General features: G+C 33.7%; 1 protein-coding gene and 1 long non-coding RNA gene across 2 annotated transcripts; one reads left to right on the top strand and one right to left on the bottom strand.

Annotated features, from left to right (window-relative positions):
- Positions 1-38,261: 38,261 nt before the first annotated feature.
- On the top strand, positions 38,262-133,181 carry LOC147075308 (neprilysin-2-like). The gene is made up of 17 exons (XM_085942743.1): positions 38,262-38,536; positions 109,100-109,166; positions 110,800-110,936; positions 113,162-113,281; positions 121,011-121,256; positions 121,925-122,136; positions 122,675-122,851; positions 122,978-123,063; positions 123,144-123,249; positions 124,157-124,341; positions 126,588-126,677; positions 127,299-127,449; positions 128,221-128,389; positions 129,377-129,495; positions 130,866-130,997; positions 131,238-131,375; positions 132,100-133,181. The coding sequence occupies exons 2-17, from the start codon at positions 109,135-109,137 to the stop codon at positions 132,298-132,300; spliced, it is 2,301 nt and encodes a 766-aa protein (XP_085798869.1). The 5' UTR covers positions 38,262-38,536; positions 109,100-109,134; the 3' UTR covers positions 132,301-133,181.
- A 2,594-nt stretch (positions 133,182-135,775) lies between these two features.
- On the bottom strand, positions 135,776-139,612 carry LOC147075307 (uncharacterized). Its single transcript, XR_015070034.1, has 4 exons — positions 139,483-139,612; positions 137,506-137,574; positions 136,562-136,651; positions 135,776-135,867 (listed from the first exon to the last, which is right to left on the bottom strand). It is a non-coding gene; the product is annotated as an uncharacterized LOC147075307 (long non-coding RNA).
- Positions 139,613-144,179: the final 4,567 nt, after the last annotated feature.

The raw sequence follows: 144,179 nt of genomic DNA, 5'->3' as shown, positions 1-144,179 counted from the left end.
CGCAATGGTTTTTTAATTAGTACAACCATCTTCTTCTTCTTCTTCTTCTTCTATTCTATATTCTTCTATTCGTATGCGTTCCTATTCCATTCATCCGATTGCAATAAAATTTTCGTTAGTAATTGTGCCTACACCCGCAAAGGTTTCTGAATTAGTACAACCATCTTCTTCTTCTTCTTCTTCATTCTATCTTCTTTTATTCGTATGGTCCCTATACCATTTATCCGATTGCGATGAAACCTTCGTCAGTTGTTGTGGTAACACCCGCAATGGTTTTTGAATTAGTACATCTTCTTCTTCTTCTTCTTCTATTCTATATTCTTCTATTCGTATGCGTTTCTATTCCATTCATCCGATTGCAATGAAATTTTGGTAAGTAGTTGTATGCACACCCATAAAGGTTTCTGAATTAGAAAAATCATCATTTTCTTCTTCTTCTTCATTCTATCTTCTTTTATTCGTATGGTCCCTATACCATTCATCCGATTGCGATGAAACCTTCATCAGTTGTTGTGGTAACACCCGCAATGGTTTTTGAATTAGTACAACCATCTTCTTCTTCTTCTTCTTCTTCTTCTTCTTCTTCTTCTTCTTCTTCTTCTTCTTCTTCTTCTTCTTCTTCTTCTTCTTCTCCTTCTTCTTCTTCTTCTTCTATTCTATATTCTTCTATTCGTATGCGTTCCTATTCCATTCATCCGATTGCAATAAAATTTTCGTTAGTAATTGTGCCTACACCCGCAAAGGTTTCTGAATTAGTACAACCATCTTCTTCTTCTTCTTCTTCATTCTATCTTCTTTTATTCGTATGGTCCCTATACCATTTATCCGATTGCGATGAAACCTTCGTCAGTTGTTGTGGTAACACCCGCAATGGTTTTTGAATTAGTACAACTATCTTCTTCTTCTTCTTCTTCTATTCTATATTCTTCTATTCGTATGCGTTTCTATTCCATTCATCCGATTGCAATGAAATTTTGGTAAGTAGTTGTATGCACACCCATAAAGGTTTCTGAATTAGAAAAATCATCATTTTCTTCTTCTTCTTCATTCTATCTTCTTTTATTCGTATGGTCCCTATACCATTTATCCGATTGCGATGAAACCTTCGTCAGTTGTTGTGGTAACACCCGCAATGGTTTTTGAGTTAGTACAACTATCTTCTTCTTCTTCTTCTTCTATTCTATATTCTTCTATTCGTATGCGTTTCTATTCCATTCATCCGATTGCAACAAATTTTTCGTCAGTAACACCCGCGAAGGTTTCTGAATTGGTACAACCATCTTCTTCTTCTATTCTATCTTCTATTCGTATGCGTTCCTATACCATTCATCCGATTGCAATGAAATTTTAATCAACTGTTGTGCTCACGCCGCAAAGGTCTCTGAATTGTTACAACTATTTTCTTTTTTCTTCTATTCTATCTTCTTCTATTTATATGCGTTCTTATACCATTCATCCGAATGCGATGAAATTTTGACCAGTTGTTGTGAGCACGCCCGCGAAGAGTTCTGAATTAGTACAACCATCTTCTTCTTCTTCTATTCGTATGCGTTCCTATACCATTCATCCGATTGCAATGAATCTTTGGTGAGTTGTTGTGCCCTTGCCCGCAATGGTTTCTGAATTACAACAATCATCTTTTTCTTCTTCTATTTGTATGCGTTCTTATGCCATTCATCCGATTGTGATGAAATTTTGACCAGTTGTTGTGCGCAAGCCCGCGAAGGTTTTTGAATTAGTACAACCATCTTCTTCTTCTTCTATTCGTATGCGTTCCTATACCATTAATCCGATTGCAATGAAACTTTGGTGAGTTGTCATGCGCATGCCCACGAAGGTTTCTGAATTAGAAAATCATCTTCTTCTACTATTCGTATGCGTTCCTATACCATTCATCCGATTGCGATGAAACTTTTGTCAGTTGTGTGCGGTTTCTAAATTATTATTATATAACATACAAAGTTTGTTGTTTGTTTGTTCCATCCAATTTTGATTTTTTTTTTTACTACATATTTATAACATTAATAACGTTTTCATATTTTGGATTCGATTTTAATTTAGTGTTCTTATGTTTGACCTTTATACCTATTATAATTATTTTCATATTGCCATATTGTATTACACAGATATTTTAATATTAAAGAAATAATTACCTCTTATTATTTTTCAAATATCTAAGATAAATATAACCACGAAGCGACCCCGTGCGAAGCCGGGTACTTCAGCTAGTAAATTAATAAAAATAAGAAAGATTGGAAAAAACAATGCTTCGCACTTTTAACAAAGTAATTCCACCATGATCTCATACGTTTTACGGCAGTTTCATGTTAAGCTGACTTATTAGATTTATGAAGCGGAAAGGCCATACACCATGATTTGCTATATTATTTAAAATCTCGCTAACTCATTCATTAAGTTTTTACTATCAGAAACAATCTCATATAATATATGTAAACACTAAACACAATATCGATTTTACGAAATGTTATAAATGAAAATCGTTTAGATTTGTAAATAGTTTAACATAAATTAAAAATTCTACAAAATATGTACAATGCAGGTAACATCCGTAAAGTGAATTTGAGAAATATAATAAATAAATCAAGAAACATTTAGTTATACGTTTCGGCCATTTACACCTAAGCTGTCTTCTTTTTATAGAAAGAAAACCATTGCGCACTACCAGAAAATGCTATTCTGGAGATTACTCGGACACATTATTATTAAGAATAATGTTTTAATTATTACTTAAATCTTTTTTTTTCTTCAACAAAATATGTTATTTTTATTTTAATTGAAATTGTATTTTATTTGTTATTTTTTCATAAATAAATAAAACTGCTTTACTCTCACATTATTATTTATATTACAATATTATTTACTCCATTAAACCTACGTATTTCCAAGATACACAATATTAACAATAAAAGTCTGAAATAGTATAAAAAATAATAGTAGATTTATTTTCGACCGATTTTATCAATGTTATTTGTACCTATATATTATAAAAAAATAATATTAACTATGGAAAAAATGCCAATCCCGGGACCAGTCCCGGGATTGTCAAATTGTAATCCCGAAATCCCGGGATCGAAATTTTGGCTCGGGATTGGATTCCATTCTCAGAACTAGACGTCATTTAGCCCCTTTACTGAATGAGATAATTTCCACCAGTAGAATTTTGATTTCTTTCTGTAATTTTGTAAATTTCAATTTACCACTTCTACCAGAGGCAACTGGCGGAAAAATACGAAGCTTGCAATTTGAGACATTTATTTGATAATTTACAATTTCAACTATAGTAATCAATAAATACCTGTGTAGGTATCTGAAAACATTGAAAATAAACATATTTTTTATTTTAAGTCAAAGATAAACTTACAATTATTGTAAAAAATATGAATTTGTTGAATTGGACCCCATCTTATTATTACATATAAGTATATTATTTATTTTTATGGTCATATTTATTATTCAAATTTAGTTTATTAAGTTTTCCAAGCATCGCCGAAGAGATTTTTTACTTTCATAGTTTTAATATTTTTTATATTTATTTTAAAAAACAATTCACATTTTATTACAACCGAGAAGGGATACTGCACCGCGATTTCCTAACTATCGACTCGTGTGGCACCAGACGACATGACGTAATTGTGACGTCAGCCAATACACGCTCGAAGCATGCCGCCCGCCCGCAGTGCCCACCGTAGATATTATTACGATGAAACACCTATATGTGTATGGTGACAATGAATAGCGCCGCTGTCGGAGTAGCGTTATATTCTCGAGCGCTATTATCACTCAGGTAGTACGTCACAATGATGTCATATGACGTCATGTCGACCGGGCAGCTGGCACTCGCAAGTTTTAACATCGGGCCCCTGAGCCCAGAGCAGGGATGAGTCAACATTGAAATGCGTATTTTCTGCATGCGATTTCCGCAAGAAGTGATGTGGCATTAGCCTGAATACAGATTATTCTAATTCTAGGTTCTACTAATCATTGATCAGAAGTCAGTATTTTACTGGAGTTTTTTTTAGGAAATAATATTATTCGGTCGGTACATAAATTCCTCCAACTGTAAGAAGAATTTACAAAATGAAATACGGAGTAGGTAGGTGTAGTGGCGAAGGGTGAAGGTAGGCTGTTAATAAGATCCGCCATAAATAGTGCACTTTGTCAGTCATAGATAGGTAAGTATTTGTTTTCTTTGAAATAAGACTATGTTGACGACAGACGATGTTGGCTAGTTTTTAAAATTCAATTAAGCCCTGCGAAACCAAGCTATAGAATATCTAAAATTAAGCAATTAAGCCATATATAATTTTGCATATTTTATAGATAGAATAATATTTTTTACCTATTAAAGTTTAGTTTAGATAGGGCTTAATGAATTAAAAAAAAATGAACCAACAACATTTGTAATAATATGTTACCTTTAATCTAGCGAAAATAAATAAAATAATTACAAGATAAAAAGAACTTTTTATCTTAGAGCGTTTTTAAATTTTTTGTTGAATCATATAAACTTGACTTGATAGAAATATCTAATACTGAAATGTCATTTTGATTTCCATAGTAACGCACGTATATATTAATAATTTAGTTGCTATGACCCCAGAACCCTAGCAACCAATAGTAGTGGATTGGATTACCGATTTTTTCCGAAATAACTTTTCATACAAAACAGAATTAACTGAAAATGAATTAAATTCTACTTATAGATGGCTAAAAGTATTAAAAGAATGCATTGGCATCGTGTTCTGATATACCTATTCTAAAAGTTTCAAATGTCTAGCTAGTCGGAAAGTTAGTTAAAAATCGATTGCAAGATTTGTACCGCACAAACAACCACCGGACAAATAAGAATACGTGCCAATAAAAACGTTGTAATAAGCATGAATGAAAGTGTCAAAATTTCGTTGTATCGCCCAAAGTATACCAAAACTATTATGGTTTGGTTAGGCAGGGTTTTATTTATTTTTTAAAAACCAACTAACACCATCTGTAAATTGTAGTCTTATTCAGGGCACTAAATGGACCGGAACGCCGTTCCGGTTCGTGAAATTGGTAAAATTATCGCTACGTCTCGTGGAAAAAATATTTTGAACGCCTTAGTTAGATAGGCCAAAATATAATAGAAAATCTAACACACTTATTTTTATAAAATATACATCAAATTTGGTAACTATATAAACATCTTCAGAAAATTGTAGAGCGCTCCGGTTCGTAAACTTTTCCATTTCGAGCGCTCACTCACTCTTAGTTCAATAAAAACTAATACGTATGACTAACAAAGTGTAATGTGCTTTGCTTATGGCGGATCTTAACAGCCTATCTCCACCCTTCGCTACTGGTAGCGGTAGGTAGGTACCTACTTAAAATAAAAGGGTCCGGTTTATGTCACTAGAACATGACATTAGATACCCTCCTTTATTATACTAAGTATATGAAGCCATGTCTAAATCGCAAATGCATAGGTATGATCATGGCCCCCACAAGGGGGGGGCTGACAGGGCTCTAGCCTGGGGGCCCGGCGTGGCTAGTTAAGTGAGATATACATACACTACAAATTTGCTGTATTAGTAAAAAAAGTCGCCGGCGGCGCTATTATATATAAAGAATATTTACATGATGTGCGATGCAATTTGATTTGATATGAAGATTGATATAGTTAAATGATAATTCATGTGTAGAATTTTATTTTATAATTATTTTTAATGTGTTTCCTCACCATAAAAATGGCCATTTATCCAATAGGTATGTCAACAGGCGCATGTTACTTGACCACCATAAAGAGGGTGGCGATTAGTGCTTCATAAAATGATGCTGAGTGGCGACAACTCAATAAATCAAATTTAAAAATACACAACCCTTAATTTAACCTCAAAGAACCTTGGGATTCCGCGGAATATCATTTGGGGAACACTAATGTAAAAAATCATACTGCCCTTCACCTTAGCGATAGGTAGGGGGGGGGGCATCCAAAAATCCTGCCTGGGGGCCCGCTTCCAAATGTGGGGGCCATGCCTAGGTACCTACTATGCCGATGGGTGGGTACTTCCTTACAATAGGTAATATTATTTTAATAGCCACTGAGGCCAGTACTCACCTGAATATAATAATAGTATTATCCAGAGAATGTGACAAAACACCACGAATACTTACAACAAATAATATTACGACACACTTGACTGGCCAACTCGGAGAAACTATAACATAACTTTCATGAGTCATGTCATGTCTGTGCAGTGTTGCCATATTTTAAAAGTGGAATTATAGTACAGAGCCTCCAAAATTATAGTATTTGGAGATAAAATATAGTACGCGTTGTCATCTGTTGAAAATGAAAATTTTCCCAATTTTTCATAGTCGGCTCGTTTTTATTAGGAAAAAAATTTCGTCGCGGGCCGCAGGTTCCCGATTTTTCGTGGTCGGCTTGTTTTTTTTGGGAAAAATTTCGCCGCGGGCCGCAGATTTCCAAATTTTCGAAGATCACTCGATTGCGAAATGGCAAATGCAGAATTATAGTACTTTTATATAAAATTATAGTACGATTTTCAAAATTATAGTATTTTGGGCGTACTATACCTATTTTATATCGTACATAGTACGCGGACCAAAATTATAGTACAAATACTATAATTATAGTATGGTTGGCAACACTGTGTCTGTGTGACCATCAGACGTAGGGATGTCAAAAAGCTTAGGATACCGATACCTACCCTATATTTCGATACAATACTTTTACGATATTTTTACTGTCGGAACTTTAAAAAAATCTTTCGATACCAAAACTTTTCTTGCGTCTTTTGTGTTTTTGCGTTTCACATTACACCGGGCCTCGTCACAGTAGGTACCTATAGATTTTGCTAAAGCGTCAATGACATTGAGCTACTTTACGAGGTGCTTGTTGGCGAATTTACAATCTGCCTGTAAAGTCGTTCAGTCGTCGCTGTAGGATTGGTTTGTCGAATAGACCAAATGTCAAATATTCAGGAGACAAAAAACAAATTTCATTATCCTATATTTAAATACATGGAGGTATTTAAATTGTTGTTTTTACAGTATACGCATGCTGTATTCCTTACAATGTAATTTAAAGAAAAGGATGGTTCTGGTCGATTTAGATACAAAAAATCATTCTGCAGTAAAAGGTCGATTTCGACAAACCAATCCTATAGCGATGCAGTGTCATCATCGAACAAGCTAACAAGCAGACTCTAAACAATCTACCGAGAAAAGTTGAAAGCCGGTCAACTAACTTTACACGCTACACGCCGGCGTGTGGGCCTACTGCGTCTGCGCAGAGGAGCGATGGTAGCGACCTACCGGTAAAAAAACGAACTACTCATTTTGACCTTTACCGCTTTGACGTTTTAAAATGGAAACATTACTCGGCAAGCATTTTACGTTCATTTACGTTCCACGTCATAGCGCTAGAGCCCGATAAAAGTAAACAACAACACAATATTATGATTTCAATTCGCTAGCTTGTGTATAATAGTATCTATACTTTTTTACGTATATTATCTATTGTATATGATCTGCAACTACGTTCAGTCAAAATAGTCGCTGGCTTATGGCTTCTCAGCGAATGGAAAGTTTTGTGTGTCATCATCATAATCGCAGTAGCTGAATTGCACACTTTTAAATTCGCCAACAAACAGCTTGTAAAGTAGCTCAATGTCATTGACGCTTCACTAATAGGTAGGGGAGACCGATGTGGGTTGACACAAATGTGAGTTGACACAACGACGATATCTTAAAATGTATAACTGTTAAGAGTACGGCAATATTGCAGTTTGAACTCTTTTAACAAATGCACCGACCCGTTGGTACGTCTACGTCATGCCAAGGCTGTGACAAGCGGTTGTGATGATATAACATAATATGTGCTGCAAAATCAACCAAAAGTAAATTTTCGGCCACTTTTTTAATGAACTTTATTTTACATTTTTTATTTACAACGTTTTTATTAGGTCGTATTCTTGTTTGTCCGATGGTTGTTTATCCAAGACAAATCTTGCAATCGATTTTTAACTAACTTCCCGACTAGCTAGACATTTGAAACTTTTAGAATATATCAGAACACGACGACAATGCAATCTTTTAATACTTTTGGCCATCTTTAAGCCGAATTGAATTCATTTTAAGTTAATTCTGTTTTGTATGAAAAGTTATTTTGGAAGAAATCCGTAAAAAAGTAAAACACTATTATTGGTTGCTTGGGGGTCTGGGGTCCTAGCAAATAAATTATTAATATATACGTGCGTTACTATGGAAATCAATATGAAATGTCAAAATGATATTTTAGTATTATATATTAATTATTCTGTATTTCAAAAAAAGTACATTTTTTTTTTTTAATTTTAAGCTATTCAAGTGAAGTTTATATGATTCAACAGAAAATTTAAAAACGTTGTATCTAAAAAGTTCTTTTTATCGTGTAATTATTTCTGTAAAGTATTTAGTAATATGAGTTTCGCATAATTATTATCGCATAGAATTGTTTTGACTGTTATGTTAATTGATTATGTACTACGTTAATGGATGTCAAAGAAGTGCAGAAAAATGATTAAAACAGTCTTTTCGGTTAAAAAACCTTGTACCTATTATGATGTAAATCTATATAAGTACTATTACAATGTAATGTTTCAACCCACCTTACTTAATGTTTCAACTTACCTCAGTACTAGGAGGGTTGAAACAATTCACTTCCCTTAAAATGGATTTTTCACAAATAAATAATTAATTTCTACTGTACTGCTTTTAAATGCAAGTAAAGGATGAAATATGCTGTCCAAAAAGTATATTTTCATAGAATTAGTGGTGAAATTGAGCAAGTTATGAAAAAATGTGTCAACCCACCTCGGTCTCCCCTACTAGTCGTTTTCAGCATAAATTGTGCTCGTTCCATCATAGTCCACAATTATGGTCTAATAATATTTTAAATACGTAGCCTAATGTAGCCTGACCTACGAATGTCGCGCATCATCCTCGACGTGAAGCGTGGCCGTTTCGAGAACTACAATACTGACAATCGTTTCGTAATAAATATCGCAGCGCCACGACGGTGGCCATGACACTTCAACTTAGAATTTTCGCACTCTACAAGATCAAACTTTGTGAAAGTGTGTGAATTTGCAGCGAAGAAAATAGTATTTGCTAAATAAAATATGCAGTCGACTGCGTTTTTTGCGATGCCGTACGAAGTCAGAAATGACGGCAAAGACGGAAGAGTTTATGGAAATAGTTATTAATGTATTAAGTACATGGCCCCCACAAGGGGGGGGGGGGGCTGACAGGGCTCTAACCTAGGGGCCCGAGCTCAGGAAGGGCCCGGCGTCCCACGAGTCGACCGATAAGTGAGATAAACACAGACCACAAATTTGCTCTAACAAACGATATTTCAGTCCAATAATTATTAATAATTTAAATATTTGGTTGGACGATGCAATTTTTAACTGTATGCTGATACTCGACCACTCCATAATTCAAATGGATGTACATATTAAAAATACAAAAAATCGCTAAAAATACACCTTAATTTTACCGCATACACCATGGAAAACGCTACTGTAACGCGTCACACTGCTTTTATCCTTAGCGATAGGTAGGGGGGGCCGCCAAACATCCTAGCCTGGGGGCCCGCTAACAGGAGTGTGTGCAGTTTTGGACCAAATACCATTCGTAGTGGACTTTTCTCATTTTGATTGTTCGCGACAATACGATTTTCGTAGCCGTCATAAATCGTATTAGTTAAGAAAAGATTTAATATACCTATCCAAATTTAACAATTATTATTATTGATATAATTATTAATGGTTCACAATCATTTTTTTTTTAGTATTTAATGTAAGAATTGTCGTTTTATACATTATAAATTCGTCAACGAAACCGACGCGCCGGTGCGGTGTGACGTTACGCGTGTCCGGAAACTTGTACGTATGCAGTTCACCGTATCACACTTCACCGTGAAATGTTGTATCGGAAATATATGACCGTATAATAAAGACCGTCCAACCTCTTTGGGTCGTATAGCACTGACATAAAATTTATGTCTAAATAAAACACGGTTTTTGTCAGTTTACACTTTACAGGGAGCCAGCAGCAAACAAATTTTGAAAATAGCCGATATAAGTACTGGATTATTTATTACATTAGGTTAGGTTTCCATTAGAGGTGAGTTGGAAATACTGTCACCAGTTTGTGTACTCAAGTTTCGGATTAAACTACACATACTAAGTATTTGTGGCCCAATAAACTTATTCCAAAAAACTTGTGATGATATCATCGCGAGTCACTGTTCTGTGCACTCGCCAGTTGGTAGACTTTCAACACTATTGACATTAAATGCGCACGAACGAAATAGCGCTTGAATATAGGTATATTTAAATTTATTAGTCTATTGCGTTCGAATGTATGAATAATAGTTCATAAAATTTGTGTCGCAGCACAGTGGTGAGATGACGCACATGCTTAGGCTTGTTATATACCTCTCAAAACATGTTTAAAATTTTAAAAAATCACTGTTATTAATTTTTGTTAACAATAATATTGTAACCTAACAGAAAAACAACTCATAAATTTAAAATTTTATAATTTTCTTTCGACTTTCGACAAGCGGAGCTCAGCGTATTTTTAGCGATTATATTGAAGCCAATACAGTCTGAGTTCCCTGAGCCGATACGTGTTTTAAAATACTAATAATATGGAGTTGATTTTAGTTTCAGTTGAGTATGAAACTTTTGTCGCATACGCACGCCACACTATATATTATAGTATTCAAAATACTAGTAAGTAATTTTTTTGGAACAAGTTTATAAACTAAGATTTTTTATACTGGTAGTAAGTTTAGTATACTTAGTCTTCAAAATCGACCCGTTTTCCCATCTCTAGTTTCCATTCTTGAATTCATGAATTTTGCCAAAATTTAATTAATGTTCATATTGAATCTAATAAAATTGGAGACCGTATAGGTACCTAGGTCCTAGTATACGATCATCTTTTTCCGATAAGAAACCTCACGGCGAACTGTGCCACGGTGAAATGTTTTACGTACAATTTACATGTAACCGATGTTACATGAGAAATCCGCTGTGTGAAGTTTTCGTCAACGGTAACTTTGCAAATGTTTCTGAGTGGTCTGTTGGGTTGAAGGAGTCTCGCAATCAAGATTCATTAATTATGAATGTCGATACCTTTCTTCCGGTACCGTCTACCGATTTTATCAATACACATCCCTAGCAAGACGTATTTTTTTGTACTGGAAGGGATCCCCGATTCAATTATTGTTTGTTTATATTATATTTTGCAATGTTCGACGACGGTCAATGTTGCCATCTTTTTTATAGAAGCAATAAGCTATGACGTGCGTGTCTACACTCTTGTGCGTTTTACGTGCACTAGTGATTAGGGCAGGGGTCGGAAACCTTGTTGCCACGAAGGGCGCAATACAAATTTTGAACATAGCCGGGGGGCGCATAATATATACATATATACTTTTCTTTAAAGCTGATAACTATTAAAAATCCCAATAGAACTTAAAATCTTGATATAGCTCCAAAAATCACAGAATGTGCATTATTAATAATAATATGGAGTTCTATAAATTAAACACCATATTATTAATCAATTAATTATAATTTATTTAAGAGAAATACATACATATCGACAAAAATCAACATAAAGCATAGCTAGACATTTGAAACTTTTAGAATATATCAGAACACGATGCCAATGCATTCTTTAATACTTTTAGCCAACTTTAAGTAGAATTGAATTCATTTTCAGTTAACTCTGTTTTGTATGAAAAGTTATTTCGGAAGAAATCCGTAATTCAATCCACTATTATCGGTTGCTAAGTGGGTGGCCTAGCAACTAAATTATTAAAATATATGTGCGTTACTATGGAAATCAAAATGACATTTCAGTATTCTATATTTGTTTGTTTTTTATTTAGGTACTACATATCAAGTACAAGTGTGAGCATATTGAACATAATAATTGAACAGAAAATTTAAAAACGTTGTCTATAAAAAGTTCTTTTTATCTTGTAATTATTTAGAGCTTTTTTTATATTTTGCTCCTACTTCCTAATATTATCGCCTTCCTTCCAAAAAAACAGATTTCCATGCAACCTATTGAAATGTGAGTAGGCAAGTACCTACCTAAATGTGTAGTATAAATATTAATATAATTATACCTATACCTAACCATGGCGTGTCCCACTATCTGCGGCAATCATCTTTGACGCAACCAGTTCGTCAGAAAATTCCTCCAAACCAGTCATAGTTATAAACTTACCTATACCTGGAAATATCATATCCCTACATCAGCTTTGATAGTAAATTCCGTGGACTGAAATTTTGTTCTGGAAGAGAAGTCTGTTTGTGGAAATAAAATTAATTAAATGTGACTAAATAGAGTTTGTATAAATTCTACAAAATACAAATACATAATAATGAATCGTTTTGGCACATGGATTTGATTGGAAAATTAAATTTTGACAAATTTTGTTTATCTATCGTAGGGGGGCCCAAAATCAATCAGTGTATCGGGCCTCTATGTCGCTAAACGCGAGATTCTTAAAATATCCATTTCATTGCCAAACGGTTTTTTAGAAATATGTATTGTTTATACATAAAGTATATAGGTATACAATACTGTCATGAGTTGATATAAAGGTTTTTAAAACATTGACATAAAAATAACACCTTTTCTCGGGTTCTTGTAGATATGCATTTTTTATAAGCACGTATAGGTTCAATCACTGGCGGCTTCATGCTTAGGTCATTCGGTCATTGACCTGCCAAAATAAATACCTTACAATCGACATAATACTATTAATAATATGTGCAATGTCATATATAATAATATTAATAATAATCGGTGGATTTGAAATTATAGGGCGCGCGATATTGTGTCAACCCTGTCTATTGGGCTTTTTTTTGTTTGGGCGATAATTCCCCGAACAAAAATATTGTGTTCGCCGGCAGTCTGAAAATTGACCCAAATTGAATATTTTTATAAAATTTTCTCTCTCGTTTCTCATACATAAGACAGAGATCGATATAACACAAAATACGAGATCGAAGCTTGTAACGGTGCGTGAATTACTGTAATATCGGCAATGCCCGAGTGTGAGACAAAAGATTTTTTCACCTAATTAAATGAAACAGAATGATAACACTGACTAGATAATTTGTCTCAAGACGCAACTGTGTATGCGGTTCGGATTCGTTGACAGGTTTTGACGAATGCTTTTGGTTATTTTAATCATATGTAAGGAGTTTTTGGTTCAGTTATTGCATATACACACAACGTTTGGTTTTTAGTGATTTATAATATTTTTGTGAAGCAGTTAGTACGCACGCAGTAGCAATTGAAGTCTGTGATACAATTATAATGGAAATGGAAGCACGATTCGCATCCAACGATCATCTCATTATATCCGATTTGTTCAATAAAGAAAATTACACTGATTTTAAAAATAATTTTCCCACACGTCAAGTAAATTTGGTAAAACTGTTAGAAGAAATAAACATAATCAAGTTAAAAAATGAATTATTGGTGTTTTATCAACGAGATGATTTGCATGGTGCTAATAGTGCAGTTTCTCTTCTACATTTTTTACTCAGCAATAATTTCAACGAAACATTTTCCGAGTCGATCAAAGTTCTCCAATTTATTTGCGTCATACCAATGACAACAGTTGAAAGTGAAAGATGTTTTTCCACTCTCAAAAGAATAAAAACCTTTCTACGCAATACGATGGGCCAGGATAGACTGACCGCTCTTGCAATGCTCACTATTGAAAAAAAAATATGTGGGAAAAATAGACAATTTTTATAATCGTGTGATTGATGATTTTTCAAAAAGCAAATAAAGAAAAGTGGACCTAATTTACAAAAAATTATAACGCGTTGTGTGCAATTTCGGTTAACGATGGGTTGGCGTTATGAAAAACGGACATTTTTTGAAGGGTAAGTAGGTACCTACCTATAACAATTTCTAGCACTTATTCTATAATATATAAAAAGTCAATTTGCAATACGTCTTTTCAGTATACAACGAAAAGGCAAATTAAAATAATATATTCAAAATTGACCTGCTAGTTTTTTCCGGATTAAGCCGCCAATGGGTCCAATGATAGTAGGTATTAAACTAATGTTCCATTGAAATTATCGAGAATGCTTGGGAGATGGTACTTCGTAAGTAGTTTATTTTTTATATAAATTTAGTTTTATGAACGTTCGCCAGTGGTTACGAAAACGTGGTGAGTGGTACAAGTATGATGTCTTTTCTGAATTGGATAATTTTCGGTGAGAAACTGAACATCTTTAGAGGATGATTTTTCGAAATAGAATTTAACATAAATTGCGCTTAGTCTTCAGCGGAGGCCTTTATTACACGGTGTATCCGCCTCCAATGATATCGTAGATAACTTTAATTAAATCATAACAGTATGTTTTCATTCTTATCTTCTCATATTCTGAGGATGAGTAAAGTTTATAACCCGTATTATATGAATAATTACGTAAGTATTTAAGATTATTAACAGTACCTACATCTACAATATAGAAAACTAAATAAATTAAAATTGAATAATAAACATGACCATAAAATAATATGTAATAGTAAGATGGGATCCTTTAGCGAATTGACATAATGTTTTCAGATATATAATTGTCAACAAAAAACGTCTCAAATTGCAAGCTTCGTATTTTTGAGCTAGGTGGAGGATTAGCCTTAAACGAATTCACATTGTATAACTTAAAAAAAAAATGGAAGTGTATCTTTTAATAAAACGTATATTATTATAACTTATAATAATACGATGCCTGGTATGTATAGATTTTAAACTAATAAACAAAAATATATGTACTAGATAATATTATATTGATAAAATGTTTTTCTGCGTAAACGGTAAGTAGGTACCTACCTACCTACCTAAAATATTTTTATCTGTCCCCAGATATAAAAAGTTTGGGGAGCACTGGTTTAGAATACCGAATGAAACTTTTCTTCATATACTATAATGTCGTCATAACAATCACGAAATAATGATGAACCAAAAACATTTTTTACGTGACAATGTTTTCGATCTGCGGCGGCCATTGCCAACCGTACTATAATAATTAATTATAGTAGGTAGGTACCCAGTTATGTATGTTCTATTATTTTGGTCCACGCACTGTGTACAATCCAACGATCCAAACTATGCTAACGATTGTACGATCCAAAGTACTACTCCAGAAGTACCTACCTAATATAATAATTTCGTTTTTTATTTTCCGTGGGTAGGTACTATGAGTTAGTGTAAAATTTTATAATTAATTTGCAATGATTGTAGATAGATAAGTCAAATTTAATAATCCCTGGTTAAAAGTTTTTGGCCGAATTAGCTTTAAAAAAAGTTCTCGACTTTGATTCTGAATGGAATGGAATCTGAACTTTGTTTTCTGTTATGACATTTTAAACTATTTTGCAAGTGCACGACGCACCTATGTTTAAGTTGGTAAACTCCACAAATTTTAAAATCACTAAGTTGCCATTCCAATTTCATACATACAAAATGGCGTCCATTTTTATGTTCACTGTGATTACTTACTTAAGTGCAGTTATAAACGGTTTGACACAAATTTATATAAATTTTCAACTGAATAATAATGCTGAGGTGTAGTATTTTCGTGACAGATTGTCTTTTCTAAGCCAAACAAATTGACTACCTGATAAAATGTCACAGCAAACATGTGAAATTCTCTGCATTACGAAATTGTTTGTAACCAAACTTAATCAGTGAACCAATCGGCCATTGTTTCGCTTAAATTTCACACATTTAGACTCGACCTCTATAGAATTTTTTTTTTTTAATATCGTTTATCCAAACACTGTGTGCCATAATTTTCCTTGAAATTAAAATTTATCGGACCGCGTACTATATTTTGGTGATAAAAAATATGGCAACACTATTTGCACTTTGTACGGAAGGCAACACTTTGTGAGGGACCATAGACTATTAGTGTAGACTGTGTGAAGTAAAAATAATTATACTTCCCCGCCTGATAACTTTCAATTCAGTGTTGCCAACTGAACTATAATTATAGTATGTTTACATTTTTGTCCGCGTATTATGTACGATATAAAAAAAGGTATAGTACGCCCTAAATACAATAATTTTGAATATCGGGAAAGGCTACTCTTTTTTTAAAGATTTCATTTCTACATTTAAAAAAATATACTAACGCTACCATAATTTTGGTATTTCCGTATCATAATTTGGTGCGAAGTGCTATAATTTTGTAATATAAAGGAAATTTGATTAGCCGAGAGAAAAAAGTTATTTGAGAGGTAAAAAAAGTCCTTGGAACGAAACAGATTTTATCAGACTCGCCGGTAAAAAATTATGACTTTTAAATTCCCATTACCTACTTTTTGTGACAAGCTAAAAATCTATACCCCACGGTGGCCGTGCAGCTTAAGCGTTGGACTATCACGCCGTGGGTCTCAGGTTCGAATCCTGGGTCTGGCAAGTACACATATTGTTTTTCAATTTGTGTGTGAGTCAGGGTATGGACCTAAACCCATTTCTCGTAAAAAAACAAAATCTGTTAATACAAACCTCTACTATGTGGAGGCCCATATGATCCATTAGGATCGGACATTGTCGAAAAAAAAATTCTATACATTTGCATCCGAAGACAATAGGTAATTATTCGTACTATAATTTTTGGGCACGCATAATAATATTCTGAGACCTTTTGATAAATTGGTGTAAAGTACTATTATTTCGCAATATAAGAACATTTTGGAGAACTTGGAAAAACAAAAAGCTCGAAAAACGTAAAAAAATCCCTTGAATTTGGTTTGAATAAAATGAAATTTCTTGAATTATTCTTCATTTTTGGTCGGAAGAGGTACCTAAATAAAAAGGGGTCTCGGAGTTTCTCAAATTATTGTCCGTGATTTTTTTTTGAGAAACAAAACACCTAGGTATACATTTTCAATAGCAGATGACAACGTGTACCAACTATATTTTTTCCTCAAATAGGTACTATAATTTTGGAAGCTCTGTACTATAGTACTATTATATTTCGCTTATATACTATTGTGAAGCGCAATGGCTATCTCGTTAAAAAATTAAATAAAAGGGTCAAATTAATCATAATGTTGAAATTTGAGGCAAATTTGTTTAGGAACAATAATTTTGTTGTTAAACTTGTCTATTTGGTAGAAATAAAAAAAAATGTGTGAATAAATCAATCCATGGACCACTAATGCATTTACTGATTTAAAACGACAAAGTGAAGGCATTCATAAAAAAATGGAGCTTAGGAAATCAAAATGACAAAAAAGAAAAAATTCGCCATGTCTCCACTTTTAAATTATTTCTACGCCAGATATATTGAAGCAAACAAAAATCTATTTACTGAGTTTTTGGTTAGCTTGCTAATGCACTTTCCACATTATTTTATTAATAGCAAAAAAATGTCGGTTTCGGAACTATTAAATATTTTAAATATGTGGTTGAAAAATCCTGACCCAGGGGTTCCGCTTCAGGATGTGGGGTCCATGATACAATCCATTTGTCAATGAACGAAGATAAATTTGGATTGACTACTATTGAAATTGATTGTGCCAATAAACAAGCACATTCGCCAAAAATTAATTTAATATAAGTAGTAGAACCTTGTTTATTTTTTTTCATTTTTGTATTCGTAAGTAGGTACATTGTTGACTATTTAAAAAGGTGTCTGTATTATTTAATGAAATAAGGGAGGGGGAGGTGCCTAGTTTAGATTTTTTTTAAAGGGAGGTGTAGTAACATAAAGTTTGGAAACCACTGACTTAACATTTGAATTTTGTCTAAACAAACGAGATGTTAATTACTCTTCATGGATATTTTGTCTAAAAAAACAAGACGTTAATTACCCCACGTTTACTTTTTTGAAAATGCTGAAAATTATTGGTCACTCAACGCGTACTATACTTTTTGCCAAAATACTATATTTTTGAAGGCACTGTACTATAATTCTACTTTCAAAATATGGCAACACTGGCTAAGCATCATTTATTTACTTATATTTATATTATCTATGCCCTACAGTGTTGCCAACCGTACTATAATTTTCGTCTGCGTACTATGTACGATATAAAACAGGTATAGTACGCCCAAAATACTATAATTTTGAGAAATCGGAAAAAAGGTTGCCAATAGAAGAAAAACAACGTCAAAATAATCCGTGAGAAGCAAAAAAAATAATCCCCATGTCTAAAAGAAAGTGACGTTAGCCACAGGTTTGCAGTTTTCAAATGCATAATTCATAAAACGGCCGCTAGTTATAAACTACACAAAAAAACAGTACTATAAAAGATTGTTTGCAAACCTTTCTGCAAATATAGAGACTCATTTTACAATCCCTCACTTCTATACTACTGTGAAGCGCAATGGGTATCTCGTAAAAAATGGAATAAAAGGGTCAAATTAATCATAATGTTGAAATTTGAGACAAATTTGTTTAGGAACGATAATTTTGTTGTTAAACTTGTCTATTTGGTTGAAATTTAAAAAAAAAAGAGTGAATAAATCAATCCAAGGACCACTAATGCATTCACTGATTTAAAACGACAAAAGTGAAGGCATTCATAACAAATTGAAGCTTAGGAAATCAAAATGACAAAAAAAAAAGTTCGGCATGTGTCCACTTTTAAATGATTTCTACGCCAGATATATTAAAGCAAATAAAAATCTATCTTTCTTTCTTTTCTTGGTTAGTTTGCTAATGCACTTTCTTGGTTAGTTTCTTCTTGGTTAGTTTGCTAATGCACTTTTCACATTATTTTATTAATAGCAAAAAAAGTCGCCTGCGGCGCTTCTTTATTTCAGAGCTATAAAATATTTTGAATATGTGGTTGAAAAATCCTGACCCGGGGGGTCCGCTTCAGGATGTGGGGTCCATGATAGAATCCATTTGTCAATGAACGAAGATGAATTTGGATTGATTACTATTGAAATTGATTGTGCTAATAATCAAGCATATTCGTCAAAAAATAATGTAATATAAGTAGTAAAACAGTGTTTATTTTTTTTTTCATTTTTGTATGTTTAAGTAGGTACATTGTTGACTATTTAAAAAGGTGTCTGTATTATTACATGAAATAAGGGGGGGAGGCGTCTAGATTAGATTTTTTAAAAGGGAGTAGTAGTAACCTAAAGTTTGGAAACCACTGATTTAACATTTGAATTTTGTCTAAAAAAAACAAGACGTTAATTACCTTCCCTTCCTGGATATTTTGTCTAAAAAAAACAAGACGTTAATTACCCCACGTATGCAGAAAATTATTAGTCATTCAACGCGTACTATATTTTTTGCCGAAATACTATAATTTTGAAGTCACTGTACTATAATTCCACTTTCAAAATATGGCAACACTGAATTGCCCTATGGCATCATTGCATCAGCAAAATCCCGTTTCATTCTGTTCTGTTCATAGACTAATGTTCTGTTGCTTCATTTTTTCATTTTTTATACAGGAATACAGTTGCATAGAGTGTAAACTTGTTAACTAGTTTCAGATTCAGGTATATTGATAAACCAAAGTAGGTAAGTACCCACTACCAAGTTAAATATCTATACTTTAATCAAATTTAATGGGTGGTACCTATTACAATTACATATTGAAAAAATGACACCTTTCTGTCATAGTTGGACTTCAAAAGACACCAAGCAGGCACCCAACCGTTGTTTGTTAATAATTTTTATATAGTATAGTGGCATCCAAATTTTTTTGATATGTACTCCTAAGGCAGAAAAAATAAATAACACGTACATGCCTACGTATAATAATATAATGCATTATATTCCATATTATATACTTAAGGCTATGCTTCAGCTCGGGCACCATCTAAATCTAAAACGATCGTGACTGCGCGACGCGAAGATTGTGCAAACGTGCGTGCAGAACAAAACATAATTTGTCATATAAATCCAACATGCGTCCATTTAGTGTTATGTTTATTGTTCTATTAGTAACAATAATAATATATTCATTGATATGTTTTTTTTTCCAAGTAAATGGGTACCGTTTTTAGTCATCTTTTCACGATTTAAGAATTAATACCCCCGTCGCCATCACGAAACAAATTGACGTATTTAAACCTCGACGTTCGCTCTCCGGCTGCCAGCAAGACCAAAATTTCGTCGCGCCTATAGTTGAAAATTATTTGCCGTTTCACTGAAGTATCGTCTTAAGGAAACAAGCCAAAAATACTATAATTTTGAAAAATATTCTGTGTAGCTATTATGTTTTTTTTAAATACGATAGTTTTTACATGTTTATATTAAAATCAGCATAATAAAAAGCATGGAAATAGCAAATAACATGGCTTAGAAATAGATTAATAACTTTTTAACCTGAAATTGTACGAGAACTAAACATACGAAGGATGTTGAAACACATATTATCTATATACATTTTTATTTCATGTGCTATCCAAAAAACATTATTAATGAATAGTATTTATTTTTAATGTGTAAGACCTACATCATTATTAAAAAAAATAGGTAAGTATTGTTTAATTCTAATGCATATTTTTAAAAAACGTAGAATATATCTAGTGATGTATCCGATTGGTTAAAGTTTAGTCTGACACTTTTACAAACTAGTAACGCAACTTTTTTATAATATGTACTAGTGAAACAATAGGTAGGTACCATTATTGTATTTTGTTGGTTGAGTAAAGCCAATGCACGAAATAATTTATAACACCTACAAATAAATATTAGGTATCGTGCAGGCACCCCATATACTTTTATTATTTTTCACATTGTTTTACATTCGGCCGGCCGGCGAACAGCGGTGACGGAACCTAATAAATCATTGCAATGAATTGCTCTACCGACAATAAATATTATTATGTTTAAAAAATAAAATCTTCGATGACCAGGGATTTTGCTCTAAATTTGATTTAAAATGACGTGTTACTCGCTCTGTGGACTCTCTTAGACTGAAGTATGAATCACACTGGCTCCTGTTATACCCACTCTTAAGCTCAGTAACTGTTTCGGATACATTATTATTAATCAATTTTATTAAAAAAGTGTAATTAACTTTTAATGTTCATTATCGTTTTTTTTCCATTTGAAACATTTTTCAATATTTCTGGCTGTTTGGGATATGGTTGAAACTGTCTAAAAACTGTCGATTTTTGGTATAGAGTCGGCAATTTTGTTACCAGGAAGGGCGCAATACAAATTTTGAACATAGCCGGGGCGCATAATATATACATAGGTACATGGCCCCCACATCCTGAAGCGGGCCCTCAGGCAAGGATCTTTGGCCTCCCCTACCTATCGCTAAGGTTAAAAGCAGTGACGCACTACATTAATGTATTAGGTCAGATTAAGGGTACATAGAGTGTTTTATTAGCGATTTTTAATACATTTACTTTAATTATGGAGTTGCCGCGCGACTTTTTTTTTACTATTAAAGCTAATTTGTGATGTGTGTTTATCTCACTTATTCGGTCAACCCAACATGCCGGGCCACCCCAAAGGCCCGGGCCCCCAGGCCAGAGCCTTGTCAGCCCCCCCCCTTGTGGGGGCCATGCATAGGTATATTACTTTTATTTAAAGCTGATAACCATTAAAAATCCCAATAGAACTTAAAATCTTGATATAACTCTGAAAATCACAGAAATGTGCATTATTAATAATATGGAGTTCTTTAAATAATCATTTAGTAATTTAGTTGACATGACATTTTGAAAACCGATAGCTTTGGTACACAGCATTTTCTGGTGTATAAAACTGTGGTATGACACAAATTTTGGAAATATAGAATCTTCTTTCTTCGCCTTAGTTGGAGCATATGGACACCATGAGGCGCTTTCAAGAATCCCATTTTTTTCTCTCGCAGTCATAACCATTTTTTTTTTCAACTAGTTGAGTTTCAACTAGTGGAGTGACATTATAATTTGATGGTATCTAGAGAGCGCATCAAATATTCTCTGAGGGTGCACTATTAATTATTTATTGTTAATATCTGTGCCTGTTGTGTTTCAGGAAAGATGATTTGGAGAGACGTAGTGTTGGCCAGCGATCACCCGGATTGGGTTTATGCTTCTGATCTTGTTGAACTCTTGCCTTGCGATTCCAACTATTCGTCTATTAAGTGCAAGATTCCATTTCCAGTCTCGAAGATTTATGAAGTGCAAAATCCCAAACTATATGCTAAATTTTTACTGAAGAAAGCGCAGTATGATAATCCGGAGATTCGTGAACTCTTCCATGACACCGAGATTTCTAATATAACTTCGATCATGAGTTCAAATCTGGATTGGCGACGTGTTGTGCGAGCTAAGTATGGCAAAGGTAAACACAGTGATTATTATTATTATTATTATTGACATTGAAGCAATGTGTAAACGTAATTGGTCGATTTATCCGAAATATTCAAATATGAATATGTATGAAAATCATTAAATAAAATGTTTACTTAGGTTTTTCTTCACAAAGCTCTAGGAATTTGCATGTAGGTATTAACAAATTAAAATTGCATTAGTTCTTACCATATTTCTATCTATCCTGTAGATGCGTTACTGCGAGAAGTTGCGACAGTATTTACCGATGGTCTCCAGCATGACAATTTATCATCTGGTGGAAATAGTACCCACTGCAAGTAACTTTTGCAAGTCTTCTAAGACTAGGCCCACACTAGACGGAAGTTCCGTCGCTGAAATTACGTCGCGGTAAATCCGTTACTAAACATTGCAGCCACATTAAATATTCCGTGGCAGATTATCAGTCGACTGCCAATGCTTATTTACTAGTGCCCGCGACGCCGACTATCCACCGAATGTGCCGCGTTGCATTAATAGGCCATCCATGGACTGAAATCGTATGCGGTTTCGAACCGTGTGCCATACTAAGCTTATATTTTCTGTTCATGGAAATATATTTTCACAAAGTATATTATAAGCATTTGATTGTATCCATTTATACCATACACTTACAAATTTAGTGAAAATATATTTTTATGAACAAAATTCATAAGTTTAGTATGGCACACGGATCTAAGCCGCATACGGTTTCACTCCATGGATGGCCTCTAAGTAACGTACAACGCGACGTTGCCGATCTGACGCTGACGGAAGATTGGTGCATGGAGGACGGAGCAGACGCCGAAGTTGAGCGGCTCGCTAACGGACAACTGATCTTCCGCATAATGTGCCCGGTGACAGAAAATAATTATGTCTAATAAAATGTATTGGCGTTCCGTCGCGCATCTTCCGCGACGGAATTTCCGCATAGAGTGGGCCTAGCCATAGAGTTCTCTAGCATGTAAGAAAATAGTAGTAAAGAAAATAGTAAAAAGTAGTAAGTAATCTAGAGATTTCTAAACTGGTGGGATTTTTGCGTCCGGACTTCTTCCCAAGAATGGAAAAAATACAAATTACTTGGGTGATTGGAATATAACATTTTCTTCTTCTTAGTCACAGTATCTTATGACCTGATAATTTACCGCTCGAATGGCTTTTTCAACATATTGGTCCTACTCCTCGAAACATTCTATGACATGCAAGTCCCGTGGCGCTCATGAATAGGCACCACTGGGGCATCCAATGTTTGCTTTAATATTCCGATGTGGTACGTGCAGCAGACATCGACACCACATCTAGATAGGGAGGATAAATTGGGGTTGATCAATAATATAATATTGAGTAGGTACATTGCAATAGTCGATATCACATCCGATCCGTCGAATGTTCTTAACAATGGTACATGATTAGTAACTTAGGGTATCGATGAATCAAACAAATGACAATTTTTATTGTCATTGGGGATATATCATAGAGAGGGGAGTTACAATATGATGAAAAAAAATTACCATTAAAAAAAATCATTTACACTTGGAACTAGAGGTGAGTTAGAAATACTGTCACCAGTTTGTGTACTCAAGTTTCGGATGAAACTACCCATACTAAGTATTTGTGGCCCGATAAACTTATTCCAAAAAACTTGTGATGATATCATCGCGAGTCGCTGTTCTGTGCACTCGCCAGTTGGTAGACTTTCAACACTATTGACATTAAATGCGCACGAACGAAATAGCACTTGAATATAGGTATATTTAAATTTATTAGTCTATTGCGTTCGAATGTATGAATAATAATAGGTCATAAATTTTGTGTCGCAGCACAGTGGTGAGATGACGCACAGGCTTAGGCTTGTTATATACCGCTCAAAACATGTTTAAAATTTAAAAAAATCACTTATTCATTCAATAATATTGTAACCTAACAGAAAAACAACTCATAAATTTAAAATTTTATAATAAATGGGACTTTTCGACAAGCGGGGCTCAGCGTATTTTTAGCGATTATATTGAGGCCGATACACATTCTGAGTTCCCTGAGCCGATACGTATTTTAAAATACTAATAATATGGAATTGGTTTTAGTTTCAGTTGAGTATGAAACTTTTGTCGCATACGCACGCCAAACCATCTATATAGTATTCCAAATACTAGTAAGTATTTTGGAACAAGTTTATATACTAAGTAGTCTTCAAAATCGACCAGTTTTCCCATCTCTACTTGGTACACTACAATGTTGTTTACCACAAATATTGAATTGTTGTGGACTTATTTCGGTATTTGGAAATGGATGCCTCATTATATCCTATTTTCTTTTTGTTGCAGGTGTGAGCTTCGCTAGGACCCCCGAATACGCCAATCGGCACAGTAATGGATATAGTTCGGAGAAAGCGATGATCATTGCTGACGTTCTGGTGAAGAATACGGAGTCTTACTGTGGCCGATTCCCTCGCGGCTACAATGACACCAGCAAAAGCTCCGATACTAATGTCACTGTAAAATATTGTGACGATGAATTTTATCCCAAGTATGTCCTCCATTTCACTGGACGGATAAAAATAAGAAAAACAGGACGCTTTTTTTAATCATATTATATTTAATTAATTTTTTTAGTATTTTACACAAATCTACCAATTTAAAAAAAAAAAATCTTACCTTATGGGTCTAGGATAATTGATGAGAACAGGTAGATGGGACATTTGGATGATGGATATACAGGTGCTGCACAAATTAATGAAATATGCAAAGATTGTACGTACATTACAGTCTAATATAAAATATCTACATCTACCTAAAATAAGGCGAGATTTATGGTTGTTGAAAGACTGTCAATGTCGATGATATGTACCAAACAGTGATGTCCTGCGGGGGTAGAAAACCATGCACTGCTTATATGCGGCAAATAAAAGAAGGAAAAATGATCACATCATTTTTGACAGTATATTTCGTGCATATTCCTGCGGTGGTAAAAACGTTGCCAGCCCAAATCTTTCAATAGAACTGCTATCAGATCTCCAAAGACATCCAATCTTTTGCATTTCGTTACCTTACTTTGAAAAGGTTGTAATTGCACTTGACCATGTTTTGAGCTATGAGCGTTTGAAATGGTCATATTTTTAATATAAAAAGACATGTAGATAGAACTCCGGCATACTGCTAATTCCCATATTTGACAATAGATGACTCTGAAATGAACATATATGATAGAATATGGATAATGGAACCTTTTCACAACAAAAAGTCATTTTAGGCCAAAATGTCAGTTGGAACCTTTTCAAAGTAAAATAACGATTTGTTGCACTTTGTTCTTAAACTTTTTTATTTCGAGTGTTATAGAAAACGATGGATATTTAATAAAAACAATGTACTTCAACAAATTTGGCACAGAATATTGCACAAACTCTTAAAATATCAACCAAACCGTTGGTTCTCCACCATATTTTCATCAGGAGCACATTTATAGACAAAAATGAAATGGTGAGCAATTTTAATTTCCAAGATGAAACTTATCTATATCATCGCCCTAGGATTAGTTTGTCGAAGCTCCATTTTTGCCGAAACAAAATTTTTTCAAAATGTGATTTTTGTAGTGGGATTTTAAGTTATGTATGTTCAATTTTTAGAATGTTACATTCTCAAATCTTGTGGACTATTCATTGAATAAAAGAAAGGTTTATTTCACATATTGTTGTTTTTGGCAAACCAATCTTAAGGCGACGATATCTTAGACAGAATGACCAGGTATATAATACGTATATTTGACATATAAATATTATGTAATTCAATTTTTTTTAACAATTCCTATTCAATAACCCTATATTTATGAAGTTTTAAATATTATCTAAAATATAATATATATTGTTATACAAATAATTAGATATACCTATGTAATAATGTTTTCATTATTAATAAAGTAATAGGTATATCTGAATGTCATGCAAAAAATGTCATAACAAAAAAAATACAATTTATTTAGTGCAATCTTCGGCATTGAATTTCTTTTCATCCATGTTGAATTGTAGTTGATTTTTTTTATTTGTTCGTTGATATTATCTCGCAAAAGTGTGCATAAAGCGCAAAACAACCGTAAATATTGGAAATTATATCAAGCATATTATTGATCGTTTTATTGTTATATTGAAGGTTTGTTGTGCTAAAAAAAGTTTATCAAAAATAAATTGTTCTTATTGCCAAATATCACTCGTTCAGTGCATTATTAGTATTTGAAAGCACACCATAATCCAAATATCTGCCAAATATTGGTAGATATTTTATATTAGCAGACGCCTACATCTTTCAAAAGATATTAATAATGTATTTAATTGTTTTTTTATGGCGGCGGGGCTAACAAAATTTAGCAGATTGCCACTGGCTTCGTTAAGATATCCTGGCATATCTAGGGACGTCGAATTGTCCCATTCCCTTACCTGACCTTATCTATAGCTTGGAGTCTTTCATTCCTCAATGTTTTTGACTGCAAATGCCATTCTAAAGACATATTTTAGTAAAGTGTGCTGTTGGTTATTTAAATGCTAACGCTGCTCAAAGTGTATTGAAAAGGGTTAGATTTTTTTATTATTATTGATGAATGTCATTACAGCCCGATGTCAGCCTCGGCCACTTTCAATACCGCTTTCCATCATAGTCTTTCTCCTGCTATGGAATGACAGTTGGAGGTCTTTTTTTACCTGTCCAGTTCCAGCACATTATTATTGATTGGATTTTTAAAAATATGATGGCCACCTCATAGCAAACACTGGACATATTCATAAATTAACTGGTGACTTCCTTTTTCATTGATATGCCGGAGAATCTTTCAGAATATCTTACATTCGAAACACCACGAGTGAAGTGTAAGGTCCATGTCACAGTTCTGTATGGCGATGTCGGCCTCACTTGTACATTGGTGTTTTCAGAATAAACATTTTGATTTCACTTGTTTTAGCCGACCTTAACATCACCCACCATGTAACAAGTTCAAGTTCCAACTGGCGTTATATAAATAAATTTTAAAGAAGTACTCTGGTTTTGAATTTCATCACTAATTTATAGGTTAAGTTTTCGTATGTCTCTCATTTTTAGGTTAAGCTTAGAATCTCCAACTGCTGCAGTATATTCCAAGAATAATATTTAGTTTGACATTACCTTAATTTAAGGGATTTACAGGGTAGTACAAATGACATAAATAACTAAAATATTAGCTTGGGGCAGTTATCATTTAATTATCATATATTTTATCTTTAAAAAAAGATACAGGCACTTTCTTTGTGTGTAAAGTTGTAAGCATATCAGAGAGATTCCTATTCATTAAGTGTAATACTTTGAAATTCAAATTAAAACTTAGTGTAGTAATATAACAACTGTTTTCAGAAAAAGTATGTTTAAAATACTGACTACGTAGTCGTTATACTTAATTTACTATTAATTTGGATCACTTTATTTCTCAGCCCCTCAATTATTATATCGGTTTGCATTATTTGTTGGACAAACAATTAGTTGAGAAAAAGTAAATCACTAATACACAGTAGAATGCAATACCTATATGAAACCTGATAGTGCCTTACTGGAATATAAGTACAACTGAAGATTAAAAAATCATGAAAATTGTATTTCCTACACATTATAATATTAAATACTAAACAACCTGTTTTATTGCTATAAATTATTTTGTTTTCTCATACTAAACTGCTTAAAATCTGTCATTTTGCATTACCAAAATGTCTTCAGATTGTGGCGGATTAGTGAGATTCTACTCTATCAGTTTTTATAACCCATGTATATACAAACTCGCTTATTTATTTTTTGTTTGTTTATTGATTTCAGTATTATAATTATTATTGTAAAAAAATATTGTCATTCGAATCGATTTTATTGTATGTATTAAAAAATAACACTATTTAATATTGTTATAATTACAAATTATTTATGTAATTAAGTACCCTTATAATCAATAAAGAAATTAATTGCTTTTTTAATTTTTAATTTTAGTTAATTATTTTTTTTTGATTTCCCACACTTCCATTATATTATAAAAGTTCTATGCAGGGCTTTTTAAAAAAAAAACAAAGGTGCCGGAACTCACTTCTTGCCAAAGAACCTACTAAATAAAATTATATTCAAATATTTAAAGCAACTTTTCCTATGCCACGAAGTGCATAAAAAATTAAACAAATAAACAACTAAAGTTGTAAAAAATTAAATTGTAAAAACATATAGGTATTTGAATAAAAGTATATAGTGATTTCCATGGCCCCCACATCATTAAGCGTGCCCCCCACCTATCACTAAGGTTAAAGACAGTGTGACGCTCTATAGTAGCATTTTTCGAATGGTGTTCAAGGTAAAGAGGTATACAGTGTATCAACAAATGTAATTACACAACTACAAATTTTAAAATGTCAATATGCCCGAAGGAAATTAGCGCCTCAGGCGATTTTTTTTTACAATTAGAGCAAATTTGTAATGTGCGTTGTCACTGGTCGACCCCCCAGTCTAGAGTCCTGTCAGCCCCCCCCCCTTTGTGGGGGCCATGGTGATTTCCAAAGTTCAGTCCAATTCTGGTCTGGCAAATCGTCTTGATTTTTTTTCTTAGTGTCGGAGTCTACGGCCAGATGTCTCCGACGAGTTTGATGAACAAAAGTACCGAAACTGTTTTGGTCTTCAACGAAGCTCGTATTAGGGTAATAATTAGATTCATTTGCGAAAATTCGCATTCACATTCACTTGAAGAAATGGTAATAAAATTCAATGCATATATTATCAAACATGATAATTTTTCAGGATAATATGTCTATATGATATGATTCAGGAAAATTAACTTGTACTATGTTAGCAAAAACAAGACAAAAAAGCCCTGGTTCTATGTACTATAAGTCACAAACCCATCCCTAAAAGCAAAAGTCATCACACGCTCCTGCTATATAACGAGGTATGTACATATTGATTTATTTACTTAAAAAAACTTTTAAAATACAAGTTATCAATAATTAAATTGTACTTCTATTCTGCTAAATGCGCCCTAGCAGGCAGAAACAAGGAAGAGCATTCACTATGCTAATATTTTAACTTCACAAAAAAATAATATGTCATCTATTGAAAAGTTTACTAAGTTATTGCATTCGAGGTGGTTGGAAAACTTGCTTATTATGAAGGTACTTTATTATTAATATTCTGAAATATACAGATGGCAGTGTAAATACAATTCTGTAACAAATTGAATAACATTGTATTTCGAAATTAAATTTTTATTGATGCTAAAAATAATAGCCATAAATAATGATAATATTGTGATCGCCTTCTTTTAAACCTTTTGATAAGCCCATTCACTGCTGATTGTAATACTCTTTTTTCAATTTCCATTATTTTGTTCCGCATATTGAGGACAAATTTGAATGATTCGGTTTTCTTCTTAGCGCAGGAGGCGCGTATTTTTCACAAACTAATATGTTTACTTATTTGTAAAATATATCATTGCATCCAAGTACGGAGCATAGATCGATCGTAAAAGAGGCAACTTTTAGTATGCCATTTGCATTTACTGGTCATAGTCGTATGCCAAATTATCCATTATGAAAAGATTACACCATGACTTGTCGCGAACTGTTTAGCATTACGATCCTCGGAATTGGCTTCAATTGTATGGTAAACTTTTTCATAGTATTTTTGTATAGTTACACTACACCTGTTTATTTTAGTTAATCTGAGCTTGCACCGCAACTCTAATACCGTCTTTTTCACTCAGTTTTATAAATGTGGCCTCAAAATCAGTCGCCGAGGGCCTCTACGTAGCTTATTTCGCCACAGTATTATAATGTATAAGTATCAGTGGCGAAGGGTGGAGGTAGGCTGTTAAGATCCGACATAAGTAGTGCACATTATACTTTGTCAGTCATTCATATTTGTTTTTATTGAACTTAGACTACAATTTACAGATGGTGTTGTTTAGTTTTTAAAAAAACATTTAAATCCTGCCTCAACCAAACAGTGACGTCCCTAGATAAAATGCCGCCCCTAGCCAGCGCCAAAATGCCGCCTCATTTTTTATACAGTATTTTTATCATCCTTTCATGTGTCCAATATCTAATAGGTAAATGTGTTGTACCTATACTAATAAAATATCAGACTAATTATTTGTATTGTTGTTTTTATTAAATAAAAACAACAATACAATGCAGTTCCACCATGAATTGACAGTTAACAAAATAAAAGACTAATTATTCGCAAATTTGCACGAGTCGTTTCTGGTCACCAAGGACGTCGAAGGGCAATGGAAGTAAACTAGATATCGCAAACCCAATAAAACCAGTGAGCTGATTTTTTTAATGGAAAGACATTTTAGTTATTACTAAGTTTATGTAGCTATTTCTATATATTCCAAACGATTCTCCTCGATTTGCCGCCCTTCGAGTAACTGCCGCCCCAAAGCGACGCTCAAACTGCCTACTGGCAAGGAACGTCACTGAAACCAAACCATTAAAAAATATTACTATATCTATAAAATATCCACAATTATTATTATTTTAATGGAATAATTTGAGATATTTGATAGATTGTGGACTATACTTTGATTATTATCTATTATGGCTAGGTTTTCGCAGTGTTAAATTAACATTAAAATAAAAAAATAATAAAACTTATCAATACCATCTGTAAATTGTGTTCAATGAAAACAAATACATAATATAAGACTGGCGAAGTTTATTGTTAACTATTTATGTCCGATCTTAACAGCCTACTTCCACCCTTCGCCACTTATAAGTACATATGTCGTAATTATATTATTTTTATAGCAAAACGTATGTCATCTTTGCATATTTAACGGTAATGTCATATATTTTTTGTGTGTGTAAATAAATAGTTTTAATATTATATAGATAGATAAATTATTGTTACTTCCGCTCCAAGGCGAAACACGGTAGTCTCCACAGAGCGTAGGTTATACAATATATAAACAAACCTTTTTTACGACGACTGATTGTTAGGTATTCGCTTAACGAATCTGCGTATCTATTCTTTAGGTACACAAGACTGTATCGGCAGCTATCGAGGGTAGTTTTTCATATTTTTGTATGGAAGTGTTAGCACTTATTGTAACAATTACAATAAGTTAGTGGTAATTGTTACAATAAGTGCTATAATTTATTTATTATTTATTTATTTATTATTATAAGTCCCTAGATATAATGCCGCCCCTAGGCAGCGCCAAAATGCCGACTTATTTTTTTATACATTATTTTTATCATCCTCTCATGAGTCCAATATCTAAGAAATATGTTGTATGGATACATTACTAACAAAATATCAGACTAATTATTCGCAAATCTGCACGTGTCGTTTCTGGTCACGAAGGGCAATGGAAGTAAACTAGATATCGCGAGCCCAAGAAAACCAGTGAGTTCAATTTTAAATATGATATTTTCGTTATTACATACTAAATTTAGGTAGCTATTTCTATATATTCCAAATGATTTTCCCCGATTTGCCGCCCTTCGAGTAACTGCCGCCCCCAAGCGACGCTCAATCTGCCTACCCCCACGGGACGTTACTGGGCTAACTTATTGTAATTGTTACAATAAGTGATAATACATCGATACAAACCTACCCTAGATAGCTGCCGTAGCGGCCGAAAGCAGTCTTGTATATGGAATAGATGCGCTGGTACATGTTCTGAATCCAAATACAAATTTTAAAAAAAACAAGTGAAATTGATCAAAATGATTCAAACCCGTGACCATAGAATAATATAATACCTGTGACTCTCGACTATTCCACTGCGGGCACAACTTAGTTACAAGAAGAATATTATAATCATACGATCATATTATAATCATAGATAGTTTTTAGTTGAGTAAGAAAAACTTTGGAGTTTTATAAGGAGACATTTTGAGGAGTTCTTCATCCATCATGAGATTGCTTTGTAAAGGGTGAGGGATGATACAAATACATGGAGCATATTAAAATGTATTAATATTATGGACTCATACCTAATTGCAATTTTTCAAATATGTCCTTCGAGTTGGTCCACGTCGCTCCACGTTGGTTGAGTTTCCTTTAGATGTAAACCGACGGTTCTCAAAATGAAAAAAAATAATTTTATAACTAGGCGTCATTGAAGGTTTAGTAAGTCGCTGCTTAACTATTAGGTACTCAGCGGAAATCAATGAATGCTCAATGGTCGATTTCCAGATCCGTTAAAATTGATTTTGAAGTAATTTTAGTGAAACTAAATGAATTAGTCATCCTTGAAAAAAATAATACTTGTTTAAACTTTATCGATTTATTAAAAAAAGATACATAAGTACATTTACATACATTTAGATACCTAGAGTCAGGGCTTTATTTTTTTAAAGGTGCCGGAACTCACTTCTTGACAAAAAATTACCTACTGTAAAACTGTAAAGTATATAGTGATTTCCATGGTACCCACATCCTGAAGCAGGTCGCCCACCTATCACTAAGGTAGTGTGATGCTCTATAGTAGCGGTATTCGAGGTAAAATTAAAGGTTTCAGTGTATCAACAAACATTAACCATAAAATGCAATTACACAACCACATATTTTAAAATGTTAATACGTGCGAAGGAAATTAGCGCCGCAGGCGATTTTTGTTACAATTAGAGCATCGATCCACCAGGCTAAAGTCCTGTCAGCCTCCCCTTTGTGGGGGCCATGGCATGATTTCCAAAGTTCAGTCCAATTTTCGTCTGACAAATCGTCTCGATTCCTTTTCTTATAGTTAGAGTCTATGGCCGACTTCTTCTGAGTCACCACCGATCAATGTGTTTTGAATGATCCAAAAGTGTCAAATGTGGTCCGACGAGTCTGACGACCAAAAGTGCCGAAACTGTTTTGGTCTTCAACGAAGCTCTTATTGGGGTAATAATTAGATTCATTTACGAAAATTCGCGTTCACATTCACTTGAAGAAATGGTAATAGAATTCAATGCACATATCAAACGCGATAGTTTTTCAGGATATGTCTTTTCATATGAGATGATTCAGGAAAATTAACTTGTACTATGTAATCGCGAACGATGTTTCATCTAATTGCTTTTGAAACAATAAAAAAACCATGAAAAGGGGTGCCGGAACGCCGTTACACCGCGTTACATTACAAAAAAAGCCCTGCGTAGAGCTATATTATACCTATTTTATTTTATCTGTGACATCCATGGGCAAAGTGTCGCCCCTAAGCAAACTCAAAATGCCACCTTTCCACTTTTCAGTTTCAGTTATGAATTATTTGTTCCATAAAAAAATCACATGCGACGCAATATTCTTTTAAAATGAGACGCGTTTTCTTATTTTACCTATGTAATAAGTACCTACATATTTTGATGAAATATACATTTATTAAAAACTCTTTTAAATTTTGTTAATTGTTATATGTACCTACTTAATAAATGGGGCGGATAGAAACCATTCTTAGCGTGAGCCGAAGTTGTTTACTAGAAGGTATGAGCATGGCCCCAAGGGTTGAGGCTGGCAGAGCTCTAGCCTGGGGGGCAGGGTTTTGGAGGGGAAGCGTAGTGGGTTTACCAGATAAGTGAGATAAACACATCACAAATTTGCTTAAATAGTAAAAATACTTAATACTTCATGACCATTAACATTTTAAATTATATGATTGTGTGATGTCATTTTTGATTATTGTGTGTCGATACTCGACAGCTCGATGATTATTAAAGTAGATGTATTAAAAATACAAAAAATCACTAACAATACACAAAATAATGTACCCTTAAGTTGACCTAAAACATAATTATTAAAACTATAATGCGTCACACTGCCTTTAACCTTAGAATAGGTAGGGGGCCCGCTTCAGGATGTGGGGGGACATGGGTATGAGCGTACTATTATTAATTTACAATACCATCAAGAAATGACGGGAGTTCCTGACTTGGAAGTAGGAAGATGAAATAGGTAAGTTTTTCTTCAGAGGAAAAAAAATAGTTATTGCCGATAGAACTAAAAAGTGGTGTCATTTTTATTTCTAAGGTAATTTTCCCGAGGTTGCGATTTTTTCAGTTAGGAAATTTACAATTTCTTCCAGTTGAATGCTTAGCTTCCTTTATACAACGTTTTTGTTAGCTCGTATTCTTGTATGCCCGGTGGTTGCTTATCCAGTACAAATCTTGCAATCGATTTTTAACTAACTTCCCGACTAGCTAGACATTTGAAACTTTTAGAATATATCAGAACACGATGCCAATGCATTTTTTAAATACTTTTAGCCGTCTTTAAGTAGAATTGAATTCATTTTCAGTTAATAAGTTAATCCACTATTATTGGTTGCTACGGGTCTGGGGTCCTAGCAACAAAATTATTAATATATACGTGCGTTACTATGGAAATCAATATGACATGTCAAAATGACATTTCAGTATTATTTCTATCAAATACAATTGTTTTTGATCGTTTAAGCTAGTCATGTCAAGTTTATATGATTCAACAGAAAATTTAAAAACGCATGTAATTATTATACTTTCATTCCGTTTGACATATTTTTGTTGACGTGGTTGGCTGCACCGCTTACTTGTCGAAGAGTTAAGAAATAATCAGTTTTAGTATTTATATAATATTATATATGGTCATATTATACATATTACATATTCATATTACATATAGTACATATTATATATCAGCAATTAGGATTACGATAATTTAAAAATGAACAATTATAATATCTAACGATAAATGAAATGTATATATCATTATGACGTAAAATGAATTTAGTCCATTAATAAAATTTGTCGACAGCTTGTTGGAGACAGTTGGAGAAAGGCTGTGTCGCGTAGACTTTCTGGGATTAACAGGGCGTATGATTAAGGAAGGATTTTGTCGTTTTTCTTTTAAATTTCCTCGGAAAATGCAACGGCCCGCGGAAAATTGGTTACACCACACTGAATCCCTGCGAACTTTACGTTATACTGCTTATAGACAGGTTTTGTCAATGCAAGTTCCACGAAAATGAGCCCAATCAAGTTTTGTTTAAAAAAAAAAATGGTGTGTGTACTTATATACGCGCGTTATAAGTTATACTTCTTTGGCGTAACTGTAACAAATCAAAAACAAAACTTGTGATAACCTAGATTCTTCGACTAGCTCTTAATTATATTGTTAAATTACACATTTAAGAAAAACGGCCGCTTATTGGAGCACCGTTGGTTTATTTCTATACATTTTAACTTGTAATTACTTCTTGTTGTTTTTATTTTTAAACTAACAACTGTCACTCTGACGTTGAATCGTTTGTTTACGTAAGGAATCGGAAATGGCCGACAATAATAAATTCGTTGTCTAGGCAACGGAACAATTCTTCTATCAAACTTGCGTTTGTATACAGCTGACTGATTCGCAGCAAACTTCACACTGTCGGGCACTTTCGTAACGGTGTGCGCGCGCAGCTCTCAGTTTCACTCTCTACCAAACGCTCCAAAAGAAGTATAACTTGAAAAATGTATTATTTAATTTATTTTGTAACAGTCACTAAAATTAATTAGTGGAATAACAAAGTACATACTTTTTGCTAAGACTTTGTACACTTCGAGATTTTACACATAAGTCACATAGTGTAATCTCTTGGCTTAAGATGTTATATTTTTATATTTGTGTTTAATCTGTCAACGGCTTTATGACTATTTTCCATATACGCAGATAGTTACTTGAAATATTTATACTCGATCCTAATTTGGGTGGTAGGCAGTGACGGCTCGTGGATAAGATATTTGGGGGTGCTGCGGTTGATCAAAAAAAAAAAAAAAATGTTTATTTGGATTATATTTTACTTTATTATTTATATTAATAATAAAGAGCTTTGCATAAATTGCTTGCAGGAATAATTTTTAACAATGTTAATATCGTCACTGTTCTGGCAGAAAACACTAATTCGAAAAAATGACATATTGAGTTAGTACCAAAATGTTCCTTATTTCAAACTTTACCGTCTGGAAACCTTCTTAATAAATAAACAGTCTTTATTTTAAAGCCATCCTTTTTACGGTTACTTAATAAACTCACATGATAGACCATTATTTCAAACATTTTAACAACTTCAAAGTCAAATTACTCAAAACTAGTATTCTCCAGTTAGTGTGTTCTGCCAGAACAGAGACGATGTGTCATTATAGCTATATTTCTTTCCTCGATGTGGCGGGCGTGCTCACGTGCGATGCAGAAACGGCGAAAGTATATTTGTCTATGGGAGAAATTCTGAAATCGGACTGTCTGACCCGCAGTACTGATTAAGCTTGCAGCTGCGAGCCCGGCTCTCCGCGCCCGCCTTCTTCAAATTCTATCGGAAACGGTACTGTGCAAAATGAAGTACCTACCGCGGTGTATGATAATATTATTGAACATTGCATGTATCGGTGTGTGGGCGAGCTTATCACACGCTTAAATAATATTGATATTTTCATATAATATACATAAATTTATGTATATTATAATATTACATTTTTCTCAATTTGCTTGGTGGTGCTGCAGTTTCACAGTGCATATGGACGAGCCGCCACTGGTGGTAGGTACCTATATGTATATAACTGGAATATACCTACATGCTGTCCCGTTTTAACATTTCTCTTGCGCTATGTCCAATAGAATTAAATTTAGTGCGGTACCTACCACGTGATATCTAATATTAACATTAAATTTGTGAATACGATGCAGTGTTGCTATCTTTTTGTCACCTAATTATAGTAAGCGGCCCAAGAAATTATAGTATTTTCGAAAAAAATATAGTAGGAATTATCATTCGTTAAAAATGAACCAACAGGATTTTTGTTTTTCACAAACATTTGAGAAATTCCGGTTTTTTATTTATGTACCTACCTCTTCCGACCAAAAATGCTTACCAGCAAATTTAATAAGCTTCATTTTAAACATAAGTTAAAGCAAGTAAATAAGTAAGCCGTCTAAACAGGCAAAAGTGTCTATCTCGCTCTAAAATTTAGCACAGCCAAGAGAGGTGCCGTTAAAACATAGCAATTATTGTAACAATTACATTTAACTTATTGTAATTGTTGCAATAAGTGCTAATACTTCGATACAAAATATGAAAAACTACCCTCGATAGCTGCCGATAGCAGTCTTGTATATTGACTCTATGAACGTTTTTATCATCGTCTACATGCCTACACTTTTCGACTGTCATGTCAAAATCACGTTTTTTTTTGTTTTTAGCGGTTGGCGCTATGTATTTTCTATACGAATGTTGTCTATTATCTATGATCTGCAGGTTGGGTTCTGTTCAAAATAATATTATCTATAGATGTCATGTCGCAAGTAATTTTAACACACGCACACGTGGAAACTGTTAAAATTAATTGAAATTAGCATGAATAATTAATAATAATTATTCAAATTACTAATACATTATAGTTGGCACTCTTCGTCAGTGCCATTCTTCAGTGAATTGACGGAGATGGTGATCGTTCAAAATATTCTGGAAAATGACGAAACCATAGACTAAATTTCTCATGCACCTCAATTTGATTCGCGCTTTGTTGTAATTGTTACAATAAGTGCTAATACTTCGATACAAAAATATGAAAAATTACCCTCGATAGCAGTCTTGTGTATAGAATAGATGCGCTGATGAAGAATAAGAAGAAGGAATATCCCATTTACCTAAGTAATTCGTATTTTTTTTTTTTTTTTTCCGTTTATGGGGAGTCTGATGAGTTGCGAGCCTGCCTATTAGTGTGTCCATTAATTCGGCTAATTCACAGTAGGCGTCACTTTCAATAAAATCATCTTCGCTATAGTATTTATTACCTACTCTATCGATTTATCTGAGACCGCGAAACGCGTGTTTTAAACTCTTGTCTCATACAGTAGGTCGAAAGCGTTAAAACCGACAGTAAAACGATTTTCCGTTCAGTTGAAGATTGTACACCTTACCGAGTGGTTCTGTGTGTCCTAAAATAATAAATCGAATAGTTAAACTTCGATATTATAATCTGTATTTTATGACTTATCGAGCATTCACGAAATCCACCAATGTGTACATAATCAAATCCGTGCTTTAAAATAACTCTAAATATTCAATTATTAATAACTTCATTCTATACTGTATTGTGAAGTGAATTAAGTCGTGCTTTTAAAATATTTAAAAAATATTATTTTTCATTCAACAATCAAGATAATTTAAAGAGTAAGTAATTTTTAAATTAATTTATATTATTATTATTACTTTCATAGGTTTATTGTTTATGTACTTAAGTATATTGAAAACATGTGTTAGATTCTTCATCATTCGTGCTACGCACCAGCCCGGCGTGGATATTGGCCTCCTCAAGTCGTCACCCCCATAGTGTCCATAACATAGCTTGCCACTTTATGCGCGAAAACGAATTTCATTGTAGCATCTAGGGATTGCAATACCGAATGAAAATATTAATACCGGTTTTTTGGTATTACATTTTTACCGGTATTTGTTAAAAAGATGTCATAACAATAATTCTTTCACGGCAGCCTAATTCTTTTCTCAGTGCCGTCAACTTTCCATAAAAAATTAAATACAATTTCATCCATAAACCGAAAACGACAGAATTGTTTCAACTCTCAAAACCAAAGTCGAGAGTTTTTCCGCTTTAAATAAATATGGGGTAGACTTTTTTGTTATTATTTCAGTTCATATGATTTAATTATTGAAGATACTATTACATTATTTTTAATTTCTCTGCTTTCTTAATAAATGTATCGAAAATACCGGTATTTTAGATTATAATAACCGGCATTTCGGTATATCCATGAATATCGGGATCCCGGTTTATCGGTGTCGTATCCCTTGATGGATTGTTCGACATAACATTTTATGGACGTAAAATATAATACTATATTATTTGAATTTTTGAATACCATTTCATTTGTTTTTTTTTATTATTTAAAAATGCTTTCATTATAAACAAGAGATAGGACGTTCATTTTGGTAAGTGACAAGGTATAAAAATTGGACTATTGTATATTATTTTCCTTCAATCTGGGATTAACACCATCCAACCACCAAATTTCTTAACACGCCAATTCCTTCGCATCAAAAAGTTTTCAGGCTGGCTGATCTAAATCCATCTTAGTCGGAAAATTTTCGATGCTTTTGACGGGTTCTCCAACTTCTTCATAGACTACCGTTTGTGTCGTATATGCCACACTATCTATACCTTCATTCTTGGCTCCAGATATTTGGATGTATTCCATTTGGCATTCGTTTTGACTGTTGTATTAACAATATGTTACATTTTCTTCTGCATAGCTTTCCACGGATAAACATCAGCTATTATCTTGTTGTATCTACTAGTAAATCTTTAATAGGGTAGTACAATAAAATTAAACGTTGATTTAAAATAAGAGAGAGAGCCGGTGCTCATAAGTGACCATCCATTGAGCTTAAAATGTTTTCAACTAGTGCGCACTTCCCGTTGTCACGTGGACTGTAAAACAGAAATCTAGAATTTAAGGGTAACACAGCGTAACATGAAGATGTGCGCGCTGGGCATAATGCGTAAGGGAAGAAAACGGAAAAATTTCAATGCAATATAATATGGATTTGAGGTTTTGTAGGGGTAGTGCAACAATAATCACGGCTTTTCATCACACTAGGCCGACGCTTAAGCCACGCGGCCATCGTGGACGCGTCAACTATAGTGGAACAATTTAACCTTTAACATGCGCAATTGCGATTTGCAGTTCGCAGCAATTAGGCAGGATATATTCGATTATTGTTACGGTTGCCATTCTCAACTAGCGCTTACATCACACCTAGTGCATCGCTTTCTCTTGCTTGGCAACGCACCAAGTATGTATCATTTTCTGTCAAAATTATCAAACCTCACGCTAATGTGGTATGTTTATAGAAATATCAGCATTACCTACCTTTATGCATGAGCCTTGGAGCATAGGGCAAGCACTGTGCAGGGCAAGTAGGTAGATACTTATTAACTGCCATTTTCCCGAGTATTAAATAAAATATAACAAAATAAAACTAAACATTTAGAATTGAATTCACATCATATAATGACGAAACCGGTCCTGATCATTATTGAATTTTAATGAATTAGGTATCCACTATTATATTGGGCGAGCGGATACAGTGTCTGCCTGTAATGTTGTGGGTCCCGAGTTCGATTTCCCGGGTCTGACGAAAAATTCAAACATTGTTTTTCAACGTGTGTTTGACCCATGGTATGGACCTAAAGCTGCGAGCACACGGCAAAGCGAAGTTTCGGATTCATCCGCCAAACGACGTTTGCGTTTTATTTGCGTTTTATTTGCGAGCCGATTGCGTTTTAAATGCGTGTCAAATGCGTCAAAATTTCGACAATGCTGTCCAAGAGAAAACACGGTTTTCAAGGGGATTCATAAACGCCTTTTTTTGAAACTGCACCCTGCTGCGAGAGTATTTATCTTTCATTACAGTGGCGTACAAGGGTAAATAAATCAATATAAAATCAGTACGTAATATTGCATTATACCTACATTTATTTTCCCACTATTGCTTCTTTTGGAGCTGGACTGTTTTATATCGAAAGCGTTTTGAAAATTACCTATTGTTGAGCCTATTATATACCATCATCATCAATACTATCGACCGAGGGTACTTGATGGAGTTTGAATTTAAATTCTAATTGATTTAAGTTTTGTACTATTATTATTTATTAATACAATAAAAAAAGATTATAAGTTAATACACGAAGAAAGGGTAAAAACCTTATTACCTAGATACCTACTAAGTAAAGGATTAAGTACAAAAACATAATATTTTGAATAATTTGAATATTTGCAGTATTCTAAAAACCTGTTGTAAATACTATTAATACATTCGGTAGGTAAGCAGTTTTACAAAATATAATAAAAAGTTGTGACACAGCACAGCTATGAGAAGAAGTATTTCACGAGAAGAAAGGCTCGCCATATCTATACGGTAAACTAAACTATTATTATTTATTTTGTAGTATGTACTTCTTTAATTAATTTTTTTATTAGTTGACACTGTCATCTTCTATAGATACACTAAAATGGAAACGGGTACTAATAATAATATATTGAAGTGAGAATAATGAATACCCACCTACTACTATTGATAGGTATGTGCTTGTGTACTTGTATCGGTACAAGTATATTTATATTAATTATTGTTTTTTTGTTATAATATATTAGTTGCGATTAATTGACAATAAAATTTTGATAATTTATCTATTTAGCCGCTACAGTACCATATTATTCAATTACATATTCAAAAAAAGTTGGTGGTTATGAATTCAAAACACCTTTCATAAAAAATAGATTGAAATATTAGTAGGTATACCATCATCAATACTATCAACCGAGGGTACTTGATGGAATTTGAATTTAAATTCTAATTGATTTAAGTTTTGTACTATTATTATTTATTAATACAATAAAAAAAGATTATAAGTTAATACACGAAGAAAGGGTAAAAACCTTATTACCTAGATACCTACTAAGTAAATGATGAAGTATAAAAACATAATATTTTGAATAATTTGAATATTTGCAGTGTTTCTAAAAAAACCCGTTGTAAATACGATTAATACATTCGGTAGGTAAGCGTATTAAAATGTCATTTCTCGTAAACAATAGTTTTCTCGTTGTGCAATATGTTGGGAGTTTAATAATATTAACTAATGAGAGATGTCACCAACTGTAACTACTCACTAAATAAAAAAAAACGAATAAACAATGTTAAGGTATAGTTCGTAATATGCAAATTTAAATAATTTTTGATGAATACCTATATACCTATACCGAAAATATTTATATAAGTACCTATAGATACGTATTGAATTACCCACCTACCTATTCATATTATATGAAATACATATTTAAAATAACACCATTCTTTTGGGAAGAATACAAGTAGGTATGCATTTGGTTATATTCGATATTAAATAAGTATGTATCTTTAATAGAATCATGCCTCCGTTTTAGTAGTAGAATCTTTATGTAGGTATCGAATCTATAAAATATTTTTATTAAATTAAATCTGTTTTTAAGCGTGAAGGCTCGCCATAACTATAAGGTAAACTAAACCATTATTATTTATTTTGTAGTAAGTATGTACTTCTTTAATTATTTTTTTTATTAGTTGACACTTTTATCTTCTATAGATACACTAAAATGGAAACGGGTGCCAATAATAACATATTGAAGTGAGAATAATGAATACCTTCCTACTACTATCGATAGGTATGTTCCTGTGTACTTGTGTAGGTACATGTATATTTATATTAATTATTGTTTTCGTGTTATAATATATTATTTGCGATTAATTGATAACAAAATTTAGATAATTTATCTATTCACCCGCTACAGTAAAATCTATAAAATATTTTAATTAAATTATATCTGTTGCTCTACATTGCATGAACGCCACTGAAGCAATGGAGTAATTAATTATGTCATGCAATACGTGCCATGAATATACTACCTACCACATGTTCTTTTAAATCTTCCCATTTAGGCCAGGACCGAACTTTTGAAAGCTGAAATTTATGGGGGCGCGTATTAAGAAATATTACTGATTAACCACATAATTATGTTCAGAAAGGCCTAATAAATTTTATTTACCAATGACAAACTCATGACCAGATGAGTGGGTATTTTTCATTAAAAACTTGGGTATAATGTAAAGGTTTAAGCCTACGCAATCTGCACCTAGCACATTGTCATATATAATAATATGAAGAATGTTAAATCTCAGTCGGTTCCATGACAAAACAGGACAGTGACAAAACAGAACATGACAAAACAGAACACCTGGAGAAAACCTGGCTGTTCTGTTTTATCATGTTCTGTATTGTTATTGTTGTCGAAGTCATGATGAATTGTTTGCAACCAGAAAGATTCACTTGAATGATTAATGCTTATTTGGACTATGTCTGCATTTGCGTATAGCTAACAAAAATCCGCATGAAAGTCATTAAAAATAATTTCTACACTATGAAAATATCATCAAATTAAAAAACGCTTTCGATATAATATAACAGAATTCTATTCCAAATCAAGCAATAGTGGAAAAAATAAATATAGGTAAAATGGTAAAAAAGAAATAAGTACTTAATAATTATGTAGGTAATGTTTACATATTATATTTTTATATTTTATTTATCTTAGTTCGCCACTGGCGACAAAAAAAAGGTTTTTTTTAATTCTTCGGATAGTGCAATAAATAAATTCTTACATAATAACACTAACGGTGAAAACAAAAAGTACTAATATCCATAATAGCTATAAGTTGGCGAACACAATAAGGCACATATTGTATGACATAATTTATTACTTTAGTCCGAAAAAATTTAAAAAATCTTCCTTTAGTGTCATCAAGAATTTCACAGTGGCGTTAATGCAATGGGGAAAACAGATATAATTTAATTAAAATATTTTATAGGGTTTTTGTATATAATTTGTTAGAACAATGTAATATATTATTATACCTATTGTATCTTTTATTAAATAAACATTTAAAACATATTATTCATAAACATTTGAAATATCTCCCCTTAAAATCTGTTCATATTTCCAATAGAATATTATTGCTTAGAATTCAATAGCTACATATTAAAAAGATAGCTATTTTCATGAGACTATATCAGGTAATTTCGTGTTAGTGTACCTACTAATATTTCAATCTATTTTTTATGAAAGGTGTTTTGAATTCATAACTACCAACTTTTTTTGAATATGTAATTGAATAATATGGTACTGTAGCGGCTAAATAGATAAATTATCAAAATTTTATTGTCAATTAATCGCAACTAATATATTATAACAAAAAAACAATAATTAATATAAATATACTTGTACCGATACAAGTACACAAGCACATACCTATCAATAGTAGTAGGTGGGTATTCATTATTCTCACTTCAATATATTATTATTAGTACCCGTTTCCATTTTAGTGTATCTATAGAAGATGACAGTGTCAACTAATAAAAAAATTAATTAAATAAGTACATACTACAAAATAAATAATAATAGTTTAGTTTACCGTATAGATATGGCGAGCCTTTCTTCTCGTGAAATACTTCTTCTCATAGCTGTGCTGTGTCACAACTTTTTATTATATTTTGTAAAACTGCTTACCTACCGAATGTATTAATAGTATTTACAACAGGTTTTTAGAATACTGCAAATATTCAAATTATTCAAAATATTATGTTTTTGTACTTAATCCTTTACTTAGTAAGTATCTAGGTAATAAGGTTTTTACCCTTTCTTCGTGTATTAACTTATAATCTTTTTTTATTGTATTAATAAATAATAATAGTACAAAACTTAAATCAATTAGAATTTAAATTCAAACTCCATCAAGTACCCTCGGTCGATAGTATTGATGATGATGGTATATAATAGGCTCAACAATAGGTAATTTTCAAAACGCTTTCGATATAAAACAGTCCAGCTCCAAAAGAAGCAATAGTGGGAAAATAAATGTAGGTATAATGCAATATTACGTACTGATTTTATATTGATTTATTTACCCTTGTACGCCACTGTAATGAAAGATAAATACTCTCGCAGCAGGGTGCAGTTTCAAAAAAAGGCGTTTATGAATCCCCTTGAAAACCGTGTTTTCTCTTGGACAGCATTGTCGAAATTTTGACGCATTTGACACGCATTTAAAACGCAATCGGCTCGCAAATAAAACGCAAATAAAACGCAAACGTCGTTTGGCGGATGAATCCGAAACTTCGCTTTGCCGTGTGCTCGCAGCCTAATAGGTTGAACAAGTAGCTAACATCCATTTTTCGTAAAAACAAAAAAAAAATGTTAAAATGTATAGGTATATATTGTATTATTAAACATAAGTAATTTTTAAAACACTCATGAGTGTTTGGCTATATTTTCTCATGAGTGTTTTCAAAAGTATGTATGTTCAATAATTAGAATGGTACATTCTTAAAATCTTATGAATGATGCGTTGAATAAAAGAAATAGTTAATTAAAATTTTATTGTTTGTTGAAATTTTTTTTTTTTCTTTTATTTTGTTAACTGTCAATTCATGGTGGAACTGCATTGTATTGTTGTTTCATTTAATAAAACGCATTTTGTTTTGTTTTTTTGTAGTACTTATTCCACTTTTAATCAATAAATTAGAACCGGTTTCGTCCGCCGTAGAGGGACATTTTCATTTTCATGTATTCAGTTGAAAATGTCCCTCTGAGGCGGACGAAACCGGTCGTAATTTATTGATTAAAAGTGGAATAAGTACTACAAAAAAATAAAAAATATAAAATTGCGTTTTATTAAATTAAACAACAATAAATTTATTATATTATCGCTGTATTAAATCAGAATCACAAGAAAAAATAGTGTAGGTAATATAAAAACGAGTTATTTCTTGTTATTATTTTAAAACTTACAATGTGTAAAAATTAAAAAAAATAGTGATTAATTAATATTACTATACAGGGCCGAATTGTAAAATAGGTATTCACGCAACTGCCCAGCTTATTTTGTTGTTGTTGATCATTTGAACACTGTTATTTCGAATTAAATGTTTTGGTGTCGGAGAGGAGCAATTAAAAATTGGTATATTCCAGTAGTCCAACGGAAAAAACCTCCTTTATATCCGTTCTGCGTATCTATTCTATACACAATACTGCTTTCGGCCGCTACGGTAGGTTTGTGTATTAGCACTTATTTCAATAAGTCAGTTGTAATTGTTACAATAAGTGCTATGTTTTAACTGCACCTCTCTTCGATATGTTAAATTTTAGAGTGAGATAGACAGTTTTGACTGTTTAGAGTAGACGGTTAACTTATTGTAATTGTTACAATAGATGCTAATACTTCAATATAAACCTACCCTAGATAGCTGCCGTAGCGGCCGAAAGCAGTCTTGTGTATAGAATAAATGCACTGGAAAGGAAAATGTCGATTAGCAATCCGGAAAAGTCTTAGCAAATACCTCGCACTGTGATTCATTGGCACACATTTAAATTCACTTGTCAGATACTACTTCTTTACTTATTACTTTAAAGCACATTAAAATAAAGGACTTGTAATTCGTTGCAAAAGAAAAAAATAGGTACTGTTCGGTTATCAGGAATACAGCGGAAAACACATTTTGAAAATAGCCGATAAACTGGATTATTTGTTAGTTTGGGTTAGTTTATGTTAGGTTAGGTTGGGTTAGGTTAGGTTAAGTTTGGTTAGGTAAACCTAACAAATAATCCACATTATCGGCTATTTTCAAAATGTGTTTTCCGCTGTATTCCTGATAACTGAACAGTACCTAAAAATATCTTCCAAGAATGGAAACCACACTAATTTTTAAATGGAAGGATGACTGAAATTCTCTTAATTCGGCCCTGTTACTATTAATGTAGTGTTAACGTAAAAAAATATACTGAATAACCACATTATTATTACTCCTGAATGCATTCGCTTCGATTTTTATTAAACCTGTTTTGGAAGAATCGTGAAAAAAATAGATTTTTTATGACGACATTCATAGATAATTTATTGGGTTGGCCCCAGTCCCACCTGAGATAGCACATTTTATGCATACAATCGACATGACGCCACATAAAAATACAGTCACATGATTACGTAAGTCCACCAATAATAATTATTACAATCATGTCAGTCATACGTATTTGTTTTCATTGATACAAATGCTACAATATACAGATGGTGTTGATTTGTTTTTAAAATTCAATTAAACCCTGCGAACGCCAAGCCATAATATATAACAGTCAAAAAATACTCGTCTATCTATAAAATATCTAAAATTATGCAATTAAATCATACATAACTTTGGATATTTTATAAATAGAATAATATTTTTTATCTATTATTGTTTGAATTAGGCAGGGCTTAATGAATTTAAAAAAATAGCCAACAAATTATGTGTAATATGTATTCTTAAGCCAAAAAAAATAAATATGAATGAAAAAGTGTGCATAATTTTGTCATAACGCCCAAAATATACCAAAACTATGATGATTTAGTTTATGAGGGTTTAATTAACTTTTTAATAAGCAACCAACACCACGTGTAAATTGTAGTCTTAGTTCAATAAAAACAAATACGTATGACTAGCAATGTTTAATATGAACTATTTATGATGGATCTTAACAGCCTACCTCCACCCTTCGCCACTGGTATGGGGAATGGGTCCGGAAAGTGCTGTATTCCGCAGTTGAAGCAACTAGAATCTAGTAGTAGTAGGCGGAGTAAATTTTGTTAATCTTGCCGTAACCCGTCACATTAAAAATTAATAAAAAATATGGATATTTTTCCAAAATGGACCCCACCAACATATGTTTATGTCTGCGCGCCTGACATAGATGCCTGTTTACAGAAGGAATAAGTTGAACTGAAGAAAGTTAGATGATAGAAAAATACTTACCATTATATTATTGTAGTCGGCAAGTTTTTTTTCCAAATAAAATAATAATGAACAGTATTTTTTTTTAAATCTTAAAAACAATAAATAGCATTAAGAATACTGCACCTGGTCTGTTCAGTTCGCTGATCTTTGTAAAATTTTCCGAGATTTAAAAAAGCGAGCTACATATTATAACATTGTCTAAATTTATTTATTATAACTACGTAAAAATGGAATATATGTGTCAACGCACACGATGGCCGATTACGCGTCAGCTTATAATGCCGTCGGTCCCTGGTTAGAATCCTGTGTCTGGCAAGTTTGTCATATTGTTTTTCAATTTATGTTTGGAGTCAGAGTATGGACGGATGCAGTGTGCGAATACAAACTTCCACTCTGTAGAGGCCAATATGATCATATTAAGATCGGACATGGTCGAAAAAGGAGACATCAAATTGAATTAAACCTTATTTAATATTGTATTGTGATACTTAAATAATTTATAAGTAGGTAGGTAATGTGGGTATTGCTAAAGAAATTAACTTTATCAAAATTCATAACTAGCAAGCTGCACACGTGTCTTCTAAGATTTATTTAACAAAACCGCACTGAGATAAAAACGTCTTCTTACTTACGTACAAGTAGAGTTGGGTTTCGAGAATTCTCGAGAAATTTTCGAGATTTTCCATCCCGAATTTCGAGAATTGAAATTTTTAACATTTCGGGAAATCCCGAATCTCGAAAATCTTTTATCGGGATTCGGAATTTCTTTATAATCAAATATTAATTGAAAAAACGATTTTCTATATAAAAAAAAAGTGGACAGGAAACACAAAACGTTCAAAGACTGATCGGGGCATTTAACACAATTAAGCCAACGTCGACTCAAAATGAGCGCAATTTTTGCAACATCAGGAAATTTTGTGTCTCAAAAGCGTACGCGATTGTCAGACGCAGCGATTGACAGACTGTGTTTTTTGAAATTCTATTCTAAGTAATGTTTTGAATTATTTTTGTTTTCCTACTTCTATTTTGTTTGAAGAAAGTTTGTTAAAAGAAAATCATACTATTTTGGAATTTGTGTGTTTACACTGATTTTAGGATTTTTACGTTTTTTTTTTTTTGAATTTCCCGATATCTCGAGAATTATTTTCTAGTAATCCCGAATCTCGAGAATTTAAAATTTCATCGTTTCGGGAAATCCCGAATCTCGAGATTGAGATTTTATCGGGAAATAACCAACTCTACGTACCAGTGTTGCTAGCCTAAAATTAGCTTTTTTTTTAAATTCATTAATTATTTATTCGATTTGGTAGTATTGTAACATTACAGTTTATGGCTAATTCGCCATATTATATTATAATTATACTGTAATAAAAATATTCAAAATATAATTGTATGCGATTCAACAGAGATGAAGGCACATATAACAGCGATGATTTTACACAATGTAGGTAGGTAGGTAGGTACTTAATATTTAAAACATTTAATAAATTAATCAAATATGTTAAAAGATAACAATGAGAATTATTTGAATGAACAATCGCAAATAATTGGATATGGTAAGATAGGTACTTAACCAAATCGGCACGCTAACTCGGACCTCCATTTTATTCTAATTTATATTATTAAATCAATGTTTGAAATTTCGAGTAAGTATTTTTATTTTCCTATAGTTATAAATTCAATCATATTAAAATTATAGAGAGAATTACTATATGTGCCCGCGATCCTCGTGTCGTTTCCCACGTGAAAGTGAGGCGACTACGTTGAACAGGCCATGTCTCAAGAACATGGAAGAAACCTAACCACTCTAAAATAATAGACCAGATTGGAAAATGAGGATTGAGTGACCTGCCCATCTATTCTATACACAAGGTTGCTTTCGGCCACTCCGGCAGCTATCTAGGGTAGGTTTGTATCGAAGTATTAGCACTTATTGTAACAATTACAATAAGATAATTGTAATTGTTACAATAAGTGCTATGTTTAAACAGCATCTCTTTTGGCTGTGGTAAAATTTAGAGCGAGATAGGCAGTTTTGACTGTTTAGACGGCTAACTTATTGTAATTGTTACAATAAGTGCCAATACTTCGATAAAAATCTACCTTAGATAACTGCCATAGCGGCCGAAAGCAGTTGTGTGCATAGCCCTCACAAGGGGGGGGGGGGGCTGACAGGGCTCTAGCCTAGGGGCCCTGGGTGACGGGTCGACCAGATAAATGAGATCAACACACATCTTAAATTTGGTATAATAGTAAAAAAGTCGCCTGCGGCGCTATTTTACTTCGTTTACCTTTAAAAAATATATGATTGTGCAATGCGTGTTGATACTCGACAACTCCATAATTAGATGTGTTAAAAAATGGCTAAAAATACACTGCATTTTAATTGACCTCGAACACCATTTGGAAAACGCTACTGTAGAGCGTCAGACTGCCTTTAACCTTAGCGATAGGTAGGGGGCCCGGCAAAGATCCTGGCCTGGAGGCCCGCTTCAGGATGTGGGGGCCATGACTCATGTGTATAGAATAGATGCGCTGATATAATCTGAATTCTAAATTTTCGCTCATCGATAAACCCGCACGGAGGTCGCTTTCCTTTGCCACGTTTCGTTACTTAAGTATTAACAAGCTAAGCGAAATTGCTAAAATCACATAACCATTAAATTACAGAGACCATAAATTAGTGGGAACAAAGAAGGGAGCTACCTAGTTGGCGGAAAAATAAATAAATCTATGGTAGATTTCGTTTACTCAAACAACATTATTTTTGGAACAGCTGTGTTTTCAATATAACAGCTTCTCAATAATGTGTAATTGTATTACGGCTAAAACTCAACAGACTCTACGTCGCCCTGTCCAGTGACTCGTATATTACAATATATATAATATGATTATTTTCATGATACATAATAATATTATGAAGTCGTCTTCTGTCGTGTCCATGGGAGTGATGCGCTTTTAAATTGAGATGCATGTCACGTCACTGTCACGCTGTCACGGCGACAAATTTAGTCTATAGTTTCATAATTTTGCAGAATATTTTGAACGATCACCACCTCTCTAAATTTAATTATACAGAGTGCCAACTCTAATGTATTAGTATTTTGAATTATTATTAATTATTATTCATGCTAATTTTAATTAATTTTAACAGTTTCTATTAGGGATTCCAATCCCGGGATCCCGAGCTATTTTCAATACATATGAATCCCGGGATTGACAAACATAATCCCGAAATCCCGAGATCAGAATTTTGGCTCGGGATTGGATTCCCTACTCTGTACGTGTGCGTACGTTAAAATTACTTGCACTATTATATCCACACCTAGATAATATTTTGAACAGAACCCAACCTGCAGAACATAGATAATATACAATATTCTTATAGAAAATACACAGTGCCAACCACTAAAAACAAAAAATGTGACATCTAGAAAATGATAAAAACGTTCAAAACGTCATGCAGTTGTCGATGCAATGCAGTTCAACGTGAGGTGACCTCATTGTTATTTTTGTGATTTCGGTAGATTTCGGCAGATTTTGCCAACTGAAAATGTTCGTTTAAAGGTTCAAAATGTGCTACGGGACGGAACCATCAGTCTGATAACATTTTAAACGCCAAGAAAAACGACAATACACACTTTTTCCCGTAGCGGCGGCTTACTGTGACATCACGTGATAGTCCGCGACATGCACCATAATATATTTCGCGCTTAAGACTATTCCCAACTATGCTTTGGTTACCGCGATGACCAAGTCATTGACTTCAAACATATCATGGATGGTACAGCTGATTGAAACGAGGGAACATGTAATGCTCCGCAGTATCCACGGCGCCACATTCGCAGTTTGAAAGATCATCAGGTAATATCCACTTTTTCAAATAGTTTTTCGATCAATTACTCCGGCTCGTGAAATGGAGCTCATGTAGTGAAATAGCGTTGTCAAGGACTCTCCGTTGTTCCGTCATGGCTGAGGATCGTGACCACCTTGAAATTCTGTCACCTTTTGAACGACCAAGACTTTCCTCCCCTCTCGATCATATGATTCTCTAAGGACATAGTCAGGGCTCGAAATGGACTGGAACGCACCGGAGCGCCGTTCCGGTTCGTGAAATCTGTAAAGTTATCGCTCCGTCTCGTGGACAAAATAATTTGACCGTCTGAGCTAGATATGCCGTAATACAGATAAATACAGAATAAATATAGAATAGGTACTAAAATGTCATTTTGACATTTCTTATTGATTTCCATAGTAACGCACGTATATATTAATAATTTAGTTGCTAGGACCCCAGACACCTAGCAACCAATAATAGCGTTTTACTTTTTACGGATTTCTTTCGAAATAACTTTTCAAACAAAACATAATTTAATGAAAATGAATTCAATTCAATTTAAAGATGGCTAAAAGTATTAAAAGAATGCATTGGCGCCGTGTTCTGGTATATTCTAAAAGTTTCAAATGTCTAGCTAGTCGGGAAGTTAGTTAAAAATCGATTGCAAGATTTGTACTGGATAAACAACCACCGGACAAACAAGAATACGAGCTAAGAAAAACGTGGTAAAATTAGCGCAATGACACTGAAAAGTGATTGTTGGATATAACGTAAAGTGAGGATCACTAGAATGGACAAATTCTGAGCATAAATTCATTACCACGAAAGCCATCGCTATGTTTTTATTGATTTATAAAATTAATATCTAATATTCCTAATTTTCCTTTATTTATTAGGAGGTCTCCAATAGACAAAGTACGGAAGATAGTTCAAACGATTATATTCTGACATAATTTGTTTAAAATATCAAAATACATTTTTTTTATATTTACGTCGGTGAATAGAAGGAAAAAAATACATTTTAAATAATATACAGCTGCTTGAACTATTGGCCTTTCTTTTGATAATATGTTATCAAATTTACAAATTAGTATTTTACACTAATTTAGTAAAAAAAAAATCATTCTGGACAAGAAATAATATGTTTAAAACGACAATTACATTACCTCATTTGCGATAGTGTTTATCGATTAAAGCCTCGCCATGCATCTTATTATTACAACGTTTTTATTATGTCGTATTCTTGTTTGTCCGGTAGTTGTTTGTCCGGTACAAATCTTGCAATCCATTTTGAACTAACTTCCCGACTAGCTAGACATTTGAAACTTTTAGAATATATCAGAACACGATGCCAATGCATTTTTTTTTAAATACTTTTAGCCATCTTTGAGTAGAATTTAATTCATTTTCAGTTAATTCTGTTTTGTATGAAAAGTTATTTCGATACTATTATTGGTTGCTAGGGGTCCTAGTAACTAAATTATTAATATATACGTGCGTTACTATGGAAATCAATATGAAATGACATTTCATTATTCAGTATTTCTATCAAGTACAAATTTTTTTGATCGTTTAAGCTAGTCAAGTCAAGTTTATATGATTCAACAATTTAAAAACGTTGTATATAAAAAGTTATTTTTATCTTGTAATTATTTTGTATTTATTTTTAAATTAAAATAATCCAAAGACTACATAATTATAAAGAAACAAAATGCCGAAATTTACGGTATTAAGAAACCACACTCTTTTACGTTTTTGACGATGAATTGTTATTTCTTCATTAGTTTGTACTGTGTTTCCTATTCAATTGAGTGTATAAGTTATGTGCTGGTAAAATGCAAACTATTGACTGAATCCAACATAGGTGAAATAACAATAAAATACAATTCATTAAATATACCCATTTATAAAATTATCTCGATAAATTAACATACTGATATTATTTCGAAATAAAAAACATCCGTGACAAATGTTCAATTCTTCCATGATAACATTATTGATGATTGCACAAAAGTGTTGAATTAAAGAAGCTTTTCTTGCATCCTCGCTTATTTACACTTCATGAACTAGCCCTTTTTAGGGTTTTAGTTGAAATTATCAATATATTCAAATTATTTGTAAAAATCACCAATTCTACAATGTTGTGATTAATATATATTTTTAAATTAATGTTTTTAGAGAGATTGTAATAGTTATATTTACTGAGAAGCAGGTACTTATGTTTTAACGAATACCGGTATTCAATAAGAAATACCGAAAAACCGGTATTGATATTTTCATTCGGTATTGCAATCCCTAGTTTTGAGTAGCCTCCGGTGGAAAAAGAAGAGATCAGCATAGGATCGATAGTGGTGGAAAGTCTTAGTCGCTCAAAAGATGACAAAATTCCATGATGGTCACGATCCTCAGCCACGAGGGAACGACCAAGAAGAAGAAAATTAAAAGTTCACATTTACATCATTGTTTAATAAATTTTATAATCTTATCGGGGCTTTGACGGCGACTTGCTGTCATATCGCCTCTTCACCGAAAATCCGTTATTTATGCCAATTCTAGAATTCTATAAAATTTAATAACCTTATGTTTCAATTCCTCAACGTTCTGAAAAGGATATGGAAGCCGCAAGCTCTACTCCGTGTCGCTCAAAATTGGGGCATTGTATCACTGTACATGCAATTAGAGCTGGGTTTCGGGAATTCTCGAGAAAATTTTCGAGATTCTCCATCCCAAATCTCGAGAATTGAAATTTTAACATTTCGGGAAATCCCGGATCTCGAGAATCTTTTTTCGGGATTTCTTTATTATCAAATATTAAAGGAAAAAACAATTTTTCTATATGAAAAAAAGTGGACAGAAAATACAAAACGTCCAAAGACTGATTGGGGCATTTAACACAATTAAGCCAACGTCGACTCAACAGCGCAATTTTTCAACATCAGGGAATTTTGTGTCTCAAAAACGTACTTACGCGATTGTCAGACGCAGCCATTGACAGTCTGTGTTTTTTGAAATTCTATTTTAATAAGTAATGTTTTGAATTATTTTTGTTTTCCTTTTCCAATTTCTTATATTTTGTTTGTCTTCTTAGATAAATAAAAAAAAACATTTTTTTTGGAATTTGTGTTTACACAAATTTTAGGATCTTTACAGGTTTTTTTTTTTTTTTTAATATTTTCGATAACTCGAGAATTTTCGACAATGCATTTCTGGAAATCCCGAATCTCGAGAATTCAAAATTTCATCATTTCGGGAAATCCCGAATCTCGAGATTGAGATTTTCTCGGGAAATACCCAACTCTACATGCATTGTCCCTCTGAACATTGCATGCTTCTCACCATGGGAACATCTAAACAATCTAAACGTTTACCAATATTGTGGCTTAATATTAACTACAATATCAACTCGAGCAAAGATGAAGAAATAATAAATAAATAAATAGATAATATATGTAAAAAAATATTTTTAGAATATTACGAGTAGGTACATAATATATTACATCATTTTCATCCTAGAGCCAGAGTGCAAAGTTATGAAGCATATTTTTTTTTTTTCGACCATGTCCGATCCTAATATGATCATGTGGGCCTCCATAGAGTAGAGGTTTGTATTAACTGATTTTGGTTTTTTTAGGAGAAATGGATGTCAGCCATTTGCTCAACCTATTAGGTCCACACCCTGACTCACACATAAATTGAAAAACAATATGTGTACTTGCCAGACCCAGGATTCGAACCTGGGACCCATGGCGTTATAGTCCAACGCTTAAGCCGCGTGGCAACCGTGGGCATTTATACTCAACCACTATCATGGACCCCACATCCTGAAGCGGGCCCCCAGGCTAGAATCATTGGGGGCCCCCTACCTATCGCAAACATTAATTAAAACAGTGTGATAATCTACATTTTGCGTGTTTCAAATGGTGTTCGAGGCAAAATTAAGGGTATTCAGTGTATTTTTTATTGAATTTTTGTATCTTTAAATGCACTCACTTGAATTATATAATTAGAGTTAACAATAATAAAAAATTGCATTCGCAGGCGAATTTTTTTTATATTACTGCAATTTTGTGATGTGTGTTTATCTCGCTTGGCTGGTCGATCCGCCAAGCTGGACCCCCAGGCTAGAGCCCTGTCAGTCCCCCCCTTGTGGGCGCCATGACCACTATCATGACAATTCAACAACCTCCGTTCTATTTTGTTCTAAAAATATTATTTGTATTATTTGATTAATTATTTGTTTAATTAAATAAAATACGATTTTATAGTAGGTACTTATTCCACTTTTTTAATAAAATTTTGAACCGGTTTCGTCCTCCTTAACGTTCGTTGCGATGTATTGTTAGGTATTTTGTCACTTTTATGATTTCTTTGATAAATGCCTGTTTTAAGATTATTATTTAATTGATAATGTCCCTTTAAGGAGGACGAAACCGGTCCAAAATTGAATTAAAAAAGTGGAACGAGTACTATAAAATTGATTTTTTTTAATTGGTTGAGCTTTTTAAGTGGACTGTAATTATTTTGTGGGACGATGAGGAGGTCGGATCTAGGAGTGGGGAAGATGGAACAGAGTGGCAGACACTGACCTTTGTGATGATGTACGAGGGTGGGTCAATAATTCCTTAGAAAAAAGCATTAAAACAGTTTTTATTTTTGTATTTTTTTTTTATTTCTCAACATAATCTCCTTGGAGCTCAATACACTTGGTTAGACGTTTCTCAATTTTTTTTAAACCGTCAGAAAAATAAGTTTAGGGAAGGTCCTCAAAATAAGCATTTGTCCGATCGATGACTTCTTCATTTGAAAAAAAACGTTGTCCACTTAGCCATTTTTTTAAGTTTGAGAAAAGGAAAAAGTCACTGGGGGCTAAATCTGGCGAATACGGTGGGTGGTCGACCAATTCGAACTTCAATTCTTCAATTTTAGCCATTGATCGTAAACATGTGTGAACACGGGCATTGTCCTGATGAAAGAGGATTTTTTTCCTGTTTAAATGAGGCCGTTTTTCTTCAATTTCGTTTTTTAGCTGGTCCAATAAAGATGCATAATAATCCCCTGTTATTGTTTTTCCTTTTTCCAAATAGTCAACGAAAATAATTCCACGTGCATCCCAAAATACAGTAGCCATAACCTTACCAGCTGATTTTACGGTTTTCGCCTTCTTTGGACATGGTTCGCCTTTCGCAATCCACTGCTTTGACTGTTCTTTCGTCTCGGGAGTATAGTGGTGTATCCATGTTTCATTTACAGTCACAAAGCGACGAAAAAATTCATCCGGATTGCGTTGCATGAGCGACAACAGGGCTTTAGAGGCCACCACCCTATTGCGTTTATTGTCGACTGTGAGCAAACGCGGCACCCATCTTGCAGAAACTTTTTTCATGCCCAATTTGTCATGTAAAATAGAAATGACGCTACCTTTTGAGATCCCTGTAACCTCAATTATCTCACTCAACTTTAATTTTCGGTCACTTAACACCATATCGTGGATTTTATTGATCATTTCTGGTGTAGTCACCTCTACAGGACGTCCTGAGCGTGGTTCATCCTTTGTTGATGTACGACCACGTTTAAATTCATTTAACCAGTTATAAATAGTTGCAAGTGAAGGAGCAGATATGCCGTGAACTAAATCCAACTCATTTTTTATTTCCTTTGCTGTTAACCCTTTTATATTAAAATGTTTAATAACAGCTCTAAACCAATTTTCTCCATTTTTGTAAACAAGCAAATTTTTTTTTAAATGTACGAAAATAAAAAACAACAACCCGACCAATCTGATTGAAACTTCGCAGCATACTGAATCGGTAGTGCCGCTGCATGAAAACAAACCGCTTACAGTACTAGTCGCGCCACCTGTTGGCTTTTCTAAGGACTTATTGACCCACCCTCGTATGATGGCTCCGTGGTCTGGTTTCAACTTTCGCTCGCGCGGTATAGTTGTTTTGGGTCACCCGGTTCGTATACTCCCCCACTTTGTGACACAGTTTTATGGATTATATGTGACGGTGTATGAATGATGATGATAGATTATGAATGAGTCTGTATCTATTGAGTCAATCACTTAAGCGGCGGAATGCTATTAGAAGCCCGTACACGTCCGCTGTCGAGATGCAACTCAATGTTTTTTGTAACACCGTCTCTCATGACCCGCTTATTGATTGTCTGGTAACAATAACACTGGGGATTAGGAGGTGGGTGAAGAGATAAGGAGAGGAATGGGAATGGCCCAACCATTAATTAAATAAATAATTAATCAAATAATACAATGCAGTTCCAATATGAATTGACAGTTAACACTATAAAATAAATTATTTATATTTTTTTCAAAATGACCCCCCTCCCCCCAAACCATTTTTCGTTGTGAGCGCCTGAGATGAAATCCTTAAACACAAATAGGTGAAAATCAGAGCCTTAGGTGTTGAGATAAACGAATCTAAAATCAACATCGTGATTATTTTACTGAAACAAACAGTTGTATAATGACGATGCATTCGAAGTCTGGATATCGTTGGAAATATTGTTTATGTTGGTTATTGCATTACAAGCATCGAAGGTTTTTGTAAAAGATATCAATCACCAGTAGCGGTAGGGATTGCAAAACCGGTATTACAGTATTTATCAATACCGAAATACCAGTTTTAAAAATCCGAAATACCGGAATTTTCGGTATTAAGAAAGCAGACTCGTTTACGTTTTTGAAAACGAATTATAAGTTATGTGCTGCTAACATGCAAATATATTTAGTGAATCCAACAGAGGTGAAAAAATAATAAAACAAATTTCATCAAATATATTTTATATAAGTAATTGTCGCGATGAATTATCATAATATTATTTCGAAATAGAAAACATCCGTGACAAAAATGTTCAATTATTCTATAATTATTGATGACTGTACAAGCGCTGAATTTAAGAAGCTTTTCCTGCAGCCGGACTTATTTGCACTTGATCAACTTTTGAGAGCTTTAGTTAAAATTATCAATATATTCAAATTATTTGTAAAAAATCACTAGTTCTACAATTATTATGATCAATACATATTTTTAAATGTCAACATAATAAATGTAGGTATTTAGGTTTTTGTATAAAATAATAAATAATATCTATTGATAAGCACCTACTTCTGGTTTTTTAATGTTTAAGAAATACCGAAAAACCGGTAATGACATTTTCATTCGGTATTGCAATCCCTAAGCGGCTGTTATAGGTAGGTACCTGGAAAGACAAGTTTGGAGCCCCCCTGCAAAAATGTCCCCTATCAAATATACCCATATTTAGTGTAACAGCAATGGGTAGCTTACTACAGATTTATTAATATTTATCATATTTTTTTCCGACCATGTCCGTTCCTAGTAAGATCATATGGGCCTCCACAGAGCGGAAGTTTGTAGTTTTTACGAGAAATGGATGTCAGCCACTTGCTCGACTTATTAGGTCCATATCCCTTACTCAAACACAGATTGAAAAACAATATGTGTATTTGGCAGACCCAGGATTCGAACCTGGGACCCACTTAAGCTTAAGCCGCGCGGCCATCGTAGGACTGTTCATATATTGGGCACGTACCTACTAGAGCAGTGTTTCTAAACCTTTTTACATCTGCGGATCACTGAAAATATGAGAAACGATTATTTATGTGGTAGGTAACGTATAATAACGTCTGATCGCGGTAAATTTCTTCACCTATGACTATTAATCTATTTTAAGAACAAAAACACAATCTACAAACACTTGCAGGCGCACGGGTTTTGAAGATTTTATTGGAATTCTTAACAATGCATTTGGGCGCCTAAAATTCGTGGACCATCAGAAAATTTCTGCGGATTACCGGTCTTAGACTACTAAATCTAGTGCCTGTATGTAGGGCCGCTGTATTCACATAACCTAAGGCAGCGATTTCCAAACTGGGAGGCGTGGAGTGTTGCGAAGGGAGGCGCGAAAAGGTTCACACAATTAATGTAGCCACAGGTTTTCAGTTTGCAAATGCTTATTTTATAAAACGGCCGCTAGATATAAACTACATAAAACAGTCCTATAAAAGGTTGTTTGCAAACCTGTCTGAAAATATGGAGACTAATTTTATAGTACCTCACTTCTATAGTACCTATATTGTGAAGCGCGCTGGCTCTCGTGAAAAATGAAATAAATAGGTCAAATCATAATGTTGAAATTTGAGGCAAATTAAAATTTGTTCAGGAACGATAATTTTGTTGTTAAACTTGTCTATTTGGTTGAAATTTAAAAAAAATAGAGCTAATAAATCAATGCAAGGACCACTAATGGATTCACTGATTTAAAAAGACGAAGTGAAGACATTCATAAAATATAAGTTCGCCATATTTCCACTTTTAAATGATTTGTGCGCCAGATACATTGAAGCAAACATAAATATATTTACTGAGTTCTTGGTTAGTTTGCTAATGCACTTTTCAGGTTATTTTATTAATAGTAAAAAAAGCGCTGCTTTGTTTCGAGGCTATTAAATATTTTAAATATGTGGCTATGCGTTGCAATTTGATGTGATACCTATATGATGATTGATATACTTAAATGATAATTTTTGATATATGATGATATTTGAAAAGGTGTTTGTATTATTTAATGAAATAAAGGGGGAAGGCGCCAAGATTGGATTTTTTTAAAAGGGAGACATAGTGACATACAGTATTGAAACCACTGGCCTAAGGCCAGTGACGTTCCGTGGGGGTACAAAAGCTATGCGTTGCATAGTGGCGACCATGGCCCCCACACCCTGAAGCGGGTCCCTAGGCTAGGATCTTTGGCGGCCCCCTACCTATCGCTAAGGATACAGGCAGTGTGACACTATACAGTATTGTTTTCCAAATGGTGTACGCGGTAAAATTAATGTGTATATTTTGTTTTTTTGTATATTTTAATACATCGATTTGAAATATGAAGTTGTCGAGTATCGATAAACATATAAAAATTGTATTGTACAACCTGGTACAACCACATACTTATTTTTAAATAATAACATTATTGACGGAAAATAGCTTAAAGTAATTACTATTAAAGGAAATTTGTGATGTGTGTTTATCTCACTTATCTGTTCGAATTGCCTCGCCGGACTCCTCTTGAGCCCGGGCCCCCAGGCTAGAGCCCTGTCAACCCCCTTGGGGGCCACGGAGGCGACACATTATAAAGGGCAACAAATGATCAAATATTATAAATTTCAAGAGCAGTGACAATTTTCCGTGTTGCAGACAATCGATATTTTAGTTTTAAAAAATAATCGAGTCATACAAATCGTGACAGCATAATTACTGTTTTATTGTAATATCTACCCATTGTAATACATGTAATGGTAGTATTATATAATGGGAGTACACCTCTCCGCTCTATAAATCATCGCTGTTTTAGACGAGATTTCGTGGAAATGCTAGTAATTTTCAATAGTTGGTTTGTAGGTAGGTACATATGACAATTATTTAAATTTTTGTGTATTTGTCTGTTAAAGATGGGCTAAAATAAATATTAAAATAGGTAAGAGGTACATAAAAAATTTGCAGACCATTTTAAATTGAAAATGAAACTGGACGTTTTCATTTAAGTCTGCTTGAGGGCGACAATTTGTCTAGGGACGTCACTGCCTAAGCCAGTTATTCCCAACCAATCTATAGTCTAAGTTCCCAACCCTTACGAGGATCTTTATCTGTCAGTTTTTTAACCCTTAATCATCGTTGTTAATATCATAGTTTGAACTATAACTTGAGATTATCGAATAAAAGTTTTGTATACCATTTAATTGCAATTTCATAAGTTTTTAGTGTGAGCGATTTGGTAGCCCAAAAATAATATTCTGTATGCTGGCACGTTTTAATATGGCAACTGTAAACGAGGGTTTCATCATCATATTTGGCGATTTATTTTTACGCATTTACAGAAAAATATTTTTGATTACAATTTTCTTGACATCGTTTTATCATGATTTAAGCAGTATTTACTCAGAAAGTCACAGGACAGCTAATGTCGTCAAATAAGGTTTATATAATTTTCCAAAAAAAAGTGATTTTTCTGGATACAAAAAAATTAAGAAACATCTAACTATTTCTTTTATTCAACGAATAATTCACAAGATTTAAGAAAGTACCATTCTGATTATTGAACATACATAATTTTGAAAAACACTTTCTGAGAAAATATATTATAACCAATAGAAAAAATCTTTTTGAAAAAAGTAAGCCACCCCGGCAGGGAATCGAACCCTGCATCTCCTGGGTTTACGCGGTCCATCGCGTTTACCTCTATATATATAAAAACAAAAACCGATTGCCAAAGTAGCTTAATTTAGAAGAACGCTGATGAGTAGGTATTAAAAAGACCAATAGTTAAAATTTGTCGCAATTAGTATGTCACTGCGTAGCATAGAGGTAAATTCGACGGACGGGGCGTAAACCCAGGAGATGCAGGGTTCGATTCCCTGCCGGGGTGGCTTTCTTTTTTCAAAAAGATTTTTTCTGTTGGTTATAATATATTTTCTCAGTGTTTTTCAGAAAAGATATCTATTCTAAATTATGTAACTACTGATAAAATTAATCGAAAACGTGTAACATAATTTGTATCAGAATATAACTTTTATTTCAAACTAACCTTGCCTATTGTATTCTCGTAAAATAACAATCGTGCCTATAAATTAAAAGTTATAATATGTTTTTATCAAGACTGACAATATAAAATTTAAAAAATACATTAAATCTTTGAAATATTACAATTGTTATTTATTTGGAAGCAGTCCAAATGAGTTTAGTTTATTGACTACAACAAAAATATCGAATTATTTAATTGTCGATATTAATAGAAAAACACACTAAGCAGTCTGGGCTGTGTAGAGCAGGGTTTCCCAATCGCGGGTCCGCAAATAGTTTAAAATTTTAAAATGCATATTATGCCATAAAATACAAGCATTACGAACTTTCATATTTTTCACAAATATTTTTATACTGAGAAATAAGATGGATGTATGGCAGCGGTTTCCAACCTGGGAGGCGCGATCTATTGCCAGGGGAGGCGCCAAATTTTTTTAATAAATTAATTTTTATACCATAATATCTACAAATAAAATATTTGGAGCGGAGAAATTTAAAAATGGCGCTTTTGCAAACGCTCTGTTTCGGTAATGCACAAAACGACCGCTGGTTGCATGAAAACAATAACCTCAAATTTAAATGTCACTCGTAGCTAAAGTGTCAACTGAAGCGTGTAGGCAGGGTGTGATATTGTTTTTTTAAATTGTTTTTGACGTGATTTCTTTAATATAATATAACAATAATACATGTCTTCACTTTTAAATGATTTCTACGCCAGATATATTGAAGCAAACAAAAATCTATTTCCTGAGTTCTTGGTTAGTTTGCTAATGCATTTTTCATATTATTTTATTAATAGTAAAAAAGTCGCCTGCGGCGCTGCTTTGTTTCGGGACTATTAAATATTTTAAATATATGGGTGAAAGATCCTGGTCTGTGGGCCCTATTCAGTATGTGGATCCCATGATAGAATCCATTAATTTTTGTCAATGAACGATGATGAATTTGGTTGACTTCTATTAAAATTGATTGTGGTAATAAACAAACTCATTCGTCGCATGAAAAAAAAATTAATTAAAAAATGAATTTAATATAAGTAAGTAGTAAAAACTTGTGTGTTAAAAAAGTGTCTGTATTATTTAATGAAATAAAGGGGGGGGGGAGGCGCCAAGATTAGATTTTTTTTAAAGGGAGGCGTAGTAACATAAAGGTTGGAGACCACTGATGTATGGGGAATGGGACAACTGGACGCCGCACTGTCGTAGACACGCAAAATACAGTAGCTAGCAAGTAAATTCGCATGTATAGGTAGATGTCACGCAATTTCCAGTATGCGATATCACGCAAAGGGAATTTATAGCAATATGACCTTTATTGTAATGGCGTTAGAGCAGTGTTTCTATTGTCAATGTTCATTTGAGCGAACCCGTTCGAACCGAACTATTCGGCAGACCCAACATCAGGAAACATCAGGATTTTATAGCAATATGACCTTTATTGTAATGGCGTTAGAACAGATAGGAGAGGCAGACCCGACAATAAAGTGAGTGTCATTTTCTTTTCCAGATGATTCGTCCATATTAATGTCATTGTAGACAGGTATACAGAACGTAGACGAGGAATTTTAATCAGTTTCTATCTACTACTTAGTAGTTTTAATTCATTTTACTCTTAAGATAATGTTTTTTTTTATTGCGGATTAAGAATTACCATGCCTAAGGCTTTATATAAAATAAAAAAACTCTTTTTTCGTTCTTAGTTCATTATTTACGTGTGCATATTTAAATTCTCATCAACTATTTAATCATAATATCATAAATAACGTCTATTTAATTTAGAATTACGTGGCGTCCAGTTGTCTCGGCGCCAAATCGTCCTAGACCCGGATGTATGTATTTAAAAAGCATCTGTCTCTTTAGGATAAACGTATACAAGTGGAAGAATTAGGATGTTTTCACCTTTACAATTTTTTTTAATTTTTGCCAAAATTAACCGGAAACTCATTACAAATATTATATACTTACCTACACATTTAAAGGCGTTATTTTAAAATATTTATCAATATTATCCCGAAAATGAGGACCCTCGTAAAAGAAATCTATGGTATAATTATCCGTTTATCGAAGACGTCATTTCATGCGCAATTGATACTCGAAAAAGGCAAACCAAATCGAGTTATCGCTGGTATCCCAACGTAAAAACAAACTTTGTCTCAATTTGGATATCACTGGAAGAAGAATATCTATCCATTTTTAAGTTACAAAGATATTTAATTGTTGTCACCGGTCTGCATGTGTAAAAATGTTGTGAAACACTGGTGTAGACAATGTTTAATATATCATTGGGTGTAGAGACTTTATCTAGTAGTAGGGTAACCATATCAATCAACTATACTGACAGTGACCATATTATTTCCTTGGCGGAAGGTTTCTACGCCATACTTTTTCTGAACATTTTCCGAATTGTAAAAAAATATTTATAAAAATTCCGTCCACATAGAAAGTGAATTAAGTACCTATCTGATTTTTAAGTCTCTTTTTTATATTACTATGTTTTTCTGCAATTTCGTTATGGTTTGAGGGGCGTTGATTTTCAAAATGTCGGTACCTACTCAGATAAATAATTACAAGATAAAAAGAACTTTTTACATACTACGTTTTTAATTTTTTTTGTTGAATCATATAAACTTGAAAATTTTATGTATTAATAATTTAGGACATATAAGGCAATTGTCAACAAATCATTTTTTTGCTAATTGCAGCAACATTGCTTATTGCAACAAACGAAAATAGAAAACTGAAATGTCATTTTGATTTCCATAGTAACGCACGTATATATTAATAATTTAGTTGCTAGGACCACCTTCTTAGCAACCAATAATAGTGGATTGGATTACGGATTTATTCCGAAATAACTTTTCATACAAAACAGAATTAACTGAAAATGAATTCAATTCTACTTAAAAGATGGCTAAAAGTATTAGAAGAATGCATTGGCATCGTGTTCTGATATATTCTAAAAGTTTCAAATGTCTAGCTAGTTGGGAAGTTAGTTAAAAATCGATTGCAAGATTTGTACTGGATAAACAACCACTGGAAAAAGAAGAATACAAGCTAAGAAAAACGTGGTAATAAGCTACACTCCTCATAATTTCAATAGTTACATGCTTATAAGAAATGGGCCAAACAAATGACGTGCCTCATTTGTTTAGTTATAAAATAGCAAGCCCAACATATCGGCTGTGGCCAGGAAAATGTAGGTGATTTATTATTGATTTTAGACACCTGTGGGGTAGTGTATTATATTTATGTATTAAGGCGGTTAATTGTTACAATAAGTTAACCGTCTGAACGGGAATGGGACAACTGGACGCCAGGACAATTGGACGCCGCACTGTCGTAGACACGTATACAGAACGTAGACGAGGAATTATTATCAGTTTATATCTACTACTAAGTAGTTCTAATTCATTTTACTCTTAACATAATGTTTTTTTATTGCGGGTTGAGAATTACCATGCCTAAGGCTTTATATAAAATAAAAAAACTCTTTTTTCGTTGGAACTTAAGCATATGCACGATTAAATCATTATTTACGTGTGCATATTATAATTTTTATCAACTATTAAAATCATAATAATATAATAATTTAAATAAGTATAAATAATAATATTAAATATATTTTTTTAAGTACCTATAAGTACCTAACGTTTATTTAATTTCTAATTGCGTGGCGTCCAGTTGTCAGGGCGCCAAATCGTCCTAGACCCGTCTGAACTGCCAAAAAGTGCTATTTTTTAACACCACCTCTCTTGGCTGTGTTAACTTTTAGCGCGAGATAGACAGTTTGACAGTACAGATGGTTAACTTATTGTAACAATTAACCGTCTCAATACCATACATATGATAAACCACTCTCGATAGCTGTCTATAGCCGCCTAAATGTATAGAATATATGCGTTGGTCTGCAACTATAACTACCTACTAGTGGGAATAGTCAGATGCTTTCGTACGATTCGCTCCAACCTGTCACACAACTGGTTATCGTGAGCACGTGGCCATGGGGTTTCAGACCCAAAACCCCCCTAACTTTGCAGGAGTACGCAATAACGTCCCGTGGGGGTAGGCAGATTGAGCGTCGTTTGGGGGCTGCAGTTACTCGAAGGGCGGCAAATCGAGGAGAATCATTTGATATATATAAAAATAGCTAAGTAAGCTGAGTACCTACTTAATGACGAAGATATTCTTTCCTTTTAAAAAATCAGCTAATTGGTTGGAAATAAAATGTATTAATTAACATAAAAGGTTTAACATGACTGTATTTTTTTGTCGGGTTCGCAATGTCTAGTTTACTTCCATTGCCCTTCGATGTCCTTGGTGACCAGAAACGACACGAGCGCGGATGATAAAAAATATTGTATAAAAAATAGGGCGGCATTATGGCCCTGCGCAGGGGCGGCATTTTGTCTAGGGACGTCACTGGGAGTACGTGAGGCGTGCGGTGCATTGTTTGAAAACGTCTATAAGCAAAATATTATCCAAACTAGTACCTATCTGTAAAAATACTATCTATAGAGTGTATACAGCGAAGCTACGGGATGCTGGTTTGGCCTGGAACGATGCAAGAAGACTGGTGAACGACAGGGATTCTTAGAGGCGTGGTGTCCATATGCTCCAACTAAGGGGCGGATAAGCAAAGAAAAAATAAATATGCATACTTTGGCTAAAACCAAGAAATATCAATGTTTCCATTTCAGTGGTAGATAAGCGGTAAGCGAGGCATTGGCAAATAGCTTTCTGGCTCAATGACACTGATTTGAACTCAGGATTCTATCGCGACATATTATATTCTAAGAAAAGATGGCTAAAATCATCGCCGACGTTCGATACGGATATGCAGTGACATAGACAAAATGCCGCCCCATTTTTTATACAGTGTTTATTAATCATCCTTTCATGACTCCAATATCTAAGAATTGTGATGTATGGATACATTAGGTACCTACTAATAAAATATATACCTACCACTAAAACATACAAAATTAAATTTATAAATATTTTTTTCCCGTTGTAATACTAAAATCGTGGACCAAGAGCGGTAGGTGGAACGCTCTGTGAGAGGGGGGGGGGGGCATGCATCTTTAGTGTCGACGGCTGAGAAATCTGCACGTGTCACCAAGGATGACATCGCACGCCGAAGGCCAACGGAAGTATAGTAGACATCGCGAACCCGACAAAAAATCGCAGCCTTGTTAAACTTTTTATGTTAATTAATACATTTTGTTTCCAACCAGTGAGCTGATATTTTTAATGAAAAGACATTTTCGTTGTAACTAAGTTTAGGTAGGTGGCTATATCTAAGTATGCCAAATGATTCTCATCGATTTGCCAGTGCCAGCAAAATATATACCAGTAAATCTAATTTAAATGCCATCTCTACTTCAATAGACAATATTGTGAGTCCACGGTTTTCAGATACATTAAAAAATACACCTGACAACTTTCAAAACAAGCGAGTGACTGGCAAAAATATTTGGATAAATTAATTAGGTAAGTATGGACCTACCGATAATTCAAATATAATTCTCTAATCTGCACATGTCATTGCTGGCTATCAAGGATGTGACGTCCAAAGATAACGGAAGTAAACTAGACATCGCAAACCCGACAAAGAAACACTCCGGTTAAATATTTTATGTTAATTAATACATTTTGTTTCCAACCAGTGAGTTGATTTTTTTTATTGGAGAGATATTTCCGCGATTACTACGTTTAGGTACCTATTTCTATATATATCTAATGATTCTTCTCGATTTAGTAGAGTAATTGCCGCCCCCAAGCGACACTCAATCTGCCTACCCCCACGGGACGTCACTGCGGATATGGCATAGAAAGAAGAAGAAAGAATACTATGTTTTGATTCAGGTTTTACTCTAAGGGTTTCAGGGCTCTGTCGACTTTTACAGAAATCTAAGGAACTGTGACTAATTAATATCACTACGCAATCATATATTAATTGTATTTATTTATTCGTCTTAACAAGATCAAAAATATATAAAAACAAAACAAGACAATTCCTGAATTTAAAGAATATTATTTATTTTCTTTTAATTGGATTAATTTGCTATTTATTTAATGTTTTCCAAATAGCATAACGAGACAAACAAGGACACATGAATGTTTACATTTTGCAAATATTATTACTTGATGCGAAAAAAATGTTTTCTTTTTGTAGCAACATCGTAAATCATGTTCAATTTAAGCATAGTATACATATTACGTTCTTTGTTATCAAAAATGGTAAAAGCCTTCGCTTGTGGCATCCTTCGCCTAGCTATTATTATAAAACAGGTTTCTTCCATCCACCCTTTGTCCTTCAAAATTTACCAGTGTCTTCCAATTTTCCCAGATCATCGATGATCCTGCGGGAAATATGGCAACGAATATCGAGTATACGTACACCTTACATCGTACGTGAGGGTGTATGGTTCGTAATTCGGTTAATATTGTTGAACAAGAACTTCTTGTCCATGTGTTAAAACTGTGAACTAACAACCGCCTCCAGTACAGCAAATCGCACTTACGTTTTCAAATAATCAGGAACGCTCCCAGATTTACATTTAATTTTAGGCGCCCGTGGTGTACGAATCTATCAATTTACGAAATTTGGAGCTTTTTATAATAAAAATATGTCTAAAACGATCATGTGTGATGTTAGAATTATTATTAGTAAACTTTTGGTTTATTGCGAAGAATGAAAAGCGTCGCATCTAAAAGGAGAGCCTCTTGATAAGTCGTCTACAGCGCTTCTTGCTATTGCTGATTTCTTGTTGTCGGACAGTAGATGTATCTATGAAATCAAAACTAATGATATGATCCCCCTTAAATACATGTGGCACGTTAGCCCATCTTAATAGGTTTGTAAATGTGTTTTAACACCCACGGTGGCCGCGCGGCTTAAGCGTTGGACTACCACGCCGTGGGTCTCAGGTTCGAATCCTGGGTCTGGCAAGTACACATATTGTTTTTCAATTTGTGTGTGACTCTGGGTATGGACCTAATAGGTTGAGCAAGTGGATGACATCCATTTCTCGTAAAAAACAAAATCTGTTAATACATACCTCTACTGACTACTCTGTGGATGCCCATATGATCCTATTAGAATCGGACATGGTCGGAAAAAAATGTCTTTATCAAAAGTCGCTAATTTTTTTGGTTTACCTAAATCCTTTCTGATCAAATCCAAAATATATAATTTTACCAGAACACCAAGTAGCATTATCTTCAATGTAATATATAAAAAATATATGTGCAATAAATAATAAAGCAAAAATATGGGGTTAATAATTTTGAAACACATTTACTACCTATTTCAATTGATGCAAATGCTTTTGAACAACATACTTTAAATATAATTTGTGGTCGTCAAATGTAATTAATTATTACATATTATCATACATAATTTGAAAACAACTGTGAGATATATAATATATAACCACTAGAAAAAATCTTTTTGAAAAGATTCGAACCCCACCCCTAAAGATTCGCGCCCATGTGTTCTAACCGCTAAGCTATGTGTGACGAAATTAACTAGCGCTTTTTACAATCACTGAAACGCTTTCTAATCTGCGTTATTGTTTTGGCAATCGGCTTTTGTATTTTAAATCAAAGTAATAATAAATTAATTACCTTAATTATTAGCCGGTGTCAGGATTCCTCATTTTTTTGTTATAACGTACTTGCGCTTGCTAATAATGTAATGAACTATTTTTTTATTCAACGAATAATTCACAATATTTAAGAATGTAAAAGTACATAATTTGAATTAGTTTTCATTTGATTTAGTATTTTCTAGGTACATACGATCGAAACCAGTAAAAATTATGCAGTTTTGAAGGGAAATATTGAAGACTTTATTCGCCAATATCGGCATCAAATTGTTCCACATAAAACAAACAACATATGGGGATGGTTTTAGACATTAACTTAATCCTCATTCAGGGAGTGAATGAGAAAGAAACACGTGAAAATATAATACCTCCACCAGGGCTTTAAATGGACCGGAGCGTATATTAATCATCATATCACGTATTTTAAAATGTTAATAGTCGTTAATGAAAATAGCGCTGCAGGCGACTTTTTTTACTAATGGAACAAATTTGTGGTGTGTGTTTTTCTCATTTAACTGGTCGATCGGCCACGCTAGCCCCTCCTTAACCCGGGCCCCCAGGTTAGAGCCCAGCCTCCCCTTGTGGGGGCTATGGGTCCCTGTCCCTCAACATGCACATCTTCAAAATACATTTAGAATTTATGATCTATTCTGCTGTATCGGATTTAGCTGCGCAACTTTTATTCAAGATATTAAAACGGTACAGGATTTTGGATTTAATTTGCATATTATGTTGGTTGGACAAATGGCTGTGCCAACATGTCCGGTCATATAGGTAGAATTCAAAAATAATACGGGATTTATACCCAAAAGCAACGTTCTTCCATTGGGGAAGTCACCGTTTGCAAAATGTTTTATTTAAATTTGTTTTTTCTACTCTTAAAATGGTTTTTTTATTTATAGAACTTGCTTCAATCAATACAATTGTTATATTATTTATATATTATACAATAATTATCAAAAAAAAAATTAACCAAAGGTGGTGCACTTGCACCTAGAGTTGGGTATTTCCCGAGAAAATTTCGATCTCGAGATTCAGGATTACCGAAATGATGAAAATTTTAATTCTCGAGATTCGGGATTTCCAGAAAAGAATTCTCGAGAATTTTCGAGATATCGGGAGATTTAGAAAAAAAACCAGTAAAAATCATAAAATCAGTATAAAAACAGACAAATTCGAAAAAAATATGATTTTTTTATTTACCTATGTAAGAAGACAAACAAAATAGATGTAGGAAAACAAAAATATGTAATTCAAAACATTACTTATTAAAATAGAATTTCAATCAATCTGTCAATCGCTGCGTCTGACAATCACGTACGCTTTTGGGATACAAAATTCCCTGATGTTGCAAAAATTGCGCTCGTTTTGAGTCGACGTTGGCTTAATTGTGTTAAATGCCCCGATCAGTCTTTGAAAGTTTTGTATTAATATTTGATAATGAAGAAATCCCGAATCCCGAGAAGAGATTCTCGAGATCCGGGATTTATCGAAATGTTAAAAATTTCAATTCTCGAGATTCGGCATGGAAAGTCTCGAAAATTTCTCGAGAATTCCCGTCGGGAAATTCCAGAAACCCAACTCTACTTGCACCACCATGCCTACAATACTGCTCGTGACAAAGGAGAAAAGAATTTGTAATACATATACAGTTGAATACGTGTATTAATTAAGGCGCTAAGTACCAAAAAGTAGTTTTGCTTGTGGCTACAAAATACTGATTTGTCAAATAAAATTGTATGAAGCAGACATTTTGAAAAATGTAGTTTCACAGTATGAAGCAATCTCGGCAGCTTCTATAATTTTAAAACTTAAATTTATTTTCAATTTCCACAGTACATAGCTTTGAAATTGACATTTCCGGTCACGGTGTAAGTACCACGCAAAGAATCTTATTTTAGGGTCTAAGTACCAGCTCAGGGACGCTAGTGGGATCTAAGTACACACTGATGACATTTTCAATAGAGATGGGTACAATATTATAAATTAAAAAAATAAGGTTTTTCGATACTTTTGTTTTATCAATTCAATTATGTATTTACCTAGTCCTAACACAATCATTCTGCGTTTTATTTCAGCGATGTGCATATGACCCTAGATACTATAGATCAGTGGTTTCCACGTTTCCGCGATGAATGTGCTTGTTTAGTGGTCAATCCAAATTTATCATGTTCATTGACAAATGGATTCTATCATGGGCCCCACATCCTGAAGCGGGCCCCGAGATCAAGATCTTTCAACCACAATTTTTACAATTAGTAGAATAATGTTTAAAGTGGATTATCAAACTATTCTAGAATAGATTTTTGTTTGTTTCAATATATATCTGGCATAGAAATAATTTAAATGTGGATACATGGCGAACTTTTTTTTTTGTAATTTTGATTTCCAAATCTCCAAATTTTTATGAATGCCTTCACTTTGTCTTTTAAAATCAGTGAATGCATTTATAGTCCTTGCATTGATTTATTCACCTGCTTATTTTAATTTCAACCAAATACAACAAAATCGTATTTATCGTAATCGTATTATCGTTCCTAAGCAAACTTGCGTCAAATTTCAACATTATGATTTGATCTTTTATTCAGACTTCATTTTTTCACGAGATAGCCAGCGCGCTACACAATAGTGTAGAAGTGACGTATTATAAAGTTTGTCAATCAGGTTTGCAACCAACCTTTTATAGGACTGTTTTTTTTGTATGGTTTATAACTAGCGACCGTTTTATAAACTATGCATTTGCAAACTTCATACTTGTGGCTACATTATTTTTTTCTTAAATTTAAATAAATTAAACATCTACATATTCAAATAAATATTTGTCACGTCACTATCACTGTATGACAATATGGATTCTGGTTTTAAGTGAGTTGTGTTAAACTTTTCGCGCCTCCCTTAGCAACACCCCGCGCCTCCCTGCTTGGAAATCGCTGATATAGAGTATCATAAATCAAGTACGTACAACTTTACTCAAATGTGCGCCTTTCTCCTTATGTGGTATAAGGCATAAAGCCCACCAAAAAAGCGTTCGGTGCGCTCACTACTGAGTAGGCCCCCTCCCACCCGCGCATTACCCTTCACCTATGTTATAAGGGGCTCAAGGAGCACAAAATAATTATTATTATCAGCGTCTCTCATAAAAAAGCAATAAAAATATTATTAAAATTCTCGGGGCATGCAATTAATATCGGACACGCAATAACTAAACAAAGAGTTCATTGTTCTTAAATAATGGCTTCTCGCCCGTCTTATCGACGACGCTTCGAGGGGCGTGATTTTGCTTGCCGTGTTCAATGAATGGGCTACGTTGTATTTTCGTTAAATCGTATCGCTGAGAAGCCAAAAAACGATGACTCATGGGGCAGGCGGGCACAAGGCGTCGTCAAATCCAGTGTGCGCTGGCGTATTTGATTACGTTGTATTTTCGATGATTTACACGTTACTTGTGAAATTTTGCGCGAGAGCCCCACTCGCTCCGTTAAGTGGATTTTACGCCTAAGAGATAACATTATTATTATTATAATATAGTGCAGGATCCCATAGACTTTTCGTAAACATAAAATGCGGAAAGCATTCTGACAATTGGGATAGGGTTACAAAGATATATAATGTAATGTTATTCACGTACCTACCTATATGTGCAACCTGAACCTACACTGTTTCTGGATTGACCATTATACCTACTAAAACTAATGCCATATGCATATATATGGTTAAGAAACCAATCTGGGTGATTCTATACAAAAATATTACTAAATAAAATAGTTTAAGCCAAGGAGGATCCTAAGAATCGATGATTTTGAACACATTGCACTACCCGCTATTTTTATTATTTCAAATGGGACGAACCGTTCTACCACCATGCCGATGGCATGGTACAATTATTGCATTTGCAATCAATCTCTGATTCAGTCTTGGTTTTATTGAAGAATTCAGAACAATTTTTGGTGGGTTATAAGAAAAAAAATTAAAACCACAATAAAAAAAAATTTACTTGTAATATCGCCTAGCAACATCGATATTATATATCTTTGTGACCCCGAGAACCTATCCCAATTGTCAGAACGCGTTCCGCATATTATGTATACGAAGCGTCTATGGAATCCTGGACTAATAGTAAAAATAAGACAAACACGGCTTTGTCTAAGTCTGCATTAAATAGGCCGGCCATAATAAAATACTTGTTATGTTATGTCGTTATGTATGCAGTGATTCCCATTATCCTTTACCTGTAAACAATACCCAGCCTGTGTCCATATTATAAACATCTACAGGTGATAAAACTGATAAATTATCAATAATTATTTTGAACTTTGTTTTGTATTAAGTAGGTACATATGTGAGTCAGTCAATATCATACTTTGAAATGTTTTAATTTAAATAGTAGTACACATTTTTTTATTTGATACGAGTACCATACAACTTAGCAATCATGAAATAATTAATATTAAATATGTTCTTAATTAATTATAGGATGTGTATTTCCCATTTAATTCAATAAGGCATTATTAATTATTATTATTATATTCTATAAATTATTGAAGAAGTAGGTACAATGTGTTTTATATATATATAACTAGCTGAAGTAGCCGGCTTCGCACAGGGTCGCTTCGTGGTTCTAGTTATCTTAGATATTTAAAAAATAATAAGAGGTAAATTTTTTTTATATTAAAATATCTGTCTAATACAATATGGCAATATGAAAATAATTCTAATAGGAGTAAAGGTCAAACAAAAGAACACTAAATTAAAATCAAATCCAAAATATAAAAACGTTATTAATGTTAACAATATGTAATAAAAAAAATCAAAATTGGATGGAACAAACAAACAACAAACTTTGTATTTTATTTAATACTAATTTAGAAACCTTTGCAGGTGTGCCCACAGCAACTGACAAAAGTTTCATTGCAATCGGGTGAATGGTATAGGAACACATACGAATAGAAGAAGATGATGATTTTCTAATTCAGAAACCTTTGCGGGCGTGAGAACAACACTTGATCGAAATTTCATTGCAATGGATGAATGGTACAGGAACGCATACGAATAGAAGAAGAAGAAGATGGTTGTACTAATTCAGAAACCTTCGCGGGCGTCCGCACAACAACTGGTCAAAAATTCATCGCAATCGGATGAATGCTATAAGAACGCATACGAATAGAAGAAGAAGAAGAAGATGGTTGTACTAATTCAGAAACCTTCACGGGCGTGCGCACAACAACTGGTCAAAATTTCATTGCAGTCGGATGAATGGTATAGGAACGCATACGAATAGAAGAAGGTATAATGAAGAAGAAGAAGAAGAAGAATAACAGACAGACAGATAGAATAAAAGAAGAAGAAGAAAATTGTTGTACTAATTCAGAAACCTTTGCGGGTGTTGGCACAATTACTGACGAAAATTTTATTGCAATCGGATGAATGGAATAGGAACGCATACGAATAAAAGAATATAGAATAGAAGAAGAAGAAGAAGAGGATGGTTGTATTAATTCAGAAACCTTTGCGGGTGTTACCACAATAACTGACGAAGGTTTCATCGCAATCGGATGAATGGTATAGGGACCATACGAATAAAAGAATATAGTATAGAAGAAGAAGAAGAAGATGGTTGTACTAATTCCGAAACTTTTGCGGGTGTTATCACAACAACTAACAATTGCATCGCAATCGGATGGATGCTATAGGAACCATACGAATAAAAGAAGGTATAATGAAGAAGAAGAAGAAGAAGAATAACAGACAGATAGACAGACATTAATTTTTATTTATAAGATATAGCCTATACTCTTCGCGCAAGTGCAAGCAATAAGTTGACAAAGTTTTATCGCATTCGGATGAACGGTATGACAGCGCATAATATACGAACAAACAAACAAACACATATTGATTTTTATACATTAGATATACTTAATATTCTGAATTTCAAACCAAGAAGAAAAATGTATTAAAAAAAAAGTTGCTTAATATCGATATTATAACATTATAACGATACGCATTGAACATCACTAGCGCTTTCTTGACAAATTAGCAGATTGTGTAAAACAATTATAAAAATGTACTTACCTCATAATTTTCAAGTCAACACACCGTTTTCAGCCATTTCATATGGAATGCCGTTGAACGCTGCAGTGGTACTTACACCCTTACATATAAAACTCGCCAATGGACTTACATCGTCGCAGATTTAAATATTTTATTGTATTTTTTGACTTGCTTAAGGCACTTAGATCATAGTTAATAGTATTGGCGTTGGTATGTAGAACTGTTTTCTATAAAAATGTCAGTTTTGAAAATGTTGGTTCTTAGCGCCTTAATTAATACACGTATTCAGTTTATTGAAGACATCTTCATCTTAATTTTATTCGGTGACATTGCTCCTCGTTTAACTAATAAAATGTTAATTAACAATTAAATAAATTAACCCACTGCACTTACACTGTGTATCAGTAGCGAAGACTCCTTTCTATACTTTCTTAAGAAAAATATTTTTTATTGCCTTCATTATTTTATATTCTACAAAAATAATATAATTTTCCAACAACATCTGTCTGTAGGTATGAAATTATAAATTGATTGTCCGCTTGCCTAAAAAGTACGTATATGTCACTAATACGTAACTAGGTCTGACACTAGAACAATGAAAAAGACTGCAAGTAATTTCGCAACGCTTCACGCATACAACAAATACATACGATTGCACACATATTAAAAAAAACACACAGACACAAAAAGTAAAATCCAGTATCATGGCGATCACGTGGCCTGAGGATGTAGGTATTTTAGCCTAACGTGCATACATTGATGTATTTTTTATAAATATAATTATATACATTAATTTGAGAGCGCTGGATTCGATGTCAAATGGTCTCGCGGTCAAAACACTCAACTATCGTGACATTAGAATTTTGTAGCCTGCGTTCGAACGCGGTTGGGCATTACTTTTATAAAATATATATTTTAGTGCATGTTTTTTTTTCGTGAACTATCTATTACAAAAAGTAAAATATTTTTTGTCATTTTATACTGAAAATGAAAAAAATTAAAGTCCTCTAAATATGGCTGTTCTAAGACCTTTGTTTAGTTACCTATCGCAGCCTACCTACCTTCAATAGGAACCCTTCGTTACTGCTTTCTATAACATAACCTCAAATATATTGTCGGATTTCAGCATTGCCGTTCCTAATTAATGGTAATACTAATATAAATTGGTACTGTTCCTTACTGCAGCGATTTCCAAACTGGGAGGCGCGAAAAGTTTAACACAAATGTAGCCACAAATACATAGTTTATAAAGAGCCTGGGGCCCGGGCATAACAGACATGACACATTTAATCCAAAAGTTGCCTGCGGCGCTTCTTTGTTGCAAGGCTTTTAAATATGTAGTTATGCATTACAATTTGATGTGATACCTATACGATGATTGCTATATGTACTTAAATGATAACTCTAGTGAATAATTTAGGAAACACTACTTTAAAGCAACACACTGCCCTTAACCTCAGCGATAGGTAGGTGGGCCCGCTTCAGCATGTGGGGCCCATGATAGAATCCATTTGTCAATGAACGATGATGAATTTGGATTGACTACTATTGAAAAGGAAAAAAATGATAGAATTATCATACGATAATTCATTGAAACAAAAAACCTAGTTTAATTTTGATTGAATCGAAGTGAAGAAATAATATAATACTTTGTCAAGAAAAGCAATGCAAGTTGTAAGTAAAGTAGGTACTGCTATACCATTCGTAACATCATATTTTTAGAAACATAGAAACATAGAAATTAGAACATATAATTCATAGAAACGGGATTTTCTGCATTAGCTGCAATGAAATCCAAATATCGACGCCGTTTAGTAGAAAAAGAGCACTTTGTGCTAATAAACAAGCACATCCATCGCATGAAAAACAAATTAATTTAAAAATTAATATAATAAAAGTACTTAGTAAAATCTTGTTTATTTTTATACTTAATTAAGTTTTTTTTCTTTGTTTAGTACATTTCTGGCTATTTAAAAAGGTGTCTATATTATTTAATGAAATTAAGGGGGGAGGCGCCAAGATTAGATTTTTTTAAAAAGGAGGCGTAGTAACATAAAGTTTGGAAACCACTGCCTTACTGTTACTGCTAATATAAGTAGGACTGTGTTTGATAGAATTTAAAATTTAAATTACAACTTATTATACTTTTTCCGGAATCGTGCATCCTCGTTTATGAAGGTTCTGGCAATCTTAAGTTGCGTGACACTCATTTAATTATTTAAACACGTTTTAATTTTGTCAATTTCTTCAATGTTATTTGCTCTAGGTGCCTGTGCCTATTTCCTGTAATGCCATGATAGTCGTGCTTATTTTTACATTAAACCGATATGTACTCAAGGTATACATGAATTATTTACAGGCAGTGTGCGATATGCATAATTTAGTTTAATAGAATCAAATATATAAATTTGATTCCTAAGTAAATTTTAAGAAGGTTTCGGCTATGAAAAACTACTTCTCTAATAATTAACTCGCCGCGTTAATTGATAGCTTTAAATATCATTATATAATTGTGGATAGTTCTGCGTTTGATTATACACAACTCGATTACTTACATCAAGCATGTAACATCAGTACGTACTTGAATTTCACTTTTTTTCATCTTCAGTATTTCTTCAGTATGATCTTACTCCATACTTCGTTTATCGTTTGTCAATTTATGGGTACGGCCGTATGTTGTAGCTTAACCACTGGGAAATGCCAATAGAAATATACCATATTCTGAGGTCAATAGTTATTATAAAACAATCATTATTCGTAGGATGTTTATCACATTTAAATCGTCAAATACATAGCTTATAATCAGTATCTTTAGAATTATCTTCAAATGTGTTAATCGTGCCCATTTTTTGAATAAGAAAATGCCTAATTCTTGTCAAATTTAGGATCACAGAGATTATAAAATATATTTTTTTATTGTAAATATTTCACTATAATATAATATTAACATTAATTTTACTAATGGTTTTAGAAATGCGTTTAAAAATTAATAAACCTAAAAAATCTTAACACCACTGCACTTGGATGTACTGAAATATGACTGTATTTTAAAACATTACATCGAGAGGTTTAAAAGAATACTATTTTATATAATAAAAATACTTTATGAAGTCATCAAATGTTTAAAATAAATATAAAGGATAATAAGGCTTCAAAATTATATAAGTACATAGATTATCTACATCTACAACGTTTAAGGAATGTTCAGGCTAATGGTTTGAAAATACCATAAAACCTCCATTTTGATCTACGTTGGGCATGTGGGCCGTTAAAAAAAGTAATATTTACCCAACTGCGTTCGAACTCGGGCTAGAAAATTGAGCCGAAATGTATGTAGGTATATTTTTACAAAAATTACATCATTGTATGGACCGAGCGGCCTACAGCTTCGTAATAGTATGACACTGGTTTTTACATTTTGTGTGTGTGCGTTTTTACAATACGTGTGTAATCGTATGTATGTGTTGTTTGCGTAAAATATACAAAATTAGTAAATAAGCCTTTGCAGACGTAGTAGTGCCAATATCTATATGTTCGTCTAGTTAAGCTAGCCCACAGAAATGTTGCTGGCAAATTATATCATTTTTGTTGAATATAAAATAATGAAGTTATTATTAAAATATGTCAGGCAATTAAAATTACATCAGTAACCTGGTGATGAGTACCTTCGCTACACGAAAGTACATCGGAACATGTTTATGTCTGAGAGTGATTGAAGACACATATCCACTTTCCAGTGTACTTCCATGTAGCGGAGGTACCAAATATTTTTTTCAAAATTGTTTTTTTTTACCCAGTCTCTCAATAGGTTACCGACCACTGATGTAGATAGTGTTTGTTACTTTTTAAAATTAAATTAAACCCTAAATCCAAGTCATATTAGATAATAGTAAAAAATATTCATTTATTTATGAAATATCTAAAATTATGCCATTAAGCCATACACAATTTTAGATATTTTATAAATAGAAGAATATTTTTTATCGTTAATTTAGTCTAGTATTCACTTATTAACGTATATTTGGTTAAAAATATAAATAAATAATTTAAGAAATACATATTAGTAATAAAATAAAATATAAAAATATTTGTCGGTAGTTGGATTCGAACTCACGCCAACAGAACTTCAATTCAAAATTACTGCAGCCTTCGACCCCTAGGGTACCGTGCTTGTCGCGATGATGTGACAAATTATAATAAAATAGTAATAGTAACATTTCTGCGTTACATTGGAATTTATGCACACAATTTTAATATCGCGTCGAGCGGTAAAACATATACATCTTAAAATTATTTTTCTTAAGAAGGTCGGCTTTAAATAATCGCCTAGTATGGAGTCTTTGCCCATGCACCTAATATTATAGACCTACTTCCCCGCTAACAAGGTGCCCTAGGTGAGCTAGGTATATTGTACAATTTTATAAGCGGTGATTTTGGCTGGGTAAGTGCTGTCAGATAATAATATGTACTACCTATTAAGAAGGTGGAACAGCTGTCAATGAATTGTTAGCAGCTGTTGATTTATAGTCGCAAATTAATTGGTGTCAACCATCTCTAATTACTGACATGATTCCGAAGCGCGGATTTTAAACGGTCACTAAAACTAATTTATTGAATCGACATGACTTAGACAAATTGTTTCAATGGCATAATAATTAGGTCCTGCAACTTTGATCTCCACATAATATTAAAATATCAACCTCACAATAAAAATCATCACTAGCGGTTTTCAAACTTTTGAAATCCTCATAGTTTTTTTTTTACCTATCTACTGTTTTATTTAGATTTAAACGAGGGGCAAAACATTGAGAGCGTCGACAGCTTTAAATGGTTACATGTAAGTTGTACGTATGCAGTTCATCGTGGGACACTTATTCGTACGCCGCAGTACTTGAAACATGAGTTCGTATAACATTTTATCAAATGACGAGTTCTTCGTTGAACATTTCACCGTGGAATACATTTGTACGTATCTTACAAAATGGGGCGATAGTTTGCAAATAGTAATGTTCCAATTAGATTAACCCCAATCCTAACCTAACCTAACCTAACCTGGTAAAGACATCTCCACATATTGTAGCATACGTACAAATGTATTCCACGGTGAAATTTTCAACGAAGAACTCGTCATTTGATTAAATGTTAAACGAACTCATGTTTCACGTACTGCGGCGCACGAATAAGTGTCCTGCGGTGAACTGTTTACGTACAAATTTCCGGATACGGCTTTAAATACCTGGGGGTACACATCACGAGAGATGGCATTTTGCAGAGAGAGCTCGCTATCCGAATGGGAATGGCTGGAGCAACATTCAACTCGATGCGGAGTGTCTGGGACTCACTGTTGTACTCGGTCAAAACCAAATGCCGCCTATTCGACGCTTGTATTCTGACGGTGCTGCTTTATGGTAGCGAATCATGGTACCTTACAAAGGCTCAGAGCAACCGTATACTGAGCTTCGAAAACAGATGTTTGCGACGGATACTGGGTTTGCGGTGGACTTTAGGAGCAACGAGGAGATAAGAGAACGCACCAAACAGAGTGAAGTGGTGACGTTGGACCTGGCTCGGCCACGTGCTGCGGATGCCAGAAGAGAATTTCAACCTAGCTTGTCTGTTCTTTAAGCCAACCAGATTAACCAACCAACCTGGAAGGCCGCTAAATACGATCTATAGAGTATATACGGTGGAGCTACGGTTGACCTGGAACGATGCAAGAAGACTGGCGAGTGACAGAGATTCTTGTAGACGCTTCGTGGTGTCCATATACTCCAACTAAGGCGGATATGGCCGAAGAAGAAAAGATTGTTACAATCACGTTAATGTATCAGTTAAGTTTGTGACATCGATGCATTATCAGGGGATAATTTGATCTAAATAAGCCTGGATATTTTTTATAAATTTTAAATTGCGGGCCATTTGATGGCGTTTGATCGGGGCACACAAGCGCCCGTAGTCCCGGCCGTACCGAATATCTAAGGGTAGAAAAACGAAATTATTGTAACATGTGAAACCACACCGTTCGATTTTGTTATCCCGGGGCATGTGGAGTTAATATTTATGCATATGTATATATACAATTACGTGTTATTATTGACCTTCTTTGAATATTTTGAGATTGAAATTCTATCTCCAAAGACATTTCAAAACAAAGATAATTCAAAACGTTAAGCAACATAGGTATTTAATAAGTTTTAGACTTCAGGAAGATACGTAAAATGTAATAATTATATCCAATTATCATAATAATACAATACGCTGAAGAAACTGTGTGAAACTTAGATCAACGTTTACATAAAATGTAGAAAGGAGAAGAAAAATAATTACAAGATAAAAAGAACTTTTTGTATACAACGTTTTTAAATTTTCTGTAGAATTATTATGCTCAAACTTGTACTTGTAAGTAAATAAAAAACAAACAAACAAATATATATAATGTATTAAAAGAATGCGTTGGCATCGTGTTCTGATGTATTCTAAAAGTTTCAAATGTCTAGCTAGTCGGGAAGTTTGTTAAAAATCGATTGCAAGATTTATACTGGATAAACAATCACCGGACAAACAAGAATACGAGCTAAGAAAACGTGGTGATAATGAAAAATGTAGTATTTAGAATGAAAACGAAAACTATTTTTTTGCTAATTAATCGATAATCGTGTTAACAGATTTTAGAAATTTTCCTTTTCCCGAACAAATTCATAAAATTACTTTTTTATTAGGTATGTAGAAATGTATAATATTATATTATTAATCAATATTGTTTGGATTAACTCGCTCCAGTGTGAGTGAAAGTTGGTCAAAAATGACAATGAAAACTCTGTAACTACAAAATTTTAAAATTTCTCATGGTTTGTAATCAAATGCAGTGACGTCCCTAGACAAAATGCCACCCCTGGGCAGCGTCAAAGTGCCACCCCATTTTTTTATACCTAGAGTATTTTGGTTCTAGTCGGTTATGTGGAATACAGTGGCAAACACATTTTGAAAATACCCTATATATACTGGATTATTTATTTTGTTAGTTTGGGTTAGTTTAGGTTAGGTTAGGTTTGGTTTGGTTAACTTAACAAATAATCCAGTATATCGGCTATTTGCAAAATGTGTTTGCCGCTGTATTACGCATAACCGACTTGTACCGTATTTTTTATCATACGTGCACATGTCGTTTCTGGTCACTATGGACGTCGAAGGGCAACGCAAGTAAACTAGACATCGCGAACTCGATAAAAAATACAGTCCTGTTAAACCTTTTATGTTAATTAATACATTTTGTTTTCAACCAGTGAGCTGAATTTTTTAATGGAAAGATATTTTCATCATTACTAAGTTTAGGTAGATATTTCTATATATACCAAATGATTCTCTACGATTTACCGCCCTTCGAGTAACTGCCGCCCCCAAGCGACGCTTGATCTGCCTACCCCCACGGGACGTCACTGATCAAATGTTCCGGTCAAAAAATAATTAAATGGGTCTCAAGCTAACGTGGTTTGGTTCCGGCTCCATTTCTAGCCCTGGTAGTAACTCCATCCACCTCGAAAGGGTTGAGGCCAGTGTTAATTGTTATTGCCAATTAGAAAATTAACTGCTAAGATGCCGTTTTAATTATTCCATCTGTCTCCATTGCGACATTTCTAATTAAAGTCGTTTGTCAGAAGGACTCAGCTTCTTTGTCGCTCCACGTCGGTTGCAGGTGCCGTTAAATAATTAATTGGTTTGTTCACTAGCCGCGATAATTGAAACATGTTTGCGAGCTTTAGCAATTCGCTCCGAAATAGCGGTGTACTTATGTAACTGTATTATCAACGTCTTAAGAAGAGGCTCGCTAAACTACGGGATCATAACTTGTCAGAGTCGCGACCCCTTTACCCAGTGACGTCCCGTAGGGGTAGGCAGATTGAGCGTCGCTTGGGGGCGGCAGTTACTCAAAGGGCGGCAAATCGAGAAGAATCATCAGGTATATATAGAAAGCTACCTAAACTTAGTAATAACGGAAATATCTTTCCATTAAAAAAATCAGCTCACTGGTTGGAAACAAAATATACCTATATATTAATTAGTTTTAGTTAGTTAGTAATTAGTTCTATACAATTTTCAACAAAACTTTATTTTTTGTCGGGTTCGCGATGTCTAGTTTACTTCCGATGTCCTTGGACGTCACGTTCTTCACAGTCACTCGCGAGTTATGGAAGTTATCAGGTGTATTTATAAATGTACTTGTCTGAAACCGTAGACTCGCAATATTGTCTATTGAAGCAGAGATGGCATTTAAGTTAGATTTAGTAGTATAGTATAAGTACCTATATCGTGTTAGTAATGTATCCATACAATACAATTCTTAGATATTGGAGTCATGAAAGGATGATAAAAAGTACCGTATAAAAAATGTGGCGGCATTTTGTCTAGGAACGTCACTGCCTTTACCAAAGTAACCTACGACTTTCCACTACATTTAATTAAAAAGTCATTTTAAAACAGTTATGATAATATATTATTAAAGTACTAGAATAGTAAAATTTTACATGTTGATTATCAATTGTCACATTTTCTCTCACTTCGTTTAAGAGTTTAAGTGAATTAGCAATCATCACTCCTTTTTTTCAGGTTACATTTTTTTTAAATTTTGATTATTAATGATCACATTTTATATTTTAGTTACTAGTCTCTGTTTACTATCCCGTTTTCTGGTCTTTTGAAGACATATTTTTATTTTTTATGCCGGTGTTGATTTCCCAAGTCACGAATTCTGGGTTCTGCAATCTGCAATCCGAAGTCATGGAAAAATTCAAATAAATGATGTTTTTAGAACTATAGAGATTTAGAAGTATCAACGTTAAAGTGATTGACTTGCGGGTATCATATAAATACATAATAATATATACAAAGAAATACGTATTTTGGTTACATGTAAGTTGTACGTATGCAGTAGTTCATCGTGGGACACTTATTCGTGCGCCGCAGTACGTGAAACATGAGTTCGTATAACATCTTATCAATTAATGACGAGTTCTTCGTTGAACATTTCACCGTGGAATACATTTGTACATATCTTACAAAATGCGGCGATGGTTTGCAAATAGTACTGTTCCAATTAGATTAACCCTAACCTAACCTAGTAAAGACATCTCCATATGTTGTAGCATACGTACAAATATACAAATATACTCCACGGTGAAATGTTCAACGAAGAACTCGTCATTTGATTAAATGTTAGACGAACTCATGTTTCACGTACTGCGGCGCACGAATAAGTGTCCTGCGGTGAACTGTTTACGTACAAATTTCCGGATACGACTTATTTTACGTCAAAAAAATAAACCCAAATATGAAATTCCTTTCGAAGAATGTCCATATTATTTAAACATTGAGACGCCTAAAGAATATTGAGATTGAAATTATCAATATTTTTATCAGTTTATTACACATTATAACCCATATAAAACACCACGCGTTTTAAACATTGGAATGATTTGTGGTGAAATAAGTAATAAAGATTATTTATTTTATTCAATTTCGCAATGCATACGTAATAGTTTTTCGAAAAACTAAAATTGTGAATTTGTAATCTATCCGCGCGATTCGAGACGTTCAAGCATGAGTGTGTGAGAAAGATTCGTTGACATAAATGAGAATATAGTTCACAACGGCTTCAAAGCACCAGCTCAATAATACTAGCTAGCCTTTAATCCGGGAACTCCGAGGTCATCCTAGTAACCCGGTGAAGACACAACATAGTTACGTAGGTACCTATGTGATTTTCTTAAAGCCTGGGTGTTTGTGGTTGTTTCACTTATATTACTAAATACACTAATGTTAATCTACATTATTGTCATTGGGCTTCTAAGCCTGTTGTAGTGTTAAAATGAAGAGAAAAAATACCAAACGATGAAAACTTGAATAACGTCATCAAAAAATTTGAAGTATGTCATAATAATTTATTATATATTTTTGTTTCCGAGAGAATCCGTTCTTTTAAAATTCTTCGATCTAACTAGATCCGTTTGTAGCCCACCACTGTCAACATGCAACCAATCATAGACACACCCTTCGAGAACAGAACAGCTATGTCCGTGTTTTATGCCCAACATAATATACATTATTATACTTTTTAATCATCATTAAGATGTATATAATATAGAACAAACATGGCGCGCGGACAAATTGATTTTATTGATGGCGTTATTATTATTATTATTACAAAAACTAGGTATATAATTACCACAATTCTCTATTTAATAATTTAGTATATTCTCGTATATATACCCACGATGACCGCGTGGTCTGTCAAGTACACAATATTGTTTTTAAATTTGTGTATGAGTCAGAGTATGGACCTAATAGGTTGAGCAAGTGGCTGACATCCATTTCTCGTGAAAACAAAATCTGTTAATACAAACCTCGACGCTGTGGAGGCCCATAATATTTTTTAACCATGTCCGATCCTAATAAGATCATATTATGGGCCTCCACAGGGTGGAGGTTTGTATTAAGTAACAGATTTTGTTTTTACGAGAAATGGATGTCAGCCACTTGCTCAACCTATTATGTCCATACTATGACTCATGCACATGTTGAAAAACAATATGTATATTTGCCAGACCCAGGATTCGAACCTGGGACCCAGGACGCTATAGGCCGACTGATTATTTTACGTTGTATTTTTGAAATTTATTTATTGTAAGTGTTCATATTATTTATGATTTTATTTCAAACGGATTCAATAAAAAATATTATAAAAAATCTCACTTTCAACTCGAGGTGGTAATACGAGTATATAATACAAATTATGTAGGTATGGGATTAATGCCCAAATATGTTCCTCGACCCCTGGATTAGACGGTCCGTCATTTTATTATCATTATTAATTAGCCACTTTATATTGACTCCCCAAAATTGTGCCCAAAAAGAGTTCAACTAAAGTGTGCTACCAGTGCCAACATTTGTAAATTATTGCCAGTTTGTATATTATGGACATTTTTTAATGTAAGGGAGATACAAAACATACGAATAGAACAACATGGCATGAGATAGTGTAAAGATGAGCATAATGCAAAAAGTTCCTATAAATAGAGTTGGGTTTCGGGAATTCTCTGGAAATTTTCGAGATTTTCGATCCCGGATCTCGAGAATTGAAATTTTTAACATTTCGGGAAATCCCGGATCTCGAGAATCTTTTCTCGGGATTTTTCTATTATCAATTATTGATTTAAAAAAACGGCTTTTCTATATGAAAAAAGTGGACAGAAAATACAAAACGTTCAAAGACTGATAGGGAACACAATTAAGTCAACGTCGACTCAAAGTGAGGGCAATTTTGTGAAATTCTATTTTAATAAGTAATTTTTTGAATTATTTTTGTTATCATACTTCTATTTGTTTGTCTTCTTACTTACATAAATGAAAAAAAAAACATATTTTTTTGGAATTTGTCTTTTTTTACACTAATTTTCTCGAGAATTCTCGAGAACTCTTTTCTGGAAATCCCGAATCTAGAGAATTCAAAAGTACATCATTTCGAGAAATCCAGAATCTCGAGATTGAGATTTTCTCGGGAAATACCCAACTCTACGTATAACACAACGTAAACCAATTGATATGGACAGTGACGTCCCTAGACAAAATGCCGCCCTTTGGCAGTGCCAAAATGCCGCCACATTTTTTTATACAGTACTTTTTATCATCCGTTCATGACTCCAATATCTAAGAAATGTGGTATATGGATACATTACTAACTAGATATATGCCACTAAATCTAATTTAAATGCCATCTCTGGTTCAAGAGACAATATTGCGAGTCCACGGTTTCAGAAAGGCACATTTAAAAATACACTTGTCAACTTCCAAAACTCACGAGTGACTGGTAAATATATTTAGATAAATTTTAAATTAGGTATGCACGTGTCATTGCTGTTCACCAAAAACGTGACGTCCAAGGACAACGGAAGTAAACTAGATATCGTAAACCCGACAAAAAAAATAAAGTCCTCTTAAAACTTTTATACTAAGTACCTAATTAATACATTTTGTTTCCAACCAGTGAGCTGAATTTTTTAATGGAAAGATATTTCCGTTATTACTAAGTTTAGATAGCAATTTCTATATATACCTAATAATTCTTCTCGATTTTCCGCCCTTTGGGTAACTGCCGCCCCCAAGCAACGCTCAATCTGCCTGCCCCCACGGGACGTCACTGGATATGGAAGAAGAAGCAATAATTTGATAGATGCCACTCATATTGCAAAACGAGTAGATGACTGCTGGACAAACCAACTTGATCATACTGAAGTATTCCAGAAATGTCTTCAATAATATTGCTATGTTTGATTTTTCGTGAAACAACATACTTATAAATTTAAAAAAACTAGATGAATAGCCCATCCAAGGGCGTGCTAAAATAATTTATAGTAATATATAAGATATTCTATTATATGAAAAAAGTAATCACACACACACTTTAGTGCACGCCAACCAAGGTCGTGGGAAGTTGCTCCAGGGACCTGGGACACTCTCAGCACAACTTTGAAGGGCGCCCAGCGTTCATTACACCACGATATACGCCTGCATAGCGGGTGTGGTGACGTGACGGGTGATGGAGGGAAATATGTCCTAAGAAATTTTGATACTTGAACAACGATTTGATAGAATTCTACATAGGACTTCATTTGAGATACATTACTGGCACAGTTAAAAAAATACGATCCAAATAAATCGATAGTGATAACCATATCGCATCTGTTTTGTATATTACACCAAAAGAATTGTACCTGGATTGCAGTATTTATTTTCAAATAATATCATTATTTTCAAACAAATAAAATGATATATTTACAAGATAAGATTTTTTTTTCATTTGCATTAGGTGTTATCGTTGAAAAATGTTGTGAGTCCCTGATCTAGGAGATGAAAAATTTAATTATGTTTGCCAATCAAGGTTACCATTATTTTATTATAGGTATTTTCATTAGCTACGAATAAAAACTCATAAAGATTAGATTTTAATGTACCTACTTATAAGATTTTATTACAAATCATAAATAAAGCAACCATTACTGCATCGATAAATGCTTCAATTTAACGCCACATTCTGGAAAATATTAACAGTTGTTTTTTGTATATTAATAATATTTTTACGACAGTGATATGCTCTCCCTCCTAATCACATAATGAAATAAATAGATTAAAATAAATATACATAATACTCGATAACATAAAACATTGTGTAAATATCTCTATTTATTGAAATTTTTCCATGGTATGGATTTTTTTAATCATCAATAATTTAATACGGTCAATATAATAAAAAAATGTGTTTTTTATAAATAAACGTAAAGAAGTAAAAGCTTTTGTGTTTTTTTAATGACAATTTTTATTCAGCTTCCAATTTCGAAATTGACCCATATAAATTGCATGATGAGAGTTTTTCAGCATATTATCGAACAGGAATCTTTGTGGCTTGGGATTTCAATACCGAAAAAATATCAATACCGGTGTTTCAGTATTTCCTATTGAATACCGGTATTCGTAAAATAATTGAAAAAAAACAGAAGTACCTACCAACAAATATAATATATGTAAAAAAAACTGTTGAAAATATTAATATTTTATAGCATGTGTCATTTCTAGTCATAAAGGACGATGAAGGGCCACGGAAGTAAACCAGACATCACGTAACCCGACAAAAATACAGTCCAATTAAGTCTTTTATGATAATTAATACATTTTTGTTTCCACTTTCAATACCGAATATATCGGTATTGTATGATTTTTAAAACCGGTATTTCGGTATAGAAAAATACTGGGATACCTACATCTACCGGTTTTGAAATACCGGTATTGCAATCCCTATTTGTGGTGGATTGGTTGTTCTTGGTGTGATATAAGTATGCTGTTGAGAAATGAGGCTATCTTCGCTGATATCATCCTGGATTATTCGAGACCCACATCGCTATCAAAAAATAGTTCATAAATAATTGTAACCTTATACAAAGCGAACTTCGTATTTACTAGATACTGTGCCCATTCCCTTCCGAAAATCGTACTGATGGTTTCAGCCAGTTTGTACTCGTACACGTGTTTTCGTATATTGTGTTAGGTACAAGTCTTGATTTACAACATCATTTCAAACCTCATTGGGTACATGTGATTGAAATAAAGCTACTGGCGTGATCTTGTGATCTTATGCTCCAATGCTAAGGGCGAAGTAGTGGCTATAATGTGCCATGAAATACATTTTTATGATTCGTAATAAAAAGAAAAATTCTTTGCCAGAGCTCACTTTTTCTCGGAGACTTTTTTCCCAAACTCAATTAGCTCTTAATTTCGTCAAAAATTAATGAAATAAAAAATGCGGAATGACTCTGATGTAATTTACATAGATGCTGTACAGTCAGTGGAAACAAACATTTTGATTAATTTTTAAAACAAAACTTTCAGTCACGGAATGTCAAAACGGAATGGACATTAGACAATTCCTCAAAAGTCTTCCAAATAAAAAGTAATTATTATTCTCTATTCTGTGAAAGAAAAATAAGTTGCGTAGAAAATAATATATGGTATTCGTTCATACTGAGTAGAACCAAGCAATGAAGACTTAGAAACTGATTATAATATGGGTCGTACGTAGAGTTGGGTTTCGGGAATTCTCGAGAAACTTTCGAGATTTTGGGAAGAAACATTTTGGGAAATCCCGGATCTCGAGAATTTTTCTCGAGATTCGGTATTTCTTTATTATCAAAGATAAATTGAATTTTTTTTTTTAATTGAAATAAATTAACAAAATTTGATTTTGAGTGTTTGCGATCGTTTGATTTTAGTTATAGATATATTATGATTACGAACAAAATGTAAGTATATGAAAAAAGTGAACAGAAAAAAAAACGTTCAAAGAATGAACGGGGCATTTAACACAATTAAGCCAACGTCGACTCAAAATGAGCGCAATTTTTCAACATAAGGGAATTTTGTGTCTCAAAAGCGTACGCGATTGTCAGACGCACCAATTGACAGTCTGTGTTTTTGAAATTCTATTTTAATAAGTAATGTTTGGAAGAGTAAAAGATATGAAGTATCAGAAATTGTTTACGCCTGGGAATATCTCAGGAGCAGATGTCCAAGTCTTGGGCATCTCAAGTGAACTTTTAATGAGTTTACTGAATGACGTAATTTATTAAAAATTACCATGGGAGAGAAAGGCTCGGAGACTTAACAGAAATAAACGAATTTAATGATATAATACGCAAACAAACCAAAGCTAAAACAATACGGACAAACAAAACTATGTGAAGAGATCTTCACGTCCGCCATAAGACGCCGCAAATTTTTAAAATGCAATATGATTGATGTGCTTAACATAGCCAAAGTCAGAAGGACGACGATGTATTTGGAGATCACTATTTCGGTGGCTAGATAGAGTAAAAAGGATGTCTAAACTTTTCGTGTGTCTGATTAGCGTTCTGGAGTAAAGGCGAGGAGATGGTGGAAAGCAATATTAGAGGCGGCTAGGAAATTCAGCTGGCTATAGGACTATTACTATTGATAATTATCTATTGTGACCTCGTAAGTGATGAGGTAAAAACGAAACTGTCAGATTGTCAAGGTAGGAAAGGTTTGGTTTCACTGCTGCATAGTACAGCCGTCTGGCTGTCGGCTGATTGAGGCGTCAGGTCTGGCAGATTGCAATTTCAAATAAGCTCATTAAAATTCTCTAAGTGTCACTTTAGCGCCAATGGGATTTGTGCCGATGTTGCCAGCAGCCATAATAAAATTATTATTCAGAACTGACACCTGTTTCGCGAAGCATACTCACATAATATAAATCATACTGTTTTGTAAGTGTTTTTTTTATATTTTGATGAGTAGTGGAGGTTATCGCAGTGGAGTGCGTAAGGCATTGGCTTCTAATCCGGGAGTTCTGAGTTCGACCCAAATGAGGTCACAATACATTTCTCAAATCCTGGCAGCTTCACTTCTATTATCTACTACACCAATGTTTCACTACCCTGTTGGAGTATTAAATCATCATCAGCCGGGGTCGATTCATTGCTGGAGGAAGGCTTCCCCTAGCTCCATCCATCCTTTTCGGTCCCTAGTTCTTCAATGCTACTACAACCACCAAACTTTTTGAGTTGGGTAATACTGTCTGACGGTATTTATCCAGCGGTTGTCCACTCGCCGAGCGACATGTCCAGCCCCGACCTCTATCACATCTCGTACTCTTGTCTGCTTCCTAAACCATCGGCTTCTTTTGTGATCTTTCCGTGTTACGTCCAATATATTAATTGATTAAAAAATATTAATTCTTCCGTGATAATATTGAAAGACGCTATACATTATTTTCGATACAATATGCACCTGCGGATTTGCAAGTCTAGTGGATAGTAGAGGCGAAAAATGTGGTAACAATCATAAGTTGTTTCTTTGCTATAACATTGTCGGTTAACATCGTTCCCTAGCAGGATTTTTTTTAAATGCGAAGCTTTGCTCAGTCAGACGCGTGATATGTCGCATACTTTATCCCTTACCACTTACATACAGCTGATAGCACTGACAAGACAAGTAGATGCGGGCTTAGAATTTTTCAACAAGCCACATTTTCAATATGTCAAGCATAGCAAATGGTTTCAGCTTTTTGTGGTAAAAATCGAGAATCACTGAAAAATTTGATCTACGCAAAAACCCACATATATGGATACATTTTTGCCACTATTTGTGATATCGCGTTATATATTCTGCACCGTGTCCGGAAACTTGTACGTATGCAGTTCGCCATATCACAATTCACCGTGAAATGTTGTATCGGAAATATATGGCCATATATTAAGGCTATACTTCAGTTGAGGCATGGTCTAAAAAGATCGTGGCTAGGCGATGCGCGGATTGTGCAAATGACGCGTGCCGAATGATATATAATTTGTCATAAAAATCCAACATGTGATGTGTATTGTTTAATTACTAATAATAATAGTATATTCATTGACATGTTTTCTTTTTTAAGTACATACGTAAAGTTTTTTAGTCATCTTTACACGATTTAAGAATATTTTCGACGCCATGACAAAACAAATCGACGTGCGCACACTTCGACTGTCGGTCTCCGATTGGCGAGTCCAGGCGACGAGTGAGAAATTCCGTCGCACTTACTGTTGAAAATTATTTGCCGTTTCATTGAAGTACGCTTTTAAAGACCGTCCAACCTCTTTGGGTCGTATAGTAGCTACCTACTGACATAAACTTCATGTCTTAATAAAACACTGTTTTTGTTGGTTTTACTCTTTACAGGAAGCCAGTAGCAAACACATTTTTAAAATAGCCGATATACTGGATTATTTGTTAGGTTAGGTTTTCATTCTTGAATTATTATTCATGATGTTTGCCATAACCAGCTATGAAAATTGAATTAATGTTCATATTGAATGTAATCCAATCTCTCTCCGATAGAAAGCTCAGCGCGAACTGTGCCACGGTAAAATGTTTTACGTACAACTTGCATGTAACCATTCTGCATACCTAATAATTATTGTGGTATCTGAGACATCACTATAGAGTAGCCTCAACTATTCGTCAGTAGTATATGACGTTAACATCAATATACGATAGTTATTTTTTGTAACCAGGGTTTACTCATGACTAGGGAATCCAATCCAGAACCAAAATTCTGATCCCGGGATTGTCATTTTTTTCCATAGTTAATATAAAATTTTTATATTTACAGATAACATTGATAAAATCGGTCAAAAATAAGTCTAGTAATAATTTATACTATTTAAAATATTTATTGTTAATATTGTGTACGTACAATCTTGGAAATACGTAAGTTTAATGGAGTAAATAATATTGTAAAATAAATAATAATGTGAATTTAATATGAGATTGCTGTTTCTAGTAAATGGGTTAGAGAGAATTAAAATAGTAAAGCAAATCATGGTGTATGGCCTTTCCGCTTCATAAATCTAATTAGTCAACCAAATATGAAACTGCCGTAAAACGACATCATGGTGGAATTACTTTGTTAATAGTGCGAAGCATTGGTTTTTTCCAATCTTTCTCATTTTTATTGATTTATGTGAAAAAATAAAATGAATCGGCAACTTATACATGCGTATAAATCAAAATTCATTCATACTCAGTTTATTTCTAATGTAGTTATTTGTTATTAAACGTTTTTTTTCTGTTATATTTTCGTTTTTATTTTATTTTCCATAAAAATTGCTAAAAAATTCAATCCCGAAAGTTTCAGGATTATGTTTACCAATCCCGGGATTCATAGGTATCGAAAATAGCTCGGGATCCCGGGAATGGAGTCCCTACTCATGACACTTTAGCGCCCCAGGCAATTGATATTATGGTGTCCCTCTATCCCTCGTACAATGGGTCCGAGAGAAATCTTAATACCGAAATACATTTAAAAAATCAAAAAGTTTGTCTAATGTGACCCAGAACTTAATAATTATTAGTTACGAGTTGTTTTCTCGATGATTAATTAATCTATCATATTGTTTGAATAATGTAGTGGAAATGATCACGCTGTTGTGTGTTTATTCGTCAGATTCAGTGATATGTAAATAAACAAATTTGTTGTTTTGTTTCTAAAATAATAACAAGATAAAAAGAATTTTTTAAATACGTTTTTAAATTTTCTGTTGAATTATACTCAATATGCTCAAACTTGTACTTGATAAGAATTAAATAAAAAACAAATATAGAATACTGAAATGTAATTTTGATTTCCATAGTAATGCACGTATATATTAATAATTTAGTTGCTAGGACCACCCGCTTAGCAACCAATAATAGTCTTACTTTTTACGGATTTTTTCTGAAATAACTTTCCATACAAAACAGAATTAACTGAAAATGAATTCAATTATGCTTAAAGATGGCTAATAGTATTAGCAGATATACAGATCTTGGACAAACAAGAAAAAATTTGTACTGTACACACAAGAAAAAATCTGTACCAGCAGGGTACGAAATGGATCGGAACGCACCGGAGTATCGTTCCGGTCCGTGAAATCGGAAATTTTTTCGCTCCGTCTCGTGGAAAAAATAATTTGACCGTGTGAGCTAAAGGTCATATAATAAAAAAATCTAACACATTTATTTTTGTAAAATACTGTAAATTTGAAAACAACGAGTACCTATATTAATATCTTCAGAAAATAGTTGAGCGCTCCGGTTCGTTAAATTTTCCATTTCGAGCTCTGTGTACCGGACAAACAAGAATACGAGCTAATGAAAACTTGGTAATAATAAAAATGGACAAATTGGAACTTGAACCCACGCATCACCTACAACCTGGTCATTAACCAATTTAATCTACTGTCTCAAATCCATGCAGAATTTTCCAAACAACCTATGCATCTGAAATTGTTCTAACTAAATTATGCAGATATGTTGAATGAAGAATGTCACATTATTATTATTCAGTTTGTATGTTTGTTTATTAATATTATCAATTATCATAGTGTTGTTATGACTCATCAAAGCAAAGTTTCCCAACTGGTGTGCCTCAAGATAAATGTGCACAGTAAAGACTACTATTTCCATCACATATATTTGTGATTTTTTTAATCGTCAATGGCCACTATAAAAAAATAAATAAGTAAGTTATTCTTTTAAATGTATTGGCCAGTAAGTGGCTCTTTCAAGCATCGACATATTAAAAAGTGGTGTTGAAATAAGAGCTAGTATCTTATTTAAATAATTGATTTCCGACATATCGTTTAATTTGATAATTATTTAATTTCGCGGTATTATAATAATGTCTTGTGAATTTAAAAAGTCTCAAAGTACTCATTTCAAAAAAATATATCACAATTTTTTTTATAAGACTGTCTTTACAAGAAAAATGGTAAAATTAAAAATTAATCCACGTGAGAAATTTAGTAACCATTATTTGGTATTTAACATTTATGATATTTATAAGACTAAATGTACAAAATACCACAATGTTGATTTTTAAACAAATCTGGTATTCAAGTAGGTAAATAATATTCTAGCTTTATTATGGAAGTTTTAAGCTTTTTGCGTTGACGAAAATGATAGATTTAACGCCATATGCCAGATACGAATTTTGCAAACTAGATGCCTATTCAAAAATGCTAGGTCTGTCAAGAAAAACGCAATTGGCAACGCTGCATTGATATAGCCATGGCCCCCACATCCTGAAGCGGGTCCTCAGGCTAGGATCTTTGGCGGGCTCCCTACCTCTCTCTAATGCTAAAGGCAGTGTGACACACACATTAACATTTTTCAAATTTTGTTACAGCTCAAATTAAGGGCCCTTATTCAGTGTACTATTAACTATTTTTTCTATTTTTAATACATCTACTTTCATCATAGAGTTGTCGAGTATCAATACGCAATAATCAAAAATTACATCGTTTAATTATATAATTTAAAATTAACAAATGTCATGAAGTATAATAGGACCGCAGGCGACTTTTTTTAAACTCTTAAAGCAAATTTGTGATGTGTGCTACTTATCCAATCAACCCGCCACGCCGGGCCCACACAGAGCCCGGGCCCCAGGCTAAAGCCCTGTCAGCCCTCCCCCTTGTGGGGGCCATGGATATAGCCCCCTTGGTGCTATAAAAAGCCCTGGTTAGACTGCTTCAGTGCACAAGTTTTTTTATAATATGAATAATATGCCGTCACGTGAAAAATGTTGGGAAAACCCTGCATTAAAATATGGATGCCCCATAGATAAGACGTAACTAGAGGTACGTAGGTAGGTATCATTAATATTGAAATTACCATAACAATGAACGTCTACATATATAATTATTCAAGATAAAACAAGGTATGTTTATTCTTTCTTTTTTATATCATCCGGCAATCCTCCTTTCAGGTAAAAATAATATTATTAAAAACATAATAAAATATTTAATTAACATTAGCATTATTATAAGTAAACGGCATATTACGTTAATTTATCAGCCATAGTGACGGCATATTGTTATTTTAAAAAGAGAGGAGTGTTTGATTGAATTTTCACATCGTTAGGATGCAAGATGAGAACAACGGACAGGTTAACTCAACGTATGCTCAAGTGGAGACCACTTCCAACGGAGTGGCTTCAACCGATTTTCAATAGATATTAGCGCAGGACCGGCAAAGGTGGAGTAGATATGGTGAGGCTATGGCCCCCAATAAGGGGAGGGGTCTGTGACGGTTCCATCACAAAACAGAACAGCTACAAAACAGAAAATGTCAAAACTGAACATAACAAAATAGAACATGACAAAACAGAATAGCCAGGGGAAGAATAAAACATTCATTTCTGTGGAATCTATTTATTAATTCTATACTTATAAAACTTAAGTTTATAAAGGAAATATATATAAACATTTTAAAATTTTTAAGCTCAATAATTTTACGAAAATATTAAAATACCTAGGTACTTAGTACTACTTCTAATATCTACTTATACTTATATCTACTTCTAATTAGAGTTGGGTGTTTCCCGAGAAAATCTCAATCTCGAGATTCGGGATTTCCAAAAAAGAAATCTCTTAAAAAACATGTAAAAATCCTAAAACCAGTGCAAAAACAGACAAATTCCAAAAAAAATATGTTTTTTTTTTTCATTTATGTAAGAAGACAAACAAATAGAAGTAGAAAAACAAAAATAATTCAAAACATTACTTATTAAAATAGAAATTAAAAAAACACAGACTATATCAATGCGTCTGACAATCATGCATGCATTTGGGACACAAAATTCCCTTATGTTGAAAAATTGCGCTCAATTTGTGTCGACGTTGACATAATTGTGTTAAATACCCCGATCAGTCTTTGAACGTTTCGTATTTTCTGTCAACTTTTTTCATATAGAAAAATCGTTTTTTCTATTAATATTTGATAATAAAGAAATCCTCAATCCCGAGGAAAGATTCTCGAGATCCGGGATTTCCCGAAATGTTAAAAATTTCAATTCTCGAGATTCGGGATCGAAAATTTCTCGGTCAATTCCCGTCGGGAAATTCCCGAAAACCAACTCTACTTCTAATTTTATAAAAAATTAAATTTTGCATGGCCTATCTAGCTTAGATGGTCAAATTAATTTTTCCACGAGACGGAACGATAATTTTAGGGATTTCATGAACCAGAACGGCGCTCCGGTGCTTTCCGGTCCATTCCGAGCCCTGTAACTGATTGTTAATTGTGTGCTAAATAAATAGATATGAATATTGTCATTATTAAGTTCGTGTCTGGATTTACTGGATTTGGAAGACGTCATAATTATTTGAGTAGTTTTAAAAAAAATATGTTACTTACAATGTCCATACATCATCTACTACATATTATCTAAATTTGAATTGTTGTTTTGCCACTAAACGTGTTTTCAATCATCAAAAGATTTATTGGGATTTCGATCGACCTAATTCAGGGCTTAAGTGTGGCTTGATGTGATTTTACCCCATACTGCTTCTTTAATTGTTCAATAAAGTTTAGTTGATTGCATGCAGTGACGTCCTGAGGCAAAGTGACGCCATGAAGCAGAATTAAAATGCTATCCAATTCCGTATGAAATAATAATTACGTGTTATATTATTATTATCAAAATTAATTGAGACTTATGTAGGTACATAATATATACTATGTTTTTACTCGCCCACGGTGACCGATGGGCTAACGTGTCGGCTTATACTGTCGTAGGTCCCAGCTTCGAATTCTGGGTCTGGAAAATACAAACATTGTTTTTCAATGTGTGTTTTGAGTCAGAGTTAGGACCTAAAAAGGTTGAGCAAGTGGCTAATATCTATTTCTCGTAAAAACGAAAATTTGTTAATACAAAACCTCCACTTTGTGGAGGCCCATATGATCTTCTTAGGATCGGACATGATAAAAAAAAACGGATAAATGGAATAAAAATGATAAACTTCTGGTGTGGATACTATCTACTGAAGTTTGGAGTAGGCATACTTCTTCAGGGAAGCAGCTTTCATTCGATACCTACCTTTTCCTACCACCATGATTAAAACTCGTTCGACGCGGACGACACGGCTGCCGTGTCCCCGTTAAACGGCCATTAGAGATGCATTTAGCATGTTATTTAAATGTGGTAATTAAAAATTAATTAAATGGTATACAGTGATTGTGGTAATTAATGATTGTGTATCTCGTAATTAGGTAATTAGGCCAATGGATGTTACATACCCTCCAGGGTGTATCCATGCACCCTCAGTAAAAGAGATATCCAAAAACTTTAAATATGGTGGGTATGTGGTTGTAGGGTATGGAGAGGTTCCTTCTAGGCATTACGCCTAATCGCCCGGTAATATCGATTTCCAAAAAATATGTAGCATTGATCTATGCATTACATTTTTGTAGAAGGTGTGTTAATGCTTGTGTATTATTTATCATGTAACTCATCTTTCCAAATCAAACCACTCCCTGTGTGAACACGACAGACGCGTCGCGTCAGTATGAGCACTCTATAGAACAATGACAGGTCATCCATAGACAACAACAGGAGGGGCGGTAAAAGTAGGACCAGTCGTTGTGAATGTATCGGCAATGACAAGGCCGAAAGAAGTGGAAATAGCTTGGAGAGGTCTTTATCAAATCATGATAATGGTGAATTACTACGTTCATTATTATATTAAGTATAGCGAATGACCAAAAAAGAAAGCCCAATGATCTTGTTTCTTTACCGGAAACTACTAAGTGATTCATGTAAATTTTTTGTTTTTTTTTTAATACAAGGATCATTACTCTCTACGACAGTTGAAACACTTAGTACCGTAGAAAATATCACTCACAATGAAAAATTCGCCTAGCACTTACCTGCCAAACATCGTAATGAAGTAAATAATATATTTAAATTAATTCTGTTCTGCAAAAGGTCATGATATCTCACCTTAAAAATAAATTTGGAAGTATAAACGACGGCCAACGTCTCGTAACAACAAACCAAAGTTGCCAAATAAACAAACCTTTGCCTTGAAGACCAAAATTAACACATTTTAGCCATTTCGAAGGGAAATAAATTTAATCGTCTGGAAGGATTCGTAAAAATATGTAATGTCTTTTGGCTTATATGTACACACGGTGACCATATATTTAGTTTAGACTTTATAGAGGAGGATTTTTTTTATTTTAGTGAGTCGGCTTTTCGATTTATTTACTTGTTTTTTATTATTTCATGCAAAGTAAAAACAAACAAACGACTTAAAACTAAGTATATGCTTGCATTCAAAAAAGAAAGTATACAAATTGGTTATGCATGGGAATAATGAAATAATTACAAGATAAAAAGAACTTTTTAAATACAACGTTTTTAAATTTTCTGTTGAATCATATAAACTTGACTTGATAAGCTTAAACGATCAAAAAAAATGTATTTGATAGAAATAATACTGAAATGTTATTTTGACACTCATATTGATTTCCATAGTAACGCACGCATATGTTAATAATTTAGTTGTTAGGACCCTAGCAACCAATAATAGTGAATTGGATTACGGATTTCTTCCAAAATAACTGAATTTAATTCTACTTAAAAAATGGCTAAAAGTATTAAAAAATGCATTGGCATCGTGTTCTGATATATTCTAAAAGTTTCAAACTAGCTAGTCGGAAAGTTAGTTAAAAATCGATTGCAAGATTTTTACCGGACAAACAACCACCCGACAAATAAGAATACGACCTAATAAAAACGTTATAAAATAGAGCAAATTTAGTAAATGAAAAAATGAAAAATAAGAATAAAGAAACCATTATTATAATATCGTAATATCATGCATTTGGTCGTAGTACGTGTTGATCGTTGTTGGGCCACGGATTATTTTTCGACAACTAGTGACTAGATAACCTAAATCTCAAATTACGTTGACAGATTCTCAATCCAACTGATCGTCTGCCGCGATCGCCCTCGATCGTGAAGTCACTTTTGAGTCGTTCCCCGGAGTCGTGAGTAGTCGTGAGAGAATTGAAATAATTCCTATTTTTTGACGGGAGCGTGTTTGTCATGTAATTGACATAACAACACAAATTTGACGTTTACATAATGAAGGCCTTCTGACTTTATTTATTATTTTACAGACAATAATAATACAAAACAAAAATACCCTATAACATACAATCAACAACTTGTTACTTGTCTAAATTTAATTTGTTGCTTTGGGTACTTATTACTGAGGTATACCTAATATGACTCCTTTATTTGAGGTTATATGGATACTATCCGTGGCTTTATCCAACTGACTTTCTCTTAGGTATACTTACAAATTATAGTTTAAATGCTAGACGTATTTTTTTCGACTGTGGTGTAAATGCCAATCTGCATTCTTGGTGGTATTGACTTGTGTATCCCTGATAACTATCTTAGAAATCGGGATCATCAGTTGTTTGTTCTTTCGAGGAGCAGAACTAACCTGCCATTGGTGATGCCAATTGGGAGGGCAATAATTCTGTTAAACCAAATCGCTTCGGATGTAGATATATTCTATCTACGTGAGGATGAGTAGATATAGGTGGACGTTGTTTTATAAATTCTTAAAATAGGGTCCGCTTAACTCATTCAGTGTGATTCCATGCTTTATTAATTTATATTTTTATGTTTAATTTTTTTTTTTATAATTTTGTGCCTCTTACTTTACTTTTCATACTTTTGTGATACTGCAAATATTTATTTCTTCTTTACACTGTTTCTTTGTTTTTAAATGTCATGCTGTGAACGCCTTGAATTTGTAATTCGTAATGTTCACGGTATGTAAAAAAAAAAAAAATTGAAATTAAATTTGAATCAAATCAATCGCCGACACGATTGAGTTGGTAGCTGAATCGTTCCGTGTAATAATTGCTATATAAAGTTAACGATTGCTCACGACGATCGTTGAATCTGGTTGGATCTGTGAGTCTGCTAGTCTAATTATTAGGCCTTTATGAAATCAAATAACGTGATAAAATATAAGTAGCTGATATTATTATTGCAAATGGTGGAAGATTCGCAATTAAACAACATTTCGAGTCACATTTTCCTATTTTGTAAAAATCTATCAAACTATCAATTCTCTTTTAAATTAGGTTGATTTGCCCTTTTTGGAGTTTTATTCCTTTCCCCACAAGAAAATGTAGTCACCGTAGTTTCGTAAGTTCTACAAAATACAGGATAAATAAATCCTTCAGTAGGTACTTAAGGTACTTAGGCACTACTTTATTTCCTACTCTTGATGCCGAAGGTCGGCGACTATATTGCGGTAGGTACAATTTCCTATTCGGGGCATTTCGTATCAGATTGTGTTCGGTAAATAGGACGCAATCAGTTGTACGCACACATTGTGGTAGTGAACATTTATTCAAATAACAGGTGGCAGAAAAGCAATGAGACCAGATAACAGTTTCTATATCCTGCATTTCAGCAAACGGTATTTTTGTACGTACTTTAACCTTTTCGTTGTTTGTCGTTTATTTGAAATTCAACGCTTATTAATTTTGGACAGATACGTTTCAATTAGATTGAATTAGACTATTTGATATTGATTTGTATTAAATATCTGATAATAATGATATGTGCATAAGTATTTACGATATAGGTATATAATATATATGTAATTACGTTAAATCATGGGGTTGCTGCCAAAAGTTGGTAAGTCTATAATTTAGGTAAAAATCAAGGTCAACCGATATAATATATCACATGCACATAAAGCACAAAGAAATTAGCATTATGCCCAATTTTAGAGGGCATGTCAAACTATGAATTGGAATGACTCCATAACATGATTTCAAGATTTACCAACATTTGGAAGTAACCTCACGATATTATATTAATATCTATAAATCACTGAGGGAAGCGCTGCATCCATAGCATATATAGACCGCACGCCACTGTGGAAGATATATTAACGGTTGATTGTAAGCATTACATTTAATAGTCATTCATACATAATACTCGTAATTTAATTATGTATAAAATAACAACTTACATAGTAATTAATAAGTATTGATTATTAGGTACACGACAAATGCAGAGAGCTACAAATAAACAATAAATATTTTAATAAATACCTATCTCAATTTTACATCAACACATTAATAATTATTTTAAAACATTTGTTTAAAATGTCATGAATGTCGCAAATAATTAATTTTAGAGATTTGTCACAAGGCATTAAATTAGCTATAAAAAGTACAAGCAAACATAATATAAAATACAATGAGAAATGTGAACAGTGATCATTTTACAGAGTGACTTCCACATACACCAGGTATTTTATAGTCTTAGACAAAGATACACCTGTGCGTAAACAAGGGAACATTGCTTAAAACTGTTTACAAATATTTGTTTAAATTTACGCTGTCACGTAAGTGGAATATCATCATCATCAGCCTGAATCTATCCACTGCTGGATAATCGCCTCTTCAAGCTGCTTCCACTTTTCTCAGTCATGTGCGTTGCGCTGCCACGTACTTCCGCAGAACTGTATCATTGTATCGATCCAGCGGCCTCTAGGTCTACCTTGCGGACGTTTTGTATCTCTGGGATACCACTGGATGACTAAATTTGTCCAACCATTGTCTCTTATTTGAGCTATGTGTCCAGCCCATCTCCATTTGAGGCTTTTAATGAACTCAATTACATCGCAAACCATTGTCTGCTTCCTTATCCACTCATTCCTCTTTTTGTTCTTTCGCGTTATGCCCAGCATGCACCTCTCCATACCAAGTTGTGCTACTCTAAGTTTCTGGATCTCTCTTTTACTTAGGGTCCATGTTTCACACGCATATATGATCACGGGAAGTACACACTGGTTGACCACTTTGCGCTTTAGGCTCAGTGGAAGATTACTTTTGAAGACACTGGTCAGGCGGTCAAAAGCACTCCAGCCTAGCTTTACTCTGCGAACAATTTCATCAAATATACATACATCTATAGACACTTGTTGTCTCAGATAGATGTAGCTTTTCACCTGTTAGAGCTGAGTGCCATTGATGAGGATCTCTTTTTGGCCCGCAAAGCAGTTGAACATGACTTTCGTCTTTGTTACATTTATTTTCAAACCTACTTTGTTGCTTACTTCAGCGAGTTCCTGTATTCTGCTTTGGAGGTCTTCTGAGTCTTGCGAGAAAATTACTATGTCATCGGCAAAGCGCAGATGACTTAGGTATTCTACATTTATGGGGATCCCTTTGTCATTCCAGTCAAGTTGCCTGAATAAATCTTCAAGGGTAGCTGTAAATAGTTTAGGTGAGATTGTATCACCTTTTCGGACTCCTTTGCTGATAGGAAATCTGCGCGATGGTTTATGGAGATTGACAGATGCTGTTGCACTACTGTATATATATTATTGAAAATATTTATATAGCGCCCAGCGATTCCTTGTTCCTCATAGTCTATAAAACCCATGCATAGTGGCAGTTTGTATTCCTGGCACCGCTCTATGATTTCTCTGACGACTTGGATATGGTCCATAGTGCTGTATCCTCCTCTAAATCCGGCTTGTTCTCTCGGTTGGTTCTCGTCTAGTACATTTTGCAGACGGTTTGAGAGAATTTTTGTGAACGTCTTGTAGAGAATAGGGAGTAGACTTATTGGACGATAATTTGATAGGTCTTCTCTGTCACCTTTTTTTATGAAGAATGACAATGCTGCCATTTTCCATGCCTCTGGGACATCCTCTTTGCGTATGCAGGCTGTGAACAATATTGTGCAAGCACTTCATTTGCATCCTTTCCCGCTTTTTTGAGGATATCTATCGTTAGACCGTCTTCCCCCGGGGCTTTCCAACTTTTCATGTAATTTAAAGCATGGATTACTTCCCAGGATGTGATTTCGGGAGTATGGTTTTCCGAATTTCCATTTATCTGAAGATCTAAGTCTATAGTCGTATTGTCAGTGTCATCACTGTAGAGATCGCTGTAGAACTCTTCAACTTCGCTTAACAAGTGTTCCCAATTTCTGATGATAGAATATGGTCACACATACATAGTTATTAAATTGCCCTCTTTAGAGAATTTGGGTAAAAACAATAATAAATGTATTTATTATTAATGCTCATTGGCAGAGGTGGAATGATGGCATTAAATCGCCCCGAGAATTTGTTTAGTCATCAGCTCAAAATTAAATAATAAATAATATGTCTAAGTACCTACTTATATGATTATGAATTTCTGAGTTCCCTGAGTATGAAGTATGAATTGCTGATAATTAGGACTATTGTTAAATATTGAACGGTTCGGAGAGCGAAAAATGTAATAAACACAACATGACAATACGCCAGAAATTATTGTAGGTAGGCATATAGTGGCATTGAACAGTTTTAATTTTCAGTTATTTATATCATATTTTTAATCTATATAATATGCATTTGTTGTTTACTAAAACTGTAATTATTCCGCAGATGCTTGCATTAGTTTTTATATTTTTTTTACGAAAACAATTTATTCCATGTCGACAATTATATTAAATACCTTTTTCTGTCGGCGCAGATGCTTTTCGATCCATTAATTATTAATTTAAAATTTGAAATTTTCATACATTTCGATGCATCATTATTACACAGTACGATTATATTAGGTTGGGGTAGGTTAGGTTAGGTTGGGTTTGGTCTAAAAAGAAAGTTATAAAACTCATGCGGGCATCTGCGACACATTTACCACGAAAACTCTCAGTGTTTTATACCTATACCACGATAATTCTTCAATTTGATGTCTCATTTTAATAAGACTGTAATACCTACCTCCAATTTAGGTAGTCTTCTTTCATGTGTGTGCTTATATAAGCAGCAGTTTTTGGTCTCTCATATAAAATTTCAATTTTGTCACATCTGTGGTTTTATCGGTTACATGTAAGTTGTACGTATGCAGTTCATCGTGGAACACTTATTCGTACGCCGCAGTACGTGAAACATGAGTTCGTATAATATTTTATCAAATGGCGAGTTCTTCGTTGAATATTTCACCGTGGAATACATTTGTACGTATCTTACAAAAGGCGGCGATAGTTTGGAAATAGTACTGTTCCAATTAGATTAACCCTAACCTAACCTAACCTAGTAAAGACATCTCATAAAATTCGCCTCATATTGTAGCATACGTACAAATATGCTCCACAGTGAAAGGTTCAACTAAGAACTCGTCATTTGATTAAATGTTACACGAACCCATGTTTCACGTACTGCGGCGCACGAATAAGTGTCCTGCGGTGAACTGTTTACGTACAAATTTCCGGATACGGGTTTTATCAGCTCAAAAAACGATGTGTTAAGAATTCATTATTTTATACTTCAGATTTAGGTAGGGATGATGTTATGAATAAATTGCCTATTTTTTTCCCGATTGGTTGCTCGGCCAAGCGGTGCTAGGAAGCTCAGACATAATATTACGCCGCGAGCTAAATCCAGCTCTGCAAATTGGCCTCCATTGAAACGGATTATTAAAAGAGTGCTGGGTGAAATTAAAAAACCCTGCGGCGCTGCGACATTTAACATCTTGCTCAATTTTTCATTACCTATCTCTCGTACGGCAAGAGTGGCTGGAGAATATGTTACTAATACGAGAGCACCACATGAAAGCTTTGCCGATGAAAATTTATTTACCATGGCATATATTACATACGAAAACCCATTATTTACTACAAATATTAGGAGCGTCGTTGTCGAAAAAGTAAAAGTGTATTATCTTCCGGCATAATGATGAGATTTTAAAATGAAATCATTTGTGAAAAAATAATATTGTATTATAGTGGCTTGTTGGGACAATAATTACTCTGATCCAAGGGTAGGTACTATGTTGTCTTTTTCCGTTCGTTTGTCCTTAATCGTGCCTGTACACGTGCATGTATTTACCTGCACCAATAGTGTGTATTTTAAACTATCGTATTATAACTGTTTACACGTAAAAGTACTCACTATATCGACAATCTCATTCTTCAAGAGTAAGCGAGACGTGATGTTGTCATTTTCTGGTACTATTTGACAGTCGTAAAAATCCGGTTAACCTCAAAATGAGTCTGCGCGGTGTAGTTCGTTTTTTTCGGCAGGTTCTTCACTATCGTTATACTGAACATGTGAAGATATCGAACAAATCCAACTGTCGCGTGAAAACTTAGAAGCTTCCAAACTTTTTGATTCATGCATGCAATCAGTGACGTCCCGTGGGGGTAGGCAGATTGAGCATCGCTTGGGGGCGGCAGTTACTCGAAGGGCGGCAAATCGAGAAGAATCATTAGGCATATATATAAATACGTATCTAACCTTAGTAATAACGGAAATATCTTTCTATTAAAAAAATCACCTCACTGGTTGGAAACAAAATGTATTAATTAACATAAAATGTTTAACAGGACTGTAATTTTTTTGTCAGGTTTGCGATATCTAGTTTACTTCCGTTGTCCTTGATGACCGGCAATGACACATGCAGATTTGCGAATTATATTTGAATTATAGGTAGATACATACTTACCTAATTAATTTATCCAAATATTTTGGCCAGTCACTCGCGAGTTTTGAAAGTTGTCAGGTGTATTTTTTCATGTATCTGAAACTGTGGCCTCGTAATATTGTCTATTGAGATGGTATTTAAATTAGATTATTTAGTGGTAAGTATATATTTTGTTAGTAATGTAAAGTGATCAGTAATCATGAAAGGATGATAAAAATACTGTATAAAAAATAGGGTGACATTTTGGCACTGCCTAGGGGCGGCATTTTGTCTAGGGACGTCACTGCATGCAATCTTGCAACTTGCATGATAATACATGTTTACACGTGCATTTTATTGTTATGGCCGCGATAATACGTGCTGTCAGCAGTAAATACATGTACGTGTAAATGGGGTTATAGTTTTCTCTTTTGTAATAAGTAAATTTAATGTTCTACCCCTCTTGGGACTCCAATGACCAATCTATCAAACACCGAAATAGGTTCAGTTGTTTTTACATAATTTTAGATACAATACGGCATTGCTTATAATAATAACAATAATAAGTGATTTATGCTAAGCATATCGTTAGCAGAACCATGAGTACCCTGCTAATACAATTGGACTCTAAAAATAGTTGAACAACTTAACATTGAAATTGTACAGATTGCGATATCTTCTACTACGAACGAAATACGTGGGGTAATATTAATAATTATAACCTTTATTATTTCCGACTGCTCTTGCATTAAGAGCGTACTTCAGTGAAACGGCAAATAATTTTCAACAGTAGTTTGCCAACCAATCGCCAATCGGAGACCGACAGTCGACGTATCCGCAAGTCGATTTGTTTTGTCATGGCGTTGGATGAAAATATTCTTAAACCGTGTAAAGATGACTAAAAAACTTTACGCATGTACTTAAAAAAGAAAACATATTAATGAATATAGATACTATTATTATTAGTAATATAACAATAAACATAACATTAAAGGGACGCATGTTGGATTTTCACGACAAATTATATTTCGTTCGGCATGCGTCATTTGCACAATCCGCGCATCGCCTAGCCACGATCTTTTTAGACCATGTCTCAACTGAAGTATAGCCTTAAGGCCCGTTTCAGACGGGACACCGGTGTTGCACTCGATATAATATAGGAGGCCTTTGTATTCGAATAAAGGGGCCTTTGTATTATGTATATGAACGCTCAGAGCTAATGAGTCAACGCATAATTTCGCGTTATAAATTAGAACATAAAACTGGCTGCGGTAATAAAAGCAAGTGTATCGGCGGCTTGAGAATCTAGCGGCCGACGGAAAAGTGTACGAGATACGCTTTGACTCATTAGCTCTGGGGCGTTCATAAACATAATACAAAGGCCCCTTCATTCGAATACAAAGGCGTCCTTATTATATACGAGCGCGACACCGGTGTTTCGTCTGAAAGGGGCCTAAGCCTTTCGAATAGTTTTTTATCGCCTGTCGTCGCTTTAACTAGGCACCTACGTGATACTTTCAGTAAAAACGTACGAATTTCAAGTTTATGTGGTATGTTTATAATTATATTATGTGGACTGGTTCCTAAGTAAACTATAAAATATATAGTTATCACACAGCGATTATAAGTATAAATGGACATTTTTCACTCATTATCGCGTATTGATAATGGCGAAAGACACGATGGGACAGAGAAAAATATTTTTCAACTTTGTAATAGATTATTTTAACTAATTACGGGTCGAGCATTAATAGCTTGTACCTACTTATTATGAAAATGGCATGCAGTTATTTACATTTAAAATATATATATTTCTGTTGAACGAAAAATGTTACACAAAATATTGCACAAATATAATTTTTTTCATTTTTGATTTCAGGGTTGACGCCGATAGAGATTCGGTGAATAATTCGAATGGCAAACAATGGCACAGACACAGTCATTAAGTAAGTAACCCAATGATCTATGAATTAATTTTTTAATTCAAAATAATTCATTATTCATTCATTATAGTATTTAATAAGCCGCCCGGTACAAACACATTTATTTGCCATTTCACTTTTAATTGATTCAGGTTATTAATTCAATTCCGTACGGTAGTTTGAATCACTCTCGATTAGGGAATCCAATCCCGGGATTTCGGAATTACAATTTGACAAACCCGGGATTGGCATTTTTTCCATTGTTAATATATTTTTTTTATATTTACAAATAACATTGATAAAATCGGTCAAAAATAAATCTAGTACAATTTATACTATTTAAGACATTTATTGTTAATATTGTTTACATTCAATCTTGGAAATACATAAGTTTAACGGAGTAAATAATATTGTAATATAAATTATTAATAATGTGAATTTAATATGAGATTGCTGTTTCTGATAGTAAAGACTTAATGAATGGGTTAGCGAGATTTAAAATAGTAAGGCAAATCGTGGTGTATGGCTTTTTCGCATCATAAATCTAATTAGTCAGCCAAATATGAAACTGTCGTAAAACATATGAGATCATGGTGGAATTACTTTGTTAAAAGTGCGAAGCATTGTTTTTTCTAATCTTTCTCATTTTTATTAATTTATGTGAAATAAATAAAATGAATCGGCAACTTACACATGGGTATATAAATCAAACTTCATTCAAACTCAGTTTATTTCTAATGTAGCTATTTGTTATTAAAAGTATTCGTTCTGTTATATTTTGGTTTTTATTTTATTTTCCATAAAAATTGATAAACAAATCAATCCCGAAATCTTAGGGATTATGTTTACCAATCCCGGGATTCATAGGTATCGAAAATAGCTCGGGATCCCGGGATTGGAATCCCTACTCACGATGGACCAAAACAAAATCACAAAGGCGACACAAATAATATACCTAACAATACATCGAATTATGTTATATTATTTGTGTCGCCTTTACGATATTATGTAAATACATGTTTTATTATTCAGTTGAAAATGTTTGTTTGAGACGGACGAAACCGGTCCAAATTTATTAAATAAAAAAATGGAATAAGTACAAAAATTTTTGTGTTTTATTAAATTAATCAGTAATAAAACAACTTGTTAGAATGCATCAGTCACAAGAGCATACCTACTAATTAAATTTAAAAAAATATTACTTTACTACTTACTACATATTTTGTTTCTAAAAATTAATTCTATATACATACCTTCATAAGAATATAAGTTCATAATAAATTGTATAGGTAATATGCTATAATTGTTTTTTTTAATAAAAATTCATTTTCTATATTAGAAAACTCAAATCGGGGCACGGATGATAAAATGTTGATAAACTGGTCTACTGTCAACCAAAGTCTTGAGATTCAGTTCATGACATCCGGGAAACATATCTGTACTCCTTAAGTTTCTTACGCCACAGTATACGCTCAAATAACGTGGAAATGTGGAAACGTGGCGATCGGTAGAGGAAGGAGCTTAAAGCCCAAGGGAGAAAGGCTCGAAGCAAGCGCGCAGCCGAAATCCATTGTCTGTGATGCTGTGGACGTTGATATACAGACCCTGTCTTCACACCAGGTTGTAAAAAGCTATGACTATGATTTTGATATTCCAGGCAGCCGGGATGGTGGCGGAGACGAAACAGACTGGAGAGAATCCTGACGATTATGATTCTGCTTTCGCTTGTCGTCATCATTTGCCTCGCCGTGGGGCTGGGCACCGCTTTGGCAAATGATGATCGACCAAGAAGTGGTAAGAATAGTTTTATTCACCAAATTATAATATAATATTCTGTCACAAACACATGTATACTTTTAGCGAGCTTGGAGATTTCTTCAGGATCTGGCACCACATCTTCTAGCACTCTGTAGCAGCCATGGTACCCGGTAGAAAAATCCGTAAAATATTGTCCTGAAATTACAAAGTTTGTTGCCGTGTAGCTAGTTTTATTTTTTTAATAATATTACGAAAAACTTCTCAATCCCCTCTATATACGTTTTGAGGACGTCAAACTTATGTACCCTGACAGTACAGTAGGTTTATAGTATAGGTACTGTTACATTCCCAAATGGCCCCCATTTGGGGATGTCTCTGTGAATCTGGAGAGGCACAAATCGATATCAAATCAACAAATAGTAAGGGTTGATTGCGAAAATAATTAAATAATGTTAAATATCTGACCGGCAACATTGTCTGAATGCCGTTACAAAAAAATCGCCGGCAACGCCGCATTTGTACGGCTCGTAAGCGACGGTTTGTTTTAGCGGGAGAAGCATTTTTGACAGCAACGCCGTAAGCAGTGTTAACCTCGCTATCCGCCAAAATTAAATTGAAAAGAATTTGTATTAAAATGTAACCATTTAGTATATAATTAACGTAAATATACCTTGCCGTTTCCACCACAATTCCGATGTGTTATTTGTCCACCTCCAAGTCCTGAATCCAGACGAAAATCCATACAAAGAATAAAAGTGACAGCGTGCCTTTCACTTTCGAAAATGGAGGGAAATAACAGTACCTACTAGGAGTACTAGGGATTGCAATACCGCATGATAATACTTACCAATACCATTATATTTAAACCATTATATTAATCACTGCTAACCTTTTAATTACCACATTTAAATAACACGTTAATTATATCTAATGGCCAACGATTCCAAACGCGCCAGTCGCGGTGTTAGCACTAAGCGCGTTATCGGTATTCGTATATAGTATACTACTAATAGAACACACTACAAAATAATTATAAAATTAAATTCTATTCTAGTCAATTTTTATTTATCATATCACATCAAATTGAATTGTACAACCACATATTTTTTAATGTTATTACTTTTTTGCATCAAGGAAATTTTGTAATATGTGTTTATCTTCGTTAGCTGGTCGACCCACCATGCGAGGCCCCCAGGCTAGAGCCTTGTCAGACCCCCCCCCCTCAGGGCCATGATAGTCACATCTCAAAGGCGTCAATTCTCTGTGATATTTCTTGGTCAGCGGCAACACTACAATTATAATTTTAGTTAGTTTAAATAAATAGGTAGTGAAATTTTGTAATGTGTTTCAATGCGCCGGCAGTAACTTGTTGTATATAAAGGCACGTAAGTATCTGACCTGGTGACAGGCTTCCTCTCTCCATCATAACGATCCATCGTTTTCCCTTCAATGCCTAGCTCTCGTCGTTTGTTTTCTTGAAGCGACTGACTTTCTTTCTCAGACATTCGGACATTGATTTCTCCACGGCTCGGTTTGATCTTATCGTGTCCGAAAACTTGTACGTATGCCGTTCACCGTATCACAGTTCACCGTGAAATGTAGTATCGGAAATATATAGCCGTATAAGACCGTCCAACCTCTTTGGGTCGTATGGTACTGACATAAAATTCATTTCAAAATAAAACACCGTTCTTGTCGGTTTGCACTTTACAGGAAGCCAGCAGCAAACAAATGTTGAAAATAGCCGATATACTGGATTATCTGTTTGGTAAGGTTAGGTTTTCATTCATGAATTCACGAATTTTGCCAAAATCAGCTAGGTATGAAAATTGAATTCTAATGTTCATATTGAATCTAATAAAATTGGAGACCGTATAGTATACGGTCATCTTTTTCCGATAAGAAAGCTCACGGCGGACTGTGCCACGATGAAATGTTTTACGTACAATTTATATGTAACCCAATCTTATCCATCTGTCCGCCCGCGGAGATAAATAAATTATTTATCATAATCTTTTTGGCGCAAAATTGTTTTATCTTTTATTAAGTCAAGAGAATTAATAAAACAAGATGACACCGCCAAATATCGTGTTTTCATTATATAATAACACGTGTTCTCAAAATATTTGCTAACCACTTTGGCAATGAGATATCATCACTCCGTTCTCTCTCGCCCTCTTTATGAGTATCCATACTAAGAGGTAGCATTACCTGTGTACCATAAAACACAATAAATATTAAAGCGAATCATTCATTTTCAGATTTCCTGATCAACCGACCTTTCATCAACCATCAGTATTTGATAGCGCAAGAGAAGAAAGTCAAGCTGGATGATAGACTTGACAACGCAGTCTGCTTAAGCCCGGGATGCGTTTTAGCAGGTAATTTTCAATTATATTTACTATTATAACTAATATAAAAAATAGCTTATTGTGATTATTGCACTTGGCATGCTATTGAGGATTCCAGTTGTAGGTTAGCAATATTTTTATTGCATATATTATCCACTGCTGCTTTTTACCTATATCAGAATACGTACTTGAAATAACTAATACTAAATAAAAATCAGTGTAAGTACATACTTATATACGCGCGTTAGAAGTAACACATCTTTAGCGTAACAAAAACAAAACTTGTGATAAACTACTCAAGAAAAAGGACCGCTTATTGGAACGCCGTTGGTTTATTTCTATACACTTTCACTTATATTACTAACTGATGTTTAATCGTTTGTTTACGTAAGGAATTGCAAATGGCCAACAATAATAAATTCGCTGCCTAGGCAACGGAACAATTCTAAACTATAATATAATACTGTATAATCGTCACGATTGCAGTATCATACTGTCGTCACTATAGGATTGGTTTGTCGAATATCCGTTTTTGTCGAAATCGACCTTAATGCAAAATAATTTGTTGTATCTAAATGGACCAGAACCACCCTTTTCTTTAAATTGCTTTGTAATGAAAACAGGATTCATATGCTACGAGGGTGGGTCAATAATTCCTTAGAAAAAAGCATTAAAACAGTTTTTATTTTTGTATTTTTTTTTATTTCTCAACATAATCTCCTTGGAGCTCAATACACTTGGTTAGACGTTTCTCAATTTTTTTTAAACCGTCAGAAAAATAAGTTTTCGGAAGGTCCTCAAAATAAGCATTTGTCCGATCGATGACTTCTTCATTTGAAAAAAAACGTTGTCCACTTAGCCATTTTTTTAAGTTTGGGAAAAGGAAAAAGTCACTGGGGGCTAAATCTGGCGAATACGGTGGGTGGTCGACCAATTCGAACTTCAATTCTTCAATTTTAGCCATTGATCGTAAACATGTGTGAACACGGGCATTGTCCTGATGAAAGAGGATTTTTTTCCTGTTTAAATGAGGCCGTTTTTCTTCAATTTCGTTTTTAGCTGGTCCAATAAAAATGCATAATAATCCCCTGTTATTGTTTTTCCTTTTTCCAAATAGTCAACGAAAATAATTCCACGTGCATCCCAAAATACAGTAGCCATAACCTTACCAGCTGATTTTACGGTTTTCGCCTTCTTTGGACATGGTTCGCCTTTCGCAATCCACTGCTTTGACTGTTCTTTCGTCTCGGGAGTATAGTGGTGTATCCATGTTTCATCTACAGTCACAAAGCGACGAAAAAATTCATCCGGATTGCGTTGCATGAGCGACAACAGGGCTTTAGAGGCCACCACCCTATTGCGTTTATTGTCGACTGTGAGCAAACGCGGCACCCATCTTGCAGAAACTTTTTTCATGCCCAATTTGTCATGTAAAATAGAAATGACGCTACCTTTTGAGATCCCTGTAACCTCAATTATCTCACTCAACTTTAATCTTTGGTCACTTAACACCATATCGTGGATTTTATTGATCATTTCTGGTGTAGTCACCTCTACAGGACGTCCTGAGCGTGGTTCATCCTTTGTTGATGTACGACCACGTTTAAATTCATTTAACCAGTTATAAATAGTTGCAAGTGAAGGAGCAGATATGCCGTGAACTAAATCCAACTCATTTTTTATTTCCTTTGCTGTTAACCCTTTTATATTAAAATGTTTAATAACAGCTCTAAACTCAATTTTCTCCATTTTTGTAAACAAGCAAATTTTTTTTTAAATGAACGAAAATAAAAAACAACAACCCGACCAATCTGATTGAAACTTCGCAGCATACTGAATCGGTAGTGCCGCTGCATGAAAACAAACCGCTTACAGTACTAGTCGCGCCACCTGTCGGCTTTTCTAAGGACTTATTGACCCACCCTCGTATTAAAACAACAATTTAAATACCTCCATGTATTTAAATATAGGATAATGTAATTTGTTTTTCATCTCCTGAACATTTTACATTTGGTCTATTAGACAAACCAATCCTACCGCAACGCTGTGGCGTAAAGGTAGTGCGTTCGGCTGATTACCGAACAATCGTTGGTTCGAATCCAATCGAATGCGTTTTTTTTCATGTGAAAAACTAAATTATGTGTTACAATATGTCACACGCCAAAAATACGCTCTGATCTGATTTCTCAAACGCGCCAAAAGAAGTATAACTTCAAAAATGTTTCCTATCAACACTCGATGGAAAGGTACCCAATTGGGAGTCTATCACGACTTTTTATATTTACCAATTTTAATTAAAAAAGTTATCCAATATTTGCTTCCAATATTGGTGATGGCTGATAAGAGCCGCATTGTTTAATCAAGCATTATCAGTAGAGTGACAATAAAGGAGTGGTTTAATGCTTTTATTTATTAATTATTCAATACAACGAAAATATAAATATTTTCGTAAGTACTTACCTACAGTTTTAATAAATTGATATAATCAATAATCATATAGGTATATTGTTTTAAATTTGTATGTAGGAACGTTCTAATTGTTATTATGGTATAATTATTTTAATGTGTTTCCATAAGCCATCGATTTTTTTCCACTTATATTAATAATAAAATTGTGTCTATGATTTCGAAATATTTGATTGTTTGAGTGTTTTGACTGTTTCCATGTTAACTTAACACAATATAGCATATAGTAGTGATGGCGAACCTATGGGACGCGAATTTTTTATGTTGAAGAGAAAAACAATTGATATCTTAATAATTAAAAAAAAAAATGTACAAATAAATACTTAAAATAATTACAAGATAAAAAGAATTTTTATATACAACGTTTTTAAATTTTCTGTTTAATTATTATGCTCAATATGCTCAAGTACTTGATATGAAGTAAATAGAAAACAAACAAATATAGAATACTGAAATGTCATTTTGATTTCCATAGTAACGTAGGTACGTATATATAAATAATTTAGTTGCTAGGACCATTGGCGGCTTAATCCGGAAAAACCTAGCAGGTCAATTTTGAATATATTATTTTAAGGACTACATATTACATTTTACTAGCCTAGGACCATCGCCTTAGCAATCGATAATAGTATTTTACTTTTTGCGGATTTTTCTGAAATAACTTTCCATACAAAACAGAATTAACTGAAAGTGAATTCAATTCTACTTAAACATGGCTAAAAGTATTAAAAGAATGCATTGGCATCGTGTTCTGATATATTCTAAAAGTTTCAAATGTCTAGCTAGTCGAGAAGTTAGTTAAAAATTGATTGCAAGATTAGTACTGGACAAACAACCACCGGACAAACAAGAATACAAGCTAAAAATAACGTCGACATAGCCAAGCGTATTTTCTTCGGTTTTTATTAATATGTTTACCAATTGATGCGCAAGCAAAAACGACAAAATTCAAGCATAAAAAATGACAGATCGCATTGTAAAAAAATAGGAGGCAGATACTCTTCAAGAATAAGCATTACGTTTAATTTTAATTGCATAAATCGTTCCTTAGGTTTTATGCGTCGCACATAGTATTATTACACTGACCTCAACAGGCGACTGGGGAAACCACGGCGCGAACCACTGATTTTGATTGATTTATAATCATTATGATATAATGACCACTGTAGCGAACGAATGCCTCATCTGATCAGAGCATTTCTGACGTCAATTTGTGCGTAAAGAACCAAACTAAGTAATACAGTAATATTCAAGAACTAAAGTATATTTGTTGAACCTTTTTAATAGAATTCTTATAACCAGGGCTTTTTTTTTTTTTAAAAAAAAAGGTGCCGGAACTCACTTCATGTCAAGCTTTTTACTAAATAAAATTATATTCAAATGTCACTTAAATGAAATTTAAAGGAGCTATGCCACGAAGCGAACAAAAAAAGGTTGATTTTTACGATAATTTTTTATTTTAGCCAAAAAAAAGCTACAGAAACAATAAAATACATACATTATATTTGAAATATATTGTACAAATAAGACTAAATAAGACTAAATTTAAAATATAATTGTTAATACATATGTAATGTATTTATTTATGAACTTGAATAAAAGTTTAGAGTGATTTCCAAAGTTTTTCCAATTCTCGTCTGATACATCATCTCGATTCCTTTTCTTAGTGTTAGAGTCTAAGGCCGAATGTCTTCCTTTAAGTAACCACCTATCAACATATTTTGAAGGATCGAAAAGTGTCAAGGGTGGTCCCACGAGTTTGATGAACAAGAGTGCCGAAACTGTTTTAGTGTTTAACGAAGCTCTTATTGTGGTAATAATTAGATTCATTTGCGAAAACCCCCGTTCACATTCACTTGAAGAAATGGGAATAGAATTCAGAGCATATACCAAACGCAAGAGTTTTTCAGAATATGTCTTTTCGAGAATGTATTCGCGAAATCCACGAATCATTTCTCGTTCATCTAGTTGTAGCCTGATCGAAATGTTTCTAATTTCCATCTCTCCAAATGTCAACCGATTATCAATATCTTCAGGCCAATATTTTTGGTCAAGTACGCGAGCCCAAAGTGCAAACTCAACATCTTTATTATCTAGCAGCCTTTTTTCAATTGACGTTTTCAACGTGGAATAAAATATTTTCGGATCAATAGGAGGATCATTTTTAGAAACTTTTTCATGAAGTAAAACTCCACGAAAATGCAGATTGCTTATAGCAGCTGCAGCACATTTATAATAGGGTCCAAAATTCTGTTTTCTTTCTTCAAAAACTTGAACGAGTTCATTTATTTTTCGATTTGCAATGTGAAGGTTCACATTGCGATTTTGTAGGTCCAAACTAAGTTCCGACAATTCTTGGAGAGCGTCGCACATCAATGCTAGATCCAATAAAAATGCTGTTGATGTTATTTTGTTCTTTAAGCCACTATAAGTACACTTGCCATTTTTATCTCTTGTAGGATCATTCATCGCTTCTTCAAAATGACGCACAAGGGATTCATAATTATTCCACACAGCCGAAACTGAACGAAAACTAGATGCCACCCATCGGGTACTTAAAACTTTTCCGATTTTCAGTACCTCAACGCCTAGTGATTCTGCACATAAATGCAACTCTCTATTATTTTTCGGCGACGCGTGGTATAAAACATAAAGTTTATCAATAAATGATTTGAATCTATTGATCCCTGAAATTTTCTTTACAACATCACTTACTGATAATTCCAATCTGTGATTAGTACAATGCCAAACTATAATTGAAGGAAATTTTTCTGTCAGCAATTTTTTCACTCCATTTTTAGAACCTAACATCACAGCAGCGCCGTCGCATGCAACCGAAACTAAATATTTTTTTAAATATTCTTCTGTCATCCCATATAAATCAAGAGATTGGAGTAATGATTCAAATATTCCTTTTGCCGTTACGTCTTTAAGTTCAATCAAATCCAAAAACAAATTAATAAAACACATTCGACACAGCATCGAACATACACAATGAGGGTGGTTTTTTGGCTTATGGTGGTAGACTCATCAATTATCAAAGAAATTATATTTTTCGATTGAACAATTTCTTTGAAAACATTTTTTCTCATTTCATCACATATATGATTTACAATGTTAATACATGCGTTAGTGGAATGGAGAATATGACCCATTTCGATCCTATTTAGTTCTTGGAGATTAATTTCACTTTCAAACATATTGAATGATTAATTTTCCTTAGCTACTTTATATGCAGTTCGAAAAATGTTTGCTGTTATTACTTTTTCGCGAGGTAACGATTTTAAAAAAGTATTTTCAATCTGCTTTTTTCTGGCTTCAGAAATGATTTTTAACGCTGCTTTGTGTGCAATAGATCCTCTGTGATCGAAATTTTTTTTTCGAAGTGACCCCAATTGTAGCTTCCTTTCTTTCCCAGAATACGTGATTTCATTATTGGCCCATTCTTTGGATATTTTCATTCCCATTGTCGTTTCAGTTCCAAGAGTTCCGACATTTCTGCAAATTGTGCAGCCAAGTTTCATTTTGTGTACCGTAAAACCCCCTAACTTCGCCAAGTGTCCCTAACTTCACCTAAATCAATTAAACACTAAAAACTCATGTTTTTACTATCGCACCACTTTAAGCCACTAAGGCGATTTTAAAGATAATATTCGTCCTGTCACCACACAATTTTCAAACCGCCATTATTTTCGCCGTGTTTGTGTTAGTACCGTTTTTTCGAGTCCGGTTTGAAGAGATTTTTTCGGAATACCTCTGAACTTTTGCTTCGTTCACCATTCGTTTTTTGAGCAAAAATCGTTTTTTTTATCTAATGACCAGCAGTCTGGCCAATCGTTTTGAGTTAGACCTTGATCCCCGAGATCAGCTCGAGATGATTCAGGAACATCTACATGTACCGATATTTCCATATCTTCTGTCATCGTTTCTGTTACTGTTTTGAACTTTTTATTTGCGGAATCGGCGCCGCTGCCGGTGGTTGAGAAGTAACAGGAAATTTTTTTCATATTTAAACTTGGGGTTGCACTAAATAATATATAAAATAGTTGCACAACACGTAATCGCAACACAAACTGACTAAACAAACGTAAATAACAATATACGCAGATGCCGCCATGCGATAAACGTCAAACTGTCAAAATCATAATACGCAAAGACATACGTATGAAGCTAGTTACATACGCAGGTTTGCTATTTAAACTATACGGTTACTTCACTAACACTAACACGCCAACATTCAAAATGGCTTCCACCTGTACCTTATTTTATCATTTTAACGAATTATTATTGTAATTACTTAAGCGCAAATATTTTTTCGTTTAATTGATTTTGAAATAAAACCGTGAAAAAAGGTGCCGGAACGCCGTTCCACCGCGTTAAATGGAAAAAAAGCCCTGCTTATAACTTTTTTTTTCATTTTTCCCTATAAAAAACTGCTTGCCACGCCAGACAGTCAAAAAATAATATTTAGGAAATTTTGGCACGCGTAAGTAAAAAGGTTCGCCAACCCTGGCCTATAGTGTATTTGTTTATTTTCACTAGGCGCGATTAGCTAAGGTGTGGGGTGTAAGGTTTGCACCCCTGCCTAAAGCACGGGTAGTAAATCTGGTTACATATTATTGTAAATTGTACGTAATTATCCGGTATGAAAGTTCATCGTGCGTTGTCGTACCGGAAAGAGATGGCCGCATATCATTGAGATCAAAAAATGACGCGTTGTTCGTGGTGCATTGCAGACAGTAGTGTTTAAATTTTATTAGATTTAATAAGAACATTAATTTGAGTATTTACCTACTTGCTTGCTAATTTACTTTTGAACCATACAGAATTTTATATATGATTGTATTTCTCATTTACTTACCGACCTGTTTTCTTCTGTCTTTCCGTAGTATTACGGTGATTTTATTACGTATTTTTTAAGTGTTTTATTTAGACATAAATTTGATCTCAATACTATACGGCTATATTATAATATATCCAATACAACTGCTAACGTACGACCAACTGCATACACAAGTAGGTAATATACACGGAATTAATTTTATCAGTGATGTACTGGGCCAGACGGTGCTCCGGCTCTTCTTCAAATAGATATTCCTTGTCACAATTATGTTACGCACACTAGGTACTTTTCAATCACGTAATTAAAGAAAAATATGTCATTGTTAGGTATTTTTTACTTTTTAACTTAATTATGTAGGTATATTTATTCATTCCCAAGTTAACTGTGGGAAAAATTGGAAAAGCGATTAGTCAGTACAATTATTGCAATCATAATGTACTTTCTTTGCAGCCAACAACCTGATCAAAAACATGGACATAACGGTGGACCCATGTGATGATTTCTACGACTTTGCTTGCGGAAACTTCATCAAAACCACTCGAATCCCAGACGACATGACCACCGTTGACGCTTTCTCCGTAATCAGCGAGTTCCTGCAGGACCAGCTGAGGACGGTCCTAGAGCAGGAGACCACGCCCAACGAGCCTAAAGCTTTTGGAATCGCTAAGGATGTCTACAAGGCGTGCATGAATACTGGTGAGGAAATAACTATATTTCACTATTAGATCCCTGATCCTAGACGGAGATGGCAATAAGATTGAATAACTGGCTGGAGTACTTGCGAGTACAGTTGCGTATTTACCTAAATATTCATGTTTGTATTTGCATCTCTGTGGTAAATCAAACTTATTACTTAAGTATTGTTTGCGGTGCACAGTTTGAATACCACTGGCCATGGCCCCAAGGAGGGGGGGGGGGGCTAAAAGGGCTCTAGCCTGGGGGCCCGGCATGGCGAGTCGACCAGATAAGTGAGATAAACTAATATCACAAACTTCCTTCACTAGCGAAAAAAGTCGCCTGCGGTTGTGTCATGAAAATTTTGATTATTGTGTGTCGATACTTGACAACTCCATAATTCAAGTGGATGTATTAAAAACATTGAAAAATCACTAAATATACACTGAAAACCCTTAATTTTACCTTATTCACCATTTGGAAAATGCTATTTTAGAGCGTCAATTCTGCGTCATACCGCCTTTATGCTTAGCGATAGGTAGGGGGGCCGCCAATGATACTAGCCTGGAGGCCCGGTTCAGGATGTGGGGGCCATGCCACTGGCTTTTGTCCTCATTTTAATAAAATTAATGAACTTCTTGAGTTAATAAGTAAATTTAATAATGGTTCTTATTTTATCTGACCGGTAGAGCTGATCGAAGAGACCGGAAACCAAACTCTGCTGGACCTCGTGGACAAGTTAGGCGGATGGCCGGTGCTGAAGGGGAACAGTTGGTCTGAGGATGACAACTCCTGGATGGATCTCACCTACAAAATGAATGATGCAGGGTTCAGCGCAAGGTTCTTCATGGAAGTCAGCATTGGGCCCGATTGCAAGAATTCAACGCGACGAGTGCTATCTGTAAGTATCCCACAACTAACAAAAGGTTACTAAATATTTGTAGTGAACATTGAAGAGGAGATGGGCAACCCATATCGCTCAAAGTACAGTTTGTCACTGGACAAATCTACCAATACCAACGAGATATTCAAATATCTGTAGGGCAGCTAAGAGCCTATTGCATCAATGGGATAATCAAGTTTAACGGAAGTAGGTGACAAGAAAAGACTTGAAAGAACCATGAAAAGTGGAGACAGCAAAGAGGCTTTCACTCGACAATGGATCGAGAGTGGCTGAGATTATGATATCCTCTAATATTGTCATTTCAATTCTTGGAATGGATCCTGCAATGGTTTCAAAACCTTGTGGTAACATTTGTATTTAGCAGAAGAAGTATGGTGATAAGACCAACTTAATTAGCCAATAATTATGAAGCTTGACATAATGAGATCATCTATTATGTAATATAATATTATCCCTTATATTGTTAGAGGTTACTAAATATCATAATATGTAAATATAACATCGACTGTTGAAATTGATTAATAAATCTTTTCAGTTGGATCAAGCGAGTTTAGGAATCAATCGCAAATACTTCATGAACGGCCTGGAAGATGAAATAGTTTCGGCATATTACAGCTACATGGTAGATATCGCTGTTTTACTCGGGGCTAATCGATCATATGCTGAAAAAGAACTGAAGAATTCACTTTTGTTTGAAGTGCAGCTTGCCAAGGTAATTGATTATAATTTTATTGTCAGCTATTTATTTTGTTATAGAATACTGATTATTTATGGCTACTGCCATCTATGAATTTTTTTTATAACATTATATTAAAAAGCTTTCTATTTTAATTCACAGATGAGTCTGGCACAAGAGGAAATGAGAAATGCAACAGCTCTCTACAATCCGATGACTGTAAATGAAATGCAACAAAGTTTTCCAAGGTATTATTGACTTGGTGTCATTGTTTGATATAATTGTATCATTGGATATAACAGATAATTAAATTTACGCATTCTTTCAGTATACAGTGGAAAGATTTCTTCAATTCGATTCTGAGGCCATATTCAACAATAACCGATGATGATGTCATTATTATTTCATATCCAAAATACATCATCGAATACGAGGTATGCCTTAATGCTTAATTTCATATAAACATGTCCACGGAAATAACTGCATTATATTGTTATGAACTATTTAAATTGCGATATTTAAATGATATTTTAATCGATTATATAATATAAGATATACATGAAAATAATTTCAAGTTACAGGTAGGTAGGTAGGTTTTTTTTATGAAAATCAATGTTTTTTAAATAAATATAAAATACATTCTTCTTGATACACTTTTTTTCCATCCTTGAGCGACCAAGACTTTCCATCTTTCTCAAACTTCCGCTTATCTCAGAATGAATGGTGCCCTTAGTCAGCTCTTTCACTTGGTCGCTTCAGCCTGTAGACGCTCTTCCTCTGCTTCGCCTTCCCTGGAGGCCACCCAAAATCACCACTCTCACCAGGTTGTCTGGTCCGCGCCAAACAATATGTCCACAGAACTACAGAATGCGTCTCAGACATATTGTCGAGAGCCGTTCCTTAATATTCAGTCTCTGAATGATTGAGTGTTCGTCATGTGTTCTGTCCAAGAAATACGAAGTATTCAGCGCCAACATCTCATCTCAAAGGCATCGATTGCCTTCCGCTCCCTTGCCTTCAGGGTCCATGACTCGACTCAGTATAAAAATATAGAGTACACTAATGTATGCACAAGCATCATTTTTGTGGCAATTGAAATTCCCCGATCCTTCCATAAATTAAAACTATGAACTAATCATAAATCTTTTCAATACAATAATATACATGGCCATAAAATAATATTATGTAATACATACATAGTAAGATGGGATTCTTTAATAAATAATTCGTGAAATATTGACATTTTATAAAAAAAAAATTTAATTGTAAGGTGGCAGTATCCACTTTAAGGGCAGGTAGCTTAATATCACATATATTAAACGTTTAAATTTCCCGCAATAGGAGTTGATGACAAGAACGCCAAAGCGGGTAATGGCGAATTACGCCATGTGGAGAGCCATCGAGATCTCCATACCGTTTGTGAGCGACAAGTTCAAGCAGAGGAACCTGGTCTTCCAGGGAGTGATGACGGGAGTGATGGCCAAGCTACCCCGATGGAAGGAGTGCTCCTCCATGGTCAACAAGGGGTAAACACTGTTACTGTGCTTTATATCATCATCATCATCATCATCATCAGCCTGAATCTATCCACTGCTGGATGAAGGCCTCTTCAAGTTGCTTCCACTTCTCTCGGTCCTGTGCATTGCGTTGCCACGTACTTCCGCAGAACTTTATCATTTCATCGATCCAGCGGCCTCTAGGTCTACCTTGTGGACGTTTTGTACTTCTTGGATACCACTGGATGACTAGATTTGTCCAACGATTGTCTCTTCTTCGAGCTATGTGTCCAGCCCATCTCCATTTAAGGCTTTTAATAAACTCTATTACATCGCAAACCCTTGTCTGCTTCCTTATCCACTCATTCCTCTTTTTGTCCTTTCGCGTTATGCCCAGCATGCACCTCTCCATACCACGTTGTGCTACTCTAAGTTTCTGGATCTCTCTTTTACTTAGGGTCCATGTTTCACACGCATATGTCATCACGGGAAGCACACACTGGTTGAACACTTTGCGCTTTAGGCACAGTGGAAGGTCACTTTTGAAGACATTATTCAGGCGGCCAAAAGCACTCCAGCCTAGCTTTACTCTGCGAACAATTTCATCAAATATACATCCATCTATAGATACTTGTTGTCCCAGATAGATGTAGCTTTTCACCTGTTCGAGCTGAGTGCCATTGATGAGGATCTCTTTTTGGCCTGCAAAGCAGTTGAACATGACTTTCGTCTTTGTTACATTTATTTTCAAACCTACTTTGTTGCTTACTTCAGCGAGTTCCTGCATTCTGCTTTGGAGGTCTTCTGAGTCTTGCGAGAAAATTACTATGTCATCGGCAAAGCGCAGATGACTCAGGTATTCTCCATTTATGGGGATCCCTTTGTCATTCCAGTCAAGTTGCCTGAATAAGTCTTCAAGGGTAGCTGTAAATAGTTTAGGTGAGATTGTATCACCTTGTCGGACTCCTTTGCTGATAGGAAATCTGCGCGATGGTTTATGGAGATTTACAGATGCTGTTGCGCTACTGTATATATTATTGAAAATATTTATATAGCGTCCAGGGATTCCTTGTTTTCTGAGTGCGTCGAGTATTGAACATTTCTTTAGCGAATCAAACGCCTTCTCATAGTCTATAAAACCCATGCATAGTGGCAGTTTGTATTCCTGGTACCGCTCTATGATTTCTCTGACGACTTGGATATGGTCCATAGTGCTGTATCCTCCTCTAAATCCGGCTTGTTCTCTCGGTTGGTTCTCGTCTAGTACATTTTGCAGACGGTTTGAGAGAATTTTTGTGAACGTCTTGTAGAGAATAGGGAGTAGACTTATTGGACGATAATTTGCTAGGTCTTCTCTGTCACCTTTTTTGTGAAGAATGACAATGCTGGCATTTTTCCATACCTCTGGGACATCCTCTTTGCATATGCAGGCTGTGAACAATTGTGCAAGTACTTCATTTGCATCCTTTCCTGCTTTTTTGAGGATATCTATCGTTAAACCGTCTTCCCCGGGGGCTTTCCCACTTTTCATGTAATTTAAAGCATGGGTTACTTCCCAGGATGTAATTTCGGGAGTATGGTCTTCCGAATTTCCATTTCTCTGAAGATCTAAGTCTATAGTCGTATTGTCAGTGTCATCACTGTAGAGATCGCTGTAGAACTCTTCAACTCGGCTTAACAAGTGTTCCCAATTTCTGACGATAGAACCATCTTTTGCTTTTAGTGCTGTGATTTGACGTTTTCCTATCGACAAGCATTGCTTGTTTTTGTTTAAACTTCTGCCTGCTTTCACAATTGCTTGTATGAGGTTTACATTGAATTTACGAAGGTCTTCTCTAATCTTCCTTCGGAGGGTTTTGCAAAGTGATGAAAACTCCATATCGTTTTGCGCCTGTCTATCTATATCTATCCTGTCTAGATAATAATAATATTATGATCTATAGTCCAATCACCATAGTTTATATCATTCTACCCTCTTATTATTATTTTTTGGAACCATTTTGGTGATTGAGTGTTGTCCATCCTTGAGACATGGCCTGTGGTGTGGTTGAACATTCTTTGCTACTTGACATCATACTTGCACACAACTACAAAATATCCTTCTACAGTATCTTGCATACAAAGTAAAGTTAGTCAGTTTTCTCTCATTTTTTGAATCCATACATATTAAAGACTTATAATAAGGATATCTATTGAAAGCTTGGGCATTGCAACATTGTTATACATATTGATGTAATGTGTAAAGAGATATTCAATGATAAGAGATTTTTTGTCAGTTTAGGAATAGCAACTGGATCAATGTACGTGAGGAAATACTTTGACGATAAAGCCAAGAATATTGCACTGGACATGGTCAACGACATCAGGTGAGATATCACTATTATCAAATTGGCTGCATTTCTGAAGGGGTGGAGCGAATCTGATTATTGGTTTAAAATTATTGTTAAACAGGAAAATTTATTATCTTCGGTGCAGTGTGATTGAGAAGTCGTTTGAAGTTGTTTAGACAGAACTATTTTTTTGATTATCGTGTCCCGTTTATACAACAAAAAATTCTCACCCAATGAAATGAAGTTGTATAAAATATCTATTATTTTAATAATAATGCACTCTCTGCTGAAATTGAGATTGTGAACAAAGTATCAGTTGCATCAGAAGTTGCGTTAGCCTATATTCTAAGAGAAAAACAAAATTCGTAAGTGGGCGATTTCTATAAGCTAATCAACACTGAATTGGAAAGTTAAATTCAACATACTTAATGGCATTTGGCTGTATACATTTAATTTACCTTTGCTCTTAACTATTTTTTTTTCATGTGCTTTTGACGCGTTTTTGGAAGTAACATAGATATTGATATCATTATGTTCGTATTGTTTGATAGCTTTTGATGTGGACTTTTAGAAATAGATGCCCCAACTAGTAAGACTATGGGAAATTAGAGATGCCTTTTTCTGTTTAATAACGTAGAGGTGTAATTTTTTTATTAGGAAAGAGTTCCGCCACATTCTCAATGAAGTGGAGTGGATGGATTCAAAGACGAGAGCTGCAGCGTTAGAGAAAGCCGACACGGTGGTTCCTCACATCGCATATCCTCAAGAGTTACTGGACGATAATAAGATTGACGAGTTCTATGACGGAGTAAGTTCATTATAATTATTAATCTAGAAATTATGTGGTTCTCACGTGAAATTTAACTGTGGCCGCACAATTGACATTGACAGTTCTATGGAAACGTGTGGTAGCTGCACCAAATTTCACTTTTGTTGTGATTGAAAAAAATAAAGCAAAATTTTTTTTTACTCAAAAAATGGGTCAATTTGTTTATAGACAAGTCCATTTAATAAAATATAATTTAACAATATTAAATTATCAACAAGAAAATGATCCAATATAACCTCAAATAGGTAGTGAATTAGTTGTATGGGGACTAAATTATTTTCCCAAATTTTGTCTCCTGAAGAATTTGACAAACTTGTTACAGAGATAATGTATTAGAGTATGTATGCAATATTGTGGTACTTATTTATTTTATACAAGACATATTGTTTTTAGGCCCGCTCGTGAAGAAGTTTCGTACCAGATTTTTTATGAGAAATGGATGTTAGCCACTTGCTCAACCTATTAGGTCCATGATCTGGGTCCAAACACACATTGGAAAATATGTGAATTTTGCCAGACCCGGGTTTCGAACCTGAGATGTATATACCTACTCATTCAAGCAGGAGTAGCTGCTTCCTCTGTTCTCTGTGTTCCTATGTTAAAATTAAGCAGATCTAAGCAGTCTACTTGAAATACTGAGTTAATTTGTTATTTTGTGGTCGGTTTTTAATGATTTCTGTTCCATTGAAATATATTTATGTGTTGATAGATATTTACTTAAATGTTAATGTGATTGGTATAATTTTCCAGCTGATAGTGTCACCAAAGTCGTACCTCTACTCCATGCTGAACAATTCGGTGTTCTTCAACAACTATAAGAACCGCATGTTCCGGGAGCCTATCAACCGCACCGAGTGGATCTCCCATGGTCAGCCCGCTGTCGTCAACGCCTTCTATAACGCAGTCGAGAACAGCATACGTAATTGATATACTACTCCAGATTTTTTATCTTGTACTAGCACCAACTAACCTGACTAGTGACCCATAATCAATTTTGTATCCCTCACTATTGACTATCATCACTTTTTTAAAATATCTTAGTTATGTCTCTCCAGCCATCCCTGCATTCCTCCGTTCGCATAGATGATTGTATTGAGCGACAATTCATCATATATAGGTGACCTCAATCTTTCGCATTATCCCTCGATTTTTCATTGACGATGACCCTTTTGATAATCATTGACTTTAGTAACTTTTTATAGTCGCATTCATACATTTAGTGACTTCCCCTATCGAAGAATGTTTTTTTTAACATCTTTATCTATTAACTATGTGTTTTCAATATTTAATAATGTAGCATTCTTTTTATTGAACATACACCCAGCAGGATGGCGTAGTTAAAAAAAAAAGATTTTTTCTATTGGTATATATTTCTCAGAAGTGTTTTCAAATTATGTAGTTAGGTATCTTTATTTATCTGCATTTTTATACTTCAAATGTAATATATAAAGATGTTGAAGAAAAACCTTCCTCTTTGAAGATGAAACCTTTAAATTAATAAGAAAATAATGATAATATGGTTCCCAGTGGCGCGCGGTCTATAGATGCTATGGATGCAGAGTATCCCCAGAAATAGTCCATAGAGTACTGTGTAATAATAACCGTGCAATTTTACGGTTATTTTACTCAATTTTACTTGTTTTAAATATTCTCTTGTTGGTATTAATATTAGTTGTATAAATAAATATTTTTAGATCATAGCAAAGCTACCATTCCTTCCACATTGCATCATTGGCCGTCCGCTAAGATTCAATTAAATACAAGCAAAAAGTAACTGCATCACGGCAAGCAAAACAAATGATTAAATTTCTGTGTCATTTCGCATTGCAGGTTACATGTAAGCTAAATAAGTATAAAAAAATGTTATTGTAGATCCAATCTCACTTAAAATAATGATTTTTTCTAGAATTCCCTGCTGGTGTTCTACAAGGAGATATGTTTTCTGCGCAGCGTCCAAGATACATGAACTACGGAGCCATCGGATTTGTCATAGCGCATGAAATTACTCATGGATTTGATGATCAAGTGAGCGAATTCTTTATTCTGTCACTGAATATCTATTTCACTTACTATCACATAATATAATATCAAAATTATTGATGAATGGGTAGTTTTCTTGTAATCGACTTAAATGAATGACTCATGTGAACTATGCATACTATTTACAAGTGGCGAAGGGTGGAGGTAGGCTGTTAAGATCTGATATAAATAGTGCACACTAAACTTTGTCAGTCAAACGTATTTGTTTTCATTGAACTAAGATTGCAATGTGTAGATGGTGTTTGATGGTTTTTAAAATACAATTAAGCCGTGTGTAATCTAAGCCATAGCAGATAATAGTCAAAAAATATTCATTTATCTTTAAAATATCTAAAATTATGCCATTAAACCATACATCATTTTATATATTTTATAGATAGAAGAATATTTTTTATCGATTATGATTTGACTTAGGCAGGGCTTAATGAATTTTAAAAAAAACTAACAAACACCATATGTAATAATATGTATTCTTAATAATGAAAACTAATAAGTATGGCTGAAAAAGTGTGCACTATTTTTGTCGGATTGCTCATAGCATCATAGCATACCAAAACTATGATGGCTTGGTTTAGGCAGGACTTAATTGAATTTTAAAACTTCACATTGTAGTCTTAGTTCCATGAAAACAAACACATTTGACTGACGAGGTTTAGTATGTACTATTTATATCGGATCTTAACAGCCTACCTCCACCCTTTGTCACTGGATGATACGGATTGGACTGTTTCCTTTAGAAATTTTAATTATTTTAGGTTACAGACATTTAAATCAGTTATGTGAAAAGATGTTTCTTAATATTTATTCTTGAATACGGGTATTAGTTGACCGAGTTGCGTTCCCACACTTTGGTCATAACTCAAATTGGCTTGGTTATAAGTTGAATTTCATACAATATAATAGATCAAAAGCTAACTTATTAGTATTTCACTTTTATTAACTATACAAAATCAATTAACAATTTATTGGTACAGTTCGGTTATGAGGAATACAGCGGCAAACACATTTTGAAAATAGCCGATATACTGGATAATTTGTTAGGTTAACCTAACCAAACCTAACCCAACCTAACCTAACCTAAACTAACCCAAACAAACAAATAATCCAGTATATCGGGTATTTTCAAAATGTGTTTTCCGCTGTGTTCCTCATAACCGAACTGTACCAATTTATTTTGTCAAAAATATAATATTTTCTATTGTAACTACAAAATATCATAATATGTCGATGTATACCAGATGTAATATGGCAACAAACAAATGGTAAAAGAAACTATGATGAAGAGATTGAATTTAAAATGGCTGCTGTGTTTCTAATTAACAAAAATGAATGTATAATCGGTTGTTTATTTTCAGGGTAGCCAATTTGACAAAGACGGAAACCTGGTTGACTGGTGGGAAGAACAAACGAAAACTCGATATCTGGAGAAAGCTAACTGCATCATTCAGCAGTATTCCAACTATACGGTCAAAGAAGTCAATCTAAACGTATGTCAAATCTCATAATAGTTATTTCAATACCATTCAGGAACAACCTAACCCAAACTAACCTAAACACAGGTTTCATCAAAACATCATGTATAGAATAAATCGTTAGGGGGAAAATAAAAGACAGACAAACAACAATGAATATTGAGTATCGATAAATTACTACATATTATAATTACCTACCTATAATTCCTGGTTTATTTTAAATTTTGTAGAATCGGTGCTTGTTTATGTTTTTAGCTGAATGGGATAAATACACAAGGCGAGAATATCGCAGACAATGGCGGCATCAAAGAAGTTTACTCGGCATATCTGAAGTGGGTCGAAAGAAATGGTGAAGAACCCGCTCTCCCAGGATTACCCTTTACACCTAAACAGGTAAGAAACGTCTATTTTGTATGGTTATATGTAAATTTTCCGTAAAACATTTCACCGTAGCACAGTTCGCCGCGAGTTTTCTTATCGGATAAAGATGATATGAACTTTTCTATACGATAAACTTAACAAGTTACACTTAATTCAGCTAATAATGATAATTATCCTAGATTAGTAAAATTCATGAATTCAAGAATGAAGACCTAACTCAACCTAACCTAACAAATAATCCAGTTTATCTGCTATTTACAAAATTGTTTGCTGCTGGCTTCCTGTAAAGTGTAAACTGACAAGAACCGTGTTTTATTTAGAAATGAATTTTATCTCAGTACTATACATCCCAAAGAGATTGGATGGTCTTTAATATACGGCCATATATTATTTCCGATACAACATTTCTCGGAGAAGTATGATACTACGAACTGGATACGTGCAAGTTTCTGGACACGATTTTGTACTGTGCATAAACATAATTTATGGTGAGTGTTGGCCTCTTCAAAAACTTTCTCCGTCCTGGACAACCGAGTGCTGCCTCTTTTCAATTATTGTTTTGGTCAATCATTCTGAAATCTTTGTGGCGCACTATAGCCACCTTAATTGTTGCCGTCCCAGTTATTCTCATTCCCTCAATTGATGAATTCAAAGTCAACATTCTCTATGATTTTTCTCAGAACTCTTTATGATAGTGTATGATATTGTAGTAATTATAAATTATATATTTTTGTAGCTATTTTGGATGAGCGCGGCGAACATCTGGTGCGCGGTGATGCGACCGCAGTCTCTTCAATCGCAGATCCAGACGGAGGTTCACTCTCCGGGCCGCTTCCGAGTGCTGGGGCCCATCTCCAACATGCCGCAGTTCTCACAAGATTTTAACTGTCCGCTCGGCTCCAAAATGAATCCCGTTCACAAATGCAACGTGTGGTAAACGCCTCAACGATTGAGACAATACTAAATCTGTGCCATTTATGTATTCACATTAATAAAACTATTCCATCTAGATCAGTTACTGCTCTGGAAATTTAATTTTAATTATTTTATTGAAGACCTGGATAGAAATGGGGCCTAAATAAAATTGGGATTTGATAATGCTTTTAAATTCTCGATTCGTTCTAGATCAGTGGTTCTTATGTGAAATTTAACTGTGGCCGCACAATTGACATTGACAGTTCCATGGAAACGTCTGGTGGCCACACCAAATTTCAATTTTGTTGTGATTAAAAAAAAAGGATCAATTTATTTATAAACAAGTCCATTTAATGAATGACATTTGAACATTTTAGTACAATATCTATTTATTTAAAAGTAATGCAAATGGAAATTCCTCAATACTCCTTTTCTCCAATGCGAGCCACATGGCTACCTCTAAGTTTACATCTGTCAACTGGCTTCGATATTTGTTTTTATGAAGTGCATTACACTGAATGATCTTTCACAGTATACAGTAGTAGGAAAAATTGGCAATATTAATAAAGCAATTGTTGCCAATTATTTGAATTGACTTGGTTCTTGGTCAACGTATAACTTCAATTTTTCAACTGTGGTATTATTAAAATGGTTTTGAAGTACTTGGTCATGGCTCATTTCCAATTATGCATATTTCATGTTAGCCCAGTTAATTAAATTAAATACTGAAAATGAGCAGCACATGAGAACCACTATTCTAGATTATGTCACCATAAATTATTTGATTCTCTCTGATCAATCAAGTATTTATGTTCCTCTTCTAACTAGCTCCTCAATTGATAACTACAGATTTGAATTTTTCAAAATTTAAGTAAGTTATAATTTTGATGTTATTTAATTTACAAAATAAAATAATTTTAACAATTGAATTCATAGATAATTATTATTAGTCTCAATAAGGACCCAAATATATTATATATTATAAATTGTCTTAATTATGTGATTGACATTATATGCCGTGGGATAATAATACTGTAAACTCATATAACTAAAATTATACAGCTACATATGAACGTTTCGAAGAGACACTAATTTAAAGTAAGTAGGTATTCACCTAATATGAAAATAATTAATTCTTTGCTAAAAAATATTTTGAGAAACAATTTTTTAATGCCCAATAATAATTTTATTTATGATATGTACTTTAAATTAAAATAATATATCTTTTAGGGGTAGCTAAGCTGTATGTTGGTATAATTACATTAATACTTTATGTTAAATAGATTTATAATTAAGTTAATTAATTTCTCGTTTTTATTTGTAAATTGAGTCAAAAATATAAATAGTTATTAAATTTAGATAAAATAAAAATATTTTAGGATGAATATAAGAACCAATAAGGATTTAAATACCTTTTAAATGTTACCATACATACCAAACTAAATTAAATGTTGTAAAAACAGCTAGTCATATTACGGGATAACTACATAACTATTCTACAGCTAATAGGTGCGATTTCATAACACTATTGTATGTAATATAATGTGGGAATCGGATGCATATATACAGGATGATTTGCAGTTCCGCAAATTGCCTTCAAGACACCCACAACCATGATATAATGGTTAAAGTACATTTTATATCTTATTGCATGATATTTCAACAAAACATCCTAAATTTTAATTAGTTTATTTGTGGACATTAGTAGAAAAGGCTTGAATTTTGGTCAATTAAATATTTATCACTACTCAGGAACAATATGACTTGAAAAAACTTTTTATAATTTCTCTCATTTCAAAAGAACTATGCACTACATACCTAAAACATTATATATTATAATAAATTATGTGTTCATTTTTCAAAGTAGGTAACTAAAAAAAAAACAATAATTAACGTGTGTCAGTCAATAATCTATTTTCGCTACAATGACTAAAAAACACCACTTTCAAATTTTAAATTACATAATTGAGTCAGACCACTCTTAGGCAATCATGATAATATATTATATATATGTAGTTATAGTTGTTTCTATGTTTAGATGTACCGATTTAAAGTTTGAATCTGAAACATTTGTAATATTAATTTTAACTATTTTGTTTGGAACTAAATGACTTTTTATAATGTTATGTATGTATATAACCTAACAGTTTTTAAATACCTATTAATTTATATAACTTCTGTTATTGACATTTCATACAGGGGAGCCTGTAACTACATTACTATAACTAAAAATAATTTCTTTGTAACAATTACGCTAATATAATAAGTTGATATTTTTATCAGCCTACCTATAAGTGATCGATATTGTATTGATATAAACCACTTTTACTTTCATTCTATTATGTCCATTCTTACCAAATGAACATCAGAAATAAATAAGTTACTTAGTATCAAAAAAGTGATATTGAAATACCACTTTTTGCAATATAACTTGTAAGATTTTAAATGAAAAAAAATATGTTAAAACTCAATTGTTATCAAGTTCAAGTATTAACATTTTTGCAAAGCAAGACTCGACCTTCAAACATTTTGAAATAAAACATAAGAAGTATAGTCAGTGTAAAAAAATAGTGTTTATTTATACATTCATACATAAAAAAAAATTTAATTAAATAGGAAACCTTTTTTATTACACATGCTGGTTTCCATTCAGGGTAGTATGACAAAGTGCCTAGAATAGGTCTAGAAAAAAAGGGTTGCTGCCAAGTCGATAATTAAGATATTTAAAGTTAACAACATATTATTATATATAAACATGTACGCTAGAAAAAAATTCATGGTCATGTGATATACAGAACACGCACATAAAGCACAAAAGAAATTAGCATTATGTCTGATTTTAGATGGCATGTCATACTTGAAAATGCAATTACTCCATAACATGATTTCGAGACTCACCGACTTCTGGCAGTAATCCCATGAAGTACGTTTCCTATGAGCAGTGTCGATCCCTAGCGACTGCGTTAAATTTTTTCGTTTGTAATAAATAAACAAACATAGTCTATCCCTTGGACATAGATCCTATTTATTTTTATTTGTCTTTCTTAGCCACAGGGTATTTTCGTGGCGCATTGGACCCTTTAAAGGCTGCAGTTTGGTTTTTGATGTTTTGGCACTTTGGAACTTTATTTATTTCAGGTATTCAAATATAATCAAGTAAAGAATCGGTTGAAATTTACATATAAATATTTAATTTAGTTGAATTTTTATCTTGGGTAATAATAATATAATAATGAATGTAATGGTTGTGGGTACCTACCTACCTATATACCTACTTACTTACTTTGTAAATTGTAATGAACGATTTTTGTTCCAATATGTTGACACTATATTTATTATTTCTCAAAAAATATAAAGTTTTCAATGAATAAAGGAAATCTGATAAAAACTGATGTTTTATTTTTATTAAATCACATAAAGATTCTTAACAAAATGATTCATAATATTTATCACATTTATCTAATTAATGATTACAGAGATTAATTTATTTTTAAATTGTTTGGTTGAAATTAAGGATGGGGTTGTCTTCATATGACGTTGTAGAAAACTGAAGGAGAATTATAAAATATGTGGTGATGGCTCCTGCAATCTGAAATGATAATTTATTGATGACAACATAATATTCAAAATATTTTAAATATACCTGTGAGCATTATCAGTCCGGAATTTTATTTCACATTCATCTATAAACAGCTTTTGCTTGGAACACCAATACTAAATATTTTCATCTCAGTGCGACCCAAGGAAATAAATTTTAAAGAAATGTGTAGTATGAAATTTCCTACACATGTAAATCTATTCTATATCTACACTTCTATTCAAAATGGCAGCTATTTAGCCTAATTATCCTAGCTTATTAGCCTTTGTAACCATTTTATCCGCTTTACATTCAAATATAAAAGCTCTATCTGCCTTCTCCATAAAAATTATTTAGATTTTTTATAATAATTATTATATATTTTTATTTACGATAAAATTTTGGAAAACCTCTGAAACGTAGGTTAAAAAAATTATAGAAATAATTTTGGATTGAGTGTGATTTGAATAGACAACATTCACGTTCCAGGTGAGTGCTCTCAGCCAACTAAGGTACTGACTAGAATGAATAATTCCAAATAACTATACGGCAGCTACGCCACAGAGCCTCATGTTAAACTTGACAGTCTCTATCAGAGGTTTTTAAATGGATACCATCTTTGTATTAATCAAGGTGACATTGCGATTTCGTCAGGGGTAATGTAGGTTTTGTAAATCTTATAATATTATTTTATAATATAACTTACCGTCATAAGGAGAGTATTGTCTATGGTGAAAATATCAAGTGCAGTAAAATTTGGACAACGATGTAATATATGCAGAGAGAATTGATGAAGCTGCAACAACCAATAGAAAATATTATAAAAAATACCTATTCTAAACTCCTACTTCATACTGATATAATTTCATGGCCCACATGGTAGCTAAAATCAAGCTTTTTTGACAAGAGAGGAGCTGATTCAAAGGAGCAGTGAGTCCGGAGAAGTCTGGGTACATAAATGGTATTCATCTGGAGCATCTTCCATATTTTTTTAAAACGATAAAAGATGTATTCACATATACAAAATTTAATGCGGAAAGACCACAAAAGAAACCAATGGATAAGGACGCAGACAAAAGTACACAGTGTCTCACATCTTGAAGCGGGCCCCCCTACCCATCGCTAGGGTTAAAGAATTGTTTTCTAAATGTTGTTTCAGATGAAATAAAGGGTGTTCGGTGTATTTTTAGTGATTTTTGTGTATTGTTGAATAAATCCACTTGAATTATTATGGAGTTGTTGAATATCGACACACAATAATCAAAAATTGCATAACTAGACATTTAAAAATGTTAATAGCCTTTAAGTAAAATAGCAGGCGAATTTTTTTTCCATTAGGGCAAATTTGTGATGTGTGATTCTCTCACTTATCAGATCGACCAGCCACGGCGGGCCCCCCCTTATGGAGGCCATGCCCAGGGGTACTAAATGATCACAGGGACACATTAAATCCTGACGTATCGATAAACTCATGAAATCTGCAGCGAAGAATTACGGATCGAGAAGAGCGTAAGAGGTCTTCATCCAGCCAAGGCTAATTGGGTGATTTCTACGGATGCTATAATGTCGACTACACCCTGTCACCATATGAGTAAATAAAACATTGGGTTATGTATAATAATGGTATTATTGATTTTAATTGAAACATACCTTCGTCAAGATGTCGCTATCTGTTTCCTTCACTAGCATTTTATTGATTTGCATTGCAGTCTTGTTTGCCTAAAAGCGTTTTTAAAAATATTTTTCAAATAGAATATTTTATATAAGTAGGTACTGTGACACCCCCGTATGGTCCCCATTTGGAGATGTCTTTGTGTATCTTGAGAGGCCCGAATCGGTATCAAAGCCAACAAATAATAACGGCTGATTGCGAAAATAATTAAATAATGTTTAATATCTGTCTAATAAATATCTGACCGGCAACATTGTCAAAAAAAAATACGTATGGCAACGCCGCATTTTGTGCACAGCTCGCAAGTGTGACGGTTTTTTTTGGCGGGGAGAAGCTTCCTTGACAGCACGCAGAAAACACTGCTCGCGCGCGCTACGCATATTTCGTCATCCAAAAAAAATAAATTATATAAAATGTAGTAATCTAGTATATATTATCATCAAATAAACTCGTCGTTTCCGAAACAATTCCGGTGTGTTAATTATCCACCTTCACATCCCGAATCCAGACGAATAAACCAGATACTAAAAATAAAAGTGACAGTTTGTTTTCACTTCAAAATGGACGGAAGTGATAAGTGGCGCCCAACGTGGGGCGCCACATGATAAACCACCACACTTCTGGTCTAGCTCAGTTTCAGTTGTTTTTGAAGGTGGGTATCATAATTTTTGGTTAGTAATTAGTAAACTGTCACTTTTATCTTTAGTATGGTTTTTAGGATTTGGGGTGGACAAAGTAATACACCGGAATTTGTTTTATAAATGGCAGGGTATATTTAAGTGGATGTTATATAATTGTTACGTTTTTTTATAATTTGTTTTACGGAGGACAAGATTTGTGCGTTTCTTGTTTGGCTGTTTTCCGAACACTGCCGCCATCTTGTCTTCCGCTTTCAACGGTTTTTTTCAAGGCGACGTTGCAATATCTCCAACGGTCAAAATTATGGCATTGTTGCCAGCAGATATTCAACATTATTTAATTATTTTCTAACAACTCTTTTTCTTCTCCTTGCACTATCTAACATTCCTCCCTCTCAGTCACAATACAAGTTATTTTTCCCATTCATTCTTTATACATGGTATTACAATTTATTGGCGGTTTTTTTTCTATACATTCTACTGACATGTTTCATACATTATTGTTAGCGACAGTTGGTCACTTTTTATACTGTTTAAGTGGCGAAGCCCAATTGCATTCGTCGTCTCGCATACTTTCTTACTTATTCACACCTGGTCTTCCATGAACCGTGTCCTCAGTCTCAAAGACACGGGCCGTGGGACTTATTTCTGGAAAGAAACGTCCCTCTGGGTGATCAAGGGTGCGGCTCGGTTTCCATTACCCACCTTATCTTTATACATAATCCATCTAACTAGAATAGACAGTCATTCAGTAGCAAGCACAAACAACAATAGATCATTATTGCTTATATCTACATTTATATCAGTCAGATTTATTTTAGTTAAAAAATCCAATTTACAATTTAGTCAATAAAGGTGTTTCGGATTTTTTTTATCTAAAGAGATTCCACAAAAATCTTGAAGTAAAATAGTGTCAACCACAAATTGGCGTCAGATGAAATGCCAGACAGTGGACACGTCATGTGACCAAATTCTAATTAACACGTTTCCGGAGACCAATTTCTGAACAAAGCACTGCGATACACGTCGCCAAACCGCTTCGACTGAAGCACGTAAAATTTTTAGTTTTAAAGGAAATATTGTGTGTTAAGAGCATCGAATGGCATTGAGCCATGAATAAAAATTAACCATAAGTGCGAGTGAGCAAGCATTCGGCACGCTGATACCTCCCTCCGGTCGATGCGTAAGAGTAAGATAGAATTTTTACTGAAGAATTAAAAAGATAACATGTCAAGACGGAACTCTTTGTCGATTTCATTGAAATTAAATAACATTTTATCCATTTTGGTAATGACTTCATATTTAATTAGTACTTACCCGTTAACGTTGCATTATTATACGATTCATTGTTGAAGTACATAGCTAATTAATCTTTAAATAAGCTAGTTACGTCTCCAATATTACAATACGGAATGTCCGTTGTATTTTGCAAACAAACATGTGTGTTTCTGTATAACAAAATCACAATAAATACTTAAATGAGGATTGAAACACAAAATAACACTTTCAATGGTAATAGTTATGTAAAGGACGTGTCCAGCATTTAAGTTCCGAAATTAAAAATCTGATGTTTACGTCAAACCGACCATCGCGACAGTTGCGAGCGCCTCTATCGTCAAAGCATATTATGTAGCTCAATTCCATCAGCAGTCGGCAATGCTGGTTGACTCTTTTGTATATTTCTGGTACTTTAACTGAAGTAGGTTTGCGCAACGGCGAAGTAGTGCTTCGTTCAGAAATCGCCTCCCGGAGGATTGCTATAACGACTCTGTTTTGATTTATAGATTTAAATGAAGTTTAATAAACATGATTTTTTTCGAAGCTAAAAATATGAGGGTTGACACAGTTTTATCCCAAGGCCTTCATGCTGTTATGAATTATATATCTAAATATGAATTTGAATATTGTATAATATTTACCTGCGATCGGCAATTGTTGCAATATGTTATTGTAACCAAAATCACACTGACGTGTAAAACGCACTGGTCGAAACAGAAGAAGAAGAAAAATATGAATTTTTCTGGATGTATACTTTTTGATATAGCAATTGCTGTAGAAAAGGCATTGAACAAGTTGAAAACTATCGATACGAACGATAGCAAGATGACAATAAGAATTTTGAGGCCGAACAATTCATTCAGTTCCACACTAAGATCGCATATCTCATCGTAGATTATCATAATTGTACAGAGACGGGCTTTTACATCCACATTCGTAAGCCTTTCAATATTGCTTACATTGACAAGCCGTTTGTCCAACTTGAGGTCGGCTGTCGTAACATTAATTACGCTATCATTATGACTTAACGAATTTTGTAACAAGTCCGACAGTTCTTGGTTGATTTCTTGCATATCTTCAAACACGAGAATGACAAATGATAAAAATATTACAATGGATATTGTGGAGAACATACACGGCATATATATAACAAGGTAAAGATCATAGGAGAATTCGTCCTTGAGTGAACTAATCAACCATAAGCTGAGAATCATATAAATTAAATGACAAGTAAAGTGGGTACTCAGTAATACAATCAATTTTGTTTTATATTTAGTGTAATCTCTCTTTAGCCCGAGGTTTTTAAATTTGTCGTTTATGTCGGTTAACATTTGTAGAGCGATCGAGTATTTATTTGATTTGTAGAAAACGCAGAAAGTCAGTGACAGCACACAAAAGAGGCCCAAATAAGAACGAAGGATTTCACCGTATTTTAAAACCTTCGAATGGCTGATCAACTCCACAACTGTTTCGCCGGATATTGCCTGTTTTATAAATGACGATATATACAACAATAAATGTGCCAACAATATTAGGAATGAACCAAAGCAAATCACGGTTTTTGAATTATTTGGCTTGAGGACAAATTTAAACGGAACTATACCGAGGATTAAAGTCACCGTCAACATGGGAGAAATAGCTTCTAGCGGGGTATCGGCTTCAAATAATTTTGAAAACATCTTGTTTCTTTTTCATATATTGCATTAGTTCAATTAAAAATAAGAAATTCCGAGTAAGCTATAGACACGATTTATAATACGGCACGAGTGGATAATTTCCCTAATTTTAATTCATAACGTATTAAAGGTGGAAAATGAAATGACGGAGTGACTGCTTCAAATTAAATAGTTTGTCATATAGATAAAATCAATCTAATTGCTTTATACTCTTCATATAATTGAAGCAATTCATGTAATGAAATTTACTTTCACTATAATTAAGGTTAATAATCCAGCAATATTATTTTATATTTAGTTTTACCGAGAACTGTCAGTCATTACAGTCAAATTATATAATTAATCATAATGTCAGGTGTATAAATAGCTGAAAAGCACTTATCACTTATTGGGAGTCATCAGTGCCGGTCCGTATCTAGGGCGACGTGAGCAAACATCCAGGGTGCCGAGATTAAGGGGGCGCCAAATTAAAAAAATATATTATTAATACTATCGACTGAAGGTACTTGATGGAATTTGAATTTAAATTCTAATAGATTCAAGCTCCGTACTATTCCATTTGTCGTTTTTTGCGACCCGGGTTTCGCCTTTCGGCATCATCAGGCGCCGTGTACACTCACCAAAGGTAAACACACACTGAAAACGAACACTCTTTACTCTAGCTTATATAATAAATCAATACAATAAAGTAGGTAAAAACTCCATTACCTACCTATCAAGTCAAAGGTTACAAAAAATACAATAAACAAATTATGAATAGTTGAAGTGTTAGTAAAAAACCTAATTAGTAAAAACCCTATCTTATTAATAACAATACACTCGATAGCATATTATTATAATAAATCGTCAAAACCTAATAATAGATCATTATTCTTTATGAACAATTAAAATACTACATTCAAGAGCTGGTGTAAATCGTCAATTCTAAGAAAAATAATTAATGGGGTTAACTAATGAGATATTAGTCTTTAATAATACTCTTACATAGTACCTACTTTTTTATAACATTATTTAAAAAAAAATACATATAAACTCGCCTAATATAATATATATAAACTCACCTAATATACACTTATACATACCCAAATCCTCATCCATACATTCTCATATAATGTATGTAGTGCGTGTACACGGCGCCTGAAGATGCCGAAAGGCGAAACCCGGGTCGCAAAAAACGACTTAAATGGAATAGTACAGAGCTTGATTCCATTAGAACCAATAAATTGATGAGAGTTTTGTATTGTTGTTGGGAATCAGTTTTGGTGGTATGGACTTCACCTTTCGATATACATATCTAATCCCTGCACTTACGTAATACATTACTACTAGTACTACGGAGTTTAAAAATATGCAATGTATTATATCAATAATAATGTTTAATTTTTAAAACTGTGGATAAATGATTATGTAAAAAAGTAAGATACCCCGCAGGAATCAAACCTGCATCTCTCAGGTTTCGCGCCCATGCACATAGACCACTATGCTAAAGGCGCCATACCTAATTACGACAAATTTTAATTAATGGCTCTTAATACTCTCTGAAGCGCTTACCAAATTGAGTTACTATTGGCGATCGGCTTTTGTATTTTAAATCAAAGTAGGTATTTCTTTTAATTACTAACCAACATCATAGATCACTCCAAGATTTTTAGTTGTAACTTACTTGAACTTGCTAATAATTTTTAATTAACCATTTCTCAGAAGTGTTTTCAAAATTATGTATGTTCAATAATTAGAATGTTACATGCTTAAATCTTGTTAATTATTTGTTAAATGAAAAAAATAGTTAATCAAATATTATGTTAACTGTTAAATTAATAAGAAAATTATATTTTAATACTGTCTGAACTATTTGCTAATTCCAAACGATTCACATAAACTTGTTTGTATTATTGAAGACTTTTAAAAGGAGGTGTCACACATAAGAAGAAGAGATCATAACATTGAATCAATTCTAATTAAATACAAAACAGTCCCGGCTGATGGGTATACGGATGTATAGAGGGGCGGTCGTCAGGAGTCCAGGGCTGACCCTGGGAATCATTTAATTATGATAGGTAATTAATTACATAATTATTATCGTACATATATAACATGTTTTCTTCTGACAATATAATTAGAATAAATATTCAACAACTTTATTTTATTTATTATTATTTACCATATCCGATCCTAAAAGGATATGGGCCTCCACAGAGTGGAGGTTTGTATTGACAGATTTTGTTATGACGAGAAATGGATGTCAGCCACTTGCTCAACCTATTAGGTCCATACCCTGACAGACACAAATTGGAAAACAATATGTGTACTTGCCAGACCCAGGATTCGAACTTAGGACCCACGACGCAATAGGCCAACGCTTAAGCCACCAATTCAACAACTTTACTATACGATAATAGAGTAGTTGCACTGATTGTGAAACAAATACAAACCCATCAACACATCAGTCTTCCCTGATTTAGGCAAATTTTTGGAATCGCAAGTGAAGAAAGGGAAAATGTAAGTTTTATCTTCAAATGATCAAATTATGGAAAAAATCAAGCTTTCTAAGATTTCATCGTAAATCTTTTAAATTCTATTTTTCTCACAAAAATTTGATACGTCATACAAAAAAGTCACGCGGGGTACAACATTTTCAGTGTTTTATTCACTGTTCCAAAGTGTGGTAGTTTTTGGTCTAAAATAGGAAATTTCAGGTCTCAGTGATAGACGATCAAACATTAAGCATAGTGAAATAAAATTGGCAACCCTTGGAAGACACTTTGCTAACTTCCATACAAATAATAAAACACCATTGTGAGATATAAAATATGAATATATTTCGATGATTTATAAATAAATAATATTATATAATAACATATTGAGATTTTATAGAATATGTAATTCAAATCTAACCGTAAACTCTTATAATATAATATTTTTCATAAAATCTATGTCTATAAAAGTACAAAAATACCAAATAACAATTATCATTTATTTTTTAATAAATTTTAAATAGATTTATAACGGATAATTTAAATATTGCAATAAATACTGAAGATTTTAATGTACCTTATCAGA

This window comes from Rhyacophila brunnea, unplaced genomic scaffold (assembly GCF_057557595.1).
Source record: "Rhyacophila brunnea isolate RB1 unplaced genomic scaffold, BYU_Rbru_1.0 scaffold_15, whole genome shotgun sequence".
In the NCBI taxonomy this organism is placed as follows: Eukaryota; Metazoa; Arthropoda; class Insecta; order Trichoptera; family Rhyacophilidae; genus Rhyacophila; species Rhyacophila brunnea.
This window is presented reverse-complemented; position numbering and strand designations above follow the sequence as displayed.

Excerpts from the sequence above, each read along its gene's own strand:
- LOC147075308 (XM_085942743.1), top strand. The coding sequence starts at position 109,135 with ATGGCAAACAATGGCACAGACACAGTCATTAA. Across the intron at positions 109,167-110,799 it reads GGCACAGACACAGTCATTAA|GCAGCCGGGATGGTGGCGGA; the intron begins GTAAGTAACCCA and ends TTGATATTCCAG. Across the intron at positions 113,282-121,010 it reads CCCGGGATGCGTTTTAGCAG|CCAACAACCTGATCAAAAAC; the intron begins GTAATTTTCAAT and ends CTTTCTTTGCAG.